The sequence below is a fragment of the Clarias gariepinus genome, chromosome 24 (genome assembly GCF_024256425.1).
Source record: "Clarias gariepinus isolate MV-2021 ecotype Netherlands chromosome 24, CGAR_prim_01v2, whole genome shotgun sequence".
Lineage (NCBI taxonomy): Eukaryota > Metazoa > Chordata > Actinopteri > Siluriformes > Clariidae > Clarias > Clarias gariepinus.
Genome location: NC_071123.1, coordinates 9,518,598 through 9,630,575, shown reverse-complemented (window position 1 = coordinate 9,630,575; position 111,978 = coordinate 9,518,598). Strand labels below are relative to the sequence as shown.

General features: G+C 37.7%; 8 protein-coding genes across 12 annotated transcripts; 6 read left to right on the top strand and 2 right to left on the bottom strand.

The window, feature by feature from the left end:
• Positions 1–211: 211 nt before the first annotated feature.
• Positions 212–12,701, top strand: hinfp (histone H4 transcription factor). 2 transcript variants are annotated; one of them, XM_053485887.1, is made up of 10 exons: positions 212–277; positions 1,101–1,296; positions 2,448–2,677; positions 4,421–4,520; positions 7,321–7,473; positions 7,749–7,826; positions 8,295–8,415; positions 10,682–10,820; positions 10,987–11,111; positions 11,207–12,701. In XM_053485887.1, the coding sequence occupies exons 2-10, from the start codon at positions 1,128–1,130 to the stop codon at positions 11,574–11,576; spliced, it is 1,485 nt and encodes a 494-aa protein (XP_053341862.1). In that variant the 5' UTR covers positions 212–277; positions 1,101–1,127; the 3' UTR covers positions 11,577–12,701. The 2 variants fall into 2 exon arrangements, with proteins under 2 accessions (XP_053341862.1, XP_053341861.1); XM_053485886.1 differs by lacking the exon at positions 212–277 and adding an exon at positions 310–599.
• A 5,107-nt stretch (positions 12,702–17,808) lies between these two features.
• On the top strand, positions 17,809–41,977 carry abcg4a (ATP-binding cassette, sub-family G (WHITE), member 4a). Of its 2 annotated transcripts, XM_053485548.1 has the most exons (15): positions 17,809–18,303; positions 23,826–24,063; positions 32,350–32,467; positions 33,552–33,684; positions 33,799–33,849; positions 34,022–34,167; positions 35,202–35,325; positions 35,974–36,088; positions 36,585–36,730; positions 36,822–36,920; positions 37,024–37,192; positions 37,360–37,460; positions 39,315–39,473; positions 39,585–39,703; positions 41,439–41,977. In XM_053485548.1, the coding sequence occupies exons 2-15, from the start codon at positions 23,835–23,837 to the stop codon at positions 41,662–41,664; spliced, it is 1,935 nt and encodes a 644-aa protein (XP_053341523.1). In that variant the 5' UTR covers positions 17,809–18,303; positions 23,826–23,834; the 3' UTR covers positions 41,665–41,977. The 2 variants fall into 2 exon arrangements, with proteins under 2 accessions (XP_053341523.1, XP_053341524.1); XM_053485549.1 differs by lacking the exon at positions 17,809–18,303 and having other exon boundaries at positions 23,804–24,063.
• A 12,288-nt stretch (positions 41,978–54,265) lies between these two features.
• nherf4b (NHERF family PDZ scaffold protein 4b) lies at positions 54,266–62,720 on the top strand. Its single transcript, XM_053485596.1, has 12 exons — positions 54,266–54,309; positions 55,047–55,090; positions 55,881–55,908; positions 56,203–56,267; positions 56,462–56,673; positions 57,259–57,463; positions 58,435–58,571; positions 59,375–59,579; positions 59,907–60,103; positions 60,462–60,701; positions 61,143–61,364; positions 61,447–62,720. The coding sequence occupies exons 3-12, from the start codon at positions 55,895–55,897 to the stop codon at positions 61,585–61,587; spliced, it is 1,638 nt and encodes a 545-aa protein (XP_053341571.1). The 5' UTR covers positions 54,266–54,309; positions 55,047–55,090; positions 55,881–55,894; the 3' UTR covers positions 61,588–62,720.
• Positions 62,721–65,147: 2,427 nt separating this feature from the next.
• On the top strand, positions 65,148–68,646 carry atp5l (ATP synthase, H+ transporting, mitochondrial F0 complex, subunit g). The gene is made up of 3 exons (XM_053485953.1): positions 65,148–65,303; positions 65,570–65,730; positions 68,438–68,646. The coding sequence occupies exons 1-3, from the start codon at positions 65,252–65,254 to the stop codon at positions 68,534–68,536; spliced, it is 312 nt and encodes a 103-aa protein (XP_053341928.1). The 5' UTR covers positions 65,148–65,251; the 3' UTR covers positions 68,537–68,646.
• Positions 68,647–68,667: 21 nt separating this feature from the next.
• On the bottom strand, positions 68,668–71,822 carry ift22 (intraflagellar transport 22 homolog (Chlamydomonas)). Of its 2 annotated transcripts, none has more exons than XM_053485951.1 (5): positions 71,520–71,822; positions 71,351–71,433; positions 71,163–71,252; positions 69,181–69,383; positions 68,668–69,029 (listed from the first exon to the last, which is right to left on the bottom strand). In XM_053485951.1, exons 1-5 carry the CDS (start codon positions 71,571–71,573, stop codon positions 68,881–68,883), a joined length of 579 nt encoding a protein of 192 aa, XP_053341926.1. In that variant the 5' UTR covers positions 71,574–71,822; the 3' UTR covers positions 68,668–68,880. The 2 variants fall into 2 exon arrangements, with proteins under 2 accessions (XP_053341926.1, XP_053341927.1); XM_053485952.1 differs by having other exon boundaries at positions 71,351–71,388.
• Positions 71,823–74,892: 3,070 nt separating this feature from the next.
• Positions 74,893–80,604, bottom strand: ftr82 (finTRIM family, member 82). Its single transcript, XM_053485788.1, has 8 exons — positions 80,415–80,604; positions 79,676–80,320; positions 77,869–77,964; positions 77,242–77,475; positions 76,685–76,844; positions 76,151–76,210; positions 75,970–76,041; positions 74,893–75,804 (listed from the first exon to the last, which is right to left on the bottom strand). The coding sequence occupies exons 2-8, from the start codon at positions 80,279–80,281 to the stop codon at positions 75,284–75,286; spliced, it is 1,749 nt and encodes a 582-aa protein (XP_053341763.1). The 5' UTR covers positions 80,282–80,320; positions 80,415–80,604; the 3' UTR covers positions 74,893–75,283.
• A 7,650-nt stretch (positions 80,605–88,254) lies between these two features.
• Positions 88,255–93,925, top strand: ftr83 (finTRIM family, member 83). Of its 2 annotated transcripts, XM_053484842.1 has the most exons (8): positions 88,255–88,919; positions 89,516–89,611; positions 89,927–90,160; positions 90,374–90,533; positions 91,029–91,085; positions 91,538–91,630; positions 92,640–92,712; positions 93,101–93,211. In XM_053484842.1, the coding sequence occupies exons 1-7, from the start codon at positions 88,344–88,346 to the stop codon at positions 92,699–92,701; spliced, it is 1,278 nt and encodes a 425-aa protein (XP_053340817.1). In that variant the 5' UTR covers positions 88,255–88,343; the 3' UTR covers positions 92,702–92,712; positions 93,101–93,211. The 2 variants fall into 2 exon arrangements, with proteins under 2 accessions (XP_053340817.1, XP_053340816.1); XM_053484841.1 differs by lacking the exon at positions 92,640–92,712 and having other exon boundaries at positions 88,256–88,919; positions 93,101–93,925.
• Positions 93,926–95,543: 1,618 nt separating this feature from the next.
• ruvbl2 (RuvB-like AAA ATPase 2) lies at positions 95,544–107,992 on the top strand. The gene is made up of 15 exons (XM_053484794.1): positions 95,544–95,608; positions 96,268–96,322; positions 96,440–96,495; positions 98,119–98,260; positions 98,992–99,121; positions 99,228–99,294; positions 101,472–101,578; positions 101,695–101,788; positions 102,738–102,861; positions 103,179–103,273; positions 103,820–103,938; positions 104,022–104,141; positions 105,500–105,629; positions 107,365–107,479; positions 107,692–107,992. Exons 1-15 carry the CDS (start codon positions 95,597–95,599, stop codon positions 107,715–107,717), a joined length of 1,392 nt encoding a protein of 463 aa, XP_053340769.1. The 5' UTR covers positions 95,544–95,596; the 3' UTR covers positions 107,718–107,992.
• The last annotated feature ends 3,986 nt before the right edge of the window (positions 107,993–111,978 follow it).

Sequence of the window (111,978 nt, the reverse complement as noted above, 5' to 3'; positions counted from 1 at the left end):
CATATACAGCATATTATATGAATAAATTGTTTCTTATATGGACCTTACATGGTTTCCATGGAAACTTATGGCCCACACTGTATAAGGGTCACCGAGGTTCCTAGATGGATGGACGGCCTCTTATTAGAAACGGAACGTTTATAAACTAGTCGTGCTTCCAGGGGAAGCATATTTTACATGGACTGAACCGGCTGATCCGATTGGTTCGGGTGTTAAGGGGCGGGTCTGTGTTGTAGGTTGTGAGGAAGTGAGGAAATGTCCTGAGTGTTGGCATCAGGTGAGGTGTATTAGTGCAACTGGACGATGTTAATATGACTAACCACAAAACTCCACAGCGGGAAGTGTCTTGCTCCATTTATACTGAATGCGTAACACAAAACCCCCTTTATACCGGCAGAGCCACTTTAACGTGTTTGTGCTAACTAGCCTGCTAGCTCATCTTGGCTTTATTTAAAGCCTGTGTTGTGTTAAAGCAACAGAAAATGGGGTAACTTGTATGGTGTTCAGAAACTATTCGGCTCTATTCACACCTGGAGTATACTGGAGTCTTTCATGGTTATTTGTTCAGTGGCTAATCTCTAATCTCATTCACATTAGAGGTATGTTATGTAGTAGAAACGTCTGGCCACAATAATAAAAATATATCATGTTATATTTTGTGTTTTTCAGCAGAGTACTGTTTAAATGTTTATTTTATTTAATGTTCTTTTATTATTATTATTATTATTATTATTAATTAACCTTCAATCAGCTACTGTGTTACCGTAAATGTGAATGGAACCGGTGTTCTAATGTCGTCCACTTTTTTTTTTTCCTGCACATACATTCATGCTTCTTCATATACTCTAAATGTAGATTGTCCTTTGATCACAAAATATTAAATACCAAAACTATGTTACTTTTTTATTTTATTTTTTGGACCATGTCTCATTTTACATTTTTGGACAAAATACTTCAAATATTCACGTATACACGTTTGAACAACTTGTGCTTATACTTGTGATATTTTAGAAAAAGAAAAATACATGAAGGGTTGTAAATTGTAGTGATCTCGATAGCGCAAGGTCATAGTTGACGTTGGAGAATTTTGTGTGTTCCAGAGATTTGGGGAAGGTTAACATCCAGTGATGGCTCCACCAGGCAAGCGTGCCCCCCGTAGAGAGGAGTTTGTGCTTGAGCTGGCTTGTGAGTGGGGCTCGTGCCAGGAGACATTTGGTGGGATGGAGGAGTTCTGTCAGCACGTGGAAAGGCATTACCAAGATCTCGCTGTGGAGAGTGATGACCCAGATATACCAGGTATATACTGTATATCCATTCATTATCCATCTATCATCACTTATCTGAAGTCGGATTGCGGGGCAGCAGAGAACTCCTGAACTTCCCTTTTCTTACCCACCTCAACCAACTCAGATTGGAATCCAGAGATTTTCCCAGGCTAGTGTAAAGATATAATGTGTGTCCTCCTCCTATCTGGACATGCCAAGAACACGTCCCTAGGGAGATGAACTGCTGGCGTCCTTACCAGATGCACTGTGTGTGCCAAACGCCATCCATACAGGCCAGACAGCTGGCTCCTTTCCATGCCATGAAGCAGCAGTAATGACTGAGCTTCTCAACCTGTCCCTAAGAGAGACGATAGCTACTCTCCTGAGAAAACCCATTTTGGCCACTAGTATATGCAATCTTGTCCTTTCATGACACAAAGCTCATGCCCAAATGTGAAGGTACAAAGTAAGACGCAAGAGATTTGTCTTTAGGTTCAACACTTTTTTTTTTTTTTTTCCCCCCTCATCATAAAGATGTGGTAAAGTGAATCTAACCTGCTGGTCAGATTCTCTAACCAATCTCACACTCCAGTTTCCCCTAAACTTCGAAAAATACCCCCCCCCGAGATATTTGAACTCCTTCACTATATGTATAAAGTTATGCTTAAAAAAAGCATGTGAACAACATTGTATAACAAGAACAAATGAATTTCATGTCTTTTTGTTGAACATAAGATTGTAATTGTGGCCACAGTCAGCAATACAGAGAGTTTTTGATTGAGTAACGGAATCCAGTCTGCACTATAACACACATTTGGGAAATGAAGTCATAATTCTTTCATTTAATGCTGTGCCTTAATGTAAGTTGGCAATGTGAGCACCATTACTTCAACTACAGGAGAGATCTGTTAAGACAGCAGCACAGCTCTACCACGTTTTTAAAATATTGAAACTGCTTGGTGCAGATGTAGAGTCTGGCACATTATTACCGTAGCAAACCTGCTTACTCATTCCATCGAAAAAGCATCAACTTACACGCTACCCATCACAGTCGATTCTTTCCACAATTTATTTTTCCCTCTACTATCATTTGTCCAAAATATCTAATGAAGAAACCTCTCAAGTTACATCAAATATAGTAGAGTATTGTTCCATTTTTTTTTTCTCTTTTCACTTTTCCAGAGGAGGTGCACAGCTGTCTGTGGCAGGACTGTGGGTTTTGCTCAGTGGCATGTGATGCAGAGTTGCTCAGGCACATGCTCTTTCACTGCTACCACACCAAACTGAAGCAGTGGGGATCAGCTATGCTCAAGGCTGATCCTAAAATGGGTGACTGTTCAGTGGGTCTTCAGAATCGCAACATCGTGCCTGAAGTCCAGGAAAGCTTCCTCTGCCAGTGGGAGCATTGTGAGGTCAGAGAGCTCTGTTATAGCTGTAGCATATGTTTTATTACTACAAGCAAGTTTTTTTTTTAACACAAAGTGAACGCTATTTAAAAAAACAACAGCAGTTTGGATAAATAGATTGACTATTTTAGTAACCCCAGAAGAAAATTGTATTTGTATTGAAATTTACTTCATGAAGGTATAGAAATTTGTGTCAATAAATGTAAAAATTAAGTCAAAATGACAACTACAGTATATACACTTCTACAATGTTGTGACAGACATAAGTGTAAGCTTTACCAAAACATGTTCTAATGAAGTATTATTAACCTTTCAAAAGCTGAAGTGTTGCATTACAGTATTTTTTTGCTTATTTATACTTTAGCTTTTACATGTGTATGCTGGTATTTGCCCCGAACATTGGCAAATGACTCTTAGGTACAGCTTTATTTTCACACACTGTAAGATTTTATTGACTACCTTTAGCTTTGGGTGCACAATGGGGCTAATCCTTGTGTGAAAATGTCTGTTATGCTGTAAGAACTACACTTTCACACTTTGAATCCTGGAATATGTCCTGTGCCATCAGGGAAGAAAAAAAGTCAATTTATGTGTTATTCTGGTCATTCAGTACATTCAGGTCTTCAGCTAACTTCATTTCATTGCTAAAAACGTTGCTGAGCCTAGACCTGACCCAAATGAAGAAACCCCAGATCATAACACTGCCTCCAGTCCAGAGGCTTGTACAGTGGCCACTATGCATGATGGGGGCATCGCTTTATTCCTTTCACTTCTTACCCTGATTTACCCATCTGGAGTGACCACAAGACATTTTCCCATTCTTCCAAAGTCAGAACCTTATTTTTTTTTCCTAACAAGTGGTTTTCTTATGGACACAGCTGTTTAGTCCCAATCCTGTAAGTTCTTATCATACAGTGCATGTGGAAATGCTATTACTTTTAATGTTAAACATAGCTAAGATTTTAGCATGCATCTTTATGAAGTTTTTTCGCATTTCTCCATGAAGTTGAATGTTTAGCACAGTCCTTACAAGTTTTGTTACTGTGTTAGACAGCTCTTAAACCAGCTCTTAAACTCTCAAACCAAGAAAAATGTAAATAAAGTCATTATATCAAATACAGTGTGTTGTATAAACGTTCACATAATTGAACACGTCAAGGCTGATCCTGTGTACAAGACAGAAACTCATTTTTGGGCTGACGATAATGAATATTAATGAATATGAAAATGCAACAGTCACATGACAAGGTGTCAAATCAAACAAGATGGGAAACTTAAAAGGAGGAAGATTTTTCTTTTGCAAGTTTTGTGAAATGCTTGTGCCCGTCCCATGATGGTTGTTTTGAAGAAAATTACTGTATAATTCGGTCTCGTGTCATGTGATCTAAGTGCCACGGAAGGGAGGTTGGGCCTCATTAGCATACTAAAAGTACAGGCTGCACAAATCTTTTTTTTCAAAATATATATATTTATATATATTCTTTTAGATAGATGTGAGAGGCTAAGACAAAAATGGTATCGCTCGTAATTCTTATCATTATTATACTTATTTAGTTTGTACTTGTATAGTTTTAAGCAATAATGAAGATCAGTTTGGAAATAGTGATGATTGTTGTCTTGACGCAGTGTTTTTAAAGTCTGTGGGTCTGAGTCTATGTATATATAAGAGTGCTGTAAGAGGTTCTTGCATAGATTGTGGAAAACACCATTGTTCTACTGGTTGATTTGACGTTGTTTTGTTGTTCACAGACGAACATGGATAACCCAGAGTGGTTTTACAGGCACGTGGAAATGCATGCACATTGTCTAGAGGTCAATGAAGAGAATGTATTGTTCTGTGGCTGGAAAGGTAAATAATAATAATATTCAATGCAAAACTGTTTAAATGTTGTCATGTCAAATGTGGTGTACTTATTAAATATCCATCCAAGTTGTAAAAGTTCTGCATAGAGACTGTAGATCTGATATGTCAATTAAATTGGAAGTCAGTGACTCAAACTTTTCATGCTTGTTGGTGCCAGATGGGCTGGTTGGAGTGTTTTGGATATGCTAATCCCCTGGGATTTTAATGCACAGCAGTCTGTTGACTTTACATAGAACGGTCTGTAAACAAAAACTTCCCGTGTGGACAGAAACACTTTTTTGATTAGAGACATCTGATGAGAATTAATTTAGGCTCTACTGCTGTCCACCAAGAACAAAGGTTAGAGGTGACACTATGGTGGACTCACTGAATCTGGAAAGCTAAAGATTGGATAAAGAGAAAGCAAAGGTTTTTTTGTTTGCTTGTTTTTAACTAGGGGGAGACAGTGCCTACCGAAGCTTTTAAATCCAGTTCTGGGCTGACAGACGTAAAACCTCATGTGGTTTTCTGCTGTTGTAGCTCATCTTTCTCAATGTTTTAAAAAGTTTGGCTTTATGAGATGCTTTTCTGCTCAACGTGGTTGTGAAGAGAGCTATTTAAGTTAACAGGTGGTCTTCCACCACAAAGGCTCGAATAGCTCATTTCTGGCTGCTCTCATCAACAAGGAGTTTTGCCTGCAGAACTTCCACTCACTGGATACTTTTTGCCACACTGAATACCCCCACAACATTCTGTGCAAACTCTGTGAGACTGATGTGTGTGAAACTTCCAGAAGATCAGCAGGATCTGAAATTCCCATCCCAGCCCATCTGGCATCCATAGGAAAAATTGCACATTAGCTCAGTAGTTTGAACTGTTTCTGTTCTGTGTATTTGCTGCATTTATTCTGGATGTATTTTATGTATTTATTTGTGGTTAAGGTACATTAAGGTATGCCTATTTGTGCTATACAATTACTTAAAATTAAAGGAACAGGCAGCATATCACAACCAGAGATATTGAATTTGTACACGTTTGAAATGTCTTATGTCTAGTGTTTGAAAAGTTTAATTAAAATATAATTCAACGTTCCATACCGAGTGCTAATTTGCTGGTTAGAATTGCATAATTTTCAGCTGCAGCTTCTTTAACAGACAAATTAGAAATAGAAACCACAGATTTTTTATGTTTTGTTTGCAATATGCTAGACAGCTAACTAAACTATACTGTAAATTGTGTAAATTGTATAAATTGTACATTTATAAATAAATGTTTGTTGCGGTGACATTTTATTCCACAAAACTTTTTTTCATGGAGTTGTGCAAAATTAGTAACATCACCAGCAGCAAATAGTGCAAATAATTTAAAAAAAAATATGTAGAAATCTTTTGAATAGCTCTTATTTAAAACACCTGTTTTACTATTTGCTATAGATAGTGCAATTACTAACATAACACCTAGATACCTAGGCATAGATTTATTTAATTATATATATTTTTTAAAGAAAGATTGGGAGGTATATACTGGCATTAATGTGTTCCTTATGTGTTTACCATTGTTTCTATGTTTGTACAAGTTAATATATTTACTGTTAAATGTGTAACATAAGTGAAAAGAAATTTCATCTTTCTTTTCTCCCTTACTGTACTGAAAATCTACTGAACCATAACTTCAAAACCGAGGTACATACTGAACTGTGTAGGATGTATCTATATCCTAAAACTGCTGTATTAGATTGATATCTGATGACTGTAGAGGCCGTTTAAGGACAGCAAGATAATTGTCCAGTTCAAAAACCAGCGTGAGATGATTTTAGCTCTGTGAAATGGCTCGTTATTCCGTGGTCATAAAGGGATGGACATGCTTAGCGGCAATACTGTGACATTTAAACTATTTTCAATTGGCACAAAGTTCGCCAAAAATACGGCCCAGACCATTCCAAATCCTGGTAGACTGGCGGTTTTGGAAATGCCAAGTTCAGAATCACTTAAATGACCTTTCTCCCTCATTATGATTAGTTATATATAGATACTGTGTATATATGTGTTTTGTTATATATGAGAGAGAGAGAGAGAGGGAGAGAGAGAGATTATCCTTGCACCATTACCAACAGCTCTGTCTCATCAAGGCATGGACTCTGCAAGCTGTGCACTTGTATCTGGCACAAAGGTTATGCTGCATATTTCTTAAATTCCATATGTTGTGGGGTGGAGCCTCTATGGTTCAGTTAAAATGATTGTGTACCCACTGTAAGAGCTTTTGGCGGTAGATGCAGACCAGCATGGATTCTCTGACTGGTCTGTAGCTACGCATCCCTATAGACAATAATCTGTGATACACTGTCTTCTGACACCTTTCTATCAGAACCAGCATCAACTCTTTTTTTAAGCAGTTTGAGCTACATTAGTTCTTCTGTTGGATCAGACTACAAGGCCCAGCCTTCACACCCCATGTGCATCAATGAGCCTTTGCTTCCCATGAGTCTGTCCCTGGTTCACCGGTTTTCCTTTCTTGGACCACTTTTGGTGAGTCCTGACCGCTGCAGATTTGGAACATGCCACAAGAGCGGCAGTTTTGGAGTTGCTTTGACACAGTTATCTAACCATCAAAATTAGTCCCTCAAATGCTTACGTTTGCCTTTAAGGAAAACATATTCACTTGTAGCCTTATATACACCACCTACTCTTCCAGGTGCCACTGCATTGAGATAATCAATGATACTTACTTCACCAGTCAGTGGTCATAGTGTAATTTTTAACCATTTACTGTGACTTGACAGATGTTTGTCTGGTTGTTGTTGTTTAAGATTGTGAGGCCTCATTTAAGGGGCGGTTTAAATTACGAGAGCATATGCGGAGTCACACTCAGGAAAAGCTGGTGGCCTGTCCAACCTGCGGTGGAATGTTTGCAAACAACACCAAATTCTTCGACCACATCCGACGACAGACCTCCATAGAGGGTAAGTGATGAAAGGGGTTGGAATTTGTGCAAGGTAGCACCAAGTACAGTAACATTTTATTATTATTATTATTATTATTATTATTTTTATTATTCAACCAGCTTAGTTATGATAGGTGGGCCAAGAATATATTATATATTTGTTTATGTATTACTTTGTGTCTTTAATTTTAAGTCTCTTGTTAAGGTGCAAGCGTAGATGCTAGAAATATTAATGTATTTTAATGCTTTTTTTTTTTTTTTGTTCCTGACCCTTTTGACACCTGGTCTGTGTAGGACAAAGGTTTCAGTGCTCTCATTGCTCAAAGCGCTTTGCTACTGAGAGGCTGCTGAGAGACCACATGAGGAATCACGGTATGTTCTCTGTCTTTGCTTTGCATAGAATAAGTGATTGAAATAACAATAAAAAATATCTTCATAGGGTCAGGTCCAAAATTATTGGCACCCTTGGTAATGGTTTGGAAAAATGAAATGGGGAAACAACAGGAGTGTCGTTTAATTATTCTGTTCAACATTGCATTTTTTAAAATTAATTTTAGGGCCGTTAATTATTTGGAACAGGCAAACCAATCAGAAACGTAGTGATAATATAGTATAAAATATATAAAATAGTGAGTTTATTTTGTTGAAATAACCAAGTGTAAAAATGTAATTACTGTGTGTAATGTTTATTTAATACTCTTACAACACTTTGCTCATTCTGTGAAAGGTGCAGATTTCTGGAAGACTGTGTTCACACTTCATATATAGATATTTTTTAAATTGTTTATGGTATGTCAGGTTTAGTTTTCTGATAATGGGTGGTGTTGTGTCTCTGAACAGTAAACCATTATAAGTGTCCACTGTGTGACATGACATGCCCTTCACCATCTTCCCTGAGGAACCACATCAAATTTCGCCACAGCAACGAGAAACCGTACAGCTGTGACTACTGCGAGTACAGGTAAAATAAAATGATTTGTGATCTCTCTTTTAAAAAGGGACAGCATGCTTCCAGTAACTGTTAGTTATGGCTCTGTTGGTAAAATAAATGAATGCTTGATAGTTTGATTGTATGCTTTGGCAAGGCTATGTTTCTAATACTGTAATAGATTTGATGTTCATAAGACTGTAGTCCAAATAGTAGTTTGTTAGACTACTAAGGATGCTCAGAGGACACAATAACTGAGAGTGACTAACACTCTCAGTTATTGTGTCCTCTGAGCATCCTTAGTAGTCTAACAAACTATTTGTGGCATTGACAGTGATGCAGTCCAAAAGTAATGTTTATTGCCTGACCACATGGCAAGTCAGTCCGGACCCAGCCCACACCTCAAATTAGCAATGCACTAATGCAGTATAATAAATTGTGAAATAAAAACGTGTTATACTTTTCAACAAATTGTTAGTTTACTTGTAGAGGTTGTTACTGTGATCCTGACTTTGAGATTAACGCTAAACGTAATATTTTCCCTGTTGTTAGTTTCATGATATAGTTTCCATTAATTGAAACGCAAGACTTCTGCGTCTTCTGTCGATGTACATTACGATTCCAGGATTTAAGTATGCAAAGAAAACGTCAGTGTCTCCATATGACGACCCACGCCTTTTTTGTGCCAGGTTTTTTAGGCAGCTAATTGAAGACAGACCGTACAATTTTTCACACTTGGCTGCTGTGCATTTTGTCATCTTTGGGGCCATTCACTTGTTGCATCTTTTGCATGTTCACGCATTTTCCATGCGCGTCAAACAGTAACATTACTTTTGTACTAAATTGGAACGGATTTTAAATCTTTCTGAAACTTGTGTAAGTTTAATGTTAGAGTCTAACTTACCGCCTATAACTTTAATGTTAGAGTTGTTTTGGTCTAAGCATCTGATTGTTGTCAAACAGTCACATTTTTTTCCACTAGGTTTCAATGTATTTTGTCTCAGACTGCAAGTTTAATAAAAGTCATTTGCATAGCACCAATAGCAGTTTCTGTTTTCTGCAAAAGTTGTGGTATATTTTAAAGAGTTTGTCACTTTTAAATGTTAAGTTTTAAATAAACAAGTTTGATTCGCTTCTGAATCGAAATCCGCCCAATTAATTGACTTATTGGAATTGCTCAGAAAAAGATTTATTCAGTTGCATAATAAGTTAATTCGCACAGCTCTGAAGTTGCCCGACCTGACCCCTATTCCTCTTGTTGTAGGGAATTTGTACCCATTTATTTAAAGTAGGATTTGTAATAGAAGCCTGGCTGGAACTCCTTCCAAACCCGAGCATGGTCCAACCTGCCACTTTTGGGCTCTTGAGCAAAACCCATAACCCTCAGCTGCCGCTTGTATCTTGAAAAAAGATAAACGAAAGTCACTCTGTATAAGGCCGTCTGTTCCTGTGTTTATTGGGTTGTGCTCAGGGTTGCTTAAATCAAATCTTTACACAATAAAGCATAACATTTTTTTCATATTAGAATTGTTTTAAACATTTTAGACAGCTAATGTCTAAAGTGTCTTTGTATGCTGTAGCATTAACATCCATCTACACTGGAACTAAACCGCCTTACCCTGATCCTGAAAAACAACCCCATTGTCCTTCCTCCACTGTTGTCATTAGCATTCTCCAGGCATCAGCCAGAGCAAAATTCATCTATCAGTCTGCCAGATAGTGAAGCATGATTCAGACCCCAGTGAACATGTTTTCAGTGCACGAGTCCAGTGGCGGTGTGCTTTACACCCCTCGAGCCAAGCATTCATCTGCTCAGCCATGGAAACTCATTTCTTGAAGCTCCTAACAGAGTTCTTGTTCTGATGTTGCTTCCAGAGGCAGTTTGGAACTCTATTATGAGTGATGCAACAGATACAGACAGGTGATCCTTTTATAATTTTTTTATGCACTACAAGCCTCAGTGCTCAGTGGCCCTGGTCTGAGTTTGTGTGGTCTACCACTTTGTGACTGAGCTGTTGTTGCCCCCTAGATGCAGATAACAGCACAATAATAGCATTTACAATTGACTGTGACAGGCCTAGCAGGGCTAAAAAATCCATAAACTTTCATTTAAAGTCATTGAGCTTTTCAGCGTGAGCTGCACTACTGCCGGAGATTTGTCTATGGATTCCATGGGATGTTCTTGTTTTCAGGATGAAACATCTGACCCCAATAATTAGTAGGGGACTTTTGGCTATTTGGTGTAATTTTACCTTCAGCTGTATGCATTCTTATGTGTGCTTCATGCGTGTTTCTTCAGCTGTAAGAATTTAATAGACTTGCGAAAGCATCTGGAAACGCACAGCAGTGAACCGGCCTATCACTGTGACTTTGCTGATTGTGACTACTCTACCCGCTCCCTGCACTCCATCAAAAACCACTACAAACGTGTACATGAGGTGAGCCAGTCAGATAATAACTTGAGCATACACCGGTTGTACTACCTTAAAGTTATTCATTTGATAGAGTTACTAAATTAAACGCTGCTTGAATTATCAGATAATCTAATACAGATATTATTGGTTTGTTTGTATGCAGTAAATCTGTGGTGGTTGCATTTTTTAGGGAGATTACACTCCACGGTATAAGTGCCATGTGTGTGAACAGTGTTTCACCAGAGGCAATAACCTCACTGCCCATCTACGCAAGAAACACCAGTTCAAATGGCCGTCGGGGCATCCCAGATTCAGGTATAAACACTGCATTTCTCTTCAAACTATTTCTAATTTCGACATTTCAAATTTGCCACAGGAGGAATTTATCTGTTATTTCTGTGTCATTATAGATATAAGGAGCATGAGGACGGTTTCATGCGGCTGCAGCTGATACGCTACGAGAGTGTGGAGTTGACTGAGCAGCTGATGCGGGAGCGACAAGGCGAAGGGGACGGCGGTGAACCCATTCCTCCAACACAACGCCTCCAGTCTGGGGAAGAGTCGAGGGAAACTGAGCTTTCTGTAACTGCAGACGAGAACACCAGACTTGGCACGAGAGCGGATGGAGAAAGAGATTGCAGAATGCCAGAAGATCAAGAGAACATGCTGCTGGACCTCACAAGTGGTGCATCTTCCTCAGAGCTGGAGTCGAATAGGGAGGAGTCTGTGATGCGACAATTACAGGACACCGCTCAGAAACTAGGCATGGAGGTGGTCTAATTCTGGGCCCCAGATTAAAGGAAGTTAAGTTAATTAAAAATGACTTGGTCAAGAGCATCAGATACATTGCTTACCTCTTATGCACTATAGAAGAAAGAGATTGGTTGTCTTAAGCAGTGTGTAGTGCAAGTGTGTAAATGAGTGACAGATTTATCGCTAAACCAGCTTACATTTTTAAAATTTAATTCCAGCTCAGCTTTGAGGAACGATTCTCTTCCAGATCACGTTCAGCACACTTTAAAGTGTTCCAGTATAGTTGCTTTTGACTGGTTGGTTGATTTGGTTAAATTTTTAAACAGTTTCTAGCCCTTTTGTTATCATATGTTAAAAGCACCTTAGAGTTTCTAATATTCATTACATTGCCATGTAATGGATGTTTCTTGTTTCAGGGTTTTGTTTAAATGTAAACGCATGTCAATCAGGTGAAAAAAAAACCAATTGTAGTTCACCTCAAAGGCAGCTGCACACACTTAAAGTTACAAACTGCTGCATTCATTGAAACGATACTACTGATCAACCTTAATAACAGTGCAATATGGTAGGGCAAGATTAATAATCGACATCAAGAGCATCAAGGTAATCATACAGTGTCTGGGATGCATACTGTTTGCATTGATTCGAAGAGACAGGATGAATCTGACCAAGCAAGCTGCCCTTGATGCTCCGCCTGTATGCTCTACTTAGAAGTTGCTGGTAGTGTGACAAGAAGCATAACCAAATTTAGCACACAAAATTAATAATGGGAATGCTCACATGGCAATGTAAATAATGAAAACGTTTCTGTTTATCTGCATTGTGGTCATTCATTTGTTTGTTTTGAAATGGGGGGGGGGGGAATGTGTGTACGTATGTACAGTATAAATGCATTTTGTGGATTGAAAAAATTATACATATTGCAAGGAATCACTCATAATTTGGTTTAACATTATTTTATTTTTGTAGATAAACTCTTTAATGATCCTGATGTGATTCAGCAATCGCTTCATAGTGAGAATAAAGAACAAATGGTGAAGTTTTGGTGAAGGCCTGCTATTATGGATCACTTTTTTCTTTTTTAAAATAAATGTATAAAAATTGTTACTGTAAATGGCATGGCAGCTAAATAAAAATCATGTTTTTCATCTACTTCAAGTTAAGAATTTTAAAATCTTTCAAAATCTATTTATGCGTATATTGATCTGACATTTGATATTTCTGCACATATTAACCAGAGATGAGCATGTAAACTGTCCGACTGGTTCATCAAGATCAACTCTGTTTACGCTGAAATGTACTGCAGTGGCCTTTTCTTTATATTTGGCTTTCTGAATATTTTAGTTCTAAACTCTGTGGTGAAGCAAGTAGAAACTGTTTTTATTGGGTCTAGTAAAAAACTCTTTCTTTGTTTTCTGACATTCCGTGTAAACTATGCCCGAAGCCTTCTGTAAATTTTACCTTTATTCACAAGACCCAGTTTGACTTGAACACCCCTAAACCCCTCATAGTAGCCAGAGTTTTGTTTTTGTTTATTTTAAAAGTTTGATATTTTATAGTTAAAATAGTAATAGTAAAAAAAAAAAAAAAAAGGTTTTATAGTAAAAAAAAACAAAAAAAACAATGTTGGATAATTGGCTTTTAGTTATGGGTTCTAACATGATTTTGGAAAACCTTTTTTTTTTTTTTTTTTTTTTTTTTTTTAATGGACATGCTGTTAGAACTTGCATATGACCTTTAATTTAGTGTGAAAGAAAGAAAAAAAACTTCCCTTTTGGGTTGTTTATATTGCAATGGCCTTAGACTAGTCTAATTGCTCAAACCTAAAACCTGAATATCCACTGTTCTGATTTTCACACAAGACATTCCCAATGGGTCATTTCTCTAGCATTTTATCCAGTAGTGAGCTTAGGGTAACACACCTTGATTTGCTTGCAGTAACCATACAGCAAATTGTAATACATCACAATGCTAAGTGAATCAAGAGTGTTTTCCGGCTGCTTTACTAATACTTCATATTTTATTTACATTTCAAAAATGCTTTTAGTCAGACCAACAGCAGTTGTTATTGTTTAGTGAAAACATGATTATGCTAATGCATAATCTGAAATGCATTAAAGCACTTCTTACAACGAAAGTGAAAATGATTGGACATCTAAATGCCCTTCTCCACCTACACACTAATACATAAGATGGAAAAGTTATGCCAAAATCTAATTAACAATTAACAGGTGCTTAAGAGTTTTACATTTTAATCTGCAATAGTTTACATTAGGGGTGTGATTAGGGATTTTCTAACATTTTATAACCTTTTATAAGGGTATCTTCTGAGAAAAATAATGGAGGTGTCTGGCTTAGGTTCTGTTAAAGAGGAAACTTTAGAATTAAAATCAATATGGACCACCCCATGCAATCAATTACGCCAGCACAGTGTCTCTATCTCCTCGTCTATACAGTATGTTGTCTTTTAGGTTAGAAGCTGATGGAGAAAATGAGATACCAGTACAGATCCCTGTCATCAGGAAGTAAAGAAATAATAGCATAGGCTTTGGAATGTCTTCGTACCCACATGAAACCCATATAATTCTATCTGTCCTGTTAATTATGAAAGACACACACTAACCCTTGGCTAATACTTAGGGGTCAAACGTGATTACTTATCATGTAGTAAGCTCATATCTGATTATTTGTTATTTAGGTAATTGCAGTTATTATATACGGTGCAATTCAACAATTCGAGTAGCCTTTTTCTGTTTGATAAAGATAAGTGCACTTATAGAGCTTAGCGTAGCCTAATTAGCTCTTATTCATGCTCTAGTTCTTTGGCAGGTTTTATACAGTGGGTAGAAACCACTCATTCACAGCATCTTAAGCTCCTTCTTGATCAATACCACAGATTGACAGAAATGACGGATTAGCTATTTGGACGGCAGAGAGTGGTGAAAAGAATGAGAGGGAGTAAATTTGGATCAAGAGGGATATTTCTATTGGTGTACAGGTGAAAGATTTCTTTTATCACTCATTGATGCTTTTTTGATCAAGAAACCTGGAGTATTCTTTCTATTGTTTTTTCTGGGGTCGTGGTTTGGGATGTCAACTTGATTCAGTTGTGGAAGTGAAAAAAATAACATCGACAAACATGACAGCAATGGATGAAGACCAAGGAAGTGGTAGGAAGATTTTATGTTAGGATGAGGTCCATTATTTAAATTAAGAAGCATCTAATTTATGACTGAGTATTACTTGAGCATTAATTAACATTTTAATGATGTCAGTGCAGATGTATGAGGTTTTTAAAGTACAGTATGTTAATGTACACCAAGACTGCAGGAGTTGACAAAAATACAGTACATTGGTCTGAAACATGATTATTATTATTATTATTATTATTATTATTATTCTAAGACAAGGAGCTCAAAAAGGGAAATATGTGGAGATTTGCTGGACGTTAGTATATTATACCTAAGCACTAATGAAATCTGTATTCTTATTGTAAGTTATTGTTTCTATAGCAACAACTTACATCAGGACTTGTTTCACAGATGCTCCACATAAACCGAAGTTTATGTGAAGTAACATTCATTTATTTATTTCATTTAAACACTAAAAGTTTAACTATATTTTTAAGTTTAACAACTTTGTAGAGTCTTCATGGGTGAAGAGCATTTCAGTTTATTAGTAACATAAAAAGCAGCTTTTTTTATCTTACTGGTTGCTGAACAAGGATGTTTATGGCTAAATTTCCAAATGTATATGATATCGGGATACAACTATTAGCAGACAAAATGTTAAATGTTTTCTTGTTTAATATATAGGTATATTCATTTATACAGCCTAAAAGATATTTTGGAAAATCTGTAATTTACACTTGCAACAAATCTGGCTAACATCTGGCCAAAGTTTATCATCCCCAGCTATTCTGGAAAAAAATAATAATAATAAAAATATAGTTAAGAGTTAATTTAAGTAAAGAAAAAGCATTTACTGTTTTTTTCGCTATTTAATTTGCCTCAAAAGCAGCATTTACTTCTCTAATTAGTCTAATCAGATGCGGTAAATTAGTGCTGGCAGATGGTAGATTTCCAGATGCGGAGTTGAGCATCCATGTATAATTCCTGAAAAGCAAAAACTGATGCAGTACTTTTAAGTTAGACAGCAACTCTGTAACCATAATATTTTCCACCTCTGGACTTACCAGGAACCATCATAGTGTTGGGTATATTTTGCAACAATGCATTTTTTTTGTTTGTTCCCTCTGTCTTTTATTGAACAGTGGTAGTTGAGAAGCATTATTACTTCTGTACAATCTCTAAGCCTGTATCCAGCTTAGGTTAATGCCATCATTAATGCATTTCATAGCTCTGTGGTGTTATTTAAGCCTCAAACATATCCTTTTTTTCTTTTTTTATAAATGGAGCCCGAACCAAACACTGACTGAGAATTATTTGAGACACTATATGGCCACTAGGATGGTCTCTGTAAAGATGAAATGAAAGGTTGAAATGGGCTGCTGTGATTGTTTATCTTTTATGTCTTTCTTTCCATATTTCTATATGTTCTTTCTAGAGTACTTTACCCTTTTACAACCTGAATGTAATAACACAGAGTTTCATGAATTAACTAGGACTTTAGAATTAGAATTGGTATGCACTCAAAATAGTACCATTATTGTATATGTACTGTTTTACCTTTTAATATGCATCTTTCATCTAAAACCACTCACTCACTCACTCATCGTCTATACCGCTTTATCCTGAAACCATAGAGAAATTAATGTCCATAAATGTCCTATGATTTGGTGTTTTTATGTAAAAGATACAAATGTAGGTGTAACAGGTGAGCTTCCACCCCAGCAACATGGAAGGGTACAGGAATTCTAATATCTGGCAATGGAATAAGAAGAACTGATCAATCAATGCTATAATGTTTGCTGTACCTTTAAGGTAGTATTTTAAACCATGTTGTAATAATTTAAGTGGCTAATAATAATTAAATAATTTCTTTAAGCAATTAATAATTAGTTAATTGTTGTCTGGTAAATGACATTCACTATATCAAATACATGTAATAGTACATAAATTTGAGTATTGCTCAATATCCATATAGAATTAAATTATTCTAAAGCTGTGTCTAAAGTCTTTATTACATCCAAGCGAGCCTAGATTAGACTTTTTTAACATAACCTGCCATATAACTGTAAGTCTGAGGAAAGGGGAGACTTTTTGAGCGACACCGGTGTGTGCACCTCCTGATTAAATTTAGTAAAGGTGTGGAATTGCCTTAACACGATTTCAGGAAAATGAGTCATTTTTTCACTTCCAGGATCTTGCCGAAGGGAAGATCAGGAGAGGAAAAGAAAGGGTTGCTCCATTCTGGAGTATTTCGGTTTCTGTGCACGGATGATATAGGGCGTCGTTTGAACGCTAGTAACCTCGGTGGTTTCACCGAAAATAACCCGAGCACTGCAGCATCAGCACCAGCGCATGCGCACCTGCGCTCTTTAAAGGCACAGCGCCTGTTTGTTTACGTCAACGAGTGCAATAACTTTATAGGATGATAAAAGTCATAGACTTAACATTTTTCCTCTCATTATAGCCGACTATAGAATCCAAGGCGCCTGTTTTTTTTTCTTCAATTATTGTTATTAATATTATTTTGCCCTTTTTTCAATCAGATTTAAATCATATTTATAAATTTGGATATACTTTTGAAAAATTGTGGAGTGCAAAAAAATCAGCCTGTCTGGCCAATAGTTTTGCAACAATGTACACACTCACCCATATGTTTTGGCCCACATATTGAGGTGCCATCCTGATATTCATGTGTAAGAACTTGGATCAGCCCCTCCAGCTGTACAGAGCGCACATGTACGCCTGTATCTATGCGCTGGAGCACATATTCATCACAGATCACATGTCAAGGACATGTCAAGTAACTTGCCTAAATACCCCAAATGCACCGTGATGGCGTGCTGATACGACAGGGTAGAGCCGATGATGGAGCATCCTGGACAACCGTGGGGGAAACTCGAGATCCCCACCTGTCCCGTGACCGCATGTGGCACAGTGCCAACCCGCCCTCTGAGCTTTCTGCAGAGATGACTGCTTCTCCTCTGAAAACCCCCACCCTACCCACTCACACGCATGCTTCATCCCGTTCTACACCAGGCCTGGGCAGAAACTGTTTTCAACCGGCCTGCGTTGCACATCTGGATCTTTTTCGCATCAGGGATCAGTTTGGTATATCAGGCGACCTGCTCGGATGTGGATGTTGCTCTACAGTAGAGTGTCGGACATGAGGAGGGAGGAGATGCTTGGACACTGATTTCCCGCGCTGTACCGGACTGCTGCGGTACCGCTCCGGTCTGGATGCTGATGCGAGAAACGGAAGTGAACGCGCCTGTCCTTCGACTTGTTTACAGAGGTAATGATTAAAAAGACGGATCAGCTGACCGGAATGTAACTTCTGCTCCGGGTGACTGATATGTCGATGCATCCTTTCCGGTCTCCATGACTGTCATGTATGTTTTGGTCTGGGGCGCTTTGTCGTATTCGTAGAATTTGCGGAATGCACGCCAGATGTAGCTGATTCCAACAGGAGAGCCAGTCGGACGTCTTGCGAACTCTGTGTGCTTTGTGCGGAATCAGGTGGAATCCAGTCGGGTATGTCAGGATCACACGGATGTCTGTGTAGGTAAATAAGAGCATCAGCCAGCTGGAGACGTGTCCGTTCATCTCAATTTGACAAAAACAAAGTAAGTTTCCTCCTCATCAGCACCACTCTGTAGGGTACCAGTACTGGCGTCCGTCCTTGTGCATCCTTCTATAGCTTTATTCCAGCCAATATGTAGATGCTGCGTACTGATGTATGTCACATTTATCTCATCTTTAAGCCACACAAGGGCTCACATCTAAATCAGATAGCGCTTCATAGTCCTTTACACAGGTTAACATCACATAATTTTTTTACTGACTTTTACATTTTATTAAATCATCCTTATATAAAATGCCCTAATTACATGTTTTGCATAAGATTAAAACCCTCCAGTATAATTATTTAATAATAACATCTCCTTATCCTGGTGTCTGGGTGGTTGAACGCTAACCGTGTTGGTGGCCATTCTCTGATCAGAGCTTGTCTGCTCCTCCCTATGTACCTGCAGTGAGCGAAACCATCGCAGCGTGGTAATGGAAGGCCAGTAATGGCAATTCAATCAATAAAAAAGCCCTGCTCAGACACCCCTCCCTGACCCCTTACCTCCTTGCCAGAAAATACAAGATTTCCAGAAACACAAACCTTTTTTATGAATCTTTAAGTGGAATCAGGAAAAATGTATTGCAGCACTTTCTGTCAGTGGATTCAAGCAGGCAGTTTGGGTAGGTTTACTCTTTCTGCATCATGTTTAAGATTTTTCTGAATGATCGGTAGCCTTTCATTTCGACTAGACTCTCATAGTCTCACTGCCTATGGTTTGGTTTTCTCTATTACAGCTTGCGCGAAGTGCCACTTAACCTGTAGACATGAGAAAAATCTGTTCCAGCCTACCTTTCTTCCCACTGCTCTATAATTAACACTGATGTCAGAGCTTTGTTTTTTTTTTTTTTTTTATCAGAACTGTTATAAGAAATTTATTGAGGAGCTGGGATTTAAGCATTAATGAAGAGTCTATCTGAAGTTGATTGTTATTTAAGAGCAAACAAATCAATCTTACATTTTTACCTTGAAAAGAAGCTATGCTTTCTTGATGGTAGTCTGAATAACCAATACTCTAATGGGATGATGTGCTAGTTGGCAATATCTTGCGGAACCACTTCATAGAGGCATAGAGAGGGAGAGAGAGCAAGAGAGAGAGAGAGATCAGGTGCTCTTTAGGGCAGCATCAGGATCTGGTTTGGATAGTGTTGAAGCCAAGCCTAAGTGCATTGCTATTGATGCGTAACACTATAACACATTTGATGCCATGGCCTCTTTGGTGCGGTCAATAGTCTTTTACCGTCTACTGCCTATTCCTCATCTTTTCCTTTCACCATAAGATGGAACGTGTGGTCAAAACCCATGGGCTGGTATCACCATTATTATTATAATTATTAGTGTGGATACCAGTATATAAGGTTATTCACAGCACATTTTTTCCCCCATGTTCTTTTCATTCCATTCATTTTCAGATCATTCTTATGGCCTTTTTCTACTCTCAATTCCTGTGGCACTCTGCTGAGTGTAGGGTATGTGTTCAGTGGTATTCATAAGGTTCGTATGAATCACCGCTATGGCCTGGGAGTGTAATCTGGGCAATACTTTTCACAAAAGACTTCCGTAGTTATGATTACTGCATTCGCACATGCAGGCATGAATGTGTTGATCCTTTAAGAACAAAGACATGTATTTTCATTTATTTTATTACACTACAACAGATTATCTTTCTAGGAAGTGGCAGAAGGAGGGGTGAATGGAAAAAGTAAAAGGGAAAAAAGTAACAATTATGAATTACTCAAGTAACAATGTAATAGAATGTAATGGAAAAACTACTTGATACAGCCCATCTACAATAAGTTATTTATCAGATGATGCTTTTTTAAACATTTATAATATATATATATATATAATTTTAGCTGACTAGCTAAAATTATAGGGATTCAGTAGCTTCCCAGGTTTATAATAAAGATTGGAACCCTTTTTTATTAGGTTTGTACCTAAAAAGAAATCACCCTCTATTGGATAAAACTAACACCGTTTCTGACTGTACACAGTACTGACTAAATTTGTGGCACCTTAAGGATAGATTTTAGGTCGGTAAATGCTTTATTTTGATAGGGTCAAAGCCTGTCATCATCATCATCAAAAATTGCACTTAAGTTAAATTTATTTATTTATTTTTTTAAATCGAGTAAAATTAAAAGTTATATAATTTAATAATACTCAAGAGGTACTTCAACATTAAATCAGGTACTTAAATGCATGATAATTATACCATATGCAGTTTGTTACTTTGCTCTTACTTTAAGACTGTTGCAGATAAATTTATTGATTCCATTGAAAAGTGTATTTGTAGTTCTTTCAAAAATAATTAGCTCATTTTATTAATTTTTTTAAAGGAGAATATCTTTCTAAGGTGGTACTTCTACTTTGGTAGATTATGTGATAATACCTCAGCATCTTCTAAACCAATGATTTTTAATTGAAAATCCAACTTTCTTATGTAGTTGGAGGACTTTTTTTTTATGTGTGAGGGGTGGTTGAGTCACACTGGCACTTTTGATTAGGCAGAATAACAGAACACAGTTATGAGAGTAAGATTTTTAAAAAATAAACTTCATTTCTCTATATAATCCCCTGCTACACTAATGTTTGTATCCCAGCATTTTACTAGTGCTTGGATATCATCCAGGTAGAATGTTTTCTCAGTACACCAGAGTTATGATTGGACTGCCTGCTTCATGTCCGATAAGCATCTTATTGCCTCCTAGAAGCACACACAGGTGGACTCGTCATTCATGGATGTACAACCTTCTTTACAATATTTGCACCATTCAAATCCTTTACTGCAGCTAAGATTCTCATCATTCTACTGTCAAAGTTTTATGTGAATGCCAATTACCTTTATGTATTCATTTACAAGAAATTTCATCACAAGTCCTGGTTTTACTTAAACGCACCTCGTATGTGAAAGTATAGTACTTCATCACTATCAATAAATATTATCTACACTATTAAATAAACACTATCAAAAAATATTTTATTATTATTTAGCTAAAAAACCTATAGCCCCTATAGCCCTCTAAAGCCATTTTAGTTTAGATAAGCCACAAGACTGCTGCATGGAGCTTGAGGGTAAGCAAACCCCTCATTTAAATTGTCCCAAAATGCTGGAGTTGACAAAAACTCCTTTAAAATAAGTTGTTTTCCTGTAAGGCCTGAACTCTATCTAATTTTAAATAGCATGTTGAGTTAGGTTTTGTTATTTTGCTAATATTAATTGGATATGTTTAACCATGCTGACCTGTTTTCTTTGCTAATGCCAGGTTAGAATATTAGAAGTAGTAGTCAAATTGATTCCAAGTTCTTTAGATTCCAAGCTATTTACATGATGCTTTACTTATTATTAATTAATTATTAAACGATGTTGTATTCATGCATATAACCAGCAGACCTAATTGTGTTTTAGAAAAAACTAATTGTAAAATTAATTGTTTTCATTTCATAACAGTTTTAGATGAGTAATAGGGTTAGGGTTAGGGTTGCAAGGATTAACACAGTTGTATATGGTTTACCCACATACTAGTTCACTAGATCTGAATCTAAGAGCACCATCGAAAAAAGTTTTAGATCATCGACATAATTATGACAAAAAAAAATTAGGGAAAACGGGGAAAAGAAAGGGTATTTAATTTTGACAAGAGAAATGCTGTGCCGTGAATCTGCGCATAGCTGTAAGCTGTAAACAAATGCCTGAGCTGATAGAAGATGTAGTGCACATCGCTCTTACAAGAAATTTTTAACTTTCGCTACTGACTTTCTGCATTTTTTTTCATCATTAGCAATCATTTCTTTTTGTTTCCTGCTCTCTTTATGCTTTGTGGGCATGAGAAAATACAAATAAGCTGTGTCATGGAATAGATTAAATCAGTTTTGATTATGCAACCAATAATACCTTATTATACAATTTCTTTCCAGAATATTGTATTAATAGTATAATGTAGTTATTTGTCAGCTTTGATGTAGATTATACTTAAGGTCAAGTTGTCAAATTTAAGTCCCGGCGTGATTTAAACTGTTTTTCAAGGGTTTATACAAACAAACTAAGTAAACTTGGAGTAATTCTAAGGAATGCAGTTCTCATAACTCAGACCATACCAAAGCTAGACTACATATGACCAAGACCAAAACACCAGAGCAGAACTTTTTAGATTGTCCAACCATGAGTAAGCCTCTGCAGCTCTCAGTCTCTTCCTCTACGATCAGATTACTTGTTTCTCATCCTACGCCAGATTTGTGTCTCAAACACCAGTCTGAATATCAACAGCCATTTTGATTAATATATTTTTTCTTTTTCTTTTGTGTGTGTGTTTGTGTGTGTGTGTGTGTGTGTGTGTGTGTGTGTGTGTGTGTGTGTGTGTGTGTGTGTGTGTGTGTGAAAAAACGACAGCTGATTGTGTCGTGTGTTTTGTGTGTGTGTAAGAGTGTTGGATTTATTAAACAGCTTAAAATCTAAGACCAGTAACGAAAGGCTTTCTCTTTAGGTTGGAGAGCTTTTGTTCCTCTGGAAATTGAATTATATTCAGGTGTTCCATTCAAACACATCAGGCTTGCGGTTCATCACAGATAATGAAAGATTCCAGCTCTCATTAGACCCCTCTTTTATCCTTTTTATTTGATTCTTTGATTCTTTATGACTTCACAGCTGTGGAACTCTATAAGTACAGAAGACATCATTATGCATTAAAGCTTTCTCTTTGCCTTTTCATTTCTACTTCAGTGCAATATATTTAAAGCCATCACACAATCACCAACTCATCGTCTTCAGTTATAATCCTCTATATCCCTATATCTAATCAAAATATTTGACCCGGGGGGGTTGGGTGTAATCATATGATTTCTGTTCCATAAATTATACTTGAAACTAGGAACTAGATAAAGAAAGAGATGGGAACTAGAAAACAATGAACCAGGAAAAAAGGAACTATTAAATATAAACAAGTGGAGAATCTGGGAACACATGTGACCCTAATTAATTGCTGATTATCGTATGAGAAGCTTTGCAAAGCACAAAGTTTAAAGCATAAATATTCTCCCCTTTTTATTTATGAAATATTCATAAATATTTTTTACTTTTATTTGTAACATATTTCCAAATAAAAAAAAAGTAAAATTTGTAATTGTATAAGTATTCATCTCTTATAAACCCAACTTAAAATGGGAACAAGGAGTTGTTTTTCTAAATTTACATAATTAATTGTTCTAATTGTGCAAATTATACTGAGTCCACCTTCTTTAGTATTATGTGTCAACCAAAGACATAAAATCGCAGGTAATTTAATTGATCAATTGATCAATTGACAAAATCAAAAATGTATAAAAGAAGGGTCAGGTCAGGTGGGTGGGGCTGAATACCAATCAAACCATTGTAAACATATTTACCTAGGGTAGTTAGCCATAAGTGAGACCAAACAAACAATTTCAAAAAGAAAATCAGGAAGTTTGAGACTGTATAAATATGGGAGTCTCATGTGACGATGTGATCTTGTTAACACATTTTCACAGTGTCTCTCTATTTTACAGATTGCTGGTATGGCTGAAAAGTCCTTAGAGCAAGGGTCAGTCTCCATCCCCATGGAAGAGACCAAGAAGTCAGGAGGAGCCCCTCCGGATGCAGCCATGCTGACCCACCTGAAGAAAGTGGAGAACCATATCACGGAGGCCCAGAGGTTCTCGCACCTGCCCCGGCGCTCGGCTGTAGACCTGGAGTTCACCGAACTTTCCTACACTATTCATGAGGGCCCCTGTTGGAGGAGGAGAGGTAACGAGGCTATAGTTTATTACAGTCAGGAGTTTTACCGAGTAGATATTTAAAATCGTGGTTAAGGTGTTGCTGAGTGATGTTTTATGTGGTTCTTGTTTGTGTTTCTAAGGCAACATTACTCAGTTGTATATTTAACATTTGAATTGATTTGAATTCTATGAAAGACTTAAGATGTGGTAAAAGTGGGTAGATAAGTTGAGGGCCTTGCTTAAGGGCCCAACAGGGACAACTTTTTGGTTGTGGGATTTGAACCTGGGACCTTCTCAACCATAGTCCAACGACTTAAGCACTGAGCTACCCCTGACCCGTATGTTCCTTTATACTAATAAAAAATCTGAAAGCTTATCCTTTTGATAAAGCAAAATTCAAATCATAGTAACCTAGCTTTAAAGTTTGAAATAAAAAGAAATTAATAAAAAAAAAGAAAACATTATATATATATATATATATATATATATATATATATATATATAACACTGGTTGAAAGGAGATAAACCTTTGCAGGACGCAGAATAAAATCGCAAGTAGCAGAATGAAATATGCAGTTTCCTAAATTCTTCACATCGCCCTTACAGTTTTATCCTCTTTGCTTAGTATTTCGGTACAGCAATCCTCAGGCTTTACTTCTTCTTATCAATGACCTATCAGTGTTTTTATGTTCTTTACAAAAAAACTATTATTCAACTGTCAATAAGTGACTTGTAAGCTTTCACTGCCAAGCTCTTACACGGGGCTGTGGAATCCAGTGCCAGAAAAGAACAAGGTGGTTAAACAGCATGCCCTCAAAGTGACACATAGCAGAGGCAATGTTTTCATTTTCTCCATTACTTTTGGGATCAATACTGATGATTTATGGCACATCTTCCTGCTCATTATTCTTTATCACTGCCACATTTTATTTGACTCTTTTTGCACTAGAATTCAAACACATCTAAGGGACTGCATAGAAACACTTGCCGTGTTTTATGTTTTCACACACTCTTCACACAGTGCTCTCGCTGCCTAAGGGTTTGTGTAGTGCTATACTCAGCAAAGTTTAGACAATAACTCACTTCTATATAGCAACACACTGCTGAGCTTTCTGCTGTGCTTAACTAACCTGCTTGATTAAAACTGGTCTATTAGCCATTTACTTGTTTGCACACATACTGTGTTGTAGAACATTAAAGCGCTGTAGAGTGACTCTTAGACTTTTTTTCTGACCAGGACGCATGACCCTGCTAATGCCTAATTGAATCATACAGAGAACCTAACACCAGACTCACACTCATGTAACCCGCTTGCCTTTGGCCCATTAGCTCATGCAGAGGCTAGACACACACACACACACACACACAGTACTGACACACACTTTAACTCCCCTGTTCGGAGTGAAATTGTATCCATGTATCTATGCACTTACACACACAGAATATGACAGCATAGCATGGATAATAATATGATATAACCTCATGTGATGGCTAAGGTTCTTTAGAAGCTTTATATGATTTTATTTTAATTTAAGAGGAACAATATAAAATCAGTTTATTATGCGTCTCAGTTTTATCTCTATCTATCTATCTATCTATCTATCTATCTATCTATCTATCTATCTATCTATCTATCTATCTATCTACCAAATAGGGATGGGCAATTAATTTAAAATTAATCAAAGCATTCAGATTTTTTAAAATCTATTAAGATCTTTTTTTTATTTTAATTCTGTTAATGGTTTCCCCACAGTGTGTGTTTTTATACTTTACTGTACTATATACTGTACTATAATTAGTAGTTGTAAATACTACTAATACTAGTCATGACTCTGGCCCAACTAGTCTGGGACATGGAAACAACATGAAAGAAAACTTTCATTATTTTATTAGAATAAAAATATCCCAGCATTAATAATTGAGCATTAAGTATAAACATTGCCAGTAAAAAGACAACAATTATACAGTATATATAATATTACTCTTTATTATTAATTTGGTGTTATTTTTTTATATTATACTATATTAATATACTATAATATTAATATAATATACATCATACTATTTTTCTTTTCCTGAAGTGCGTATACATTTTTTGGCTGACTCTGTATAATAGCCGGATTAAAGGTACTGATGACTACAGTTTACAACAACAACAGTTCTCCTTTTCTAGTTGCATAATATTTTGTTCCTTTTTGTTAGTTTATAATTTTTTTATATTCTTTTGTATTTCTGTTTATTACCTGCCTCGGACGGCTCTCTTTGGCTGAGTCATGGAGGCCTTGACTCAAACTGCTGATGAAATACACAGAGGCCAAGGTTTTGATTTATTGAGCTATTAGAAAAAATCCTTGCTCTGGTATGTTTTCCTGTCAGCCAACCTATTCCCTCTTCAGATAAAACCTCAGGATTTAGTAGATGGCAGTAAACACACATACTCTCTCTCTCTCTCTCTCTCTCTCTCTCTCTCTCACTCTCACACACACACACACGCACACACACACGCACACAAAACACAAGACAGTCAGCTGTCATTTTTGACACATTTCTTTTTGGTGACGTATGTTCCCAAAAGACTTCAAGAGCTTTAATCTCATTTTGCATCATAGAGTAATTGTTTGTGATACACTTGGAGATAATTACATTTCGAAGTGCTTCACCAGATTTCCCATGCAATTTGCAATTAAGGAAGTGATGGTAGTACAGTATGTAGTATTATAGAAAGAAAACAATGTAAGATATCCTGGATGAGAAAGAATAAATTGATAAGTAGAAACGGTATATACACTGTGTGTGTGTGTATATATATATATATATATATATATATATATATATATATATATATATATATATATATATATATGGCTGCTTTTGTTCTTCCTTTAACATCCCATGCTAAATGTCATGCTGCATTGCTGTCTTTGATGTTATTGTTTTTTTAACCTTAACCCCCCTCTCTGATTGATTGATTGATTGATCCCTGTGTCTCATGTATTTTATTTGCTTTCTGCTTCCTCTCCATTTTATTTTTTGATATTGCCACACTGTTATCGTTCTCAATATTGCAATGTTTTTTTTTAAATCATAATTTACCCTTTATTAGTTTGCTTAAAGAAAAAACCCCACAAATGATTTAAAGTAAAGTATATCATGAAAAACTAACATGCATCGTTAACTACCCCCCAACACGTACACATGCACACGTACATGCACGGACCTGTCAAATTATTCAGCAGCTGCTTGTACTCAAGTATTCAAATGAATTCAGTTCCATCATTTAAAAATAAATTCTGATTGTTACACTTAATAGCTGTATCTAATTATTCACTTACTAAATGAGAAAATCTTCTTGCAGGAAGATTAAATCTCTGCTAAAGAATAAGATGTCTATTCTGTTTTGTGTGTTTAGTTCTTAAGCTTTTTGAACTGAGTTTTAATCAGATGTTAATTCATTCGATCAGGTCTATTAACTTATAGTTGAAGAATGAGACAGTGACTTTATTAATTTACAATTTTGTCTCCTTAGACAGGCGGCATGGTGGTGTAGTGGTTAGCACAGTCGCCTTGCACCTTTAGGATTCGGGTTTGATTTCTGCCTCTGTGCACGTGGAGTTTGCATGTTCTTCCCGTGCTTGGTGGGTGTCCTCCCACACTGCAAAGACATATCGAATAGGTTATTTGGCATTCCAAAATTGCCCAAAGTGTACGTATGTGTGTGTGCACTTTGAAGGATTTGCACCCCATAAAGGGTGTAGCCCGACTTGCGCCCTAAGTCTCCTGGAATAGGCTCCAGGACCCCCTGACCATGTATACAGGCCTGTTTTTAGATGAGTAAAAAAAAATGCATAGAAACTAAGAAGAGAAGGAAACAAATAACAATACCACTAGGACAACTTCAGAGATGATGCTTCTGTTATGATGTCATCCAGATATGGGACTGACGAATAGTGATAGTGTGTGCATAGTGACATCAGCATGAGCCAGAGCCAAAATCAGGCTGTAATTTGCATTTATCAGCTGCATCACAACACAGGGCATTGAATGCATTTGTTGGGTGATCAGTATGCGACAAACAGATCACAATGCTGATTCATCAGCATGCCTCACACAGCACTGACAGTTATAAGCCAATGCGACGGATATGTGACCAGATTCCACTCTCGTTTACTCTCTGTCTCACCCCTGCCCACCTGTCTGGCTCTTTCAGACTGTATTACAACATCAATACAGAGATTAAAGAGCTACAATCAGAGTACACAAAAGAGTAAACAGTATAATTAAGTAAGACATTACTCATACCGGTGTGATCTTCAGAAATGTACTATTTATAACATCACTCAATTGTAAATTTCAAAGCAAAATGATTCTCATAGAAAGTGGACGAAAGAAGAAGAACGATTGCAAACAGGTTTTCCATTTTTTTAGATTACAAATATTAAGAAAAATCTTTTTTCCTAAATATATCAATTGTATAATATATAAAACATTTCTTTCCTTAACAATAGAAACTAACTGCCCACTTTAATTAAAACATTTAATAATTTATGCAATGATCTAGTGAGCTAATCATGTTACAGCGGGACACTGCGTATAATCACATACATATACAACACTATCAGAATGGGGAAAATCATGACGTGATTGACACTGAACATGACATGAATTTTAGTGCTAAAAAGGCTGGTCTTTCAGAAGTATTGTGAATTACTGATTTTTACACAGGGGTAGTTGTTAGCACTTTTCCCTTAAACGTCCAGGGTAGAGGGTTTGATTCCTGGCTCAGGTCTGAGTGTGTGGAGTTTGCATGTTCTCCTCGTGCATGGTGGATTTCCTTCCACAGTCCAAAGACATGCAGATTAGGCTGATTTGTGTTCTTCTCTGAATAATCCTCGTTGTCGGCACCAATAACTATGCAACAGTCAAAGTCACGTAGAGCAAGGGTACAAATGTTTGTATTAAAGTACACTCTGTGTGACAAAATCATTGCCACTCCTGAAACATATATCATAAACACTTGCCAATAATTAATTCTTAGATTTGGAAACATTAGAATTAGATTTTAGAAACTGCCTCCAAACCTTCCAAACCAAAGCCTTTTTGGTGGTTGCCATTCCCAGGCACTTGAGCAAGGCCCTTAACCCTACCTGCTCCAGTGGCGCTGTATCATGGCTGATCCTGTACTCTGACCGTAAGTTACGCTGGCATATGCGAAGAAAGAATTTCATTGTGCAGTAATGTATATGTGACAAATAAAGGTTTAACTTAACTTAAACATCTTTGCTAAAACAACCTACTAAGAGCCTTAATATATATACGTCCTCTAACTTTCAACTGTTTTTACTTTCAGTAAACTTAATGTGTAAATATTTGTATGGACACTAAAAGAATCAACACCATAAGACATAAACTAAAAATGTTTCCCAATGTGTCCCTGAATGAAGGGAGGCTCAAATTCAAAAGTACCAGTCAGTATCTGGTGTGGCCACCAGCTGCTTGAAGTCCTGCAGTGCATCTCCTCCTCATGGACTGCCTATTGCGGACAGTCTGAGCACTGATGGAGGGATTGTGTGTTCCTGGTGTGACTCGGGCAGTTGTTGTGGCCATCCTGTACCTGTCACGCAGGTGTGATATTCGGATGTACCGATCCTGTGCAGGTGTTGTTACACGTGGTCTTCCACTGCGAGACTGATCAGCTGTCCTTCCTGTCTCCCTGTAGCGCCGTCTTAGGCGTCTCACAGTGCGGACATGGCGATTTATTGCCCTAGCCACATCAGCAGTCCTCATGCCTCCCTGCAGCATGCCTAATGCACGTTCACGCAGATGAGCAGGGACCCTGGGCATCTTTCTTTGGGTGTTTTTCACAGTCGGTAGACAAGTCTCTTTAGTGTCCTGCGTTTTTAGAACTGTGACCTTAAATGCCTACTTCCTGTAAGCTGTTAAGGTCTTAACGACCATTCCACAAGTGCATGTTAATTAATTGATTAATTGATTATGGTTAATTGAACATGCATGGAAAACATTGTTTAAACCCTTTACAATGAAGATCGGTAAAGTTATTTGGATTTTTACAACATTATTGTTGAAATATACAGTCTTGAAAAAGGGACGTTTCTTTTTTTGCTGAGTATATATATATATATATATATATATATATATATATAGTATGCACCATCAAGTTATGAAAAAATGGGAGTTGTACAGTATAAAAGGGAAGCAGACTGTAAAATATATTGGTTGGTGGATCACTGATGCTTTGTGCTTGTTTGTCAAGGGATTTGGCATCAGGAATTTGAAGGGCTAAGATATTTCAGCCCAAAGCTTTGTTGGTTCTGCCAGGGTGGCTGTTTTACCCAGTTAATGACCCCAAATAGACACTAAAATTAACCCAGACCTACACAGATCAATTTGTTAAAATTTCAATCTTATTGGCAATATGTAGTCTTACCTAATGAGATTTATTAAAGAAAGAGCTTTTTATATCTATTTCATATATTACAAGAATAAACTTTAGTCATTATTCTCTCCTCCGTTAACTGTGCATCCAATTAATTTAAAACCCAAGGTTTGCAGAAAATAATTTTGGAAAATACTGTATGTACAAAAACTTCATTCCTCATTTTGCTCATTTTGTGGGGTAACATTAACTTTGGAGATGCTTTCCTTGGAATTTCTCTTGGGAATTCCATCCCAGAAGCAATATATATATATATATAAACAACCCAAGAATTGTATTATTTTCAGCTCATTGAATTTACATCATAAAAAACATTTCTCAAATAAAGCAATCTGCAATATGTTTTAATATACATTACGCACACCTACTGTAAAATAAATGTTGTTCTGGTTTGAATGTTATTCAAACTGTCCTCACAGTGCAAAGGGAGAGTTTCTGGGATAATTGGAGTGTTTTAGTCTTTCACGTTGTGCTGCTGCAGACTGTGCATTAGTATGGGCGCCTACTGTACATTACCGTGTGTATTAGATATCATGGTTCCTTGTGTGTTAATGGTCTGACACATGCTGGAATGATGAAAGAAATGACAAATGATTAATGAGGCTTACGGTATAAGTTAGCAGAATGCATTGCTGGCAAGCTGTATAAAAAAGAGCAGAAAGATAAATTACTCAATGCATGACATTAGACTCTAACTGACCACTATATTGTACTTCATAAAGCAACACCAATATGGATAGTCATGAGGATAGAGCGGGGATAAGAGCAGAGCTCCTTTTGCAGATGGGTACCCTTAATATTGTTTAAAGCATATAACAAAAATCAAGTAGGTGTAAAAACACCGTCCTCTTTTATTATTCTTTAAGAAATTGTGTATTTTCCATAAGTGGTGATATAGAGCATAACAGTCATGTGTATCATATATGTATTACTCCACATCACATGTGTCCTAACAATCCCTTATTACCTAGCAGTCAGTCGCCAGCATAGAGGAAAGTAGGGCTATATGGTCCACAGTGCTGGTAAGAGGGGAGAGTAGCTGTGGATCAAGGGATTGTACACCCTACTTAGAATGCTATTTGGGGTTCAACCCTGGAACCCAGAAGTTGGCTGATATTTTAAAGCAGAATAAGTGGAAATATAAGTAAATCCCATAAGACTGTCCACCACCGGTATTGTTTATTCTCCCTCTATTTTTCGGCTTTATGGTACCATTAAAAATTTAAAACTACTTTCACCCCTGTTAATTACAGCGTGGCTGATGATATACAGTATATTCGTTTTGCCGTAATGCCTACACCTGCATCACAGCCTGGTTGATATTTAGTACAGTTATTTATTGTGTTTATATTAGTTAATTTACAGAGAAATGTATGGCTCGCACTCCATATAAAGGGTAGTATATAATTGTTAACTTCAACATTCATTTTTTTGCTGAGAGTTTCAAGTTTCAGCACTTTATCCTTCAGAATGTAAGACCTTCAGGAACATACAGAGCAGAGGCCTTTATGGTTTCCTGGCAACACAACCAACCCCATTTTTATGCCTTATTAACTTCAAAAGAGAAAAGAAAAAAGAATGGCAGGTGGGGGATTGTGTAACTGTTAAAATGTAAGTGATAGCAGGAATTAACACAGACATTCCATGTCCAGTCTATTCGGTCTAAAGATGTCTGAAACCTTGCTGGCGACGTGTGATTTCCTCACTCCATGAGTGTGAAGGGTTTATCCAGGCCACACATTCATAATCAGAAATTTTTGATGTAAATACTTTATATTTTAACAGAATATTGAATTTGTTATGCTGCGAGATAGTAAGAAGTGAATAAGCACAGGGATCTAATGTGTCTTAAATGTGCAGGATGCAAGGCGCTCCTGAAGTGTTTGTCCGGGAAGTTTTGCAGCCGGGAGCTCATCGGGATTATGGGGCCCTCTGGGGCCGGCAAGTCCACCCTCATGAATATTCTTGCTGGGTACAGGTGAGCGAGAGTGCGAGAGTATTCTGTCTTTTTGTTTCTTTAAATATTACATCATCTACTTATTTAAATGTATTTTTTTTTATTTTATAATATTTTTATCGGCATGGTGGTAAGCACTGTCGCCTTGCTCCTCCAGGGTCTGGGTTCGATTCCCGCCTCAGTGTCTGTATGTATGGCGTTTGCATGTTCTCCTCATGTTTTGAGGGTTTCCTCGCACAGTCCAAAAACATGCAGATTAGACTAACTGGCATTCCCAAATTGCCCGTAGTGTTTGAATGAGTGTGTAAGTACACCTCGTGCCCTAAGTCTTCTGGAATAGGCTTCACGCCTAATATACAGATATTTTTCTTTCTTCTTCTTTGTCTTTCGGCTGTTCCCCTTCAGGGTTCGCCACAGCGAATCATCTGCGTCCACCTAACCCTATCCTCTGCTTCCTCTTCTCTCACCCCAACTAACTTCATGTCCTCTCTCACTGCATCCATAAATCTCCTCTTTGGTCTTCCTTTAGACCTCCTGCCTGGCAGTTCCAACCTCAGCATCCTTCTACCGATATGTTCACCATCTTTCCTCTGAACATGTCCAAACCACCTCAATCTGGCCTCTCTGACTTTATCTTCAAAACATCTAACGTGGGTTGTCCCTCTAAAGAACTCATTCTTGATCCTATCCATCCTTGTCACTCCCACAAAGAACCTCAACATCTTCAGCTCTGCTACCTCCAACTGTGCCTCCTGTCATTTCTTCAGTGCCATTGTCTCTAAGCCGTAGATTACTCATCTATATTTTTAACATTCCCCACTGGTCCACACATCTGTAAACTTTATTTAGTTGCCTTCATACATGTTTAACAATCATTGAGTCCAACACAGTTGGTTTTCAATATGTCATGTTTATATCTCCTTTTCTTTTTTTCCTCTATTTACATACACATGTATCTTTTCACCTTTTTATTCTCTTCCTTTCTTGAGATGCATTTATATTTTGCCAAAAAAAAAAAAAAACTTAGGTTGCCTTAGGTGTTCAGTATATCAGAATAGTACTTTATATGTTATGTTGGGTTTTCTTTCTCTTTCTCTCTCTTTAGACAGACTGGCATGGAGGGTCAGATCCTGGTAAACGGGCGACCGCGTGACCTCCGCACCTTCAGGAAGATGTCCTGTTACATAATGCAGGATGACATGCTGCTTCCACACCTTACCACGTGGGAGGCCATGATGGTAACTTTTTTTTACCCACTTAAACTTTTATGTATCAAACACTTTTACAAATCACACTGTCTCGTCTGTTTTACTGATCAGATTCCTTTCAGTGATGTGCACACTGTCTTGCAGGTTTCAGTCAACCTTAAGCTAAATGAGAACATGGAAGTGAAGAAGGAACTGGTGAGTGAAACAGAAATGGTTTAAGCTTGCATCACCCGATCTTATGTCTGTGATGGTGCCGAAAGGACTACAATAACTAGTACAAGCCAATAAAATGTTTTAATAAATAAATACGTCTTCGCAGATTTTTAAAATTCACACACTTGTAACATTGCATTTGAACTTGTCACAGGTGAACGAGATCCTCACTGCTTTAGGCCTGCAGGAGACTGCACACACTCGTACACAAGCTCTCTCCGGAGGTCAACGTAAACGATTGGCTATTGCACTGGAGCTGGTCAACAACCCACCTGTCATGTTCTTCGATGAGCCTACCAGGTTCCTTACCATCTTTATGTTCATATTCGTTCACTGATTGCTTTTTAGAAACGTCTGTATTGATGCTTACTTATTTAATGAACCAATCAGCCCGTTATGTTGAGGTGAAATCAAAGACTGTATAAAAAAACCCTCCATGACATCACCCATAAGTTTTCTGAAGAGTTGCTTCGAAGCTCAACTGTGGGAGCTCTGGTCGATGCCATCTTGGCAAGATTTGGATCTGTCTAAATACCGGTTAATCCCTAAATGGGCACAAGGGCGGAGCAAACAGTGCCTGGTTGTTGGTTGGAACACCCTTATTTACCTCAGTTAAAAACCGGCCCTCAGACAGAAAAAATGGTTCCATGGCGGCACCAACACTTTCCTGGGCTAGAACAAAGAACCGCTTACATCAGGGGCTGGGGCGGGACTATCACGACCAACTTGAAGTCTTTGATCACCATCTTAAAAAAATTATTTAATATGCAATGGACAGCTCAAATGATAAAGCCAGGAGAACTGCTTGCAAAGTAATGTTTAAGTTCACCGTTGTTGTTTAAAAAAAAAAATTCACTAGCATTTCTTTTTGCCAGTAATGATGTGACTTTTTAGCTCATGGAAAAATAAAACCAGTTCTTAGGAGGTTTGCTATTAAACCGGTGCTGCATCGGCACTAGCACCAGGCATAAATTAGCCCCTGGTTCATTTTGGTGGAAAAGTGGTGTGATTCACTTTTAAGGCCTGCCCCCAGTGGACATTGAAGGAACTGCACACTTTGGCACTTCTGCACTGGTTTCATTTTTTAGGACTGAAGGTTGGGTGAAATGCATAAAATTCTGCTACATAGCCTACATTCAGGTTTACATTCAAGTGCTCCTAACAAATTGGACAGTAAACGTGAATAAATTAGAATTTAAATTTTTAAACATTTTAGGCATCGTTTTATGACTTCAATGAATCAGCTCAGCATTGTTAGTATGGAGAGTACTGTTTCTGAAACTGTTATTGCATGTGTCTATTTGTGTGTGTGTGTGTGTGTGTGTGTGCTCCAGTGGTCTAGACAGTGCATCCTGTTACCAGGTGGTTTCTCTAATGAGATCTCTTGCTCTTGGTGGAAGAACCATCATTTGTACCATTCACCAGCCCAGTGCTAAACTCTTTGAAATGTTTGACAAGGTACGAGACAGTATTTAAAATGTAAAAACCAACATATTAAATTAACCCCATTACATCTCAGCAGTGTTAATTTTTTCTCAGTGTGAAAATGATTTGTTAAATTTTAATTATAAATGCATGTACAGTATATTCCACATGATCTATACATATAATAAAACTGTAAAGTTGCCATGTCTGTACATTGAAGATATTTGCGAAAAAATAATTTAGCGGGATGTGCTTTTGTTTCATCACAATCACCCTACAGGAAGAGAAGACATGCTATATATATATCCTTATATATAAATCATTAGTTCATCTCAAAATTCAACAGGTGGCGCTGTAGATTTTTTAATATGCTCTTATAATTTTGCAATTGACATCTACTTAATAAACGTGATCTTGCACCTTTATATCGCGTACCTCACAGTAACACATTAAAATTTTATGCAATTCAAAATTCAACAGATGTCGTTGTACATTTTTTTAAAACACGCTTATGAGTGTGTTATTAAATTCCACACGAATAAAGTTGCAGGTACATGTACAGTAGTACTACATACACTGACAAACTATTATGTGTTAGTTTTATGTAAGTATATGTATTTTGATAGAAGTAGTGTTTAACCTCTAACCCACTTTCTCTGTTGTCTATGCTCTGTGTTACAGCTGTATATTCTGAGTCAGGGCCAGTGCATATATAAGGGCACAGTCCCATATCTCATCCCCTATCTGAAGAACCTTGGTCTCCACTGCCCTACTTACCACAATCCTGCAGACTTCAGTATGTACAATCTAAACCATGCATGTGTATGTGTCATTTAAACTGTGGTTGGCAAAATGTATCAAGTTGGTCTCATAAGTAATTGTTCATTCATTCCTTTTTACCAAGAAAATATATGCTTTTTTATTAAGACCTAGGCAGCATGGTGGCTTAGTGGTCAGCACTGTCGCCTTGTACTTCGAGGTTCTGAGTGCAATTCCCGGCCAGATTCAATTCCTACCTTTGGTTTGTGGAGTTTGCTCAAGATGTTTGAACTGGAGATTTATATTCTAACCAACTTCACAGGAAGCTTTCACTATGCCATTATGGATATCTACCAGACCCAAAAGCCAGAGGAAAGCTCTGAGAGCAAATCCCCACTGCCATGTTCCTAAATCTACTAAAAAGCCTTGCTTACCGCAGAGTGATCACTGTGTTTGTAGATGTAGTAGCAACTTTCAAAATCTTTCAATCTTTCCCATATGCTCTGTGTGTTTTCCATATCTGTTTTCACCAGTAATCGAGGTGGCATCAGGAGAGTATGGTGATTTGAATCCTGTGCTCTTCGAGGCAGTGCAGGGCGGCATGTGTTCAGATGGTGTCAAGAAGAACTCCAGTGACAAGAGTGATCCCACATCATCTTGCCCCACTCAGTGTAACAATGTAAGTGGCAATACACTCGCTGCCGAACAAACAATGTCATACTGTCTGTTGCAGCTATCTGCCTCACACATGCTCTGTTGTGTTTGCACAGGATTCAGGACACATTGAAAAACATACCTTTGCCACCAGCACATTCACACAGTTCTGCATTCTTTTTAAAAGAACCTTTATCACTATATGCAGAGACACGGTAAGATTTCTGCAAATTTTCGGTTAAATATTTAGACAAATTGATTTATGGTATGGTGACTGTCACACAGACCATGTTTGAGGATTTGTAATTGTGTGTCCAGGTGTTGACCCACCTGAGGGTGATGTCGCACTTGTGCATCGGAGTTCTGATTGGTCTGCTGTACCTGAACATTGGCAATGATGCCAACAAAGTGTTCAACAATACTGGATTCCTCTTTTTCTCCATGCTCTTTCTTATGTTTGCTGCGTTAATGCCCACTGTACTGACATGTAAGATTTTTTTTTTATCATTGTATACAATGTGTGTATATGGTGTGTATAGCAAAGATGTTCAAAATCTAACTAATTACTAAAGACCTTGGAATATTCATAAAGATCATAATGGTTATAATATGAAAATTCTGATCAATTGAGTAATTTTTTTCCTACTTTCCCAGTTCCTCTGGAATTGTCAGTGCTTATAAGGGAGCATCTAAACTACTGGTACAGTTTAAAGGCCTACTATCTAGCCAAGACCATGGCTGATGTTCCATTCCAGGTATGCTGGTTATGTTATTTATTCTATAAATGGTATTTACTATATCATTAAATAAAAGAGTGTATATTGTTTCTTGAGCTGTGTTTTTATGTTTAACTGTAATTCTATGAATACTGTGTAACATAAATGTAAATAATCTGATATCTTCTTGTACATTGACACACACTTGTGCACTCACACTACTGGGAGGGGTGATACTGATCTTCATAGAGCATTACAAGTCAGTCAGCTCACAAAAAGTTCACAAATTTGAGATTTTGGAACAATCAGGTTACCAGTATATGCACCCATTTAAGCTTCCCTTTTGCTCCAGTGAGCAAAAACAGTAAGGGATGTTATTCATGTTGTAGCCAATTCCAATATAGCCCCTGTTATGGGTTCATAAAGAAGAGACTTTAACACAGAGATTGAATCCTACACCATCCCACATGGAGTGTGCCTATCTTTCACACTCTCTCCAAAAAGTGTAAGAGCTCCCAGCTCCCAGCCTGTTTCTGGCATTTGGGATCATTTTCTGGGCTTCTCATAACATGTCATCAGTACGGCCACTCCACCAAAACCAGGCCTGGCCAGAGGTGTCACACCTTCCCATTTATGCTTGACAATCTGCGGAGGATTACCCAGGGTGTCTCAACTATTCGTGAGTTGTTAGCATTGTGAGTCATGCACCATCTTGCTGGTTTTTAGGAACCCTATGTAGAGCTTTAATTGCTCAATCAGTGGAGGATTTTTACAGTAGCTCTTAGGTCAGTTTTTGGCTATTAGGTCTTGTCAGTTCCACTAGGAGAACCACACCCAGCAGTCAATCTGAATTTATTAGATCTGTTGCATCATCTCTAGGAGCAAATGCGAGTCTCTTGGGTGTGGGTGCCACCTTGACATCATAGCTTCTGTGTAAGATATAGAGTATAGATTGGGGCAGTCATTGACTTAAAAGCATTTTCATCCAAGTATAAAAAATGCTTGTGATTGTAATTATTTTATTTTGTCCCATTATTTATGATTTCATTTCAATTTCATTGTGGTTGAGTACAGCCACATGCCAAAAAATATATCTTAGTTTCCCAAATTTATGGACCTGATTTTACTCATGGAATGAATCAGGATTTTCTCAACACAAGTAGGAAGTTAAACAGACACTTAAAAGTGTTTTCAAGTCTGTTTAAGTTCATTACAAAGGTTTGTTTGGGCTAAGCCAATTATCCAGGTTGTGGAAATTTGCACGAGCTGTCTGGCCCAATCCTATTTACCTTTCTTGTTTCAGATTCTGAAAGCTGTTCACTTTCTCACCAGGGCTTCTTTGGTCACAGCCCTAAAGAGTGACCCTGATATGTGAGGTAGACTTCGCAGGATGTATTGCATGTGTCTGGAGGTGCTGACTGTAGTGACCATGTCTGGGATAACACACTTGTGCATTACTCCCTGGGTGTGGCGTTTTAGACAGTCCTTGTTAATTGAGCTTCATACAATTTAATACATTGAAATGATTTTAGTTAAATCTGGGCCATGAGTCCAGTGTGTTTGAGAGGTGCAGAAGATCTGGGTAGTTTCTTAATTTCTGGTTTCTTTACACATCTTTCTAGTCCGGACATTAGCTCTACTTACAGATGGACAAAATAAAACTCCATGCAAATTTTTCTAAAGGGCAACTTATAAGCCACTTATAATAGTTTTAACAGAAGGGGCAGAAACAGGTGAAGGAAAAAAAAGGTTGTTACATTTTTTTGATTGCATTTGCATCTTGCAAGCATTGGGTAGCTCTAAAAACAGATCTTTTTTCAATGTGAAAATAATCACAAAATATTTTCTTACCAGATTTATCTCTTTCTCTTTTCCCTACACACACACACACAGATCATATGTCCCATAATGTACTGTAGCATAGTGTACTGGATGACAGAGCAGCCTCCTGAAGCAGCGAGATATGTGCTTTTCATGGCTCTGTCCACGTGCACTGCCTTGGTCGCTCAGTCTCTGGGCCTCCTCATTGGAGCTGCTTCCACCTCCCTGCAGGTGTGTAAATACATCACAGTTACACATACATTACCAGTTTGACTACTTCTTCTGAACAAGCATGGTCTTTCTTCTTTAAAGATTTTCTGAGCTCACTATTTTTCATTGTAGGTGGCCACATTCATAGGACCTGTGACATCTATTCCAGTCTTGCTATTCTCTGGCTTCTTTGTCAACTTTGACACCATTCCCAAATACCTACAGTGGAGCTCCTATGTCTCCTATGTCAGGTCAGTAGCAGCTTTCATAATTCTAATACAATCTTATGTCGTAGCAGATCTAATCTGAAAAATCCACACGGCTCTATTTAGGATTTTTTGAGCTATTGACCTTGTGAGCTACAGAGTATGCATGTCCAAACGTGGTGATTTAAAATGGATCTCTGGATAAGACTGTTGGCAAGCCATGGCAACAATGGATCCAGAAATTCTGCTTCAGAATAGCATTGTTCAATGCATTCATATGGAAAAATATCTGCATTGATGAGTACAGCATTGATGAGTGTGCACTTTTACTTTATTTACAATTTTTAATTAGTGGCCTAACACACTCAGAGTGGATGGGGTCAATTAACATATAAACAAAACATTTACAAGTTTTTTATTTAAATCCATACACCCATTATCTATGTCCCTTATTCTGTGTAGAGATACTGTACAGGAGCCTATACCAGGGAAGTTAAACCAACCAATCAAAGGGCTAAGGCACAAACATTCGCACACCTAGTCACACACTATGAACAATTTTTAAATGCCAGTTAGCCTACACTGCATGTCTTTGGACTGTGGGGAAAACCCGAGCTCATAAAAGGAAAAGGCCCAGGGACAACCTGTGCACTCCACAGAGACTCTGGAGGTTTGAGGCGACAGTGCTAACCACTACACCACCATGCTGTCTTTACATTTACATATAAACTTAATATTGATTTGTAATATTTACATTTTAATTTAATATTTAGCCTAAATCTTAAGGTTTAGAGAGTGTCAAATAAGGAATAAAGCATACATTGGCATACTGTAATAAGGAAATAATTAACGGCAGGGTTTTGTGATGTGACCCAGTACAAATGGGAGTGCCATTACAACCCAACATGTATACTTTCTTTCTTGAAACAGCAAAGTTCAATTAAATTCAATTCAATTTTATTTATATAGCGCTTTTAACAATGGGCTTTGTCTCAAAGCAGCTTCACAAAAATAAAAGAAATTCATTAAAAAATATTAATATAAAAAAAAGTTTTTTACGAATTTTTTATGATTAATAACATTATCACAATTATATTTAGGCATTTGGCAGATGCTCTTATCCCCCCTACCCCCAATACTGACAAGGTTTCCACTGTAAATATGATCAATTATTATATATTGTATATATTGTGTATATATACATACATACATACATACAGTATATACTGTACACACACATACAGGATACAGGAAATGACCCAGGCGTTCTGACTATGTTAATCGGCACAGCCATGTAAAATGCTCAAAAACTTATTGGAAATCCTTTGAGAAGAGTGGAGGTTATATAAATAATATATACTATGAAAAAGAGGGCTAAATCTGGAACGGGATGTTCAACAAGAACATGTGCATGACTGGCCAAGTGTCTACACACTTTTGGATATGTAGTGTGATTCAATATATTTCAAGTTCTCACTATCAAGTTTTGAAAGTGTTTACTTTATTTTATACCACATTTACTTGCTAACCATAACTCTCTAACACTTTATGTATTAATGCCATTGTGTCTCTTTCAATGTTTCAAATTACATTTACATTTAATAATTGGTTAAGTTTTAACACTGGGCAGTCCTGACAAAATCGATAAATAAGGATTTCCTCATAGAACACTGACCCGTGCTCTTATGGAAAGATAATTAAAACCTTCTGACTAATCAGAATCAAGAATTGCAGCAAAGTTATGATACAGTATAATGTAGTTTAACTTATTCTTCCACAGGTATGGCTTTGAAGGTGTGATCCTTTCCATTTATGGAATGAACCGGACAGAATTGGAATGCCCAGGCTTTGTCTGTAAATTCCAGAGGCCTGAGGAGGTGTTGCAGCTGCTGGACGTTGAGGATGCAAAGCTCTATGTGGACTTCATAGTGTTAGGGGTTTTCTTCCTCATTCTTCGGCTAGCCACTTATCTAGTGCTGCGATACAAAATCAAGTCTGAACGTTAGGGCTTGACATCAACCACTACATTTGTTTTAGTTGGTACAAACACACAGACACACATTATGTTTTGGATCACTTTTATGTTGTGGAGGCAGATCTGAACGATGTCCACCAAACTGTTAACTCAATGCAAATTGCAGATTTTTTATTTTAATTATATTATAAGCTTTATTTTTCATGTTCTTGAATATTCTTTAAATGATTTTTTTTTTTTTGTCGTTGTGTTTGTTTTACTCCTTAAGTTTTTTTATCAATTAGATAATCAGGTCTGACATCAAAGGGTCAATTGTGCCAATAAAGAACTTGGTGGGTTTTTTTTATGCTTATTTACATTTTTCTTTTTCTTTCACTTTTATTACTTCTCATTTAGACACCATATAAACTGATGACCAAACTCTTATTATAAATAATAAGCATGAATGTTGATGAATGAAGTTGGAACTACAGAACAGCAGCTGTCCCAACTGACAATCTTTCACTTGCCCTGTAAATTATTGACTCTCCTGACAGTATCTGAGCAAGTGCCTGTCAAACAGCTTCCCTCATCCACCACTCTGCTCAATATTCTTCTGTTGGCTCGGTTTCCAAATTTTACTTTTGGAGTAACTGAGTACTTACAGAAACTGATTTCCTCACACATACAGAGTTGTCCTGCACTATGACTGCTTCGTTGCTCTGTCTGGAAAGTCTCATCAGCATAATGATGACCCCATGCTTGTCATTTCAACCATGTTCTTCCTTGGATACATAAAGGAGCACTGTTTCACCTTGACCTGTAATATATACAGTGTCTACATACATTTTATATATATATATATATATATATATATATATATATATATATATATATATATATATATAAAGGGGCTTTTGATAGTTTAATCTATCATCTATAGCTCTAACGAACTACAGCAAGTGCTCCTCATGTCAACTGCCCAAGAATGGGAAATGGGAATTAGGAAACTGGATGAACTCAAATCAAAAAAAGTTTGTTCATTATGTGATGAACCTGTCACATTTTGTTGACTTCTAAGGTTTTAATTCAATTTCCAAAATTTAAGGAAATTGTGGGAAACTACAGTTTTTTAAATTGTCCCATAAGTGTATATGATGCTGTTTTATTATGATATGAAAATTGTGACTTGCTGCCTGCACTGAACATGGTCCTAAAGTAAGGATTGCGAATGGGAAATTGGAACTTTTTCTCAGTTTAAGAAAAGGAAACCAGAATTTCACTGGGATTGTATTGACCTCTTGGGAGAATCCACTGTTAGCTCTCTTCTCTGGATGGAAGAGGAGACAGTGCATTTCTAACCTGTGTGATTAAATGTTCGACCTGCTAAAGTTGGGACTCCTGAACCCCTTTTGTTTGAAACTGATTACTCGACTGTAATACATGGAGGTCATGTAAACTATTCAGTATCATTTCTACTATCAGATCTACTGTCATCTCACCAGACTGTGTGTCTTATCATAATGCTGGATGGACAGGCTGTGCCACCTTATGGCTTATTGTATACTGCTTGATGGACTTTAATGCCTATTTACAAGCACCTCCCTGTACACTTAAGTGTAATTGCTTACTTTATTCAGCCTCTGATACTGAACATGCAATGCAATGCAAACGTCTTACATGACGATGGACATGGTGTGGTTATGATTCATGCTATGTGTTATGTCTGCTTATATATGTAATTATAATAATCCTAACCCAAGAAAAAGTAAGTTAACTATTTGCATTTTTTTCTGCATTAATTGGTCATTAAATGTGATCTGATTTTTAACTAGGCCAAAAATATAAACAAACAAAATTTCTGCTGATAAACCAAAAATGGTGATCATTTATGCCCATATTGACAACACCAATCTAATATACAGTACAAAGTGATGGTCTAGCAAGTAAGTGAAACATTGTTTTGATATTTAGTTAACCCACCTAGTTGAAGCAAGCACTTCCTCTAACTGTTGACACCTGCACAATGTTCAGGAGGAATTTTGGACCATTTTTTCCTAAAGAACTGCCAAAACTCAGCGATATTATTAGGACGGCTCTCTTTTGTAGGTCATTCCACAGCATCCTGTTGGGTTATGGTCTTGATTCTGACTGGGCCACTCCAAAAGGCAGATCTTCATTCTGTAGTACATTTATGTTTAAGGTCATTGTCTCCCAGCTACTTCTGCGGTTCATCTTGCAGACAGCCACCATGATATTATCCAGGATGCATTTATAAACCTGGGAATTCTTTTTCCCCTCTCCAGTAGCAATCAGGCCAGGTCCAGATGCAGCAAAGCAGCCCCAAATCATGATGCTCCCTCCACCGTATTTCAGTGTTGGGAGGATGTTTTCATGTTGGTATGCCGTTCTATTTTTATGCCATAGGTATTACTGTGTGTTCTGCCCAAACAATTCTATCTTTGTTTCATTTCTTACAATTTCTCAGTATTGTTGTGGGCAAACTTCAGGTGTGTTGCAATGTATTTCTTTTTGGAGAGCAATGGCTTCCTTTGAGATGCCATGCCTGTTCAGTGTTTTGCATATGGTTGACTCATTACTAGAGATGTTCCAGCACCAGTGAATCCTTCAAGACTAGAGCTGTTACTGTAGGGTTCTTTTTTACTTCATGTTGTGCCTTTTTAATGATATTGGCTGGGTGGCCACGTCTATGGAGATTAATCATTAGTTTCCTCCAGGTAGTGTCATCAGAAGCCAAATGTTTCACTTACGTTTTCCGCCATCGCTTTGTAGGTTTGATGGGTGTACTCAATAAAGGCATAAATAATCATGACTGTTTGTGTCTTATCAGCTTAGAGATATCGTGTTTACTTATTACGAATTTGTGACATTGTTAAAAATCAGATCACATTTCATGACAAATTTATACAGAAAACCAGGAGACTGCAAATAGTTTCCTTAGTTTTTCTTGCCACTGTGTATACATGACAAATGTAGATGTGCAATGCTGATCTTTTTATTTAAGATTAATTTGTATTGAGTTTTATTTTTATATGACTATGATGTGCAGTGCTAGAGATGAATGTGAAAATGTAAAGTGCATGATGACTCTGGAATCAAATACATATGGAAAATTCATGTTACTCATGAATTATTTTAACACCTATATACTTCATCTTGATTTTTTTAAAATTTTATTAACTAACTAGACTGTTCACTTCTTTTGGTTGCTCGTATACTTGTTTTAGCCATATTATAATCAGAGATTCCTGTTGTTTCCATTAATAAATTGGATGTAATAAAACTAAGAGTATGGAAAAATCAAAAGGAGACTAACAGGAATGAGACAGCATCACCATTACTTCTATCACTGAGTTTTGTTGAACTAATACAAATGAATTACTGTAACGTGATGATTTCTGTCATCCTAGTACAATCTCTACATGCTGCTGCCTCAAACACAGCTTTAAGGACAGAATCTAGGGGCCATTGTGCAATATAAGTGTGAGGGGAAACTTGGATAATGTATTCTGTTGAATTCAAGGTTGTAATGCGCATTCGTGAAGTGTTGACTGAGTGTGGAGGGGACTGATGATGAACATGATGCTTTAGAAATGGAATTGATCTTTAAACAGATATAATAGCAATCTGGTATTTGTAAAATTAGTACTCATTATTATAAGGGTGCAAGTCAACTCTCGTTCCTATACTTTAGCATTACTGGGCAGGGCTGAAAAGCCAGAAATGGTCCCTCATTGGAAATGTAGTACGAGATTAAAGAATAAAGGTGTTTAATGTCTCTGTAGAATAGAGAGTTGGGTAAAACCTGATTCTAATAGCAATAGTATTGTTCTGTGCCTAGTGCGTGTTATATCTTCTTCTCCAATATATCATGGTATTTCAGGTAATTGCCATTTCTATACAAGAAAATTTCATTTCAAGTTCTGCAATGTAATTCACTCATGTTCATTAACAGGTTCATACCAACAGATACCTTCATGGCAAATCATTTCTCACATTTTTCAGTCATATCATATGTCTGAACAGATACATCGTCAATGAAACATTTCTTCCTGTTCTTTGCTGCAGCAACACCACATCAGTGTCACTTTTGTTTTTTTTGCAGATGATGTGTGCATGCCATAAAAAACAGTATACAGTGTCCTAAAATCTCTTCAGTCAGAAAAAGACATGCTGCTGAACACTGCGATATTATAACAAAAGATAATAATAATAATAATAATAATAATAATAATAATAATAGAAAAGAATTGTGTTTTGATTTCATTGGTGAGAGCCATTCTGCTTTAGAATGGCTTGCACAGCTGATTGTGAAAACAGCATGCACAGAAAAGAAGATTTCTTACATTTGTTTCACAGCTCTTTATCTTTGTTTATTTTGTTTTGTTTGTCTCATAAAAAATGCAAGTTATATATATACTGGACTCTGTTCAAATTATTAAAATAAATGCATTTATATAATATTTACACCTGTTTGCTGTGGCTCATTTTACTTTACTTTTCACATGCCATGAGAGTCACATTTAAGTTTAAGCCTTATCTTAAATTAGCCTTATCTTTATCAATCATCTTTGTCAAGGGAAAAGGTAGTAACAAAAGAAATGACCTCAAGGGAAATTACTTTGTGCTTATTTTTTTCTCAGCTTATGATGTCGGAAAGCAAGTTTATTTATAAAAATTTCAGTCCTAGTCCTAGTTTGACTTGAACACCTTTTTTAGAAACATCCTGCAAAAAATAGTGATAGATAGATATTTTATCACAGTTTATCACAATAACCAAACTGTTCACTTCTGGGATTGGCCACATGGATGGTGACTTACTGAAAAAAGATGATGTGAGACTACTTATTGTTCATTTGTTTAGTAGCCTGATAAACAAATAGTTATGACTATAACCTCTGTTCCCTGAGGGAGAGGAATGAGGTACAACACATAAAGTATGGGATATTATGCCCTTTCGTGTCCTGGCTGAAGCCACCTATATTCACAGTTAAATCCGTGGCGACGTAGGTGTAGAAACACACCTTTTGTCCATGTAAGGGCGGTCCTGGTCGTGACGTATACCAGGTAAGATAAATCCAGCCTTGAATACCATCAAGAACCATTTTGATAGGCTATCGTGGGTGACAAATCACTTACTTGTGAGCCAATGAAATGACCCCATCACCCACACTGCCACAGTCTACCCACAGCTCTTGAATCGTCGGCCCGACGATTACCCAATTAACCCAAGCCCAAGCCCTGAACAGTACAGACATAAATTTGGACGTAGCATCAATAGCCTCAACGCCTAGAGAACCAGGATCGATCCTGGGTAATTGACTTACGGCACCCTGCCCTGATAGTCCAGGACCCACAGGGGCCTCAACTGCAGCATCTGCCCCAAACACCAATAAACCTAGTCTCCAGTGCCACCCTAAATAGGGCATCCCACATGCACAGACTACTGCCCATTTGCTGGACAGACACTAAGGGCGACACATATGAACTGCAGCCTCCTCTAATAACGTTAGCTTCTAGAAGCTAGCTGACATGTGACTTAACTACTTCATTTTCTGATGGCGGAATTTGCCTATACTGCTGATGAACAGACACTGAATCCAGCAACGGTATCTTCTGTGACATAAAATTTAACCAATATCGCCGCAACAACGCCCTGACCGCACTTTACTCTTTGAGACAGAACAGACAAATCAACAGCTTCAATTGGATCTTGGATTGGAGCAACTGCTTCTGCGACTTTAGGACACATTGACATACTGTGCAGAGCATACAGCAAGATACCATCCCACCTGAAATACGACACAACTTACGACCCCACAATCTGACCTTCCCCGTACCCACTATTGAGACCTGGCCCTCAGCCAGATGGCAGTGTTGCAATGCCTGTAAAACTAGTTTTAGGGCCCCCACTAAAGAGGAACAATCAACCAAACCAGGACCATACAGACCAAAAGGCTCCTGGTAGCATCAACCTATCAGCCGCTGTATGAAATTGACAACCCATTACTGTACAAAATTGACAACCCATTGGCTGCATGGAGCTGGAACCAATGACGTATCTTTAACCGATCTACACCCCATGATGTGCGTTTGGAAGCAACTTTCGGTAATGGTAAACACCATGAACCCATTGTCAACCAAACAAGGCACGTGAACACTACCAATACGGACAAGATGTGGGCAAGACGACATCAAGTTCAACTCTGCAACGCGGTGGGGACTAGTTTCCCAACGGCACAAGTGAGTCAGACTGTGCACCAGTAGTTCGCGTTATAGCAGTCAATGAAAAACGAGTAGGTACACGCTTAACCCATACTGAATATCATAAGCAGAAGAAAGTGAATGACTGCAACCCCTTGAACTCCCTGACATACCTTCCTGTTCCCATTGGAGTGCTTCACCCCATACATCTAACAAGGTCAAGGTGGATTGACCTGTACCAGCTGTTTAAGTTCTCGCCGAAAGGGCATGGCTATTGACGTGCTCGATAAACTGGTCACGCAGCAAAACCTGAGAATTTGGCATGGCGTAAGGTGACTTTTGCTTTACTTGCTCCAGAAGACCAATCAGAGCAAGGGAGAACAACAAAGCCTCTCCCTCCCGCTGTCTTCTGGAGAAGAAAGCCTCCTGCAAGGAAACATCTGACCGTGAGCAATTCCGCACACTCCGCATTTGACTGAGACGTGGAGAGTGAAGGCCACCGGCAACAGGAGACGGCCCACTAGAACCCAGATGAGCAGATGGTTGCTCTTGCCGTAACCATTCATTATCCACCTGTTCATTATCTGCTCGTAACTGAGCTAACATCTCCCTTAATTTGCACAGTTCTTACTCCATACTAGTAGCACAAACCTCACTCACCAGTATGCGAATGCCTCTCTCCTGAGGAGGAGACAGTGCTGCCTCGATGCACTTTGTGAACATTCAGGGAGCTAGCCACAGGCTGAATGGCAGTTCTAGGTACTCGTTAGCCATGCGCCTGAATGCAAACCTCAGAAATTCTGTGTGGCGCAGAAAGACCACTTTATGAAAGTAAGCATCCGTGAGATCTATTGTAGTGAACCAATCCCCCTGGGCCTATTGCATTTGAACTTGTATGTTAAAAACGTGTTCAATGTTCTCAGGTCCAAAACAGGATGCAGTCCTCCCCCTCTTTTCGGAACGACAAAATAATGGCTGTACCAACCTGAGTTCGCTTCTGAAAGAAGAACCTCTTGAATCGCCCCTTTGCTGAGAAGAAAATTTATCTCCTCCCGGAGCACTGTTGCGGCGTTGTCCGACACCACTGACACCAGATACTGTAGCCGAGCTCTACCAAACACATTGCATGATACGTCTGAAGCAGCATAACAGAATTGAGCGCACAGGCAGTGCCTGCTTGAGTGCGGTAAAACCTTCTCCAGCTGGACAGAGGAAAAGGACAGTAGGGCAAGACACTCCATGATTATGCGAGGGTGTCAAATAACCAGCCACAGATAGCTCTATTAGCGGTGGGCTAACCAGTCCTCCTTTCTCAGCTTCTCAGAGGGAAAAAAATCGAGCACTTATAAAGTTGGGAAACAAGGGCAGCCAATTCACCTCCAGCTTCTCGGCCACTCGGCAGTAGAGAGCAAAAAATGAGGTGTTGTCCTGAGCAGTTAACGAAGTAGCAGCACAGCACCTGGCTGCTGGACAGCGCTGTAGGAGAGCTCACGGTCCCCGGACCTCTCAAAATACTCCATTTGGACTTGCGTGGACTTCTGCTGAAAACTCCTCACCAGCAGACACAGGCAAAGCTGGAACTGCTAATTAGGAGAGGAGGGGGTCCTGCTGAGTTACTGTATTTTTTCCCAGGATTCTCTCCACTGGTGTGATCGTCTTCCTAGCGTTGAATGCCGGAGCTGGTGACAAAATGCACATAACACCGGCTCAGCTAGCGCTCTCCTAGCGTGGAGAATTCCCAAACAGGCTGTTCTTTCTCGTACAAAGAGGACAGGGGCGAACAGCGGACTTTTTCTTTGCTACATTAGCTTCCATGATCCTACTACCTAGCACCATTAGCGCCAAACTAAGATGTTGCTAATACTCTGACTGACAGTGCACTTAAGGTCAGCGCTCTGCAGGTAGACGACTCAATAAATGAGGCTGTTGCGCTAATACCAACAAGAACAGTTAAGCTGCTTTTAAACTTAGTCTTATAATGTAAAATGAAAACTCCACGGAAAAAGGTGTTCACAGCGAGCTGAAGAGCGTAAGAAGTGAGAGTCAACCATGGTGACGATGGCTTTAAATTTAAATTAAATTAATTCAATTTAAATTTTATTTGTCACATACACAGTCATACACAGTACGATATGCAGTGAAATGCTTAATTCTTTGCATATCCCAGCTTCTTGTTGGTAGGCAGGGGTCAGAGCGCAGGGTCAGTCATTTTTACGGCGCCTTTAGAGCAGACAGGGTTAAGGGCCTTGCTCAAGGGCCCACAGTGGCAACCTGGCGGAGCAGGGTTACGCTGATCTTCCGCATTAACACGCTGAGCCACCACTGCCCCTATAGGTGGCTTATAGGTATAGGTGGAGCTACACCTACGTCGCCACTGGTTTTACTGCCTTTACAGCTTGAATATACAGTAGGTGACTTTAGCCAGGACACGAGAGGGCATGATATCCCATACGTTATGTGTTGTACCGAGTGAATCGACTGAAAAGGAACTAACAATAGCTAATGAAGTCTACTAAAGTGTAAAGTGATAAAGAGTACCTTTATACATTACTTTGATAACTTTTCCTAATCCGTTTGACGTGGTTCATAGTCATGGGTTGTTAATAGAAAAGCTAGCATTAGTAAATCTTTAAAAATGTTTTTTTTGTCTTTTATCTCTTCACACCCGGCAGCATGGTGGCTTGCACCTCCGGGGGTCCGGGTTCGATTACTGGCCAGGTTCGACTCCAGCCTCTGTGTGCATGGAGTTTGCATGTGCTCCCCGTGGGTGTATGTGTGTGGGCCCTGCAACAGATTGCCATGCTGTCCATGGTGTGCCCTGCCTTGTGCCCTAAGTTTCCTGTGATAGGTCCATATACTGTGGAACCTGGGACTGCGAGTAACGCGGTGTTCCGCAAGACGAGCAAAAATTTTTAATAAATTTTGACTTGAAAATGAGCAGGTCTTGGTTGACGAGTACCGAGTATCATGTAGCACGCATGCGCTTCTTGTTTTGATGCCGAGCAATGTTTTTTCTCTCTTTTGCGCTGAATTGTGGGTAATCGTCACCCCTGCTCTGTCTTGCGCGACTCTCACTGGTATAATTAGCATCCATGCACGCGTGTACTGTTTACTATAAATGTAACTATAACTATTACTGTGATCATGTGTGTGTGTGTAAAACACATTTTATTTTGTGTTTGTAAGCGCATGTGTACTGTTTCTTATAACTCATGTGTGTGCACGCATGTAAAGCAAAAGAAAGTCTCATTACAGAGGTTAGAGATCCATTTTCTCCCTCTCTGTTTCAGCCTGTCGTTGTGCGTTCATGCGCGTAATTTGACACCATGCCCCTTCACACACACACACACACACACACAAACTCTCTGCTCGACACAAAAACACTGTTCTGTCGCGATTTTTTTTAAAGGTAAAATGCAGGTTCATTTGTTTGTTTGTTTTACTTTACAGCAGTGATTCTGTAAGTATCACTGAGTTTAAGTTAAGCCTTTATTTGTCACATACATTTAAAAAAATAACTTGTTGAATGAACATAATTAAATTATGGAAAGAATTTCCACCTGATTTAATGGCTTTCTTTCAGCATTAAGCAATTTTGTTGGCCCAACTTAATGTTTTTAGGTTCAGTCAAATTAATTTTATTAGGTTCATTTAACTTATTTACTACAGCTGCGTCCAACATAATTTAATACTTTTAACATAAATTAATAGCGTTGGTACAACACATTTTTCAGTTGTAAATTAAGTTGATCCAACTCAAGTAAATTTAAATTTCAAGCCCTGGTCAACAGAATTCTGTGAAGGAAGGAAGCATAAGACAAACGGGATAAAACGGAGATTTTATTTTACACCAGCAGCAACTTACAAATGAGGTCTCAATTTGAAAAGATGTACAAAACATAAAACACCACAAATAAGTATTAATCATAGAATTTTTTTTTACCACTAACAGAAAGTTTTGTACATAACTGTACATTATGACTTTTAAATATGACCGTTAGAGACGGTTGGTCAGGAAACTCCTGAAGTCAAATGCAGACAGGACACTTTTCACTCACAAACTCCTGTGAAAAAATACAAAGATAGATTAAATTAAAATTCATGATACTTAATTTAGCAAATGAACAATATTTATACTTTGTTTCTCTTGCTTCACAACTCATGAGAACAGACCGAAACCAGAACCGAACCGCAGATTAAGCACGCGCATATAACTGTCGGTATTTTAAGTGTGATTAAAAATACAAGAAATAACTTAAACCAAAATAACGTGACTAAACATCTCTAAACAACAGGTGACATTTAGGTTCAGTATTTCGTTTCTATTTAGAAAGATGGGAATTAATTCCTGCTTACCTTTTCCACACGCCCGCCAAAAGTTTGTCTTCTCAACACGCTGTGTTCTCTTCTCGCGATGTTTGATCTGATATTTCCGGTTTTCATAGTGACAAGATCTGTTTGGTTTATCTCAACATGATTAAATCTAATAAATGTTAAGTTGTTGAATTTCATGTAAATACAACATAATTTATTCATGTTCATCTTGGAAACATGAAATTAGTATGTACAAATCACATATTACATTTTAGTACATGTAACATGTAGCCAGGTTCATTTTTTTCAGTGTATGCTGTAATGTGTATGTGACAAATAAAGGCTTAACTTAAACTTATTATGCGCACACACGAGTGTCATAAACGGAGACATTTATCTATCAGGATTTATTTGTACTTTTTTTAAAGGTAAAGTGCAGGTTAATATGTTTTATTTTTACTATATATTTTGTATTAATTATTTTTTATGTTTTTGTGTGTGTGTGGGGGGGGGGGGGGCTGTGCAACAAAAAAGAATATTTTTCATTATTTCTTATGGAAAAATTTGCTTTGATTTTGCTTTTAAATACGAGCCCACTTCCGGAACGAATTATGCTCGTAATCCAAGGTTCCACTGTGCAAGTCTTATTTTTACTTTTTGTGTATTTGAACTGTGCTAAAATGAACAGATTACTCACACACTATGGGCAATTTGGAAACACCAATTAGCCTAATCTGCTAGTCTTTTGACTGTCCAGGAGAACCGAAGTACCCAGAGGAAACCCACTAAGCATGAGAAGAGCATGCAAACTCCACGCACAACAGACCTTGAGGTGGGAATCGAACCCTTAACCCTTAACATGCAAGGATACAGATTAGCAACAAATCAGCTAACTTTAGTGTCATAATCACAAATGAGACTTGAATTACGTTATTTTTATTGTGACCAAATGTGGAAGAAATTAATAAATTATTTAAAGGAATGGAATTAGAAGGTGTGACAAAATTTTTTTAGCCGAAGTGTAGGGGGGAAAACTTATGGAAATTGTCTAAAATGCTCCAATTTCAAGAAAGAAAATCCAGTTCTGCTTTTAAGATGCTAATAGTGTTTTCCAACAGGTCAGTTTTTGAACCATGATCCCTAAATTACTATTACACAGCTACCACTAAGTAGACTGAATCTCCACCAGAGGGAGCTAATGTGGCCTCAATGGGCAGCACAGTGAGCTGCATGGCTTCTGAAGTATATGTACACTATATGGATAAATGTATTTGGCCAAACCTGTTAACTATCAAATTCAGGTGCTTTAATCAGGCCATCTTCTCCCCAGTAATGGCAATCTTGAACAATGATATACTTCCAACTTTGTGGCAACAGTTTGGGGAAGTCCCCAGTGTGAAAGCAACAGCTATAAAGACATGGTTTGATGAGTTCCTCGTGTAAGAACTTGACTGATCCACACAGAGCCCTGACCTCAATCCCATCCAGCACCTTTGGAGTGAACTGGAACGCAGATTGCGGGCCAGACCTTCTCGTCCAACGTCAGTTATATATAGTACCAATGTAAGAACCTTATATCAGCTCTTACTGTATATCAGCTATCCTCTAATGTTTTTAATCACTGACAGCTTCAGTCTCAACAAGCAAATAACTGTGTTAAGAATTTGAGCTCTGTTAAATTATTACTGGGGGTGCCTGTATATATTTTGTGCTTTGTCTTCTAAAACACACCGTAATAACATTAACAAGGCCACTTTAAAGTATGCTGAGAACAAGGAATATTTAGGAAAAGAGAATTGGAGATTTGAAGACATGAGGGCTGTTAATCTTTTATTTGTGATTTATGATTACACCCTGTTCCAGTAAGAGGAATAAACAATAAATTACATCAGAGTCAGCCTTTATGTTTACAGTAGGTTTTGTATGTGTGTGTGTGTGTGTGTGTGTGTGTAGGAATACAGAATGTTCCCTTATTAATAATATACACACAGGGACAGAGGGAGAGAGAAAGTGAGCGAGAGAGATTAACCATTAAATGAAGCCCTTTTCCGCGTGTAGCCCTGAAAGAGGAGGTGCTTTTTTGAGATCAGAGAGTGGAAACAAATTACAAACACACTCACACACAGTCCAACAATTATGAGACTTCCTCAATCCACCGGTAACTTGACTTTTTTCTATCATTGCTTGTGAGTCATGAGTTGCTTTTCTTTTGGTTTTCACTCCATTACCTTATTATTATGTACTTAATGACTCAGTATTATTTGTACTGATTTGATGATAGTTAATTTTTTTTTTAGAGAGATTTAGAAGTATACAAAGTGTGAATTTGTTTCTTCGTCTTTTTTGTAACACAATGTGTCAGCATGATGTTCGGAGATAGGATACAGGGTGGCTCAAATGTCTGGATCCATAAGCCGAAAAATTCCTTAAAATGATAAAGTACAGCATATGTTCAAATTGATGTTCTCTGACTTCATGGCACTTGTGTATATGTTGAACATGAGAACATTGAACATTTCTTAATGTGTTAAAACCGATGTTATATGTACTGTAGAGATGATTTCAAGCTAAGTGCAACAACTATTTTTTGAGTAAATCAGAATTCAGATGAGCTGAAAGGAAAAGTTTGAGTGGTATTGGGTCTAGTCATATCCTCCCATTAGCTTTAAAACCATCTTTGGTCTGAAACAAAAGGAAATAAATAATCTTATAATTTTTATGATTTTAAAGTTATATTATCCTGGATGTGGCTTGACCGGTAACCTTGGATGCTATGATTACTTCACATCCAATGCCATTTACAAACATTTTACATTATTATATTCAGGTTAGTATATTGCCTTATCTAAGACATAGTGAGTGGTTTGATGTTTAAACTAATTTCTTTCTCTTGAGGCTCTGCACATTTTCGTGGTTTCAGAGTACAGTGCACAACAAAGGTCAGATGAATCTATATGTATAATATGTTTGTAGCCTGCTTTAAATGTCAAGCTTTGATTTTGTTCTTTTTGCATAGTAACATTGTGTAACATGATGTAATAAATACAGTCTTTTGTTTTGAACATGTGCAAATGTACTGTATGTTACATTACCGATGATGTTACATAAAGAGCTCTATGTATGTTTACGCTTTCCCCTCATCATACAGTATTTTTCCTCACAACAAACTGCAAACAGCGATTGTTTTCTAGTGGCACAATCAGATTGATAATCAGTGCTAATATTTTTACATCAAAGTATAAAGATTCCATCAATTCTGTAATTTGTAATCCTTAACATTGAGAAGGTGTAATCATGTCGTTAGCGATGTCATAACACAGAGGGCCTTTACTATGAAATTTGGACTTCACTACAGAAATTCCAAGGGAAATTGACTAAGAAATAAGCAACAACAAAAAAACAATAACAAAGATTTGATATAGGAACATAAACCTTCAGTTTTTGGTTTGTGTCAGTCTGACACTTACATGTTATCCCTTATAAAACAGAAAGGATACATTAGATAGAGTTATATGGTGTTATACAAAGCAGAAATGTACTAGTATGTTTAGATCGACTGATTTGGGATCAGTTAAATGAAATGCATTACTATGAAAATCATAAGTCTGGTGTCTGACTAGTGCGTTTTGTTTACAGATTTTAATATAATCCTGTGGTTTGTGTAACTCTGTAAGTTTCTTTCTGCAATTTCCCTTTCCTTAATCAAGATTTTTTTCTGTTTCACTGTAGTGCTAAGAAATGCCATGGAATTGACTGCGTAAGTTCCAACCTATCTTTGATTTTACATTTAACGTTTTAATTAAGTTTCATACCTTCACACACTAGCTGAAGATTCAACTTTGGACCTGCTTACCTAGGCATGTGGAAAGACATACTGCCATATCATTCTGTATAATGTTCTACCTGTCTGTGTGTGTGTGTTCATGATTGTGATGATAGCTGACTGTTTTATTGTTTTATGGGGACCCTTTTTTATTTCATTGGCTCTTAGTATGAAAATTATGAGCACTTATCATGAGCATGATCTCTCCTTTTAATGTGTGCTAAGCAGATTGGTCTTCAATCCGAAGCAGGGAGTAGACAATCCAGCCATGGTTGTCACTGAGGAAGATACAGGTATGTAAAGTTTTGTTAACTCTAAAACCTTTTTGTTTGTACTGTTTTTATATTGTAAAATGAATACACTGAACCTCTTATTAAAATGAACATTGCATGACTATAGAACATGTTATAATATATATTCACTGTACACTATGCCAGATTTAAGATTTTATTAATCTTAAAATTAACATTTATTAATCTTAATAAAGGACAGGTTAGCGGCCCCTTACCCAGGGTGTGTGTGCTAAAAAGAGATGAGGGGGAGAGTTTCGGCTTTGCACTGCACTTGGAGAAGGGACGACCAGGCCATGTTATCAGGAAAGTAGAATTAATGGGGGTGGCTGAAAGGAGTGGACTGAAGGATGGCGATCGTCTTCTGGAGGTCAATGAACAGTTCGTGGATGATGTTGAACATATGGAGGTGAGAAAACAAGAATCCTGAGTACATGTGGATTAGCCAACCATGCTGAGAAAGATATCTGGGATTTAAGCTATTTTATCACACCACAACCTAGCTACAAGTTAATGTATCATTTTTGTAATACTCTTTGTAGCATGGACCTTAAATGGGTTGTTGTTTTCCACAATAGTCTTTCCCAAACTTGTTTTAGTCTAAAATCTGCTTGGACATGTCCTTGACCGATAAAAATGGCTACATTCAAGATCTGTGTAATGCCCTTTTATTTTGTGATTTTTACATTGTAAAAGTAAAATGTTATTGTTAATGTGAACTTGAGTTTATGAAGGGATTTGCTTAATTATCATACAAATAGAGAAAAATAAATAGCATTTTATGTAAAAGAAAATATATATATTGTTTCACGTTTAGTTAAACTATAACACCATATAAATCTCATTATATTATAGTATTGCACTATTTAACATAAACAACATAAATGATTTTGCATTTTCTTTTTTCAGTCTCAGAAGTGTTATTATCAACAGGATTTTAAAGTTTATCTTTCCTTTCTGCTCTATTGCCTTTCTCTCTGCCTGTATTTTGCAGGTTGTCCGCAGGATCAGGGTGAGTGGCCCTCAGCTGTGCCTCCTGTTGCTGGGGAGTAATGAATATGAGCAAGCTGTGGCTCAGGGCTGGAATCTAAAGGAACTGTGCAAAGCTCAGCGTGGTAAGGAATGGAAGCCTCCTCGTCTCTGCCATATCATCAAAAACCCTACTAGCGGACTGGGCTTTAGCATCTATGCTGTGGAGGGTAAGTAATCCTGAAGGGTTCCTCTATTTACAGAATATACGGTTAATCATACAGAATAATACAGTTTGACAGCAAAATAAGATAACAAGATACCTCCTTTTTCAGTAAAAGAAAAAATGCTAAATAAAACAGTTATTTTTTTTCCATGCTCTTTTTGAATCACAAGGGTTAATTTTGGGTTAATCAGCCTGCAGTTGCATTATGGTCTATATATATATATATCCGGAAACAGAAATGACTCGTACATCAAAGTGAATTTCCCTATAAGAAATAATGAAAATGCTGATGATTTGTTCCACAACCCAAAAATATTTATATAAAAATAATTAATACAAAATAAAACTAATTAGCACGCACTTTATCTTTTAAAAGAATCCTGACAGAACAGTTTTCCGGTAGTGTGTGTGTGTGTGTGTGTGTGTGTGTTGTGCGTGCACACATACATGTGTGTGAAGGTGAAGTAAGACGAGGGAGGGGACTCCTGTGGGATGACTTTTACACACACACATCAAATAAAATAAACTTAGAGTATTGAATTTTGTGGCACGTAAAAGCTTTTTAATTAGAATTCCTAAAGATCAAGGCAAACATTCCGCAATTCAAAACCTTCAGCATTATCAGCCTTCTCCTTTGCCACATACACCCCACTACACATCAACAAGGTTATATCATAGCTCAAGAAAATGTATAAATGTATCAAATATAGCTGCAAGAGAATCAATGATAATTAATGATATGAAAACAGGATATTATGTGTCCTGGACCATAATTTTCCTGAGACAGATAAAAATGGGAGGGTTCTGGGAAAATCGGGACAGGTGACAATATTATGTACAGTAGGTGTAATGCAGTCAAGTTTGTGGCCCTTATTTTTCCAACTGTATATATAATGCATGACAGCAATCATACTAAGGTTCTAACACAGTATACAGTATCGTGTATTAGTTTTATGCAATGTGTGCCCTCTACAGGTGAGAAAGGAAAATTCTCTATAACTCCAGTATCTGGAGGCCCTGCTGAGAAGGCAGGACTGAGAAAAGGAGACCGGCTGGTTTGGATCAATGGCGCCTTGGCTTGTGAACTCACACATTCTGCTATTAACAAGATGGTGGGCACGTATTTGCTTATTTAATAACATAATTAAAATTTGCTATGAGTAAGAGATTAACTTCGGATGCCACAGCAACTGATTTTTCTTTTATAATAATAAAATTGCAAAAAGATACAATGAATCAATCAACTTTCTTTTATTTATTTGGCAGACACATTATTAAAAATGTATTACACTTACAACTGAGCTGACCAGATGTGGGCTATAGGCTTTCCCTAAGGTCCTAACACTTACAACTTGCCAGGATTACTTACTTAATCGTCCCATTACTAATCCAGAGACTTAGGTGCCTAAAACTGTAACTGGCATTTAAGTCAAACCAGGAATTTTGATTGTGTGGAATAACAGAATATATCAGTCATGAGAGCAAAAACTAGCTTTTTTCTTTATATAATCCTCTGCTACACTAATGCACTTATGCAAGTATTTCACTGGTCTGCTTCTTGTCTGAAATGCTGGCCTCCCAAGAACTCATTTACTGGCCTTCTTTAAAACATTTACATTGTTTAAATGTTTTACTGCAGCTGAGCGTCTCATCACCATGTGAGCATAAAGTCTTCTGTGAATGTCAATCAGTTAATGCTTTCATTCACAAGTCCTTGTTCGACTCGAACCCCCCTCATATATTCTCTAATTAGGGATTTAATACTATATTATTTTTTTTCCTTTTTAAGTGAATAGAGATTTTTAAGTTAATAGAACACCTTTTTTTATTTAGTCATAAATATTTCGAATATTTCATAGGATTTCTACTGGCTAATATCTTATGCATCTTAATTTTTATGATATCTTCTGTTTAGTTGAAGAAATGCAGTGATCACATGACTGTGCTGGTGGTAGACACCAAGACTGAGCAGAGCTACATGAGTAGGAAAATGGCCATTCTGCCAGCCATGGCTGACGCCCAGAGCATGCCGTACAAACCCAAGAGAGTGCATCTTGTACAGGGGCCAGACGGTTACGGCTTCCTGCTTAGGCATGAAAAAATGTCAACAGGACGCCAAGGTGACAGACAATCATTCGAGCATGCATGCACTATTGTTATTGTGATAATTACATTACAACATGCTTCATGTGACACAGCATTTTGAAATACTACAACAATAAGTAGTGCTGGTCAATATGGCAAAAATATCATATGACAAAACTTTAAACATTTCTCAAGACATAATTTTCTCAAGACTCATTACACTGCAATATTTAATTAATTATTGGTGAAATTGCAAATGGAGTTTTCAGTAGGGTTGGAGCTGAAAAAGTCAAGCCAACTATCATTAAAGTCCAGTTATGGCTGCTCATAATATTTCATTCCATATCTTTGCATGTGTCCAGTTCATATGGTGCGGGAGATTGACGTAGGCAGTCCGGCAGAAGTGGCAGATATAAAGGATGGGAATATTCTGTTGGAGGTGAATGGAGAGTCTGTTGATTATCTGTCTCATGAGAAAGTGGTGAGCAAAATCAGAGACAGTGGAGAGCAAGTTAGTTTCACCACTATAACCCATGAAGGCCAAGATTTCTACAAAAAGGTGCGTAAGTTTGACAGATCAGAAATATATCACAATATTAGAATATTATTTCTTATACAATAATTTAAGGGCTACATTACTGTAATACAATCAAATTGTATTAATTTAGCATATTCACAGTATACATTAAAAATTTGGTCACATTTTAAATGTATTTTACTGCAGAGGTTGTAATTATCCCTTTTCACTTTAAACACAAGCAAAAAAAAAAAATGGTCCCAGGTCGCATGTTTTTATATTTTAATTTAACTATTCTATAAATTTCCATTATTGTCTTCTGGGCTTTTTGTATAATCCTAGATTTTAAGGTTTAAACTTACTTATTTATTCTCGCCTGTCTTGTTTAATATTTACTCAGCTGGGTCTGTCTCCGCTGATGTTTTGCGAAGACCATTACTCTGGGGTGAAACAGCAGGAAAAGTCGATTTTGCAGAAACAGAGTCCAGCAGCTCTTAAGCTGTTAGAGTCCTCAGAGGAAACCCAGGAGAAGCTGGAAGTCAAGCCCAAACCAAGACTGTGTGTGCTACAGAGAAGCCCCGTGGGATTCGGCTTTCATTTGGGCTGGGTCCAACAGAAACCTGGCACTTTTATCAACCAGGTATAGAGCAGTTCTCTGTCCCCTGAACAGGCACTGTCTTTGGCCAGACATAGGAAAGATTTTATCAGTAGATTTGATTAAAGGATGGAGATTATCACAGGAAACAGATGATTCATGGAAAACATAACGTATGTAACAGATAGCATAACTTGATGTCATTGATTATATTATATTATATTATATTATATTATATTATATTATATTATATTATATTATATTATATTATTCCAAATAAAATGTTGTAATTTTTTTTTTAAGCACTGTTCAGACAATAGTTCCAAATGCAAGGATCAGAACAATACATTCAGGAGAACAGGACATGACTTCACAGAAGTTTCATTTAACTTTGCCATGACACCACCCTTAATTATTTTCCTAGAACCATATTTCCTGTGGTGTGTTAGTTCTTACTTCTATTCTATTCTAATCTACTCTATGCAGGTGACACCTGGAGGTCCAGCTGAAAGTTCAGGCCTCCTGCAGGGTGATGTACTGCTGGAGGTGAATGGCCAGAATGTTGAGGATGAGTGTTTAGAAGATGTGATTTTACTCATGAAAAAAGGAGGCAGCTCTCTCTCCTTGCTAGTGATGGACAGTCCAGGTTACGAGAGGAAGAAAAAGAATGAAAATCCCATCACTGCTGAAAAAGTAACTTCTGATGAGGTATGATTTACAGAAAACTTATTTAAACACGCAAAACACACACACACAGATATTATATAGGAATCAACTTACTTTATTCCAGGTCGAGGACGACGAGAGCTCATCTGTGACACAGCAGTCAGATTCCAGCGAGTTCCTTCCTGAGGATTTAGGAAATGCGGATTGTGGATCTACGGAACAACAATGCTGGGAAACGTGTGACTTCACTGGGGGGGATTTTTAGATTACTGTAGATTCACCAAATAAATGCAAAGGCACCGTTAATGTTTCATTATGTTATACTTTCTATCTTACTTTCAGTTTACTCAAAATTTGTGGAAATTTGTGGAAATGAGTTTTGATGTTGCTTTAGGTTCAAGGTTATATTTTATCTACACAGTGCGTTTCATAGCAAGAAATTCTTGCAGATAAAAATTTGATTTCCACACATTAACTATTTTATTTTCTGTAGTGTATACAAAATATAAGCTGTGAATTAAAATTTCATATTTCACCATGATTTATCCATGTTTACGTCAATGCAAGGTTTTCCTCTGAGGTTCTCCTACCGCCCCAAAACAGATGTGGTTTGGCTATTTTAAAGTAGGTGTGACTGTATGAGTGCATAAAGCCCTGGGATGAAAATTCAATCCAATTTTATTTGTGTAGAACGTTTAACAATTGTCATTGTCGCAAAGAAAATGATGGAAATTTGTATTTAATGTGAAAATGTGTATGAATCAAAATTATTAGACAGTAAGCAAGTGGATTTCTACCTCACACCCAATGGTCCTAGCATTTCAAAATTATGAAATTTAAAAAATATATATCTTGCACATGTGGGATTTAACTCCTAAAACTCAAGGGATACCAATATATGTTGCAAAAAGTTGAACTCACCAAATGTTTATCTCTATATTATTATTATTATTATTATTATTATTATTATTATTATTTGGTCAGAGAAACAACCGAAAACAATCATAAAACATGTGATCATATTTATATGTAGCGTATGTGACCCATTTTAAAATATTTTGCTCAGAATTATTAAATGTAATTAATTATATTGCCTAGAAAATATATTGTGCATTCCTGTCCCCATATATATTTATTTTAACAATAGTAATGCAAATAAATATTGCTGTGGCTTTCAAGACATTTTAAAACTATTTAACACATTTATTGAATATATTGAATATATATAATATTGAATACATTTGTTTATGTTACTTTCATTTAATTTTAGAACTCTTTACAAAAACAGCATTTCTTTCTTGTATTTTTTTACCTATTTATGTTTTTGTTGCTAAATTCCAGCCAGCACATTGCATAATGGTAAAAGTCCAGATTTCTAATAAAGATATTGAAACTTTGTGCAGTCTCTTATCACCTGTACACACCTTTCTACTTACTTTAAACTATGTGGATTACAGGATTATATAACAAGTGTCATAATATGAAAATGATTCTGTGCTGGGCCTTTTTATGCTTAACCCTCTCTGCTCCAGACATGCCATATCAGGACTGAGCCTTAATTTGCCCTGACACCAACTTTCTAACAAGCTGGGGTTTGTGAAAAAAAAAAAAACACCATGCTGTCATGTACTGTATATGTGAAAAAATAAGGGTTTCTTCTCTTAAAAAGTAACATTAATAACACAATGTTTTATTAGTATTTGATTGAAGTTTTTAATTTGTAAAAACATGTACTCAGTTTTTATAAGATCTGTTATTACAGTGAGCAGCTTTCAGCTCACATGCAAAAGATAAAACTGAGGTAGAGACCATCTGTAGTTAATTCCTGTATGACTGAAATACTTTTTTTCAGTACAATTCAGACTACTACTCAAAACCTATATGCAGACATACACAAGGATTATATTTTAAAATATATTTGAAATAAGAATAATTTGCCAGTGTGTGAAGTCACAAATAGTTTTTACTATTGTTGTCAAAAGGACCAAAGACAATGTATTAGACTTTGCTTGTTTGTTACTAATAAATAAATAAACAAATAAATAAATAAAATTAAGGTCATGTGAGATATTGGTTTAAAATTTATTAATATATGTGGCCAGACGTCCAGCAGAGCACATACCCTTATAATTTCCATATTACTGGAAATTATGTCTTTGCATATTTAGCAACAATAATTTACTTTTTATTATAATATTATAATTTTTATTTATTATAATTTTGTTTTGATAATATCTTCACTGGTTCCTATCCTTTCTGTTTTTTAAATCACTTAGTTGTTTAGTGCCTTCGTACACACACACACACACACACACACACACACCACAGGACCCTTAGAATTTCTGCCCACATGCTCTTAGTTGTTCCAGAAAGCTCAAAGGAGATTGTGCTTTTGCAATAATAGCAGCTTGTAAATTGTGGAACAGTCTATCCCTGCGTTCATGAGCTCTTTCATGCTCTTGATTGACCTCTTCATGATGCAGTGTCATCCTTTTTGGTCCATAGCAAATGAAAAACTGTCAAAAAGTTCTTGCATAGCATCTACCTCAATAGCAACACGGTGACACACAACCCACTTCATTTAGTAGAAGACTGTTTTCCTTAGTGTTGATTTAACCGCCTATCTATTTTTTTTTAGTGTGTGTGGATAAAAAGTATTTGCACAATAGCTGCAAACAACATCTCTATTTGTTAGACTAATAACTAAATGACTAAAGGACACACATTTGAGAATGATAATATACCGATCTTGGACAGACAGGATAGATAGGAAGCCATCTATGTGTAAGTGAAAACTCCATTTCACAACAGAGGTGGAGGTCTTATTTACTTTAGTCCGCTACTTGTCCGCTATTTTTCATGCTTTTTCAAGACTCTTCACAGGTCCACCAGGAAAGCAACACCTGTGGACACCCTATACTTTATGTCCATACTGTATTTACACCCTACACCCTATGCCTGTCCATAATCAGAGTTTTAAAAACTCTGTCCTTTCCCTATTCTCACCATCTTCATTGTTCACTGAATGAGCCTTTTTAGGCAGAGGAGTGTCCTTGGCCATGGAGGAAACAAATAGATAGAAGGTTAAAAAGATAGATAGATAGATAGATAGATAGATAGATAGATAGATAGATAGATAGATAGATAGACAGACATCGATAGACTTTATAAAAATTTGGGTTCCTTCAGGTACTCTGGTTTCCTCTCACAGTCCAAAGAAACCTTACATTGAAGATCAGGCTAATTGGTGTTCCTAAATTACCCGTAGTGTGTGAATGAGCATGTGAGTGTTTATGTGCCAGTCCAGGGTGTACCCTGCCTCATGCCATAAGTCAGGGACAGGCTCCATGCAGAATAAAGTGGTATAGATGTTGAGTGAGTGTGTGTTATGCCGCGGCATATGAAGTACTTTGAGAATTGCACAAGTTGCGATAACTACATGTTTAACCATAATAAATGAATCAAAGCACTCAAAAACTGTGATATATTGAAGCTTATAACTGAAAAAATCTTTGGTAAATCTTCAAAATAATGAGCTGTTTCAAGTTCATTGAAAACATGGAAGGCGCCCCCTTGCGGACGTCATTACTTCTACATCAGATCTTAGTGTTAGTAATCCAATAAAGCGCCATCACTTATTATTTAAGCGCTTTATTTCAAGTCAAAGAAAAATTTATATTATATTCTTTTAAATACAAAAACCACATGATTTTATTGTTTTTATTTTGTTTTTTTCAATTAGATACAAATTACAGCATGTATTTTATTTATTTATTTTTTTGTTCGAGCGGTGTGAATTTAGACCAGGCACTGGCTTGGTCTTCTCTCCTCAGAGGTCCTTCCCTGTAGGTGACATTCATCTGAAGGAGTAGCCGAAGCAACGGCGAACTGACAGGCGGCGAACAGTTAAATAATCATACTGAGACACCATGGCACAGGCGGTACAGAAACTGGTTGCTAGAGTACCATCTTTAGTTGGCGGTAAGATTGTTTTGTAAGCTTAGCAAACCTTTGGAAACATTTTAGCTAACTAGGAAGGGAGTGTGCTATCCTTTAGCAGATTTAGCGGTAGCTTCATCAGTGATGTCATGCGGCTAACTAACTTGCTAACAGCAAACACACATTCTCATCTGTAAAGTGCTCACTTAACATGTTGATAATATTGTTTTATTTTTTTTAGCTAACTGAATATTCAGTGAGAGTATTTTTGGTGTTTGTAATAATTATGTGATTGTTTTGTTTTGCAGCCGCTGTGAGCTACTCCAAGCCCCGGCTATCGACCTTCTGGTACTATGCCCGTGTGGAGCTGGTGCCACCGACCCCGGCTGAGGTCTCGAAGGCAGCGGCCGGAGTGTCCGACCTCGTCAAGGCTTTCCAGGCTGGCCGTGTGGGACAGACCACAGTCAGGGTGAGCACACTTCACCTCCACACACCCCCGGAGACTCTGCTATATTCAGCTCTGACGTTTCTTTAGTTTAGCCATTCGAGTTATTTTCATCATATGTGCAGGTATCAAAATAGAATACCTCTTCTCTCTCAAGTGTTTTCAGTGTCAATAATATGGAATATGCAATATGGAAAGTTTGTAAAAAAAAATATCAGCACTCTGATATCTGCAATAAAATCAGGTGCACCTTGTGGGGGGACTCCAATGAGATTATTTTGGTTCTAGTTTGGGGTCACCAGGTCACATGACCTAGAAGCTTTTGAAGAAAATACTAAATTTAATAAAAATCAATGAAGACATCTCGTAATAAAATAAGGTGTATTTTGTGGAGGTCTCTGATTAAATTCTTTTGGTACCAGTTTGGGGTCACTAGGTCACATGACCTAGAAGCTATTAAGGAAATAATGACTTAATGATATTAGAATTAAAATAAAAATCAGTGAAGAGAGATCTTGGGATAAAATGAGGTCTACCTTGATGGGGTGTCCAGTGATAGTATTTTGATACTAGTTTGGGGTCACATGACCAAAAAGCTATTGAAGAAATACTGATTTAATAAAAAATATATATATTTGCAAATTAATTCACAATACTCAATTAATATCATCTTTTAATTCAACAATTAATAACAAAAAAAAGCGGTATGCGATGATGCATGGCATTTGTATATAAATTAGAATAACTGCGGTACGTAGCCAGGTAAGTAGCAAGTATCACTTTTCATTTGAACAGAAATTTTTCGACGGTCCCTAAAATATTTCTTCCAAATGTCTGTTGAATGTCTGAATATCAAACTAACCTCACCGCGGTAATATAGACAAATTTTGTATGAAGGTAATAACAGTGTACTTGTAACAAGTAGATATAAATAAACCCAGTGAATATCTGAATGAATATACATCCAAATAAATGTAAACAGTGAATTATTTTAATATACAATTATATATCCAAAGGTCGATTATTTGTAAGGAGCAAATATGCATCCAAACATTCTTAGTTGAATATAAAGGCATTTCTAAGGTGCAAGACAGATAGCAGCAGTATGACAGTGCAAAATAAATGAGTGTAAAAGTGCAAACAGTGTCAGATTTAAAGAATTTGTACATGTAATGCTTTGAATAGGTGTTTGAGTAGTTTATGAGGACATAACGTTAATACAACATTGTCGGTTATATACCAGTAAACTGGTGACCTGATCACGGGCACCCATTTATTGCCTGTGAGGAGCAATCTGGTCCGATCCCACAGAAAACTCATGCAGCACAAATTGCCAAAAAAAAAGTTAATGTTGCACCACAGCCCACCACACACAGGGCCCTGCAGGAAAAGAACCCAATGCTGCCCAGCCAGCCTCCAAGCTCCCCAGAGCCCAACCTGATTGAGCTCCAGGTAAACAAATCCTTCACTTACGTCCCGGTGGCAGACAACACAGGACACCCCTTAAGGTCTTATGGAATCATACTCTAAGGGGCCAGAGCTGCCCCGGTGGCACAAGGGGAACCTATGCAATTTTGGCCTTTAAGTTTTTATGTTGTAATGTTCTGGCTGATTAATGTAAGTTTAAATGTCATTCAGAAAACGAGAGGAGGTTGTGGAAATATTTCATAGGTTTTAGAAAGTCCTTAAAGGCCCTTTTTGTTAACAATAAAACCCAAGTCATTTTCATTCCGTAATGAGAAAGGTTAAACAAGTTACACCCTCTGTGGAAGGCAGGCCATTCCTGTAAAATTCAGTCCTGTGTTTGGGTATTTAAACAGAAATTTTTTTTTATATTGTTCGGTGTTGGTGATGTGATATAAATCTGTATTCAGCTTATATTTTACCTGAAAGAATCACAATAAACATCTAATCAATTTAATGGTCAAATCAAATCTTTATAAAAGTATCTTTTCATGAATATATGTATAACAAAAGTGACTACAACCTTTACATTTTACCAATTACTTTAATATATTGTCAAGGGACAATACTATAGAAATGAAAATTGGATATACTTTAGAGTAGTCAATGTGCAGCTTGTATAGCAGTACAGATTTATTGTCATCTAACAATAACTCAACATGCAGACTTTATTGTCTAAATAACTGGCAACAAAAAATGAGTGCATCCTAAATGTGAACATTTCAAAACTGTCCCCGAAGTGTTAACAATGGTGCTCACACAAAATATTATCAAGCATGGCCTTAATTCTCCTGGGCATAGAATTCATTAGAGCTGCACATGTTGGTTGCAGCATATCGATATCACGGAGCTGATGGGGTGTTTGACAGGTGGCACATTGCTACCTTTCGCTTGAGGATGCCCTACAAGTGCTCAATAGGGTTCAGATTTGTAGAGATACTTGGCCACTGTAAAACACATGAATATAATAAGATATGTGACTTTGCATGGTTTAAGATGTACAGCTGTTATCCGTTAGGGTGAACTCACTTTTGTTGCCAGCTATTTTTAGAGGACAGTAAATCTATACAAGCTGCACATCGACTACTCTTTTGAGAAGATGTACTAGAATATTTGCTAAAATTAGAGGGTGTAAATATGATATATTGATGTTTGTATATACAAATATGCATGTTACTGTGGAGACAAGCGCTCAGTAGCAATTTGCTTATTGACTGGATTAAAGGCATTTTAGCCACAAGGTTAACAATCTACCTTGTTTCAACAGGATGCCTTGAGGAACGGTCTGGTCGCCACAGAGGTTCTGATGTGGTTCTACATTGGCGAGATAATTGGAAAAGGAGGCATTGTGGGATATGATGTGTAAATGTGGACTGTCCTTGTTGCTTGTTTTCATTATGTCTAAGCTCTTTGTTTCCAGTTTGAACTTCTTGGAATCCAGGAACTAACTAAATAAATATGTATTGTTCAAAAAAATGTATGTCTCAGTACAATCAGTTTTTATAATATAAAGCTTTTTATTTAGGCAATAAAAAAACATCGATTAAATATACAGGCATACAGTCATGTTCAAAAGATAGTACCCCTTCCTTTAATTGTGTTATTGTTTAAAAACATATCTGATCATAGTTGGTCTTGGTATTAGGCAAATACAAATTTTTGTTAAATAATTGCACAGTGAAAGTTGTTTGTGTGAGGTCCAATTTATGGTTATGCTATGATGGACATTTCCTCACGCTCCCGACTTTCCGACACGCTTTGCACAACGTTTCCTAGATACGTGTGGAACTCCTGACGCACTCCTTCAGGGTCCTCCTCTAGGTTTGAATGAATTAAATGTAGCTTGTTGAACTGAGGTGCTGCAGAGAGAAAACAAAAAAACAATGTACAGATTTCTAAGACTTGCATGGATAAGTACATAAAGCTGTGGTACACAAAGCTGAATTGTGATTGGTGAACAAATATCAAATTGTGTGGAATATTTTTAGTCTGCTTACTTTTCAGCCTTACCTAACTGAGGGCGTGATGTATCCGCTCCACTCCCAGGCTTGTGGTGTGCTATGAGCAGACACTGTCCTATCTGTAGGCTTTGAGAGGAGATGAATGTCGAGTGCCAGGTCTCTATTTCCTTAAGGTGACTTGGAATGTCAGGGTTAAATACAATGACCACTCCATTTGAGTCTTTCAAAAAAGCTGGCCAGCAAGTTTCAAACCTATAATGAAGTGATTGCAGACAGATCAAAGCCAAACATACACACATACCATATTAAGACTTTTTAGAAAAATATGTATTTTTTTTCCCCCAGTTAGGAAGCTGGTATCTGACAGATGGGATTAAGGAACCTTGCTCAAGTGTGCAAAGGTGGTAGCTTGGTGGTGACCTTACTGTACAGCCCCCACTGCCCATATGCTACATGAATCCTTATACATATGGTAAATAAATTTGAACTGTGATACAGTATCCATCTTTACTTGACTAATGATACTAACATTATATATACTAATCAAATTTCATGGTTGTCTTAGAGAGATTTTATGTAAAAATTTTTTTATAAAACTCAAAATTGTACCACAGGAAAAATTTATCTTCACTTATGTACATACTGTATGAGTGAATTTTAAGCAACCAGTCATGATTTATACAGTTGTTACAGCACATGCCATATGTACACTAGAACAACTTTCAGTTTTAGACATTACACTCAATATATGGCCAAAAGACTCGTGAACACCTGACTATTGCCACAAAGTTAAACAGCACATAATGCATGATTTGATCAGAAAATCACATTACGTTTCATAGTGCGATTTAAACTGCAGTAAATAGCTAATTAAATTAACCCTTTTGTATTCAAAAAATGTTTTTCTATTTATCTTGGTTAACAGCAAATAATGCCAAAAATGATTAAGAGAATGTCTGCCAATATTTGTTTATCAAATTATATATGTAAAAAAAAATTATACTCTAAAGATTATGCAATAATTACCTGTAATAATTTGCAGCTTTTGTGAATAAATAATTCCACAGGTCCATATTGTTTTTTTGTGTGTATGTGTGAATAATTGTGCAGCACTGTTATACATGTCCTTTGTATGTTGTACCATTTCCATTTTTTTCCAATTTCCTTAAACCAAGTGCTCTAATCTTGTTCCAGCATAAAAATTCCCTTCTGATTAAAACAAGCTCCATTAGAGAAATGGTTTGCTAAAATTGATGACAAATAATGAGCAATGCCCTGATTTTAACTTTCAACAGTGAACACTTTCAGGAGGAAGTAAACACCTACACAATTTAAGTCTCATGACAGTACATCAGTGCCTCACTTCAGTTATTCTCTTGTTGCTAAATGAGCACAAAGCCCCAAATAATAATGCAAACCACCTTTGTATAAGAAGAGAGGATGTCAGGATCAAACTTGTGTTGAGTATTGGTCTGATAAACACAATTGTGATATTTAACTGTAATAAAAAAAATGGATGGTTACCTCACACTGAACATAAAGCGTACAATATTATACGAAGGGTGTTCAAGTCAAAACGGGACTTTTGATTGCATCGAATAACTGAACGGTTATGACAGTAAAAACTAACTTTATTTCTCTACATAACACCGCACTCTTGCACATTAAAGGAATTTGGCTGGGAATTATCGCGACAACGACTGTACAATCCAAGTCATTTTCACATGTCTGGGGCATTAAAGGTGTTCATGGGAAATAGGAAGTCTGATCATGGTGCCGGCATACTGAGAAAAACTTACTTTGATGGTATCCAAGCATTAGTCAAAATGCATTAGTGTCGCAAGGGAATATTTTATTCCGCACAATAAAAAAAGTAGTTTTTCTTTTGGCACAGACATTTATTCCTGAAAATTCACAAGCCTGACATAATTTATATCATCTTTGTAGTCATGGGATATACTGTAATCTCCTGCATAAAGCTTTTACATCTAGGCCTTTGAATTGTTTGAGGAGAAACCAATGTACACTCACTTAAAATCTCCAGCACAATCCCACAGCTCCACTTCACAGGCACTGTCTTTGGTGGCACTTCTCAGATTCTGAGACTCAAACTCCAGTATCCTTGCAAACACCATGTCAGAAAAATTTAGTAAGGAAAGCATAAAAAATTTCTTCATTTACCATGTAATGCTATTAACCATGGATTCCAGTGTACTGACCTGACTCCCTGTGTCGGTCTGTAATCACTTCCTATAGTCTCCATGGTGTCAGAGAGAAAATTTCCCAGAACTGTTTTCCCACACTGTTAATATTATTAACATTTATTTTAACGCCAGTGTTTGTTTTAAAAATCACTGCGAACGATATAATAACCAAATCCATACTCACCTCACTTGGTCCAATTAAAAGAATTTTGACTTTTAAATTTTTACCTTTTACCATTTTCTGAAACTAGGATTATAACACGCTAGGCAAAGCTAAGCTAGGCGACAAACTGATTTCAAGCCAACAGGCTAAATTACTACCAAATTTCTTTAGGTGTTACAAGAGTTTATTAGAATAAATATGACGGAATGGACATATTATTACATTTAAATTATTATATTGCGCAATGTAACAGTTGAATCGACACACGGGTATCAGAAACAGAAACGCACGAAGGCCTGATATAAACATCTCGTTGTCATGACGCTGCAGCCCGTCTGCTGTGAAAAGTCTTATATTTCGCATTCGCAGATTCGCGGATAGACACTACCTGCAGATACACTGTCCACCGTTTTAACCATTAAATTAGTTTCCTCTAATTGATTTTAAATCTTAGCTTTATACCCCCCCCCCTCCCCACAAAATGCAATTTATTGTACGTAAATTTTACGATAGGGGTTATTAATACTATAAAGTACCTTTGGTGTTCTCATTCGAATCACCTAGTTATCATGAATGCTGTAAACTGCAAAATAATTTTAGTAAAAATAAATAAATAAATAAACTTCTGAGATTTTAGTAAATCTAAATGACCAAACATTTAGACACAATTAAACATCTCTTGAAATGTGTTTTAATCCTTTTCTTTGACTGGGTATGTGATTTTGTAATGTCTGACATGCTGCCCTGCTAACTTCACTGTGTGTGTGCACCGTGTGAATAAATTTCACTTTTAATATGTTTTTATTGTAAACATATTTCTTTGTAATAATAATAATAATATTAAAAACATTTTGTACAAGTAGGCGACAGTGACAGTGGTTAGCACTGTCGCCTTGCACCTTCAGGGTCAGTGTGCATAGAGTTAGCATGTTCTCCTTAGTGTGTTCCTCCCACAGTTCAAAGACATGCAGATTAGGTTAATTGGCATTCCCAAATTGCCCTTAGTTTTTGAATGAGCATGCGAGTGTATGCGTGTGCCCAGAGATGGTTCGGCACCCTGTCCATGGTGTACCCTGCCTTATGCCCTCAAGTCTCCTGGGATAGGCTCCAGGCCCTCATGTCCTTGGAGACAGGATAAGTGGTATAGAAGAGTTATTAATTTTGTACTTATCCCTGAAGTTGATGTCCACCCTGTTATTTTGGGGTAACTGCCCCTGTGAGAAACGGGCCAGTATTTAAAGATATTTGGATACTTTGTAGAAGGATATTTATACAACTATAAATTATATTATTCACTTATAGTGTTATAATAATGAGGTTTGATGGGACGTAATAAAAAAGCTAAGTCTATAAAGTTTGAATCTATCTAGTGATTAAATTAATATTCAGAATATTTGTTTCTGTAAAGCTGTGTTGTGAAAATGTCCATTGGTAAAAGATTTATATAGAATGTAATATATTATAATTAAAATGAATTGCATTAACCCAATTCCAGTCATTTTAGCCATCTCCTTAGTTGTTCTCCTTGCTTCATGTTAAATAATATAGCCCTTCTGAAACACAGTAACAGCTTTTTCACGACCACAGGCTACATTCTCTGACATGTTTTTTCAAAAAACGAGAAGCTACTCACTGCATCAGTTGAAAAGATTTAAAAAATAAAATAATTCTTACCTGATGAAACATATTAAACACTGCAGTAATTATCATGTCGAAGGCATTTAGGTTTTTTAATTCAAACTGTGACTTTTTTTAGTCAGGCTGTGTAATATAAGTAATAATGAGGAGTTAAATGATAATGAAGGGAGTGTGGAGGAGTCAGCTTTAATCATCAGGAAGTCAGAGGTAATGGGTATGTGCTGTGGGTGCTGGGTAGGTCATATAACTTACTACCTTGAAATGAAATATTTGATCCCTGCTACCACTGGGTTGCCACCGTTGGAACCTTGGGCAAGGTCTTTAATCCTGTGCCCTTACAGAAACCACTCCACCACTGCCAGTCTTAAAGCCCGGATGTTAAAGTTGGAGGTGTGGGTGTCCACTGCTATAGAAACAACACATCCTGTCACCTGGTGTGCTCAACACACTTTATCCTGGTCAGGAATGAGATGAGTTTAGTTTTAATTTATCCTAACACAGAGTTTGTTAGGTAGGTCACATAGCAATGTATATACAGTAGACTAAAATGTGCATCATTGTTTTTCTAATCAGGTGGGCGTATTAAATGTATCAAGTGCCCTTTATATTTTTTCTTCTTGCCCGCCAGACAGCCTCATGCCATAGGTTTTTGCTGCTCACCTTTATTTAGGGCACGGCAGTCATGCCAGGACATACAACAATCTCGAAGAAATATGTTGAGGAACCCATGCCACTAAGGCTGTTTTGACAGCAAAGGGAGGTCCAACCTACCCGGTACCCAGTATATCAGTACTGAGTTGCTATTAAAGTGCTATTTGAGTGTATGTCCCTATTGCTGTTCACCAAAAGAGGGCGTAACTGCAAGCTTTTGTTGGGAATGAGCATAAACAGGAACATATTCTTTCCCAGAATACGTACAATAAACTAGTCAAAATAGAAACATTAATTTTGTCCCATGAAATAAATCAATTAATAGTTTTTTTGTGTACAGCAGTAAACCATATGACTGTACATAGTATAAGCATATATGTAGTAAATCAAGGAGAGAAGTTATGCTTATCCTGAATAACCACCTCTACATTTTGCCAGGAATTTCCCCTTTTATGGCTGTTCTTTCTCATATTTAGTTCCAACAATCCCACTGCTAAACCTTTAGAAGAGACAGAACATTAAATCCAGGTGAAAACCTGAACAGCCAGTTTAAACAGGGTTGTGCATGTTGTTCCATATCTGATCGCTTCTCATATTCCTATCCACACAGATATTTCTGTATTTTTTATTATTTTTTACTTGATTGCCAAATTATTAGTGCCAACTGTATTTAAACTGTAGGATCTACTATAAGCATATGCAAACCTTTACAACAAGTTACTAAGAAAGTCTGCAGCTGCAGTAATTGTCCAGAAAACATTATTTTAACTTGAGAGGTTTGTCATCCTGGTACTGATTTTCTGAAACACTAAAGGAAGGGGTTGGGAGCATGTTTCCTTCCTAAAGTTCACCAGTGCAGCTGTAAATGCAAGAACAGCTAGTGGCAAGAAGCCAGATCTAGAGAATTTGTGTGTACTGCCTTAGTTTAAAAAAGATTTAGCTGTATAGAAAAAGAAAACATCTAGGTTTTTATGTAATTTTACATACTCCGAAAACTAAGTTTACATCCGGCATACTAATTATGTATTTAACTGGATTATGAGATAAATTGCTGTTAGCCATGGTAGTCTTAGATTAAATGTTCCAGTGGAAAAAAACTTGAGGTTGTTATAGCACATCACTTTAATAATAGCACTTGGATATAAGATACAAACACACATTTATCTGTTAAAAAATTAATTGGAAAATCAAGAAGTAATTTGTAATAAAAAAAACAAGCTGTTATCGCAAAATGAACAATGGCAATTGATGCTTGGATAAATATACGGCTTAGTATTTAAAATGATAATAATTAAAAAATACAAAAATATTTTTTTGTTATTTGGGGGATAGGTATAAATGAAATGCTGCAATTCGCAAATTAATTTCTTTTTTCTTTTTTGTTATTTTTTAAGTAAAATGCAGTGGTTTTAGTGATAACTGGAAAAATATAAAACACAATGGTGTAAAAAAAAACATATTCTCTGAAATTTCTTTTTAAAAAGTCATTAAATTCTTCATTTTAGCTGGCAGATTTTAACCGATGTTCCAACTCCAAACCCAGGATATAGAGGTTCGGTAAAGTTGGTCTCAAAGCGATGGAGGCAAGTCATGGTCTCGGCGATGCTGTAGAAGGCCAGTACCCCTGCAGTGTGGTCTAGGTAGACGCCTATCCTTGGAGAATGTGGTGCGCTGATGGGTTTGTCCACCCGGTTATGCCAGGCAGAATAGCCCGTGTCAGAGCAGAGGAGACTCCAGGATTTATCGTTGTACCCTAGCAGGCAAAGGGGACCCTTGCCTTTACGGCTTATGCCCCGGTAGGCCACTCCAACAGAGAATTCACCGTTCCACTCGATCTCCCAGTAGTAGCGGCCACCAGATAGAGCCTCGCGGCACAGCACCTGAGCAAAGGTGTCAAACCGCTCTGGAGTATCAGAGTAGGGCTGCAGGTTGCGGGTTCGAGTCACCTTCTTGTTGCCTTCTGACAGATAGAGCTCTTTATAGGCTGTGTTGGAATCTAGACGGAGCTGACAGAAGTCTACAAGCAAGGAAAGGGTTGTTTGATTACTTTCAGTAAATCAGATAATATTGGTATCTATACCACATAGGACTTTTCTTTAGTACTTTTCTCTAAGCATGAACATGATGCATAAGAGCTACACAATTCAAGTGAACCTGCTGAATGATTAGATATGCTACTTACATTTTAAGAACTCAGACCGGCTCCTGGGGTGTGAAGGAGGAGGAGCACTGTCCACAGTTTGGATTTCTTTGACTAGATACAGAAATAATATATATTTATAAAAAGTATAATTATGTTCAATTTAGTTTTATGTAGCTTTTCGATACTGCATTTTCTTTGAATGGTTTTTCTAATGCCTTACCTCGGCTGCTTTTCTCTCGGACACTGCGGTTCACGAGTGTGTAAACAGGTACTTCATTCACTGCAAGGCACCAGGAAAGTACACATCAAGAGCAAGTCATTTGTTTGTTAAACATCAACTTCATTAAGAAGCTATGCTCACAAAGCTGACTAATCAGCAGTCCTGTGTCATTACATAACACATCCTGGACACACAAAAGGATGTTAATCACCCAATCAGAGATGTTCCTTTTGTGTACTACACTTTAGTCACGATTCAAAGTACTATTGACTTTTTCAGCTCAGTCACATGACTCTACTTTATTGAGTTTGTGGCAGGTCATGGTCATGTGCAATGTGTAGCTGGATTAAAAAATTCCTCACACTAGGAGTTGACAGGTGTTGGAAATGTAAACTATTTAACCCTTAGAAGGCCATAGAAACGTAGAATAGAACCAGCAGTAAAATAGCTATAGAGTGTAAACTAACGTGCTCAGCAGTGAACTCAGGCAAAAACCTGTTTAACTGAGTTTTTTTTTTGTTTGTTTAATGGTACCTGATTTTGAGACCTTCATCAGTTCCTCTCTACCCAGTTCTTCAAGTTTTTCTTTAATCTCTGCGACAGCTTTCCTGGCGGCGCTGAATGAAAAGTCTGGGTTTAAAGACACTTTTGGAATGAAGCCATCATCAGTTGGTGTGCAGAGATAGTTGAAATTCTGTTAAAGAAGAAGAAGAGAAAAAAAAGTGATATAACTGTGTACATGTCATACGTTTTTTTTTTTTTTTCCTTTATAAACCCCTTGGAGTAATGCATTTTTGTTAGATTTCACTTTTCGAATGGTTGCATGAGAAAATTATTGTGTTGTTTTTTAAATTTGACATAAGCTGTTGGCAATCAGGAGATGGCCATACTCCCGTTCAATTCAGAAAGCTTCCTGTTTGGACTAGCATTGCCGTATTCCACCCTAAACCAGCAGTGGAGGCGGTTTTGAAGGGTGGGGATGTATTTGTTTGAATTTTGTGTGTCAAAGCAGCTAGCCTGAGCTAACTTCTGAAATCACTGAGGCACATTTAAAAGACTCCAACCAGTGATGTTTTTTTTTTTCTGTCTACCTGTAAGAAATGGATGTGGTCCTCTGTACTGTAGAGCTGCTTTAAGCCAGTCTCCTTCTTCTTCAGTTCATCAATCTCCTGCTCCAAGCGCTCCATCAGTCCTTCAGCCTGGCTAAATGCAGCTCTCTCGTTGATATTGATCAGCTTGGTGACCTCCGACCTCATCCTCTCGATGGAAGTGATCATCTCATCGAACATCTTCTTGCTCTCTGCCATGGCCCTTTGAGCCGAGCTCTGAGACATATACACAACGCGAACGTTAGTAAACACATCCAACCACTGACTAATCACTTTGTTCCAGACAGTACAATAACTTTCTTTTAGTTTTCTTTGTTTTAACTTCCATGACCTTACTTACAGTATCAGGACAAAAGGTACACACATGTATTAACAGCTGGTTTCCACTTTATCAGACAAAAGGACAAATACACCCAGGCTTCAAGGTTTATTTGTGTTCCCGTGCATGAGGTCGTTATAGAGTTACTAAAGAGATAAGGGTTCTACCCTGGGTCACTGCCACATAATATGGCTTTCAGCTTTTTGGGCTGCTCTGATTATGTTACAGGTTGCTTTTGATTGGGAAAAACAGGGGCCATTCTGGAGGAATGCATTGAAACGGTGACCTACCTTCAGCGAGTCAACAGCCGTCTTCAGTTCCTCCAGCTCTTTGGTCCTCTGCTGACATTTTTGTTTGATCTCAGCTTGGGACACTCCAAGAAGTTTCTGTCAGACAGAAAAAAACAAAAATAAACACGTGACATTCAGTGAGTTTATTATATATATATATATATATATATATATATATTTTTTTTTTTTTTAAGTCAATTAAAAAAATACAATTGTACTTGGGAAAAGGAAACCATTCTTTTTAATAGCACATACATGCATTTAAACCTCAAACTTATAATGTGTACCAATCGACTAATAAATAAATTAGTTAATAAAACCCTATCTCAGAAGTATCTTCTGTACATTCATTTTTTGTATTTGGCAAGGTGGAAATCTTCACACGGTGTGTCATTGTGGCTCATTAGTAATAGTCTTATTAAGAGATATCTGCACCTCTGCCTAAGGAGACAGAGGAAAGAAAAAAGGAGCGCGGGAATGCCAGCCACGCCAGGAATGTGAAACTAGCCGCTCCCGCCTTCTGTAGGAGCGTTTCAAGGTGCACATGCCCTGGCCCCTTGGAGAATGAAGAGGGGGCTTTGGTGCGCCATTTCAGTGAGCCCACAGGACCATTCTTCAAGATAAGCTTGATGGAATGTGGGGAATCTGGGAAGGGGGTGAATAAAGGGAGTGTGTGGTGTGTGTCTCTGTTTGTGTGAGAGCCTGAGAGGCTGATGAAAAATAGAGGGGGGTCTTAAATCTGCGATAAGGTCCTTCTGGATTCAACAGAGTAAACAAACCGCTCTCAGTTAGTACCTGCTGGTTCCCGCTCTGGCAGCGGATCACAAGGTTTATGAGAACAGTGCTGGACCTATCGCCAAGCTTTGATAATGTTCTTATGGAGACAAACAAAAACATATCAAATACTGTCAGCTTTTATCTGAAAAATCCCTGCTGTCAGTTGTCCCGTATTTCCAGGAAAGGGGAAAGCATTTGAAGGACGTCTATTTATAGTTTTTAATCTTGTCTTTCCACTTGCCCGCAGGTACTGGCTGTTGCAAGCGTTCATACAACCAAACCAGAAACAATGCCGTAAGGGTGCTGGACAACTTTAGTCATTTAAAAGCGATGAAATTCCAAAGGGGGGTCAGAGGGAGGTAGACATCTGCACATTCTCCCAATCATACGTGTCCACTTACTGACTCAGTCATGTCTTTAGTGGTTTAGCAGAAGGTCTGTCTCTCAATTCCTTTTACTGATAATGTAGGAGGCTAGGGGTGGAGGGGTTGGGTCAGTGAGCTTTGGCCTGATCTCCTCACACTCACATACCTTTATCTGTGGGATTTTGCTTGTCCCTTACACCACAAGTTATGGCCAAACCCTTTCCCACCCTTTTTTTTTCTTAGCTCCAAGAACATAAACAATTTTTCTTTGTTAAAATAAATGTGAGCTGTTTCCAGGGGGAAAAGCCCAATCAAAACATGCTTTTGGTCACCTTTGGCTAATTTGCTACAGAGACACTCCCAGTTTTGGGTTGACTGCCAGGGTGTGATTTTATTCATTTGGCCATAACTTTTGACCTACTAGTTAGCTCTACTAGTTAGTTTACCAATAACACATTTTTTTTTTAAGTGTTCATGTATGACATTTTTAGATAGCACAAAACGAATTTGAATGAAAGTCAAATACAAGATTTAAAATTAATGCTCACTAATGAATGGATAGTTTAATAGTTCTGCACACATCCATACACTAAAACTAAAACTATCTCAGTTTTAGTTTCTATCAGAGTCACAGAGTTTGATTTAAAAAATATATATATGCTTACCTGCTTCTCACTTCTCTCTGCCTCTGCTGACACAATATCATGACCCTTGTGCTCGCTGACGGTGCAGATAGCACAGATACACATCTGATCAGTACGACAAAAGAGCTCCAAACTCTTCTGGTGCTGCGGGCAGATCTTCCTGTCCAGGTTCCCAAGCTCATCCACCAGTTTGTGTCTCTTGAAAGTAGCAGACTCGTAGTGGGGCTGCAGGTGTTTCTCACAGTACGAGGCCAAGCAGTTGAGGCAGGACTTGACGGCTTTGAGTTTCTTTCCCGAGCAGAAGTCACAAGCCACGTCCGTCGGTCCAGCAAAACTCCCATTGGTTGGAGGCATCATGTTGAGGTTCAGGCCAGTCTTCTTGATCTTCTCAGCCACTTTCGAGAGGGTTGCATTGGGTCTGAGCACAGGTCTCTGTGTGAAAGTGATCCTGCACTGAGGACAGATGTAAATCCCAGTGTAGTCAGCCTCATTCCAGTAGCCACTAATGCAGTCCATACAGAAGCTGTGGCCACAGGGGATGGCCACTGGGTCTCTCAGGAGACTCGCGCACAGGTGGCAGCTGAAGTAATCTGGGGACACCGGCTCAGCCATGTTCACCTCACACATGCACGGATATGTTCACACAAACAAGATGCGTCCAAACACCTGTTTAAGTTAACAAGGAGTGTCTGTGAATGCGAGAGCAAGAGAGAGAGAGAGAGAGCACGCAGCAAAAGAGAAGAAGCCAGAGGTCTCGAACCTTGCAATCGGTGGGGCTGTAAAGCCAGCAGCTGCACACTCAACCAACTTGTTCTGGTGAATTCCTCTGGTTATTGATTGAAAGCAGGTAAAGCCCTCCCCTTCTTATGAAGAGATAGACAGCAGGAAAGAGAGCGTGAAAGCGCACTGCCTACCTTAGGGAAGCAATTCAAGTTAGGAGTGCCAGAGCCTTAAGAGAGACAGAGCATGAGAGGGTGGAGGGTGGGGTAAAGGAAAAATAGGGCAGGGCTATTGAGAATGAGTGAATTGTAGTCCAGAGTGTCCCAGGATGAAACTGAGAGCTATTTCGTAAAGACAGAAACATGCACTAGAGTGGGTTGTCGCTTTTCCTCTTTAGTTAAAATGAAGAGCAATATTTTAAATGTATACATACACCAAAAATTATTTTGGCGCAAATTCTATTGCTTTTAAAACATCCATAGGACTAAAATTATCAGAGCATAAATGACAAAACAAACAAGATTCTTGTTAATATAAGTTGATTCATTACAAATAATTGGGGTGTGACTGTACGTTATTAGTGAAAACTGGTCAATGAAGTAATGATATAATACTGTCTTATACATTGAGTCATATGTTGGAGTTAATCTGGTCGAACTAGTCTCACTGTGTAGTTGCTGTACGGGTGTGTTTACATCTCATTAAATAGTTTCTGTCTGTTTTTTTTTTTTTTTTTGTCACAGAGGAGTACAGCTCCACTCCCACGATTTCAGAACCTGTGACACTGATTCCAAAGGGTGGGACATTCAGCGACTAAAACTCCAGCCTACATTTTTAACCCCATATAATATAGAATAACATATAATATATTTTAATAAAAAGAGAATATGTTGCGATTTTGGGAGGCATACACTAGTTGTTCATTTAAATAGTATAAATTACATTTTTCATCCAGATCTATAAGTGTAATACATGTTTATATTAGATACAATGACATACAGGATTAAATGTGTAATTATAAAATGCTAGTCTATATTATGACTCTTAGATATGTAATAAATTTCAATCTGCTGTTTTAAATAGGGAAAATACATTATGGTTAATTAATGGCATTTGGAGTAAAAACATATCTTGTGATAAACTATAAGTCATAATGATGAAGGAAAATATGTAGATATGTGTAAGTCAGATTGCAGCATCTTAGAGTACAGTACATTCCCTGCATGTCATGGACACGCATTCCAGTCGTGTTTGTCAACCCTAATCACATTGCACGTCCACAAAGCACACATGATGCTTGTCCTGATCGTGCTGCAGTTGTGAAATAAACTCTCTGTCCAAATGTGTAGATAATTTTGAGGTTAGTTTCGGGCTTGATGGTTGCCAATTAATAGATGTCGCCCTCGCCCAGCAGTACAAGCTTTCAAGCTCCCTCCATCTGACACTTCCTTTTTGGAGGACAATTGATACCACTCTGTCTGCCTTTTCAGGGTTTGTGTAATCTTTCAGTGCTGTGTAACATGCCTGAGCCCAGCAGTTTCAATGGTTCTCCTCTCATTTGCATAGCCACAGCAAGCGTGTTGTCGTTGGAGAGGGGCAGGGCTTGGGTGCACCTTTTTTTGTGTTGTACCCTGCACTTTAGTATATCCAAAATGTGTCTTTTGAATATTGCAAACAAAGCAAAGTTCAAGTCTAACCACCCTTAGGGTGAGCTACTTTTGAGGTTCATGAGCAGGATTCAGGAAGTGTTCCAAATGTACTGTTATTGAGCTGCATTTTTCAAACTGGTTTGGTCCAGATTCCAGGTGCGCATGTAGTATTAGAGACGGTGACACTTGTTAAACTTTGACTGGCTGGACAAGACCGGTTTCATCAGCCCCACCTCCCATGCCTATCTGACATCACTCTGTAGATGGTTTCGCCTCATTCCTTATTTGGTATACTTTCTGATAAGCCAGTTTCTCTTTCCTTCCTCTTTTTTTTTTTTTTTTCCAGAGTTGATCAGATTCCAGGAAAGGCTGTCGTACACGGCTTTTCCTGTGATTGTCTCTGTGTGAACACTAAATAACTAACACAGAGCTAGGTGAAGCCTTCTCAGGGTGGAGGCCCTTTTTTCTGCCCTGTGATGTGCACACTTATGTCTTTAATTTTGGAAGCAATAGCAGGATTGGTGATGTTATACTAATATTAATATGTATATGCATATACACCAGGGGAAAAAAAACGCAGCCTTATGCAAGCCAGTCAGTATAACAAAGCAGTACTATGGCGATTATGATACCAATAGTTTGCATGTTTTTAACCCCTATGTGACCTCTGAAAGTTTGCAAAACATTAAGGGCTCCGGCTCTGCTCTTACGAGGCACATTTCAGCCAGGAAGCTTTGTGTTTCCTTGTGTACATTGCGACTCAGTGATCACGTTACAATCAGTTAGTAATTAAGAGAGCTTTGAGTGTGATTTTGTTTGAGTGTATGGTTTCAGATTGCAGGAGCGTGTCCGAGTGACGCATCCATGTTTGTGTCTCCAACATTGGCTGACCAAGTATAAAAAATATCATGGACATGGATAACATGTATGTTGGTAATGTACAAGTCAAGGGCTTGGCTCTGTCCATTTGTTTCATCAGCGCATGGAGACGAGGTATTTACAAGTGCTTCCCTTGAACAATGGTTACCTTTGTCAGTCTTAGCCAAGATGCTGGGTGTGTGTTGCTAGATGTTTGGGAAAAAAGCCAAGCTAGACTGAACAGGTTGCAAAGACTGCAAAGAAACTGCAGCGGAAAAAAATTCAACAAGCCCAATTGATATAGAAGTCGGTATTTCATGGAGCACTCCTTCATGTGCTCTGAAGTAATGGAAAGACAGATGCATCCTGAAATAGATCATGGAATAAAAAGCATATAAACACCATCACCTGTTGACTACAGATGGTTGATTTTTATTTTAAAATCTGTTGCATAACCCTGACAGCACTAAAATGCCAGTGTAGTAGTGTGATCTATTAGTAATTGCATAAGCATAAATAAAAACTATGTAGTATTTGATATTAAAATTAAACAATACTTGTGCATTTTTCTCTTGTCACTGAGCACCATGTACACTCACCTCTTTAAACCACTCAAACACATTTATAATATATGTAATATATAAATATAACTTGTAAATGTAGCAATCATTACTCATGTGCAAACTATTTTAAACATGACTTTAATTGTTAACAATTTGCCCAACACTCAACAATAATGTTACCTGTCAATTGTTGTATCTTTGTTCAGGATGAATATGCAAGTAAGAAGTTTTATTGCTATATTAAATCAGAGAATTGTGAAAAAATTGAATGCATATAGGTCCAGTTTATTTTTGCACTCAAGTATTGTGCCATTAATGTTTTAATATATTATCTTTTAACTGGAATTGGGTGAAGAACTGCCCACCGCATTATTAAAACTTGGAAGGCTAGCGCTGTCAAATTCATGAAACAAATGTGGTCAGAAAAAAATGAAAAATTTGTAGTGGCATCCTAAAAAAAAAAAAAAAAAGTAGAAATCACAGTTAGGCTGATTGATAGGAGTAAGAGCATTTGAAATTTGCCGAGGACTCGGACTAAACAGCTGTGGAGCAATGCCAAAAGGTCATGTGGTCTGATGAGTCCAGGCTGACCTTATTCCAGATAGATGGCTGCATTAGGAAAAGAAGAGAAACACATGATGCAATGCACCCATTATGCATAGTACCTACTGTACAAGTCGCTGGAGTTGCTTCAGTTGGTCAGATTCAGCAACGTTATATGGCAATAAAATGTCAGATGGTGACCTGAATGTACTGAATTACCAGGTTATTCTATTAATGGATCTTTTTTATTCTGATGGCACAGGCATTGTCCATGACTCCATGAGATTGTGAAAGAATGTAGGAGGAATAATTTTTAAACATGAATTGCCCACCACATTGTGTGCCATAATCAAAGCTGAAATGAAATATAGGAGTGTGCGAGTTTTATTTTGGACAGGCAGTATAACTCAGTTACATGTCAAACATGTTTTAAAACCTTCTTTAAACTTGGTTAAAATGAGATCTTTTTTTCATTCGTTATGTCTTAAATCATAATTCATTGCCGTATTGTATAAAATTTTTAATTTGTAAAATATACAAAATATTGTCTTTTTCTCTATCCAAATATGCACTGGTGTACACACAACTGTAACAGATGTTGCATCATAAATGAAGAATGCAGTAGTTAATTAATGAGATTTTAAATCGTGGCTAGTTTGCTTTCACTCTAAATGTATTTTTGACAATATTTCTAAAGAAAACCATGAATTATAGCGGAAACAGTGTGTATAAAAAATGTACTAGTATAACACATACTAAATACTAATTATTTATTCATATCGCTCTGTTTTTTAGTACTTTTGTAGTAATTAATAAACTGTGTCAAGTATCTCTGTGTAGCTATAAAAAAATGTGGCACTACTACGTGCCATACAGTCCACAGCCTCTGTAGAGATGCAAGATGAAAGATAAATGCTAAGGTCTATTAGGCTGTTGTCTTGGTGCAGTCATGTCTGCTGTAGTTTGAAGGTGTCACAGTTGAACGAGAAGCAGCTCCGGTTGCACTGCAATCAGGAGAGACAAGAGGGGGCATTTTACAAACTCTAGTCACACTTCACTTCACTATGCATGCTGATATGAATAAATAAATACTAATAATAAATAAAAAATAAAATGTTAAAAACAAAGTGATTCTTGGTCATATATAATATGCATCAAAGCAATGACTGTATCTGGGGTCTCTTTTTGTAGATGCCAGTGGTGTCCCAAGTAAACATGACTGTGTCTTATCACAGTGCTTTTTATCAGCTGCTGTTTCAGATGAAGGTGTAGGCAGCAATAAATCAGACAGCCTGTGTAAGCAGGGATAGATATTTGACCAGGGCTATTAAAATCCCTGCTGTATTTTATGAAGGGCATAAAAAAACGGATTGTAAAAGTAATTCTATATCTCTTTTACATTCTCAGCTCTATAGATCATGGAGTTCCGCAGTGCAGAAATGACTCTCTGCATCTTAGCCTTGCTCGTCTGTTTTGCACTGTAGGAATGAATGACGTGCCATGCAGATGTGCGGCAGGTTTGGGTGCTCAAATAAAAACTGACATTTTACTTTCCACATGCCACAGTGGGACCTTTTACCTCTTTAGCCTGCTCTTCTCTGCCCCGTTGCTATCTGACTTATCAGGCTGGGACACATTCTTGCTAGCACTTTTTCATGCCCTGCACTGAAACTCAAAAGCAGATGGCCATCTTGGCTTCTGGGTAGGAGTTAACGTTAAAGTACTAGTCGAGAAGAGATGCATAACAGTACCACAGATTTGCTGTCAACACTAAATTGACATTTGAGAAAGAAAGAGAGAGAGAGAGAGAGAGAGAGAGAAAGAGAGGAATGTAATTTCCACTAGTCACATCTGGAAAGGTTATCTACACTGTTAAACTTCACTCAGGATAGTTAACGATTAACAATATATGTTAAACATTCAGGCTATTATGTCCATGTTATTCACATTATTGTAAGACCTCTGCTACTACATCATGTGTTCGGTTCTCTTTTTTTTTTTTTTTTGCTGTGAAGTTTTATTCCATGTGATAGATTAATTTAGAGTTTTCTTCTTCTTCCTCTTTTTTTTACATAGTACTCTCAGAGCATTTGTTAAAAGGTCAGACGGTTTCTGCATGCTAAGTGCACATCTATCACAGAAAGCTCAAACTCTATGTAATGTCATGGATTAAGACATGAAGCTTGCACCAGGGCCCCTTGAGAATAGCTAGGAGATGAGCTCATACCTTTCCCAAAATCTTAACACATCATGTTCTTGGGGGAAAAAAGAGGGCAATTTGCCAATGATGCTAATTAGACAAAGTGTTACTCAAATCCTATATTAATCACATGGGAAGTGTGTTATCATTAGTATGCTTCATTACTCTACATGTATTATAGCAGATGTTGTAATGTTGTATTACAATTCGTTGTTTAAAATATTTTATCTACTTAAAGAAAATGCCACTTGACAAACATATACAAGATATTTTTATACGTCTTAATAATTTGAATTAATTTTAATATGTTTAATTTTTCATATGACTTCCACCATGACTTGTTTTTGCAAAGTCTATAGCAGCATCATAAGGGCCTTTGCTGGCCATGTATATGGTATCTACTGATCATGCAGGGTGATAAATTCACAACCCATCCAGGGTGTCCCAAGACTTGAGCCCAGAGTTCCCTGAGTTAAGCTTCAAGCCATACGCCTAACCATACACAGGATAAGAGGTTCAGAAGTCTAGTGGATGAGTGGAACCTGGTTGCCTCAGCCAAGAGGTTAAGATTTAACTATAGACATAATAAAAATTACAAAATAATTTTTTAGGACATTTGCAAATGATTGAATGACTCATTGGCATACCTTTAATACGTCATTGGATGTAATCTTTTTTAAAATCCCATGCTTTGAATTGAAGGGGAAGATCCACATAAACATGCTCAAACTAAAGAACAAGATGCTGATGTGCATTGTCTAAGATCATTCTAGACAAGTGTCATCAACCTTGTTTGTTTTTTTTGTTTTTTTTACAAGAAAACGTACTATTCTGATAATGTTAAAACCAGTGTTTAATGAGCAGTTATATTCATAGCACATCTTGTACAGCATTTATTATCTAGCTTTTGTCTTTTGTTATTGTTTGTTGTTACTTGACTGTATATGATTTTTTTCCATGAGATGTTTAGGTTTTCCAGGTTTTGGAAAGTAAAAATATAATCTGCACTTGCATCCGCCTCTATCTACATGCCCTAACAGTAAGGTACAAATAAGTAGTGCCCCCATATGTTTTGTATGTGTATAGACATATATATATATATATATATATATATATATATATATATATATATATATATATATATATATATATATATTTATTTATTTATTTATTTTTTCATATACATGAAAATGGGAATAAATTTTGCTGCTCATTACTCCAGTATATGTAAATTATATATATATATATATATATATATATATATATATATATATATATATATATATATATATGTAGTCTAGTTCAGAGACCCATACACACATTCACACACTCATTGACACCTACAGGCAAGGGAAAATCACTAATCCATGGGATCCTGGGATGTTTTAGGGGGTGAGGAGAAACTCCAATAAAAAAAAAGAAGAAAGTGTAAAACTCCACCACTTAGGATCATAAGCTGGTATTTAAAAAAAAGAGGCATTTTTAAAAAATATTATTTTAATGTCATCAATACAAATATCTAGTAGCACCAATATATATATATATCCTGTTAGTGTGTCTAAATAACTAATAGTAGTTACTGAATAACTGATATTAAAATGATTAACTGAATACTGACCTGGAATTTAAGGGGTTAACCAAATTATATTAAAACCCAAGTTTCTCTCTCTCTCTTTTTTTAACTTTCAGATGAACAAAAATAATGAAGTGTACATTTTGGTGGGGTATATTTACCTAGTGTCAAATGATGATGTGTGTAAGCTAACGTTCACTGCTGTTAGTGTAGCTTGTTTATAAAGGTGTCACATGCATTATGCAAACTCAGAGCCTTGGACTTATTTGAAAAATGTACTGCAATTACAAGCACACAAATAACTTGTGACCAAAACTGTGTTCTGAGAGTATACATTTCGTTCATTCTTCTCTCCTCCCCTTCATAGTATTCTTCTCATTCATTACTGCTCTCTCTCTCTCCTTCTCCCCTCAGCCACTCCCAACACATTTAACTAGTTTCTGCTCAACCAGTTTGTCCTCCCTCAGTGCCTGAATGTTGACTGTATATAACACAGTTGTAGTGCCACATTCTCACTTTACTTTAGCCTTCACACAGACACACACCTATACTTAGATCACAACCTGTTCCTGTTACTGAGTCCATGTCGCATGACCAGGACATCTGCTACCTCTGCAAAGAGGACCTGAGGGACCCCGTGTCCATTCCCTGTGGTCATCCTTTTTGTGCCATCTGCCTTAAGACCTACTGGGACCACGCTGACCCCTCTGGCCAATACGCGTGCCCACAGTGTCGAGTCAGCTACAGCAAGAGGCCTAACCCACGCCGCCTGATGTCCTCTCGCAACTCTACATCTCAGAGGCTTTCAGAATCCTCGCCTCCAGCTCCTCCAGCTCCGGACTACAACTACGCCGGCCCCCGGGATGTGGCATGTGACATCTGCATTGGGAAGAAGCTTAAAGCTGTTAAGTCGTGCCTGATGTGCCTGGCATCATACTGTGAGAAGCATCTGAAACCTCACTATGAGTCGGCAACCTTCAAGAGACACAAGCTGGTGGATGAGATCGGACACCTGGATAGGCAGATCTGCCCACAGCATCAGAAAGGGCTGGAGCTCTATTGCCGCACAGACGAGATGTGTATTTGTGTGCTATGCACCGTGAAAGAGCACAAGGGTCATGATATGGTCTCAGCCGAACAGGAGCGAAGCGAGATGCAGGTGAGAGCAAAACGTTTGTTTTTTTGTTTTACCGTTAATGTTAATTAGAATGACACAAATCATTAAAAAATTATCATTTTAGTGGTTTAGTCAAAAGATCCTAAATATCATATTGTCCTGTTCCATGTTTTTTTCTTTCTTTCTCACTGCAGTACCTATAGTTTGATTTAAGGGAGTAACTTTGTTGAATTTAGGACAAATTAGTCTGACCTAATGTCAACGTGTTATCAATGAGGACATGAACGGACAGTGTCTATTGCTCCTTGACAAACTCCTAAAACAAACATATCAAAGTTGGAGTGATCTCCACCCAGATTAGAATAAAAAAGTTGTCTGTGCAGTATTACTGGTGTGGGAACAACTGTTCTGCTGTTTATAATGGAAAAAGTCCTGCATTGTTCCTTAACCAAAACAGGGATCTACTCGCTTCAGTTACAAACTAAACTATTTTTTTAAAGCAATGATAAAAAAATGTTTTTGGCAAATGGTCATTAAAAAGTGACTTAGTGCCATTTTTTTTATGCTGGGTAAAATAAAGAACAATGTAATGCAAAAGCAGGTTGAAATGTTTGTTTTTTTTGCATGTGTTTCTATAGCAACGTCTGGGTGCCACACAAGCTGAAATCCAAGAGAAGATTCATGACAGAGTGAAGCAGATGGAGGAGTTGAAACAAGCTGTGGATGCATTAAAGGTGAGCACATGCTAAAACTTTTTTTTTTCAAGAAGAAGCCTTTCAGCACCTTTGCGCAAGAGGAAAATGCTTTTTTGTCCACCATCTCATCTAACAGTAATCATGGGTCATTTAAGTCATTTAGGTCAGTCGTTAGTGTTTCAGGAAACTAAACCACAATGGGTGTCATTGTATTTACTGATATATACTTTTCAGTTGACCTAAGCCTTCTTCAAGATTTAAGAATTAAAATGCCTATGAATAAATGCCATAATTTAGATAAGTATTATCAAATTAAAGGGACAAAATAAAATTCACCCACAAAATTCTCTCCAGAACTCGGCTCAGCGGGCGCTACAGGAGAGCGAAAAGCTATTCGGAGACATGCTTCACACCATCGAAAGGATGCAACAAGAAATGGCCAAGCTGATTACATCCAATAAGAAAATGGCGCTCAACACAGCCGAGGGCCACATGGATCGTCTGGATCAGGAGATCGCTGACCTGAAGAGGAGAGACAATGAGCTCACACAGCTGTCCCGCACCGAGGACCATATCCACTTCATCCAGGTACAAAGAAAATCCCCAATTTAAATAATGTAAACGTGATTAAATGCTTTAGCTTGATCTTTAAAAAAAAACAATAATAAGATCCCAGGTTCATGACTGCAGGCAGGTCGTCTCCTGCTTCTTTATGAACCAGATATCTAAACCACATGAATATTTTATTTATCCTTTATAAATAAACATTCTTCATTACATCTTTGATCTTTTCCTTTGAAGAGTTACCACATGCTGATAGCCCAGACAGACGCTGAAGAGCTGCCCACTGTTAGCGTCAACCCGTACTTCTCCTTCGGCTCGGTAACCAAGACCGTTTCTGAGTTGAAACAGCACCTGAACGAGTACGGCAATGAGGAGCTGGTCAAAGTGGCCACCACAGGTGAGTTCCAACATACATGAAATGTACAAATATAACATTGCACTGTAGAGACTCTCTTAGTTGAGAGTAACCATTTACTTTGTATATACTGTAACATACAGACAAGTGACAAATTAAAGAGGGGAAAAAACAGTGGCTTTGTAATGCTATGGGGTTTTTTTTTTGGTTCACTGTGAGTTCACTGCACATCACGAACACCTTTTCATCATCTTATGATGAAACATTGCTAGCCCGACCTCTGTGGTCTTTTAAAAAAGGCCCTGTCCCTTCTACAGGCGTACAGGGACGATTTTATGAGTAAGAAGCGATATTGTGTGGTAAAACCCATATAATAAAGAAGAAAAAAAAGTCTGTGACAAGGTGCAATGAAGCTCCATAGATCCACACTAATACACCACTTGAATATTCAATCTCTGTTTATTCAATCTTCCTATACAGTTCTGTTCAATATGTTATTTTTCTTTTTCATATTACTTATTTTAAATTGTCTTGCAGTAAACAAGATGCCTTTCTGTCAACTAGAGGACAAAAAGGGAAAGAAGCCCATAAAGAGTAAGCAACATTCAATTTTAGAGATTTGACTGCTGTATTGTTTAATTTTAAAACTGTAAAAAAAAAAAAAAAAAAGGTTGCCTTTTGATCTAAGATTATGTATATGACTATGTAAATGATGAGTAATGTGAACAATCAGCCGTTCCTCATGTTGCTGGGTGTGGCCTGAGTAATCCTAGAGATTCCTTTATTATCTTCCCTATCACCCCTTTATTACATCTCATATAGGTCAAAGATTTAAAAATAATACATAAATGATTCCAATAAAAATTAATATACTTCAACATATAAAACATGAATTAATTGATGAATAAAATCCTTTATATATGTCATTTTTTTAAGCATTAGATTTTTCACTGTAGACACCTAATATCAGTTTTGTTCCTCGTAAAGACTTTTAATGATGGTATACAATACTGAGGTACAATAATCATTTTCCGTTGTGTCTCTAGGTGATGAAATTGACACGTATAAGGCTCAGAGGACTCTAAGCCAAGCGCCTCCTCGTAGCCAGCCTCAACGCACCAGGGATGAACTTCTCCAGTGTACGTTTGAGCACTTTTTATTTTTATTTATTTATTTTTTATCAAAAAGCAAAGCAAAACAACTATATTAAATTTACTGGTTATATTAGAGGGCTATCTGGTTTCCATTAGTAGTTGATTCATCGTGTTTTAAGAAACACATTATTACTTAACCATCAATATTGTATCATATTTATACGATGCTTCAGAAATTTCTGTGGTGGTATGTAACATAATTTGCATAATTATACCTTAAACAGCACAGTGAGAAACAAGGCTGGCCTTTGGCCCGGTGCTAGGCAGGCTGTTGAGGGAGTTGTCCTGCAGCATTCCTTAGATATGGGATTTGTACATGAACAGACTGAAAGAACTTGCTGGGCCTGTTAGACGAGTGGGTGTAAAGTTTGTCAAAGGAGAGAATCCAGTCCATGAACAAAAATTTATGTGAATGCCTCATTTTACAAACCTAGCCTGGAGACCTCCTATACTTTCCGGCTCATTTGTTCTGGTGCATGCACTTGTTCTAACCTCATCTGGGTGTTTATTGTGACTTGAAGCAGAAGAGGGGCATCAAACATTTCAGCTGAACGCCTGCATCTGCAGAGATGTTTAGGTGAAGTGTTTGTTGTTTTTCTTCCAGCTGGAACTGCTTAGCTGAAAATCTTGTTCCTGTCTAATTGAGAAACACAATAAGGCCAGGGCTTCGAAAGGCAAGTCTTTCATCTATTGTGCACAAACTGGGTAACGCCCCGATTAGCGAGTAATGAAGACAGCAAAACCATAAGCTCGCTTCTTTACACTTTTTACAGCTTCAATAATCTACAAAGTACTATTTATTTACGAATTAGCAACTTAAATCTCAGAAATGTATAAGCTAAGGAATCGTTATAAGACTAGTTTTTTTAGTTAAAGAACGAAAAAAAAAACTTCAGGTAAGTAAAGTAAATATAGCCCAACGTATTGAATTCCAGTATAACTGCATAGGTGTGCAGTCAGTCTGAAGTGTGTACTGCCACTCTCGGTCCTCTAGATGAGAGACGATCACGTGGTTCCTCAGGCAGCCGCAATCTCCTAATGTACAACCAGCTCTGAGAGGAGACGAGGTGGGCAGACTCTAGACTTTATTTGCATGCTGGGCCTATACTCATTAACAGTATAGCAGTGCTGACCAAAGATCAGCTTTCTCTCCATTTAAATCCTCAGTGATCTGAAGTCACAAAAAAACTGGTACAAGGTCAGCACTCCTATTTGAAAGAAAAAAAATCTGTGCCTGGGCTTCACCTTTAGGGTCTGTCACTTTGGTCTCTCATATTCAAGTACCTTGAAAACTTTTGCTCAATCAGTATTGAACCTTGGCGGTTGATTTCATCTGTTTTAACCTCGTATGTATGTATGTATGTGCTCTTTATATACAGTACAATAGGCATCTCTAAAGTAAAACCTATGACAATAATTAACCCTGTTTCCAATTTCTTGTGCTGTGTTGAACAGATGCCTGCCAGTTAACTCTAGACCCAAACACAGCATATAAACAGCTCTACCTTTCCCGAGGCAACAGGAAAGCAGCGCTAAAGAGAGACCCCCAGTCCTACAACGAAAACAACCAGAGGTTCGACTGCCTGCCACAGGTGCTGTGCAAAGAGGCCCTGTCTGGTGGTGCTTATTACTGGGAGGTGGAATGGAGCGGTGAGGGGGCCTCCATTGGCATCACTTACAAGGGAATCAAGAGGACAGGCTATGGTGATTCGTGCCGGATTGGTTACAACCGCAAATCCTGGGGTCTCTTCTGCTCCGATTCCAATTACTCAGCTCGCCACATGAAAGATCAAGTGGATATCAATTTGCCCTACTCTTCTCGCATAGGGGTTTTCCTGGACTATGATGCAGGCACTCTGTCCTTTTACAGTGTAGCAGAGACCATGACACTCATCCACGAGTTTAAAGCTTCCTTCACTGAGCCTGTATATCCTGGATTCTGGGTGTGGTATGAGTCGGCAATCTGTATTTGTCAGCTGTAGCTCTGTGTTCACTTGGTTTAAGGAGGAATTAATTTTTATATATATATATATAATTTTATACATGCAAATGAATGTCATATTTTTTTGTCATTTTATTGCCACTGTGATCACTAAATCTGAGAATCTATAATGTGAATAAATGAACCTCAATATGCAATTGTAGAATGCATAGTAGATAAGCAATGTTGTTAGTGCACATGGTTTTATATGCACAAAATGATTTACAGTAAAGCTTTATCCTCGAATTCTAATGTTGGTTTGTATGTACAAATGAAGACAATAAAGATGATCTAAAATATCTGTCTGTTGATGGCTATTAGAGGGAGGTTTTAAAAAAAGGTTTTATAATGTGATGGTGCAGATAGATGATGTTCACACTTGGATACTTTAAATGAACTCAATAATAGACTATACTGTATATATAAGGGTTAATCAAAGAACAGAGGGTGCCATCTACTGGCTGTATACATGAAGCTGGTAGATGGAGTAAGCATTCATAGTGTCCAGATTAGCCATGTGTCAGCACAGAGGGGAGAGGAGGGGGTTTGAAACATACATACTTACTCACTCATTGTCCATACCACTTTTTCCTGTATACAGTGTCGTGGGGGGCCTGGACCATATCCCAGAGACTTTGGTCATGAAGTGGGGTACACGCCAATCTAACATACATTAACGCTCACACGCTCATTCACACACAATTTGGAAATGGAAAATAGCCTAATCTACACGCCTTTGGACTGTGGGAGGAAACCGGAGTACTCAGAGGAAACCCACCAAGCACGGGGAAAACATGCAAACTCCATGCCCAAAGACCTGAGGTGGGAATTAAACTTAACCACTAAGCCATCATGCCATACTAACATGCATACATTGTACAGGAAACAATTTCTCACATATTCACACTACTGTATTTGATTCAGAGTTCCTCTATAACAGGGGTTCTCAAACTTAATATTTAAAGGTCCGGATCTGATTTCTATTCAAGGTCAAAGGTATGAAACGATTGATGATCATAACTTACAAGCAACATACATCCGTGTTTAATGCAGTCTGAGACGAAATACATTTAAACCTAGTGGAGAAAAATGCCTAAACCATAGCAACTCTACGTTTAAAGCAGATTATAAGACAATAAAATATAAGAAAGATTCAAAATATTTTCCAAGTTATTTGCCTGCAAATTGATGTTTGTGAACCTAAACAGCTCCAACTTTTTATCAATAAAAATATCTTAGAAAAAAAAATACTACAAGAGAAAAATCTTCATTTTCTGATTTTTATGCCCAAACAAACTAAATAAGCAAATTGTATTTTTATGCTTGGATAAAAGATTAAACAAACTGACATCAAAGTACATCAAAACAAGACACTGTAATAACCAAATTATCTTAATGAAGTTAAAGCTACATGATGCAACTGCTTAGACTTAGTGTTTAGCAAAGTTGCCTTGCACCTGCGGGGTCTGGGTTCGATTCCCGCCTTGGGGTCTGTGTGCATGGAGTCTGCATGGTCTCCCTGTGCTATATGGGTTTCCCCTGAGTGCTCTGGTTTCTTCCCACAGTCCATAGACCTAAAGTTTAGGTTAATCTGTGTTCCCAGTTTGCACGTAGTGTGTGAATGTGCTTGTGAATGTTGACCGAAGGTGCTACCACAGTGATAAAAAGGGAATAAATACAATGGTAATCACCATTGGCCTCCACAGTCCCTAGTTGGACTACAAAGGTTTCTAGATGGATGGATGGAAATAGAAGCTTACAATAAATGCTTGTGTTGACTATGAATCATCGCATTTTATGAGCCTTCACATGCAGCTAATTATATACAGACACATCCACTTGTCTTTAACGCGACACGTGTGGTAAATTTTGCTTCCAACAGGAACCAGTGTGCGGGAGCTTTTGTTGCTACCCGGACTCATTTCTGTTGTGCTCCATTCAGAAACACCCGCCGCCGCGATACAAAAAACATGGCAGCGCAGGTGAGTATAACACATGTAGTTTTCTTAACACTTTTCATTCGTTTTGGGGCACTGTAGTTTTAAAGATCGCACTATTAACTATCAGTTTTCATAGTACTTATAATAATTCTTGGTTTAAAAAAAAGGGAGAATATCGATGTTGGGTGAAGTGACAGATCTAGGTCGCTAGCTTTTCCTTGATGCACATGTACTTACTTCATGCTAATTTGGTTATTTTTTTTAGGTAAACAGTGTGTGATCAGAAGACCTGCCAGCACTAAATACGTTCTTGTACTACCCAAGTTAGCTATTTATCACGTATCATCAATGTGTGCTGTTTTTCTGTTGCTAACGCGCTAATTAGCTAGGTTAGCTAGGACTTAGTGGCAAAGTGTGAAAACGCTGATTCACGTTAAACCTGCTGCAAAACTCACGATGGATTAAATTTTGACTAATGTTCAGAAGAAGATTTGCTGTTGCTATAAGTACAACTAGCTTAGTTGTGAATAAGCTTAGCTAGTTCTGTGTACTGGAACCATCTGTTGTGGCTGCAGTGTCGCTATGGTAACGTGCGTTGTGGCGCGCGCTGAACCGCTTTCTTCATAGTCTATACACATGTAACGTTTAAATCATTTAACAATATGAATTTGTAATGTTGTTTTTTTTTAATGTCGTAAAAGATGTCAACCCCAAAAGTGCCAGAGGTGCGAGATCTCACCAGGATAGAGAGAATCGGTGAGTGGAAATGTGCACACTTCTCTGATTAAACCTTGTTGTGTTAACTGTCATGACTACATCTGTACAATTCTCGATTTGTTTTTGAAAAGCTTTTGGTTTGATTTTGTGTCTCAGGCGCACACTCACACATTCGAGGCCTTGGTTTGGACGATGCTTTTGAACCACGACAGGTAAGACTCCACACATTGCCTTTTTGTACGGTGCATTTACATCAATAAAAGTATACCACCGTTTCCTACTGATTAACTGAGCACATGAGCGTCAATGAGGTATTGATCATTTGTACCAAGATGTTCACAGGCTAGATCTATGAACCTTTAGTGAGACATGCCTAAACTTCCTTATATGAAACTAGACGTTTATCCGCAACTCCGTAGATGGTAGCACAAGGCTGCACACACTGTCTCAACGAGCGTCGAACTTCATTAATCAGTGTGCCAAAAAGACTCCATACTCTGTACCTGTGCAACTGGTGCTATTCTGACCATGTGCGTCACCAGGTCATGGACAGCAAATTAGAATGAAGAGTAAACGTGAAATCCTACATGAAATCTGCCACACAGATGTTTGACATGATTCGGCAAGTTTACAGCGAAGCTGCTATGGGACGTTTGATGTGTTCTGAGTGTCATGCGTGCTTTAAGAGCAGAAGAACATCACTGAAAGTTCTTCAACGAGCTTAACCCCCAAAATGTTGAAACCATTCAGCAGCTATGGCGTCTAAGGGAGGACATGTGACGAAAGTAAATGGATCTGTGGCCTGCGAATCTTAGTTTTTTGATACCCCCCATTTGGTGCGCAAACCTGTGACACACACAGTATGACATAATAGTTGATGTAAAAATGATGACAAAAACGACACGCCTGTGACAGAACTACCTCTGCAAACAAACTGTTGGTGTAAATAGGACTGTTTTTAATCCCACTTTCGTAGGAATTCTGATGAAACAGTTATCTTTGTTCTTTAAAGCTTAACCTTTTTTTTTTGCATTATTGCATAGTAATGTCATGATCTTGACTGTGTGTGTGAGTGTAAAAGCAAGGGAAGGAGGGGCGTGTGCGTGAAGGCGAGAGGAGGTGTGTGTGTGTGTGTGAAGGTGCACGGTGTCGAATGACAAAGTGCAGGCTGATACAGAGAGGGAGAAAAAGAAAATCTTTAAAGATCTTTAAACTCTCTAACAAGAGTTTTTTTGCGCGTTGTACACACACACATACAGACACAAAATAAAAGACGTTTTACACGCAATGTTCAAATAATTGTGGTCACAGTGTTATAGAAAACAGTACATACGTCCACGGTTGTTGATTCTACCAGTGAGAGACGCGCACTAATGCCGAGCAGGGGAAACGATTAACCAGAATTCCGCAGTGCAAGAGAGAGAGAGAAAAAACATTGGCTTAGTTGTGATCACGTGACGTTTGACATCAAAACAAGAAGCGCATGCATGCTACATGATACTTGGTACTCATAAACCAAGACTTATTCTTTTTCCAAGTCAAAATTTATTGAAAAAATCTTTGCTCGTCTTGCGGAACACTTGCAAACCGTGTTACTCGCAATTCGAGGTTCCACTGTATGTTGTAATAAAATAAACAGGTTTATTAATTTTAACTATTTTACACCAGTTCAGTGATTATTATGGTATTTATAGTGTACATTAAAGCCTTCTAAAGTTAGTACTATTTGAGTCTCAGACATAGAACCCCAAGCCACAGGAGTGCACAAGTCACTGAACTCTTTTAAGTCTGTTTGTATCATACTCCTTTAATGTGTTTAATCTTTTGTCTGTCAGGTGTCTCAGGGCCTGGTTGGGCAGCTGGCAGCTCGACGTGCGGCTGGTGTAATATTGGGGATGATTAAAGAAGGACACATTGCTGGACGTGCAGTGCTTATTGCAGGCCAGCCTGGAACGGGCAAGACCGCCATAGCCATGGGTATAGTTTGTTCACTAAATGAGTTTTAAAATCGAAATAATCTATAATTCTACCGTATGAACTGTTGTATTCTGTTAATCAATTGTGTGTGATGAAGGGCTATACTTTATTACAATACAGAACTGGGCAATTATTTGAAGCTGATGCTGTAATTGGCATACTTTTGCCCATGTCAACTATTCCATATTGTAAAAAAAACAAGCTGTTAATATATTTTTAAAAATTCTGTTAATACTTTCCCCACTGTGTTTTCATGTGCCGTGCTCTTAAACACACTACTGTACTGCACCACTGCGTGTCGATACAGGACTCAAAATGCAGGACAACACTTTCATTAGAAACTAAATCCAGCTTTAACAGTCATATATGTACAGTATAAACTGTGAACTATATGTTAAAAAAATCCTGCGTTAATCATAATCAAGATGAAATGTTCCAATAATTGTGGTCCTTTCACATAACACATACATTCATAAATTTCCTGCAACATGTGATATCTTTTCATAAGATGTCTTAAAAATATGAACAAACTGACTTCAATTAGCTAATGTGTGTGTTGTGAATCATAAACCTTTTGGAGAATCATAATTAAAAATCTATATATCCTGCACCTTATATGGGCAACATCAGCTGTCTCTATTAACTTGGTGGTGCAGAACATTCCAGCATATTTCTGATGACTTTCTTGCAGTGCACCTGTCAGTAAAGGTGTTTTTCGTGTGTCCGTGTAGGTATCGCTCAGTCACTTGGTCCGGACACGCCTTTCACTGCGATGGCAGGAAGTGAGATCTTCTCTCTGGAGATGAGCAAGACAGAGGCCCTGAGCCAAGCCTTCCGCAAAGCCATCGGAGTCCGAATCAAGTGAGCGGGCCTGCAGTAACACAGAGTTTACCGGGTTGAAACAGGAGGAACAAGACATGTTTCATGGTTATATGTTGTTTAAGCCTGTGCATGTGTTTTTGTATAGAGAGGAGACAGAGATCATTGAGGGAGAAGTGGTGGAGATTCAGATTGACAGACCTGCAACAGGAACGGTACATTTAAAATTTATATAAATATCACATAACATACATTATAGTAAATTATTATAGTTAATTAAAGCATTATTACTGAATATTATACACAAGAAATCCCACTCTGATTAAATGAGTTCTGCGATTCTAGGTTTTTGTTGAATTTGTTTGCTGTGGACAGTGATGTACTAAGACTGTTTACTCTAAACTCGTACGATAGAAATCAAAGGTTCCCACAATAAAAGAAAAAGCCTATGTGAATTTCAATATAAAATGTACAGGGCTCCCGAGTACTGCGGTGGTAACTCGTTCTCCCGAGTTTGATACATGGGCGATACTACAGCCATCTGTAGCCTGGAGTACAGGGAGCAGATAGTCCATGCTCTGTCTGTGGGCAGGACTGCAATCTTACATCAATCACTAGCCAACCATGGGCTTCTGTGGGCTCATACATGTGGAAGGGGCGGATAGCGCTTGTTTATAGATATGATTGCACACTGTTCATTACATAGAGTCAATAAACACAGGATAAATCCGCTTACCAAAGTTACTAGTGCAATTCTAGTAACATATAATTCATGTCTAGTTTAAATATAAATCATGAGGGATGATAATAAAATGGCATAACTTAATAATAATAATAATAATAAATAGTTGTAAGCAACGATGAGCGGGCCCAAGCACCCTGTGCCGTCGTCGCCTGGGGGCACCGCACAACTTGCACACGTCACACACTATACAGGGCCGATATCAGTCTAGGCCCTAAATGTTTCTTGAGTGCGTTAGTGTGTGTATGTATGTATGTGTGTGCATGTGTATGTGAGACATGTGAGGATTAGTGTGTGTGAGAGAGAGACAGAGATTATGTGTGCGCGCGTGTGGTGTGTGAGTCTGTGTGTTAACATTTGTGATGTCTGTGTGAGTATGTGTGTGATGCGTGTGTGAGACATGACTTGTCAGTGTGTGTATATTGTGTGATTTATGCGTGCTCCTGCATGTGTATGTGTGGGCAAGAGATAAGAGTTAACGTTTGTGGTGTGTATGATATATGGGTCTGTTTTGTGTGTGTGTATCTGTGTGTACGTGCATATGTGTTTCTGTGTAAGAGTTAAGATTTGTGATGTGTACGTGTGTACAATAGGCCACAGAGGCTGGAAAAAAAGCATCACACTATGATGTTACTCAGTGTGATGTCACTGTCTCACTAGAGTGATGTCACTGAATATAATGTTACTCTTCACAATGCCACACAGAAAGTTATTATAACCATGTGTGCCACGTGTAAAAGTGTGTATGAGCTATGCAGCAAAATCTCGTGTGGGGGCCCCTGAGGGTCCTGGGCCACTTAACTCTCAGGCATCCTAATGGCAGCAGATTCCAACCTGTCTGCCAATTTTTATGAGTTTTTGAGCATGTTGAGACACCCAAAAGTGAGGAGAAAAAAATAATCCTTAGGAAAACAAGAGGGTCCTGCTCACCCTATAGTGCTTGGGCCCTAAATAAGTGAAATACAGTGCAGCCATTGATATGCAGTTGTATTTATTTATGACAAAATGCAAATATTAATAATTGTGAAAATATGCATTCTAAGAAGAAGCACGGGATATTCCTTGCCCTACCGGGGTTTGGTTGATTGGTTGATGTTCTTGATAGGAGAATGATGTAACAGAGAGATGGGTGGGAATTGGCCATGACTAAATTAGAAAGAATACTGGGGGAACCTCACGGGCTGATCCAAATTTTCAATATTCTTATACACCAGCAAGTGGACATCATCTCGTTCAACCATTACTTACAAACATTATTACTTTAATGTTTTCATCATTTACTAACCAACTTAATTTCTGTTTCACCTGCATCATAGCAGTCCTAAACAGTTATTCCCTCCCTCACCGCCCTCACTTCAGACCACATCACCTTAAACAATTTACCTTATCATGATAGGAAATGGAATTACATTGACATCTCACTGTTAAAACCATTAGCTCTAGAGACTTCAAGTCTTACACAAAATAAATAAGTACACTCATTTTTATCCATGTATGGTGCAATACTAGTTTTTGTGAAAATAGTTAATGTGTTGTTTTAAAAATTATACATGTAATATAAACCTGTGATCAATCAGAATTGAGAAATCAGTGTAGAAAACAATGTAATTTGAAGTGTGAGTTCTTTTCTTTCTGCTTGTCTGTGTTCAGGGTGCGAAAGTTGGCAAGCTGACCCTGAAGACTACTGAGATGGAGACCGTCTATGATCTAGGCAATAAAATGATTGAAAGCCTTACTAAAGAGAAGGTCCAGGCTGGGTAAGTTTGAGCCCTGTTTACACACAATCTTTTGGAAATGTCCATTATTCCTATGGGTAGAAAGAAATGAGTAAATAGTTATAGAAAATATTACTAGGCTTTTATCTCCTCTGTAGGGATGTGATCACCATCGATAAAGCCACAGGGAAGATCTGCAAACTGGGCCGGGCTTTTACCCGAGCCCGAGATTACGATGCCATGGGAGCGCAGGTAAACACTCAAATTACACACCTGATGCATCATGTATGGGAAATTACAATGTATTGCATAGTGCATGCTTTGTGTTTCTCATAAATCGTTGATCGGTTAGGTTTCAGTGGAGAGAAGATGCAACTATAGCCAAATTGCTCCCATAATCCCCTTGTTATTAAAAGCCCCCTCTGAATGTTAGCAACGTTATTGTTCGCAGTGGTTAGAATAATTAAGTAATCATGGCTGCTCAAGGGGAACTTTTTTGCTTTGCTCGCAGCAGGTGTAACAGGTTTCCACTAAGATGGATTTTTTATTATTATTATTTTTTTAGATAACTGGATAGCTTTCATATTTGGTATATTTGGTACCATAGTTAAAACGTAAGATAGAAAATGATTGAGAATTGATGATGTACAGTAAAAACAGATCATGCACCAGTTATTCACTTAACATTAATCCTGATTATTTATTTATAAATGGATATGTAGTCTTGGCTTTAATGGCTGTTTGTGTTCACACAAAAAATGAAAAAGATGACCGATGGTCAGCTGATATTCTTTCCATTATAAAATAAAATGATTACTTAATATATATATATATATATATATATATAAAGTATATATATTATTGCTTTTTATATATAATATATATATTGCTTTCCTACTTCAAATCTATCACGAAATGCAAAAAAAAAAAAAAAAATTTTAAAAGATGCCAGAAATGTTAATTTGCCAAAGGTGGTAAAAGCTAAAGTTAACTGTATGAATTTAGAAACATACTGTTCCACTATGGTAACATTATCAAACCCTAATGATGTTATTTGCATAAAAAGGGTTTAGTAAAAATGAGCACTGGTGGAACAGGTGAAATGGCACATATTTAAGATTTTGGGTTTGTTTGCGACACGTTTAGTTTCAAACTAGAGCGATTTTCTTCGAATGTCAATGTTTTGTCATTTGGATTTCAGACGCAGTTTGTGCAGTGTCCAGAGGGGGAGCTGCAGAAGCGTAAAGAGGTCGTACATACAGTCTCGCTGCACGAGATCGATGTGATTAACAGCCGCACTCAAGGGTTCCTGGCTCTGTTCTCAGGTCTGTCTCTGTTTACATCTCCTCCAAAGCCTTAGCCTTCCTAAATCACAGGCCGAGTCATGTAAATCTTTCTTTGCTTACTGACTGAACTATTTATCACATTGAAGATGAGCCGACCAGAACTTTGTCTTGAAAATAAAAGCATATTTACTAAAACAAGCCAGAATGATTAATCAGGTATTGCCTGTGGCTGGCCTTGCTTTACTATAGACACCTAATTTATATTTCTTTAATTTAGTAAAACAATGCATTTTTGGAGATTTATGTGTTTACTGCTGAATTTGGCCTGATCCGGGTTGTGTATGGCCGATCTGCAGGAGACACAGGAGAGATTAAGTCGGAGGTGCGTGAGCAGATCAACGCCAAAGTTTCAGAGTGGAGAGAGGAGGGGAAGGCAGAGATCATTCCTGGGGTAAATATACCTTCTTTGGTAAATTCTAGTCTCAGCTTCAGATGCTGTACTTGGTCTAGGTTCACAGAGCAATCAAAAGGGGTCCAAGTTGCTGCCCAGAGCAGTGAGGAGTCTATAAATGAGCATAAAATCTATTATATTCAAGGGAGCAACAGGTACGTTATAGTCCATAGGGAGTGCGTAGACAGACGTTACCTACAGTATTATGGATGAAGGAGCAGGTAAATCTGCTGCTCAAGATTAGGTTTAAAGCTCCACCGCAACTGGAAACCAGTGGATTGGACCACTATCTACAGCTGTCAGAATCTTGAAAGTTTTAGCTACAAGCATTTACACAATGCAGAAAATCTTTGAAAAGCAAGGTTTGTAACGTTAGTGAGTCTCATGAATCTCGTTAATTAACACACAAACTTGTGGTGGTAACAGTACTTCTACATCGGGTCACATCACACAGTGATTTTTTTTCTATAAGAGTATGCCCCATCATGTACTATTTCTCACCCTCTACCCATACTATTTTCTCATGATAATTTTTCATCCTCATAGGTCCTCTTTATAGATGAAGTCCACATGTTAGACATGGAGTGTTTCTCCTTCCTTAACCGAGCCTTGGAGAGCGATCTCTCTCCCGTCCTCATCATGGCAACCAACCGTGGCATCACCAAGTGTGTACATGCATATAAATAGACTTCACAAGGGTGTTGTATTGCAGAGTTTTTGCTTGATACCATCTGTTCCTCTTTTACAGAATCCGAGGCACTACCTATGAGAGTCCTCATGGCATTCCTATAGACATGCTGGACCGAATGCTGATCGTCACCACGTCTCCCTACACTGAGAAAGAGACCAGACAGATCCTTAAGATTAGGTGAGGTGTGGGTTTCGGCTGCGTACTGCCACCACACAGCTCTTTATCAAACACATTTTAGGTCTTTTCTCAGTTTATATTGTTTCTTGAATATCCCTAGTGCTGCAAGCAAGTTAAATATTAACCATAATTAAGCAACCAGTTCCACGTTTATTTGAAACACCTGTATTAGTTATACTAGTATACTTATACTTATATATAAGTCATAGTTACAGTAGCAAGGTAAAGGTCAGCATCATTAAAACATTAGTCAATAATTTATAGATTATTGCTCTGATCTGCTTAAGATTATTGCTTTAGTGGCACAGAGGCCTACTGGTTAGCACTGTCAACTTGCACCTTCACGATCCGGGTTCGAATCCTGCCTCGGGTCTGTGTGCTTGAAGTTTGCATGTTCTCCTCGTGCTTGATGGGTTTCCTCTGGGTACTCCGGTTTCCTTCCACAGTCCAAAGACATGCAGGTTGGGCTAATTGTCGTTCCCAATTTGGCTGTAGTGTTTGATTAGGCGTATATGTGTGTATGTGTGTGAGCCCTGCGATGGATTGGTACCCTGTCCAGTGTGCCCCAAGTCTCCTGGCACCCGCTCTTATATACTGCTTAACCTGTCCAGGGTAGCGGGAAGCCTGAAGAACCCAGTACAGGATAAAGCGTCCTAGACGATAACTGACTGAGGAAGTGAGTGAGATTATTGCTCTATTTTGCCCCCTAGTGGAATAACAAAGAATAGCTCTATTTTTAGGCCAGTGGAAGCTCATTTTGTTAAGACTTTACTGACCAGAAGGTAGGTGGTTCAAACCCCAGCTTCAGCAAGTTGCTGCTGGTGGGTCGTCGAGCAAGGCTCTTAACGCTGTCTGCTCTAGGATATAACTGACCTTGTGCTTTGAATCCATCTAACAAGCTGGGATATGCAAATAATTTCACTGTGCAGTGTTGTATATGAGACAAAAATAAAGGCTTACACTTTTTCTGTAATGTTTCAGTTGAGGTATGATCCACAAGGCCCTTTTAATTTAGGACACATGTTCTTAATTCATTTTTGTTCACCTTTCTCAGGCTTACTTTGGCTCCTACTCAAATAAAACAGTGCTGACATTTAAGGCTCAGGCCCACGTCACTGTAGTGTAAATGTCATGCCCATGCAACAAAATACTGATGAATTTGGTGGCTCCAGTTTTGGGAGTTCTGGACACTGTACATGTACAACCCTGAAAAGAAAAGTAGTCCCTCAATTGAAAAATAAAGCAAAAGGGAGTGGAGTGAAATATTGGTACCCTATTTCATGTGTCTGTTTGAGTAAGTGCAAGTAGTTTCTTAAAGCATGTTTTGTTTTGTTTTTCTGCTGGCTTTTCCGAATCAGGTGTGAGGAAGAGGATGTGGAGTTGAGTGAGGAAGCTCACACAGTGCTGACACGTATTGGAATGGAGACGTCGCTCCGCTACGCCATTCAGCTCATCAGCACTGCAGGCCTGGTGTGCCTTAAACGCAGGGTAACTGCTATGTCCTTTTTTTTATGTTTTAATTGACTAGTGATTTGCCATGTTTACTACAATCTCTGTCACTGGAAGACAGTTTACATGTCTTAGACTTATTCTCTATGAATGCCAAATGAACAAATACGTTTATGAGTAGAGATGAGTAAACCTAGGATAACTATTACTCAAGAGTCAAAGTGTCGAATTGAGTAAAAATATAAAAAAGGCCTCACTTTAAAATGTACTTATGGATCAAATGTATTCAGCATTAGCTTCTTCTCTCTTTCTCTCCCACTTTTTAAATACTGCACACCACTGTGGTTATATGATACAATGCCTTGCAGAAATGTACTAAGGTAAAGGTACAGACATTTGCTGTAGGATGTATTGGAGTATGAGTAAAAAGTATCTTCTATTAAAACTATTTAGGTGACATGAAATAAGTTCTTGTAAATTTACTTTGTTATACATTTATCCTTCCCCCTTTGCTTATTCCATAAACCTAAACCTTTTCAGTAAATGAATTTACATCATAATTGTCCAAATGCCACATTTTCAAAAGAATATATACATGAGCTCCCCTCCGTGGTTCTCTCAAAAATGGCATAAAACAGTGTAATGCAGCTTGCAGATTGTGCAACATTAAAGAGGTCCAGTTATGCCATTTTAAAGGTTGCTAATATTGCTTAATGAGTCTCACAGGTTTACATGTATGCAAGAAGTGTCAAAAAACACTTCAGTTTTCTCTAAAAATAGATTAAATTTTATCGCATTTCTAAATGATTTGTAAACGACTCGTGTAAAGCAGTTCGAAGATTCAGTCTGTCTAAACCCCTCCTTTCCGTGAGCATTCATTGCTGTGATTGGTCAGATGGCGTGGTGATTTATGACTGGTCTACAGCATGTGTCGAAAAACGAAACGCCCATGACCATAACTGAACGACAGCTCTGGAGACCCGTCAATACATAGAAAAGATGCCGTCGGTTTTACCGTGTAACGACCAGCTAATTTTATATTAACTGTGGCTACAAAAATCGAGAGGTCTTTTATCTTTATGTCGGTGTTGCGTTAAAGGGCCGGTGAGCAAAAAGGACAAACACAAACAATTAGATAAAGCAAATGTTTATTAGATAATTAAATTAAAATTAAGAATTTTATAAAGTAAACGAAAAAGGTGCACAACAACCAAACAAAGATATAAACAATATTTACAAACTACATATAATAAACTGTATGTGTATGTGAACGCGAGTGAGTGGAAAATGTCTGAAGTCCGTGTTACTGCAGCGGTGTTCCACTATTACTACTACTTCCTCTACGGCAAACCCGGAGGGGAAAAAATGCCTCCGCACACGCGAAGTGCGCATTGTGCGCATGCCACTTCGCAAGTTTTAAGTTCAGTTTTGGTGAATGGTGGAGAATAAACAGTTAAAAAGGATTTCGTTTGTTCACGTTTTTATTGTTTTTATATATTACAAAGTGTTTAAGCGAACCTGGCATGAATGCTCGGTCACATTAACAAGAGTGTGGTAACGTTAATTGTAAGATGGCAGGCAAGTTGTTCACGACGTAGAACGTGGGCGGACATTATGCAAATATGTTTTTTAATAGACAAAAACTACAACTGTCAGTGTCAAAGATAGTGCCGATAGTTTATGTTCACATACAGCTACATGACACACTGCATGAAAGAAAATATTTGAAAAAGCATAGGACCTCTTTAAAATCTGTTTGTTCTGTCCTTTTCAGGGTACTGAGGTTCAGGTGGAGGACATTAAACGCGTCTACTCTCTCTTCCTGGATGAGGCACGCTCCTCACAGTACATGAAGGAGTACCAGGACTCCTTCCTTTTCAATGAAACACGTGAGTCCTTCTTTCTGAAATTCGAGACCATGTAAGGAGTACGACCTTAAGAGCACTTTTTTGTTCATTTTCTATGTTTGTAAAAAATGTAAAAAAAAATGACATTTTCTAGCCCTGTGATAATAGAGGCCAGTCATTTTAAAGCCAAAGAAGTAGGAATTTTCCTTTGTACTATGAACCTGTAGATAATGTGTTTTTCTTTCTTTCTACAGAATCAGGTCAGATGGACACATCTTAAGGAAGGCTGAGGGGAAAAGCTTTTTTATACGTTTCTGTGATGTTCCTCTAACTCATATACTGATGGCTGTGAAGCGCTTTTCCTTTTTACAAGGAGTTTAGTAGAAATCCTCATTCAATGCACATTATGAATTTTTTTACAAAAAATAACCAATCCTTTCTGTTTGGCCTTTTATTGTTTTGTTTGTTTGCCTTTATGTTGGGCAGATTGGCTTTGTGCCACTTAAGGTATTACTTTTCCATAAAAGAAACAAAATTAAAGACGTTGTGAAACGAGTCCTTGTCTGCATTGATCAGTACTCACACGCACTATTCACACTTAGGGCTGTGTTCGTATTTGACGACCTAAGTTTCCAAGTTTAAAAGTCAATATTTAGTTGGACAAAGTATTTGTATTCAGTTACAGGTCACAAAGTCGATTTTCTGGGTTTCCCATTCAGTGCCAGTAATGGATTTGTCAATAGTGCCTAGAAGCCACCTGCCTGCAGTGACGCCTCGAATGGTCCCACTTTTTTTTTCAGCACAAGTGTCTAGCTTACCTTGTTTAAATACTGTCATGTCTGTAAGTATTTTCATATTTCTGCTTCTGTAAACCACCACAATGCATTTGAAACGAAACAATCATGATGTGTAGACTTTCAGATCTTATTGAGAAGGTTTACCAGAAGTTTTGCCATAAAGATTTAGGGTTTATTGCCAATTTATATCCAAGTTCCTACGTAAAATATTAGTTGACAACCGTAACCATAAAAATCTCAAGGTAGTTTTACATCCTCCTTGTGGTAATTATGTTTTGTTATATGTGATGTATTTTTTTTTATAGCTAAACTGTTGCCAAACCCATTAAGCTAATGGGCTAGCAAATGATTGTGACTCATGGGAGCTATCCATATAACAGTCCAAGTGTGTAAATTCATAATATTTCTTAAAAAAAAAAAATATAAATATATATATATATATATATATATATATATATATATATATTAACACAATTATTTTGTAAAAAACCTAAAAAAAAAAGCATTTAGTCTAAAACTAGACTAAAATACTTAGTTTCCTCTGACTATATCTCAACTAAAATGCCCAGACTTTTACTTGACTAAACAAAAATAGGATAAGATTTATTTATTTATTGATTTCTCCCCCGATTTTCTCCCTAATTTAGTCACGTCCAATTCCTCCCTGCACTAGGGGGCTACCACATTAAGCTACTACTACCATTCAGTCGAGAGGGCCGAATTTCCTTCCGAGTTTCCTCCGAACCCCGTGACGCCAGGCGACCGCATCTTTTCGAGCTGCTCACGCTCACGGTGTAACACACTTAGAGGACAGCGCTATTTGCTCCTTCCACTTGCACGAGCTCACAGACGCCCCTGATTGGTTATAGAGCCGTGGGAGCACCAAGTACCTCTCATTCCTCCCCTGTAAGAGAGCTCGTCCAATTAGCTCTCTCTAGACCTCCGGCTGCGAGAGGTAAAAATAGAATAAAATTGACTAAATTATAATAATAATAAACTTATGGTTTCCACCTGCATTATTCTGTGGCTTATTAAAAAAAAAAAAAAAACACTTGATCTAGCAGGTCCTGTTATTTTTGTACAATACACCTACAGTTAACTGTGAGCCACTAAATCAAGGTTGTTATAAAGTTTGAGTGTGAGTTGTTTATAATATTTTTTCTTTTATTCACTATTTTGTGTTTTCAAAATAATAAAATGATGCCACTTTTTGGTTTGTTTGATGAGGTTGTAGGTTTCTGGATGAGCACCAGTGAGCTTTAACCTTGGACTGCAGTATAGTTGCATTACTCCGGACTGTAGCCAGATGACAGTATATCCTCATTGTTTGGTTCATGGACTTCTGCAGTGGAGCTTTACGAGATACTGTAATTTGTTATTTTGGCTTGGAACATTAAAAGAAGTGTTAAAAGATCCTGGTCATAAGAAAGCTTTTCAGCAATATGTTACAGCACCTATGCATCTTTTATAGCCATCACTGCTCAAATTAGATTTAATGATCCTTCCCAAGGCCTTAAGTTTGCATTTGCAACCTTGATCTCATTTTTGGCTCAGAGCTATTATTGAGAATAGTAGCCGTCTTCATATCCAGAGTGCCACAAAGTCTGAGATTTTAGGCCTGTTGGTCAGTAATGACAGAAATATATCTGCTAAAGCTGTGGATTATAACCAAAATAGGAAATATTTGTTAGCATATGGGTTGCTAAACTCATTCAGATTATGTGCGGTGCTAAAAACACAAACCAGAGCTGTATATATAAAAACCTTCCTCCTAAAAAGATCAAATTAGCACAAAGGATACAATTCAAGTGTTCAGACAGGTGACAAATTAAAGGAAAAACCCCAACATAAATTGTGTTAGTAATGTGTTGAGCCACCACAAGCCACCCCAACAGCTTTAATGTGTGTTGGCATAAATTCTATAAGTCTCTTAGACTGTACTGGAAGGATGAATAATATTCTTCCGAAAGATTTTCCCTCACTTGGTGTTTTGCTGATGGTGGTGGAGACAGAGTGGCTGTCTGACGTTCTGGTTGAAAATGCTCCAAAGCTGATCCATTAAGTTGAGATAACTTGTCTGCGGTGGCCAAAGCATATGATTTAAATATTTTTCATACTCATCAAACCATTTAATAACCCTCTGTGCCCCATCATAGGATTATGATGATCAGTCAGAAGAGCCACACATTAACACTTTGCCACCGTCTGGTATATAAGAGGGGCGTTCAATTCAAAACCAGGACTTGTGATGAAAATGATTGTGAATGAGACTTTTACTGTAGCTGCAGTAAAACATATGAATGGTGCAAATGTTTTAAAAAGGCCATGATGATCCTGTGGCTCGAAGCCCACTGCAGTCTTTCCAGTAAACGTTCAGCGAGAGGGATGCCTGATCCTTGAAAATTGACGGATAACTTATTGCCAACTTGCGGACGAGACGGATCAGTCTGCGGCAACTGTACACACAGTCATTCACCAGCACCACTTGTGCATTACTGAAACTTGGCTGGGAGTTACTGCCACATACCCAGTACAGTCCTGAGCTTGCTCCAAGTTTCAGACATGAAGCATGTTCATTATGGCTGTACTGAGAAAAGGTTGGCATAATGCATTAGTGTAGCAGGCGATTTAATTAAGAAATAAAGGAAGTTTTTACTCATAAATATGTTATTCTGAGTAATCAAAAGTCCCAGTTTGACTTGAACGGCCCTTGTATCTCAGTGCATGGTCAGGGCTAATGCTGATATTACATCATGGCAACAGAAACCCTACTTACATGTAGTATTAAAAATAGTATATTCGATTTGTCACATTTGCTTTGGCATAGTTTAATTAATTCCATAAGGAGCATGTTCAAACCCAATACTCACTCACTCATCTTCGATACCACTTTATCCTGTATTCAGGGTCACAGGGACCTGGAGGTGCAAGGCGACAGTGCTAACCCTTACACCATCCCTGTAAATTATGAAAAATTACCAAGCTTTCTTTTTTCAAATGCATGTAGTGCTAGAATAAACAATGTTGATAAATGTTACCATGGGTGGCTAAAAGTGGTAAAAGTAGGGCTAAGCCTATGCAGAAGCTTGCATTGTGGTTGGCTCTCAGGCAGGTGATAAAGCAATGTCATGTTTTGAAATGAGCATTCGGAAGAAAGTATCTAACCTCATCTGTAATCATCCTCATTAGGTTCTTTCAAAAAATCCCATCGGAAAATACACTTTTAGTTAATGTATGTAAGATAAATGAGATGTAGTCAGAAAACAGGATGCAGACAAAAAGATTGCATGTACACACACCAAATATTGTTATATAAATGAGAATGTGATGTGGAAATTTGTGTCATTCATTCTGTACAGCTTTTATAGGGTCAGGCACTGATGTTGGACGAGAAAGCCTGGCCCGCAATCTTTTTTCCATTTCGTCCCAAAGGTGCTCGATGGGGTTGAAGTTACAGGGCTCTGTGCTGGGGCCAGTCAAGTTCTTCCACACGGACCTCATCAAACCATGTCTTTATAGTCGTTGCTTTGTGCACTGAGGCACTGTCTTGTTGGAATAGAAGAGGACCTTCCCCAAACTGTTGCCATAAGGTTGGAGGCATAGCATTGTCCAAGATGTCTTGGTATCCTGAAGCCTTAAGACTGCCCTCCACTGGGGATAAACGGGCCTCATTGAAACACCTGAATCCAGCAATTACCAGGTTTAAACGAATACTTTTTTCCATTGAGTGTACGTCAGAGCAAT

Excerpts from the sequence above, each read along its gene's own strand:
- hinfp (XM_053485887.1), top strand. The coding sequence starts at position 1,128 with ATGGCTCCACCAGGCAAGCGTGCCCCCCGTAGAGAGGAGTTTGTGCTT. Across the intron at positions 7,827-8,294 it reads AGACCACATGAGGAATCACG|TAAACCATTATAAGTGTCCA; the intron begins GTATGTTCTCTG and ends GTCTCTGAACAG. Across the intron at positions 11,112-11,206 it reads TCGGGGCATCCCAGATTCAG|ATATAAGGAGCATGAGGACG; the intron begins GTATAAACACTG and ends GTGTCATTATAG.
- abcg4a (XM_053485548.1), top strand. The coding sequence starts at position 23,835 with ATGGCTGAAAAGTCCTTAGAGCAAGGGTCAGTCTCCATCCCCATGGAA. Across the intron at positions 33,685-33,798 it reads CCACGTGGGAGGCCATGATG|GTTTCAGTCAACCTTAAGCT; the intron begins GTAACTTTTTTT and ends ACTGTCTTGCAG. Across the intron at positions 35,326-35,973 it reads TCTTTGAAATGTTTGACAAG|CTGTATATTCTGAGTCAGGG; the intron begins GTACGAGACAGT and ends TCTGTGTTACAG.
- nherf4b (XM_053485596.1), top strand. Across the intron at positions 56,674-57,258 it reads ATGATGTTGAACATATGGAG|GTTGTCCGCAGGATCAGGGT; the intron begins GTGAGAAAACAA and ends TGTATTTTGCAG. Across the intron at positions 57,464-58,434 it reads TAGCATCTATGCTGTGGAGG|GTGAGAAAGGAAAATTCTCT; the intron begins GTAAGTAATCCT and ends TGCCCTCTACAG.
- atp5l (XM_053485953.1), top strand. The coding sequence starts at position 65,252 with ATGGCACAGGCGGTACAGAAACTGGTTGCTAGAGTACCATCTTTAGTT. Across the intron at positions 65,304-65,569 it reads AGTACCATCTTTAGTTGGCG|CCGCTGTGAGCTACTCCAAG; the intron begins GTAAGATTGTTT and ends TTTGTTTTGCAG. Across the intron at positions 65,731-68,437 it reads TGGGACAGACCACAGTCAGG|GATGCCTTGAGGAACGGTCT; the intron begins GTGAGCACACTT and ends TTGTTTCAACAG.
- ift22 (XM_053485951.1), bottom strand. The coding sequence starts at position 71,573 with ATGGTAAAAGGTAAAAATTTAAAAGTCAAAATTCTTTTAATTGGACCA. Across the intron at positions 71,434-71,519 it reads TTTTAATTGGACCAAGTGAG|TGTGGGAAAACAGTTCTGGG; the intron begins GTGAGTATGGAT and ends TAATATTAACAG. Across the intron at positions 71,253-71,350 it reads AGACCGACACAGGGAGTCAG|GATACTGGAGTTTGAGTCTC; the intron begins GTCAGTACACTG and ends GGTGTTTGCAAG.
- ftr82 (XM_053485788.1), bottom strand. The coding sequence starts at position 80,281 with ATGTGTGAGGTGAACATGGCTGAGCCGGTGTCCCCAGATTACTTCAGC. Across the intron at positions 77,965-79,675 it reads CAGAGAGAAGTGAGAAGCAG|AAACTTCTTGGAGTGTCCCA; the intron begins GTAAGCATATAT and ends TCTGTCTGACAG. Across the intron at positions 77,476-77,868 it reads CGGCTGTTGACTCGCTGAAG|AGCTCGGCTCAAAGGGCCAT; the intron begins GTAGGTCACCGT and ends TATATGTCTCAG.
- ftr83 (XM_053484841.1), top strand. The coding sequence starts at position 88,344 with ATGTCGCATGACCAGGACATCTGCTACCTCTGCAAAGAGGACCTGAGG. Across the intron at positions 88,920-89,515 it reads AGGAGCGAAGCGAGATGCAG|CAACGTCTGGGTGCCACACA; the intron begins GTGAGAGCAAAA and ends GTGTTTCTATAG. Across the intron at positions 91,631-93,100 it reads CAGGGATGAACTTCTCCAGT|ATGCCTGCCAGTTAACTCTA; the intron begins GTACGTTTGAGC and ends TGTGTTGAACAG.
- ruvbl2 (XM_053484794.1), top strand. Across the intron at positions 101,579-101,694 it reads AAAGAGAAGGTCCAGGCTGG|GGATGTGATCACCATCGATA; the intron begins GTAAGTTTGAGC and ends TCTCCTCTGTAG. Across the intron at positions 103,274-103,819 it reads AGGCAGAGATCATTCCTGGG|GTCCTCTTTATAGATGAAGT; the intron begins GTAAATATACCT and ends TCATCCTCATAG.